This window comes from Macrobrachium nipponense, chromosome 7 (genome assembly GCF_015104395.2).
Source record: "Macrobrachium nipponense isolate FS-2020 chromosome 7, ASM1510439v2, whole genome shotgun sequence".
Classification (NCBI taxonomy): Eukaryota; Metazoa; Arthropoda; class Malacostraca; order Decapoda; family Palaemonidae; genus Macrobrachium; species Macrobrachium nipponense.
In genome coordinates this window covers 20,877,863-21,010,183 of record NC_061109.1, presented here as the reverse complement: position 1 = coordinate 21,010,183, position 132,321 = coordinate 20,877,863, and the positions used below count along the sequence as shown (strand labels likewise).

The window sequence follows — 132,321 nt, the reverse complement described above, 5'->3', positions numbered from 1 at the left end:
TCAGTTTCTACCTCTCTCTCTACCTCTCCTTCGCCTTCATCTACCACAACTCTACTAGTAGATTTTCCTAACTAATATATTCCCTACATACTATTTCTACAGACTACTGCATTCTTAACAATGGGAGTTTGTATGATTATGAAATGTGCCAGCATTTTCTTGTTTTTTTTTTTTTAGTTTAGTGGTCTCAAGACAAAATTAATTAGGTCATTAAATATCTTAAATATGGACTATTGTGTCTCAATTGATGAAAACTACTGCACCAGGTAAAAAAAAAGTGCTCTCAAGTTCAAAGCAAATGTAACTGTCATTTCTCTCTCTCTGGTAGAGAAGACGGTTCAGTGTTATACTAAATAACAGGTACTGGAATTGTAAGTGGATGGATTCCATAGCGATAGAAATGATATCCAATATCATTTCTATCGCTTTAATTTCTATCGAAATTAAAGCCCCTTCCCCCCTCTACATCATAAACTAAAATTGATATGGACAAAAACAATAGTAATTCAGAATAGGTATTTATTTAAGTAAGCCTGCATTCTTGAGGGGTATGATTTCAGTAAATCGCAAAAAAGATGAGACTCAAACTCCATTTCCTTGAGCACTTCGGTCACCTCTCTTCGCAGGTCGTCGAGGCTTGGTATACCATCATAGTTCACTGTGCGCACTTCAACACGATCCTTTAAGATACTACCAATGTTTTCACACACATTAAGGTCAGGGGAGCTACCTGGAAATTCACTTGACGAGAAGAAATCAATACCACTGTTTCGAAGCAGCTCCTGAGAAAAGGAAATACTCCACCAGTAAGCACAGTTTCTGTGAAGTATTCGCCATTCCATGATTGTCCTTTTTCTTTGATGATACACATTAACCGTTTGGCTGTGAAACGGAGAAAAATTCCCAAGCATTCAGGAAATTTCACAACTTGGCGATAGCGCACGTCATCACTGATATCATCCAACTTTGCAGCCCAAATGATGTCATTTTTATGATTTGGCTTCCTGACTGTGTAAATGAAGAATTCATCTGATGCGGCAACATGGAGAAAGTCAGCTCCCTCCCAATCTTTAAGAAATGAACCACAAAACCATGCACGGTCTTCTCTCTGTTGATGAGTGATGTAGGGCTTGCTGATAGCATGAAATGGCTTGATACCAGATTTTTTCAACTCATGATATACAGCACTATAACTTCTCTTCTTTCCCCTTTTTGTTTCTAGTTGAAGCGCCAATTTACGTAAAGACTTTCTTGGTCTACCCAATGTCTCAGCTATGATGTCTTTTGACTCCTGAGAAAGGACTTCAGCCCTTACAAGATTCTCACTTTTTGCGATGACAGTCATATGGATTTTAGTTCCAGTTTCTTTTAACAAAGGATTCGTCTCCTTTAATGTATCCAGGAACGTGAATGAAGGATGTGCCAGCATCCCTGGCCTCTCTGAAGGTTATAGCCCGGATTTGGTCAATCCATCTGATTTCCTCTGAGTCGTTAGCCATGGCTGTATTTAACTCCGTCACTTAGTCTGAAAATACAAGAAATGTAAAATGAAAAATGATTTAATAGAAACTTAAGATAATGTACTTGGAGATAGCCTATAGCAGAAAACTTCATAACTTTCCATTTGTTCTGTGGAGAGTTGGGGGGGGGGGGCTCTAATTTCGAAACACCCAGTAGTATAGTACATAATTAATTAGTCAATGACTGAACACTTGATAATGGAATTCAAATTTTCATCATCTCTATGAAATTTTCAGTTTTAAAACAATTTGATAATATAGTGTGGTTACACAGTACTGTAGGAGTGCTGCATATTTTATTGGAATACAACATTCTTTAAAACTGCTGTGATTCAAATTGACCGTCCGTCACAGAATTGTACAAAGAATTTCCAGTCACATAAAATGGATTCCCTGGAAAATGACTTTGTGGTTAATCAAATGTGTGTTTACTTTTGTTCTGTTACTGAACTGGGACTGAATTTAGATTCCAGGTGATTAATGGTCGCTAAACCGCATTCATTCAAAATAATTCTTATTATTTCTGTGTTCTCAAATAATAAGATAATTGTGAATTGCATATTTACATTCCATTTTGAACGTGTTACAAGGAGTCTCAAATATTTCCGACGTTCAGAAAGCTGCCTGCATATTATATTAAACATACACAACGTCTTACTCAAGGTATATAGAATGGGTCAGGTAGAGTCATTTGTGGGGGGTTGCAGTTTATCCCGCCCAAGAGCCGCACCTCCTGGAGGGAGGACAGGTCAGGGCGAGAAGTCACTCAGCTTCCGTTTCATTCAAATGCAGATCGCAGGTCACTTCAGTCATCTCTGCAGTGATTAGTTTTAGTTTTACATTCTTCGAATACAACCATAGTATTGATGGTTGTATTAGAAAAATACAACCAAACAGCTGCGCCATGTTTGGTTGTTATTCAATTAATTTATTTTATAAAGCCAGATACTGTTTTCTGTTATCTATGTATATTTGTTAGTTTATTAAATAATGTATTATAAATAAGCTTTTGTAAATAACTGTAGGTCAAATACTAATCGATTTTTTAAGTTCTATCAAGCATATTAATCTAAGGGTTCTATTATATATTAGAAAGCCAAACATTATCAATCCATGATTTTGTATGTGAACAGTGATCTATATGAAATCAAAAGAACACCAAACGTATAGAAGATAACAGAGTGAAAAGAACATGTGACACTTACAGGCCTAATCCCTAATACCTTCGACCCAAGGAAGTACTTGCCTTGATCGCTCTCGCCCTGTCCTCCAGGCCTATCACGGAAATACCCCACAACTAACCCCCGCGACCAAAGTGACTGTACCTCTCTCTTCTATATACCTATACCTTGGTCTTCTGCGTTCACACCAAACGCGTCGCGTCGAGTCGCGCTAATTCATGGCTAGTGTCATTTTCGTCTTAAATAGGAATAGGGATGTTAGTGTTTTCTACTTTGTTTTCATATTGCATTTCAGTTTACGAACGCGAGTTATGTTCTAATAAAATTGTACTCCTTTATATCTTTTTTCACTTTTACTATGTAGGACAAAATGTAATATAATTAAATTTCAGTTCATCTTTTCTTTGTATATGTTATACATTTAAAATCTTAAAACTTACCTATAGTTTTTGAAAATGTTTATGGTTGAGTAGGTATATATTACATATATATATATATATATATATATATATATATATATATATATATATATATATTCTATCAATTCAAGCTACAAATGTCTTTTAATATCTAATTCACTTTACCTCCCAAATGATATATTTTCATATATGTACCGAAGGGGAATTTTTTAATTGATAATAATTTCGTCCCCCCATGGGATCGAACCACCGTCCAAGTGGACGGGGACGAAATCAGGACAGTCAGTGACGCTATCCAATCAGCCAACAGAGACGCTATAAGTTCATATCGATTCTGACCTTACAAATCACCCTCGATCTGGGTGCTTTCGTAATTAGAATCGATATGAAACCCCGTCTACCATGTTGGCCATTCGAGCGTTTGACAGCACGTAGCCTTTTGTTATGAATAATTATCACATCGAACCGTGATCCATTTATATATCAATTCAAGCTACAAATGTCCTTTAATATCTAAATTCACTTTACCTCCCAAATGATATATTTTCATATATGTACCGAAGGGGAATTTTTTAATTGATAATAATTTCGTCCCCCCATGGGATCGAACCACCGTCCAAGTGGACGGGGGACGAAATCAGGACAGTCAGTGACGCTATCCAATCAGCCAACAGAGACGCTATAAGTTCATATCGATTCTGACCTTACAAATCACCCTCGATCTGGTGCTTTCGTAATTAGAATCGATATGAAACCCCGTCTACCATGTTGGCCAATTCGAGCGTTTGACAGCACGTAGCCTTTTGTTATGAATAATTATCACATCGAACCGTGATCCATTTATATCAATTCAAGCTACAAATGTCCTTTAATATCTAAATTCACTTTACCTCCCAAATGATATTTTCATATATGTACCGAAGGGGAATTTTTTAATTGATAATAATTTCGTCCCCCCATGGGATCGAACCACCGTCCAAGTGGACGGGGACGAAATCAGGACAGTCAGTGACGCTATCCAATCAGCCAACAGAGACGCTATAAGTTCATATCGATTCTGACCTTACAAATCACCCTCGATCTGGGTGCTTTCGTAATTAGAATCGATATGAAACCCCGTCTACCATGTTGGCCAATTCGAGCGTTTGACAGCACGTAGCCTTTTGTTATGAATAATTATCACATCGAACCGTGATCCATTTATATATCAATTCAAGCTACAAATGTCCTTTAATATCTAAATTCACTTTACCTCCCAAATGATATATTTTCATATATGTACCGAAGGGGAATTTTTTAATTGATAATAATTTCGTCCCCCCATGGGATCGAACCACCGTCCAAGTGGACGGGGACGAAATCAGGACAGTCAGTGACGCTATCCAATCAGCCAACAGAGACGCTATAAGTTCATATCGATTCTGACCTTACAAATCACCCTCGATCTGGGTGCTTTCGTAATTAGAATCGATATGAAACCCCGTCTACCATGTTGGACGGTGGTTCGATCCCATGGGGGGACGAAATTATTATCAATTAAAAAATTCCCCTTCGGTACATATATGAAAATATATCAGCTTTAACAGAGGCTCGACAACAATGAAGAGATTCAGAAGGCGGGGGGAAGGGAAGAACACACTCGTGTGATCCAGATCACTCAGGAAGTGTTGCAACAGCAGGCCTGGCAAGAAAGGGCCTACTCGCTCGAAGCTGACACGTTGTTCCTGAAGAGGGAGAACGACAAGAAAAGAGGAAAATCGGGTCAGCTGGAAGACAAGATCCTCAAGATCACAGATGAAAATCAGCAGCTGATGGAAAAGACAAAGGAAATTGGGGAGAGAAACGATGCCCTATGTGAGAGGATAAGGGAACTAATAGTGCGGTTGGCAGAGGCAAACAGCCAGGTTGAGAGGCAAGAGGAACTCGTACGAAAGAAGGAGAAAGAGTCGCAGATAAAAAGCGAAGAAGCGGCGCGGATGGCGAGGCTCATCCAGGAACAAAAGGACGCGACCGAAAAGCGCGAATCCGGCAGGAAAGACGTCGAGGTCAGGTTCGAGCGCCTGCAGAAGGAAGAGGAAGACCTCAGGAAGGAAAAGTGTGGACTCTAGCGTGAAGTTGAGGCTGCGAAACTCAAAAGGAAAGAGCTGACATGCCTCCTAGAGAAAGGAAATCGTGGCTAGAGAGGAAGACCGGTGTCCAGGGCGAACGGAACGAAAAGTTGGAAGATGAGGTTGGACAGCTACGAGGAGCGAAGGAGAAATTGGTTTACAACCTGAAGAACCTGCAGGAGAAAAACAGAAGCCTGGAGAAAGACAACTGGAAACTGAAGGAGCAGCTGTTCGTCTTCAAGGAATGGCACGATCTCCAAGGAATGGCGCGATCTTCACTCACAAAGATGGATGAGATGTGAAAAATTTGAGGGCAATGTTTGTTGTATGGAGAGTTTGATGTTTATTTGTAATAAGTTTGCTTTGCTGATCCTTGAAGGAAGTTGAAGTTACAGGGAAATAAATATGCTAAAATGTTTTCTTAAGAGTTTTATTGATCCTGAAAAGGAAAAGAAGATGGGAGAATTGAAAAAAGCGTGAGGAAAATGACAGGATTGGTGGAGGGCCAGGAGAAGAAGCATAGGATTCAGAGAAGCCCCAGGAGAACTGAAAAGATTCAGAGAAGCTCCAGGAGAACTGAAAGGATTAAGAGAGGCCCCAGGAGAACTGAAAGAATTCAGAGAAGCTCCAGGAGAACTGAAAGGATTCAGAGAAGCTCCAGGAGAACTGAAAGGATTCAGAGAAGCCCCAGGAAAATTGGAAGGAGTCTGTGGCATATTCTGGTTCTAAGACTAAGCAAAGGTGTTGTCTATAACGGGACAGGCGGGCAAGGCCCACCACACGTCCCGGGACAGGCAGGTGAGGCGTGGCCAGGTCCTGCCACGCGTCCGGGGACGGGCGGGCAGCGCACGCTGCACATTTCACATGATGGGCATTCAGCGCCCGCTACGTGTCACAGGACGGGGGGCGAGGCCCGCCACATGTCCTGGGACGGGCAGGTGAGGCCTGCCACGTGTCCCAGGATGGGCAGACGAGGCCCGCTACACGTCCCGGGTCGGGCGGACGAGGCCCGGTACATGTCCTGGGTCAGGCGGGTGAAGCCCGCCACGCGTCCCGGGACGGGCGGGCGAGGCCCTCCACGCATCCCGGGACGGACGGGCGAGGCCCTCCACGCATCCCGGGACGGACGGGACGGGCAGCCCGCCGACGACGCGTCCGGATGGGCGGGTGAGGCCCTCTACGCATCCTGGGACGGACGGGCGAGGCCCTCCACGCATCCCGGGACGGACGGGCGAGGCCCTCCATGCATCCCGGGACGGACGGGCGAGGCCCTCCACGCATCCCGGGACGGGCGGGCGAGGCCCTCCACGCATCCCGGGACGGGCGGGCGAGGCCCTCCACGCATCCCGGGACGGACGGGCGAGGCCCGCCACGCGTCCTGGGATGGGCGGGTGAGGCCCTCTACGCATCCTGGGACGGGCGGGTGATGTCTGCCACACGTCCCGGGACGGGTGGGCAAGGCCGACCACGTCTCCCGGGACGGGCGGGCGAGGCCCATCATGTGTCCCGGGACGGGCGGACGAAGCCCTCTACGCATCCCGGGACGGACGGGCAAGGCCCGCCATGCGTACTGTGATGGGCGGGCGAGGTCCTCTACGCGTCCTGGAACAGGCGGGTGATGTCTGCCACGCGTCCCAGGACGGGCGGGCAAGGCCCACCACGTCTCCCGGGACGGGCGGGCGAGGCCCGCACTTGTCTTGGGACGGGCGGGCGAGGCCTACCACACATCCCGGGTCAGGCGGGCGAGGCCCGCCACACATCCCAGGACGGGCAGGCGGTGCCCTGCACGCGTCCCGGGATGGGTGGGTGATGCCCGCCACGTGTCCCGGGACAGGCGGGCAAGGCCCGCCACATGTCCCGGGATGGGCGGGCTAGGCCCGCACTTGTCCCAGGACGGGCGGGCGGTGCCCTGCATGCATCCCGGGATGGGCGGGTGATGCCCGCCACGTGTCCCGGGACGGGCGGGCAAGGCCCGCCACGTGTCCCGGGACAGGCGGGCAAGGCCCGCCACATGTCCCGGGACGGGCGGGCGGGCCCACCACGAGTCCCAGGACAGGCGCACGTGGTCCACCATGTGTTGTGATGGGCGGGCGGTGCCTGGCACGCGTCCGGGGGCGGGTGGTGCCTGGCATGTGTCCGGGGATGGGCGGGCAAGGCCCACCACGTGTCCCGGGACGGGCGGGCGAGGCCCACCACACGTCCCAGGACGGGCAGGCGGTGCCCTGCACGCGTCCCGGGATGGGCGGGTGATGCCCGCCACACGTCCCGGGACGGGTGGGCACGGCCCGCCACGTGTCCCGGGACAGGGGGCCTAGGCCTGCACTTGTCCCAGGACGGGCGGGCGAGGCCCATCACGAGTCCCGGGACGGGCGTGTGTGGTCCACCATGCTTCCTGGGATGGGCAGGCGGTGCCTGGCATGTTTCCGGTGACGGGCGAGCGGGGCCTGCCTCGCGTCCCGGGATGGGCAGGCGTGGCCTGCCAAGTGTCGCAGGACGGGCGGGCAAGGCCACTATGGAGGGTGTTTATCTTTAATCACACACAAGAGGAGGAACTCTAGTGCTTAAATGAAATGTTCAATGAAGACTCAATTTTAGATGGTGGACAAAGGACGCTCAGAGGAGGTGTTATAAAAGGGAAATTTGAAAATGGAAATAGCAAGATTTGTTTTGAAGGAATAGGACTGGTTGGATTTTGCACTTTCGAGACGTACCTGTAGTCCTTAGTGGCTTGCACATGTATCGTGATGTCTGAAGAGGGCTCCAACCAGCGACAGCGAAAGCAAAGGGGCTGACTTCAAGTCAGAGGTGAGTACATCTGCCCAATAACAGAAGCTGGCGTAGACTGAGGACGAATTAGGGCATTTCCAAGCGGCCTGGGATCACACACTGCCTATGGCACTGTCTGGAAAGATGCAAAAACACAGCCAGCAGATTTGTGGGAAAAGTGGTCTAAAGCTAGGAGTACCTAAAGCCCCAGTAAGAATCCTATATAACCCCTGTGACCTGCCCTACTTACCCTATACACTAGGTCTAGTCGTTAACGGATTATTCTCCCCCCAGACCGATCATGCCAATCTCCCCAATGCTTTAAAGGTGGGGGTAAAAATGGCTGCTCTTCTAGCAAATAACTAAAAATAAATGATACTGGGAAGACGAGGCGATCAAAACCGTATATATATATATATATATATAGATATATATATATCTTATATATATAAGTGAATACCACGGGAAATGATAGTCAGGAATCCAAGCGCTTTCGTCTTTATTCAGACATCGTCAAGGAGCTACTAAAGTACAATTGGAGAGGAAGGCCTCAGGTACAAACAAGATCAGGAATACCAGATGGTTAATTATCAAAAGGGTAAAAATTAAAAGGGATAATCCAGGATTATCGGATATCACACGGTCACAAACTTAAACAGATTCTGACCCTAACCGAAATTACAAAGTATCTTTACAGTCCAAAACATGTAAAAACTGAATATATTAATTTTGTTGCTTATATTTATCTACAACTTTTTTCATTATGAAAGCATCAAGTTTAAATAAACCAAGACTTAGATTTAGAACATTTCTATTATTTGACTTGATAAAGCAAGATTCAATGATATTCCTTTTAACTGTGTCATTACATGGGACTAAGGCTCTTGCTTGACTCCAGTTAATAGGATGGTCTAAATCTCTCATATGTACAAATAATGCATTCGATATTTGCCCAGTTCTCACAGAATATTGATGTTGCTTAAGACGCTGTGAAAGAGATTTGCCGGTCTGTCTGTAATAGATTTTATCACACTTTTTTTTTGCAAGTAATTTCATATATCAGCCTGGAAGATCTTTAGGAGAATTTTTGATTACTAAACTCTTGACATTAATATTACTGAAAACAACATTTATGTTAAAAAGCTTTAAAATTCTAGGAATATCTAAAAACCTTTCATCATAAGGTAATTTTAGAATGTTATGCTTACTAAATTCAAGTTTGTCATTAGTTGAAAAAAATGTTTTTCTAGCTCTTTTCCATGCCACATCTAGAAATGTCCTTGGGTATTTAAGTTTCAATGCAATATCATAAATAGTTTTAATTTCAGCGTCAATAAACTGCGGGCTACAGACACGTAAAGCCCTTAGGAACATCCCAGAAAAAACAGAGAATTTAACATTTTGATGGTGATTGGAGTAGTAATGAACAAAAGAAGCAATATTAGTTGATTTTCGAAAGACTGAAAAGGTGAAATTTCTATCATTTCTACGGACAGTTACATCAAGAAAATTCAAATTACAATTTCTTTCTTCCTCCACAGTAAATTTCACAGAAGGGACTAAATTATTGAGATTATTAAGGAATTCCTGGAGGTTTTCGTGAACTGGCCAAATACAGAAGATATCATCCACGTATCTAAACCAAATAACTTTTTGGGGCAAAATTCTTGGTAAGAGTTTTGTCTCAAAAAATTCCATGTAAATATTGCTAAGGACAGGAGATAAGGGATTACCCATGGCCATGCCAAACTTTTGTACAAAAAATTCCCCATTATCCCTTTTAATTTTTACCCTTTTGATAATTAACCATCTGGTATTCCTGATCTTGTTTGTACCTGAGGCCTTCCTCTCCAATTGTACTTTAGTAGCTCCTTGACGATGTCTGAATAAAGACGAAAGCGCTTGGATTCCTGACTATCATTTCCCGTGGTATTCGCTTATTTATGAAGTCACGTGCATCTACTGTGATTTTTTAAGCATATATAATAATGATGTATATATATATATATATATATATATATATTATATATATATATATATCCATAATCCACTTAGCATTCTCATCTCTGTTCTCTGAATCTTTACCTCCTCTTTTCTTCTTAGAGCCCATGTTTCTTCTCCATACATTAACGCTGGTCTTATTACAGTGTTATATATCTTGACTTTTAGTTTGATTGGCAATTTCTTATCACATACTACTCTAGCTATCTTTCTCCACTTCCCCCATGCAGCTTTTATCCTACTGCCTTCGATAATGACACCTAAGGATAATATTAAATAAAAGTAACTAAGTCTATATCAGACGATATTACAGAGTTTACGAAAAATGAAAACACAAGTAACGGGTAAAGCACGGCTTACTAAATGGACGTAGTCATGGTCAACCTCTCTTCCCGGTTTAGACAACAATATCAGTTTTATTTCCCATTCTATTCTGTCTCGCAGTAGTATACACGAGCGTTCATGTAACGATGTATATTTTGAGATGTGGAGCCTCACTACAGAACATTCTTCTTGAATGCGAATCACAAAGATAAAATGCGAAGTTGGTCTAGTGCTTACTTTTCAGACCACATCTGTCCTTGCAAAGGTATTCAGATATTAAGAGAGAGAGAGAGAATAAAAGTATTTTTCTTTGTTTCGTGGCTTTTTTATATATACTCGCAGATTGTGCTTTACCTGAGGATGAAGGGTTTCATTCTTTAATTACTACAATGGAATAAATAAATACAACAGTTGCAGCTGATTGGACTTAGTCGGAAATGGCTGCTTAAACAAATAATAATAATAATAATAAAAATACAACAGTTACATCACAATACAAAGATTCATTGCTTGCACTAAGTGGCCAAGATCACCTGGGTACATTCTTTGTAGAATTAAAAAAAAAAACTTATGATCCTTGACAGGAGTAAATAATTATACATTTATATGATTCTGGATGACTTATAATATACCCAAATTCGCCCCCCCCCCACCCCACACAAAGCCCCAGCCCCCGCATCCACCGCCCTTTATTTGGGATAAAGAGCCGGGCGTGATGGTATGAACTATAGATCTCTCTCTGTATATCCATGGTATGGGCAATTATACAAGTGCTTTTTCCAAAGAATAAGTACACTTGATGCACCTTTCATTAGCCAATAAATGAGATAAATTCGTTTTATCCCCTCCAAACGTTAACTGATACTGAACTGACCTTTTTTTTTTATACGTATAGGTGAACCATAAGCTAAAAAAAAATCTGTATACAGGACATTTTTTCAAAAAATATCTAGTAGTCCGTGCGAATTGGATTTCCAAATAATACGAATTGCTCTACGCACTTTGGATTTATTTTAAGAAGTAACACATATTTATGACGTGCTTTAATCATGTCTTCAATGGATGACAGTGCTAAAGGGACGGCATGCCTGTTGTTCCGTGCGAATTGCATTTCCAAATAATGCGAAGATTTCTAAGCACTTTGGATTTATTTTAACTATATGATACATATTTATTACGTCCCCTCCAAACTATAATGCATTCACGTCTAATGGGACATCAGTCATGTCTTTTTTAATGAATGGATGACATGCTAGAGGCACGGCGTGACGTCACCCGGGAAAGTGGAAACAAAACAAGATCCTCCACCTCCGTAATCTGGCCGAACCTATGTTTGTTTGTTTGTTTTGTTTATTTCGTGTTTTTACGTTGCATGGAACCAGTGGTTATTCAGCAACGGGACCAACGGCTTTACGTGACTTCCGAACCACGTCGAGAGTGAACTTCTATCACCAGAAATACACATCTCTCACTCCTGAATGGAATGACCGGGAGTCAAACCCGCGACCACCGAGGTGAGAAGCAAACACCAAACCAACCACGCCACTGAGGCGCTAGGCCGAACCTATGGGCTATGGTCAGTCAGTCTGTAATGAGCCGGGCAGATGGTCAGTCATCTATCTCCCTCCCACTCACTCTGTCTCAGGGCCTTGCTCTGTCCCAAGGTCATATTGGTCCCAAGGCCAACAGAATTTTAACTCGTACTAACTTGTCACGATGCCTAGTTGTGTAGTGCCCGACTGTACAAATTATTCGATAGGAAAATCAATTTATAATTATTATCGGTTTCCGAAAGATAGAAATATCAGAAAAAAATGTCCAAATTAATAACAAAGAATTTCCCAGTGCAGAGGAAATGTACAGAAAAAAATAATCAAAATGTACATATAGAAAGAGAAAATAATAAAGCATGATAAAAACCAAACTCGCAAGAAAAGAAAAAAATTATAAATTGTGTTAAGGGTAAAAAAGAAAATGAATTGTAGAAATAAGCTATAATAGATTAAAACATGTAATGTATAGTAGTATGTAATATGCAATAGTATGAAATAAATTGGACTTCAAATTTTTGTGTTCTGGTCAATTTTGCACCTTAGCATATTTTTTTTCTTAAATTCCCAGATATGATTAATGGGAGGTCACCACAGTATTAATATAAATAGCTTCCATCACATGTGATAACAGTAATAATTAATAATAATAACAATAATAATAATGAACCTAACAAAAACTTCTTTCAGTTTTCTTCTGAAGATTGAAAAAGAAACCCATAAAATCACTGTGTAATGTGTTTACTTCTAAGTATTTGCATTTAATTTTACTCCACACTCGAGTACTTTCAGGCCCTATCTGTGGCCCATTTTCAAGAGATGTGTAGGAATTGTCAGCCTGGGTCAAGGCCCAGCAGTCTTCTCAGAAGACTGCTGGGCCTTGACCCAGGCTGACAATTCCTACACATCTCTTGAAAATGGGCCACAGATAGGGCCTGAAAGTACTCGAGTGTGGAGTAAAATTAAAAGTAAATACTCAGAAGTAAACACGGTACACAGTGATTTTGTGGGTTTCTTTTTCAATAATAATAATAATAATAATAATAATAATAATAATAATAATAATAATAATAATAATAATACAAAGAGTATAATTATAATAACAATAATAATAATGATGATAATAGTATCAAGAGTAAAAGAATAATAATAATAATCATAACAATATCATCATCATTATTATTGTAATACTCCTGAGACTATTATTATTTTTTTTTTTTGCTCTATCACAGTCCTCTAATTCAACTGGGTGGTATTTATAGTGTGGGGTTCCGGGTTGCATCCTGCCTCCTTAGGAATCCATCACTTTTCTTAATATGATCACACTCTTCTGCATGAGTCCTGGAGCTACTTCAGCCTCTAGTTTTTCCAGATTCCTTTTCAGGGATCTTGGGATCGTGCCTAGTGTTCCTATGATTATGGGCACAATTTCCACTGGCATATCCCATATCTTTCTTATTTCTATTTTCAGGTCTTGATACTTTTCCCTTTCTTTCTCTTCAACTCTGGTGTCCCATGGTACTGCGACATCAATGAGTGATACTTTCTTCTTGATTTTGTCACTCAACGTCACGTCTGGTCTATTTGCACGTATCACCCTATCTGTTCTGATACCATAGTCCCAGAGGATCTTTGCGTGATCGTTTTCTTATCACTCCTTCAGGCTGGTGTTCGTACCACTTATTACTGCAAGGTGGTTCTTGCACAGGCTCCAGTGGAGGACTTTTGCTACTGAATCACGCCTCTTTTTGTACTGGTTCTGTGCAAGTGCCGGACATTCGCTTGCTATGTGGTTTATGGTTTCATTTTTCGTATTGCACTTCCTACATATGGGAGAGATGTTATTTCCATCTATTGTTCTTTGGACATGTCTGGTTCTTAGGGCCTGATCTTGTGCCGCTGTTACCATTCCTTCAGTTTCCTTCTTGAGCTCTCCCGTCAGTAGCCATTGCCACGTGTCATCGCTGGCTAGCTCGTTAGTCTGTCTCATGTATTGTCCGTGCATTGGTTTGTTATGCCATTCCTCTGTTCTGCTTGTCTTTCTCCTGTCTCTGTATATTTCTGGGTCTTCGTCTACTTTTATCAGTCCTTCTTCCCATGCACTCTTGAGCCACTCGTCTTCACTGGCCTTCATATATTGCCCCAGTGCTCTGTTCTCGATGTTGACGCAGTCCTCTATGCTTAGTAGTTCCCTCCCTCCTTCCTTTCGTGTTATGTATAGTTGGTCCGTATTAGCTCTTGGGTGTAGTGCTTTGTGTATTGTCATATGTTTCCTCGTTTTCGGGTCTATGCTGCGAAGTTCTGCCTTCGTCCATTCCACTATTCTTGCGCTGTATCTGATTACTGGCACTGCCCATGTGTTTATGGCTTTTATCATATTTCCGGCGTTGAGTTTTGACTTGAGTATCGCCTTGAGTCTCTGCATATATTCTTTCCTGATCGTGTCCTTCATCTCTTGATATTTTATATCCCCTCCTTCCAATATTCCCAAGTAATTGTATACCGACTCATCTAAGTGTTTGATGTTGTTCCCATCTGGTAGCTTTATCCCTTCAGTCCTTGTTACTTTGCCCTTTTGTATGTTGACTGAGGCACATTTTTCTATTCCAAACTCCATCCTGATGTCCCCAGATACAATCCTTATAGTCTGGATTAGGGTATCTATTTCCTTGATGCTCTTACCATACAGCTTGATGTCGCCCATGAACATCAGATGGTTAATGCTGTTGCCTCTTTTCTTGAGTTGGTACCCAGCATCCATCTTCTGCAGTACTTTTGTCATGGGAATCATGGCTACTACGAAGAGTAGTGGGGACATTGAGTCGCCCTGGAAGATCCCTCTCCTGATATTAATTAACCTCTGCTAGTCTGATTCCAGAGCTTGTAAGTATTGTATTCCAGTTGCGCATTGTATTTTTATTTTGTTTTTTTGCATGGTGCTTTTACGTTGCATGGAACCAGTGGTTATTCAGCAATGGGGCATTGTATTTTTGAGGAGGGTGATGGTGTTTTCCTCTGCCCCATATATTTTCAGGCATTCTATTAGCCATGTGTGTGGTACCATGTCGAAGGCTTTCTTATAGTCTATTCATGCCATGCTTAGGTTGGTTTTCCTTCTCTTACTGTTCTTCATTACCATTTTGTCTATCAGGAGCTGGTCTTTTGTGCCCCTACACTTCCTTCTGCAGCCTTTCTGTTGGTGGGGGATGGTGTTTGTATCCTCTAGGTAGTTGTATAGCCTTTCGCTGATGATACCTGTTATCCTTTATTATTATTACCTATTATTGGTTGTTATTAATATTATTATTATAAATAATATCAAAAGTATAATAATAATAATAATAATGATAATAAAAGTATAATAAAATGTGATTATGAATAAGCAGTCAGAGAGAGAGAAAGAGAGAGAGGACAAGTGTCTCAGTTGTTGAACCTAGTGACGTCACATTAATAACGGCTATCCGAGCGAACGCTGCGCGTGGGTTGACCCAGAAAAGTGGGTCCTGGGTTGACCTGTAAAATTCTGTTGGCCTTGCCCACATCTACGTATCGTTCCGCCATTCATAAAGTCTTTGTCGTGTTTTTTCACTGTACAATAAGCCATGGCCTCCTCAGAAATTAAGTTTAACATTAGATGATAGGTTATTTCATTAAGCTAACAAATTATGGCAACTGGGTATGTTATTGCCGATGTTGAAGCTAGAGATAAAGTATGGTATCATTCCTTCATTGCATTATCATCTTTACTATTGGTTTTGCTACATGCTGTAATTATTTTAAAGGGCAAATGAATTATGTTCACTTTACTTCTATAAATTCCCATTGTATGTACAAATAAAACTCCTAAAACTATTCATGATTTATTTACAAAAAGCACTCATCATCACTCTCGAAGAAAAGATCATCTTCCCCGTCCTCATCGTCACTGGCCAGGCTAATGATGACTGGTTCTACTGTCTCTCGGATATTGTCCGACTCCCAATACTCCTCGAAATGACGGGATTGTCGAACTGCTCCTGCCCACACTGCAGGTTGGATCGAGTAAATCGACGGAGGGAGGAACGTACGTGTCTCTTCATGACCCCCCCCACACCTGTCCAATTGCATTGAGCTCGGGGTGAGCGAGGGGCAAACGCACAACCTCATGGCCCCATTCACGAATGGTGTTGTCAATCTCATACCATCGCTCCGGCCGATTCTTTTGGCAAATAAGCAGCAGCTCCGAACATTAATACCTTAAAGATAGATCATAAATTGTTACATGTAGTTCAAGCAATAAAGTGCAATTTGATAAAGTTCCCATTAAAATAGGTTAATTGATTCTTCAAACAACTTACATATATATAATATATATTATATATATATATATATATATCTATATATATATATATATATATATATATATATATATATATATATATATATACATACCCCACACATACACACACACACACACACACATATATATATATATATAGATATATATATATATATATATATATATGTATATATATATATATATTATATATTATATATATATATATATATATATATTGGAAGTCATTATAATTACCTGACGAGATCTGCCTTTTTGGTTGCTGATGTGGGGCATCGACTCTCCTCGATCAGTGTATGGCTCGGGAAGGGATGGCAGAAGTTGCGGCGTTAGCCACTGTCTGAACAACTTTGCATTCATCTCAGCATGGTAGTCTCCCTGATTGGTCTTGGCCAGGTAGCACAGGTATAAATCATCTATAAAGCCCTCATTCGTGCCAGCTGCCACCACCACAAAACGCTCACCTTCTCCAGGAGCAAACTGACGACTGTAAGTGGGGCTGGTGACATCCTGCGTAGTGTCTGGCCATTCCCTGGTGTGGGCCATCCTTGTCGTAAACCAGGTTTCATCTACGTAAACTACCACTCTCCCCTACTCCCGCTGACGTCGTAGATCACGGAGAGCAGTTATCCGGCAGCATACAATTTCCAGAGATTCCTTCCTTACAGACATCTTACGTTGGGAAGTTTTATACTTGAATCCCATAGAATGCAAGAGTCGAAGTACTGAAGCCCATGATGTTATTTCCGGAATAATGCCAGCTGTTTTGAGGTCATTTGTCAAGGAACCAACAGTAAAATGCCCCTTCTCGCCAAACTTTCTGTGGATACAGCGGTGAATGGCACCAATCATAAAGTTATCAAAGACAGGCGGCGCTTGTGATCCTGACGATGGTGAAGGAACGGAACTGGAGGCACGGTTGATGGTGACCCTCACTGCACCTGCAGTCATGCCCAAAACATATCCAACACGGTCGTACAGCCTAAAGAAGAAGAAAAAAATTATATCGGATGATCCGTTGGTCTGCTGGAGATTTTAGCACATATAAGCTTGTATTCACTTTGGATAAAAATCTTATTTTAACAAAAATAGTTATATAAAGAATGTTTACATACAATCTCACTCTTTCTCTCTCTCTTGGTGGCATAGTGAATAGTTAATGGAAATGTTCAAAATCCTGAATGACATTACAAGTATTATAATCACATTAAGCTAAATACAAATCAGACCATAAACATTGGATTTAAGCTAGAAACTGAATAATTACCTATTCAGACTATAGTAATTATGGCCACGGGCTTTCTCTTGACTGTATAAAGTTGCGAGTCGTAAGACAAATGCAGTTTTGCAACCATGGGGATAATTCCAAATCCTGTTAGCCATTCTTGACTGCTATGGGTTTCAGAGTTGATGAAACAAGGTGAATGAGTTTCTGTCTGGTGGATGGGCTGGGCAACATTTCGTCAAACGGTGTTTACCTTGCTTACGTAATGAATGTTTTTCGACTCTTGGCTCGTAATCACTGGCCTTGGCGTCGGCTGGATAATTTTTACTCTATGATAATTAAAACTATTGGGTTTAGGTTATTGATAATGCTGACAAAATTTGTGTGTGGTTTTAAAATATACATATGTCAACTTTCAGCTACATCCGATACTTTGATATGGAGCAAAGTCCAAAAAACCATGTTACAGATGCCCTGAATCTCATAGCTGTTTAAGCTAGCAGTAGGCCCTGTCAGCTGATTGAGCCTACTAGTGAAAGAATTAAGAGAGTGATTTTTTGGTTGCCTAAAGAAACAAATATATTAGGTACGGGAGTTTTATTTTTATTTTCATACATTTATGTAAAACAGGTATATATACAAAGTATTTTATGTTAAAAGTCTAATCCTCAAGATCAGAAAACAGCTATTTTCCAATTCTTTTGCTTAAATCATATTCTTTCTTTGTGTCAGTTCTTTGGCAGGTAGTTGTTTTTATAAGAGATGGTTATGAATTGTTACATAACCCATGTTTGGTAATCTTGTTTGACAGCCTAGCCTAGTATAAGCTAGTGACGCTACTGAAAATGCAATTTACTTTACAAGCATAGCTTAGTACAGTATGATCTACCAAATATTAAGTTCACTCTATAAGCATAGCCTAGTACAGTATGATTACAGAAAATTAAATTTGTTCAGTAAATACTAAAGACTTTTCTTTACATTATTTTGCCAGATGGGATTAACCGAGGTGTTATCTGGGCTATTGAAAATGTAACTTACATAATACATTAGATATGTATACCTATAATAAAATTATGTTTAGATGACGAAATTTTTAATTCAGGCAAAAATATCACATGTAAGAAAGGTCATTAATCTTTCCTGAACCCCAAGGGTAAATTTTAACCTGGTATGTATCCATATATCCACCTTTGTTGCGTGTTTAGCGCAAGCCTATTGAGGGTTGTTGTTTTAACTCTGTATGTATCCACCTTTGCAGTGTCTTTAGTACAAGCCTGTTGGGGAATTTTTGTGTTAAAAACATAAAAGACTGTGAATATAAAAAAGATAATGACCCCAAGAAATATTGTGAATTTTTCCATGTGACTTTATTACCGGCTGCCATAAATTATTGTGACTTTTTCCTAGCCCAAATTGTGACTTTTTTTCAGTGACTATTTCTGGCTAACAAAAGTCTAAGGGTTACACGTTAAGAGATCTATCTCTTTCTTTATTTATTTTTTCTCTTGCCTTTTTAAAGTACATAATTTCATTTGTTTTAGTCATTGTCCTATCATGGAACTGTTTGTGTTTACATCTTTAGTACATATGTCATTTCTCAATGACGACTGTCCAAAGTTAATTCATAGTAAGATTTCTACTGTAAAGTAGTTGAACATTTTCTGTTTCATTGGAATTAATGATTTTTCATTTTACCTCATAATATTAATGTAGCTTTACTTATATGCCTCTGTATGTGTGTATTTACATCTACTTATGGCATTCCATCAATGTTGACGTGACTGCCTCTAATAGTGTGAGCATTCTTGTGTTTCTTTGCTCAGTATCTCTTGTTGCTTTTTTTCATTTTTGCTTTTCTCGATTTACTGTTCAGTGTTTCAAGTTTACCTGACTCTATATATGATTAGCAGCCATATCATAAAAAGAGAATATAATATTTTATTATTGTTGATGCTTCATCTCTAGCCAGCATAAAAATACACTGTCAAGGTATTTAAGTTTCTTGCCTGTAGTATTCTTAATCTTATCTATTTCATCATTATTATATTTAGGGTTACATATAGATAATGCTCTTAAAAACGTAGATGTGAACACTGCTTTCTTAACCTTGCTGCTTTGACCAGAATAAAAATGCACATACGAAGACATATTAGTAGGTTTTCTGTAAACACCATATTAAATCCATTAAGATTTCTACGTATAGCCAATCCAAACCGTGCATTCAAAACTGTAGGTCTGTGTTGATGTTTTAGCACAAAAAATCTGAGAAAGTAGTTAAGTTGTAGATAAATGCATAACCAATACGGGTACACAAAATATTTTTCTAGCATTGCCAGCCAACCACAAATTTCCTATTTTATTGTTTTGTGTTTACATTATATGAGAACCAGCCTACATTTATAATTCAGACTTCATTTGCGTGATTTCTTAAAAACTACCTTTTTGCACCATTCAGTATTTTGGACTCAATTTTTTTACTTTGCTCCAAGTCTCAAGGTTTTCTAAAGAGTTCTTATCATTTCAAAACTGAAATTATCTTCCATCAATTATTGATAACAAAGTTATTCTTATAGCCTAAATAAAATACTTTAATTATACTTCGTCTTTTCTGATGTTTTTATACTTCGACTGTGTTGATTTTACTCATACGTATTGTCATAGGATTCTTCTCACTTCCTTTAGAAAAGAGATAAATGTGACAAAAAAGATATTTAAATAAAATAAGCATTTTATATTTCACTCATAACAAATCTTTCTGACTCTGATGTCATTATTATAAATCGTAATATTTAAAATGATAGTGGCAGGGGACACTTCGGCATTACTCAGCTGCAGGGTAAGGAAGGGGTCTGTGGGTACATTAGCTGCATATCTCCAAGCATAGTTGAACAGAATTCGATGAAACTACAGTTTTTTTCATTGTTTGACTATCTGAAGATAATTAATTTTTGGAAGGCCTATGTCCGCAGTTGACAAACTGTTGACACAAAAAACATCTTCGCTCATAGTCTGTTTCTCCCAAGAGTTTATTGTCAGCAAAGGTATACTGTGTAATGACTGCTATTGTTTTCTATACTGTATTATTTTGCATGTTTGTCTGCACGGCCATTATGTTTGATGAATGCGTTGTATCAAAATTAGTATATCAAAATTGAAAGTTAGGTTCTCTTGAAGCCAATCACAAAACCAGTTAGCTCAATAAAATCATCAGGAACTTCAAAACAAACCTCTCATGAATCTTCAACGTTTTTCTCGTTTTTGGTAGGTACATTAAAAAAAATTAGTCACTGCATCTTCAGTAATAAAAGCAAATTTTGCTTTTGCATATAAAAATGAACTATGCATTCAAATGAGTTCAGGTGACAGCACTTGGATAGTACGTACACACCAACTCCACTTGCTTTCTTTTTATGGCCCTACCTGAACTTTAGATAGTGTTCATGGGGCTGTGGCCCTAAAGGTACATCCAAAGTACTTTTGATTTTTTTTCTGTGATACAATGAATCACAAATAACATATACAGTAGTAATCAGCAAGCCCTTGAAATAGCTGATAGCGAGGACAGACATTATCAGAGGTGAAGGTCATTATGAAATTTATTAGAGGGCGGCTTTGTTTCCAAAGTGTATCTAAAGATTTATAGAACTTTTTTTTCTTCGTAAAGCTTTTCTCGATCAGCATCCTTTTTCCTGCTGCTCTTGAACTGACGCAACTTCCTTTTCTATCAATTGCTTAATGGTTCTATATGTATCTGTTACAATTTTGTTTCACTTTGTTTGGTTTTATATACAGCCCTCTACAGGGATGATTCCCTCTCTGGCAGGCCCTTGTACATTTTCAAAAGGCGCTTCTTATATGTTATAATTATCCATTAGTGTTTTCTCATATCATAGCTCCTGCAGAATAGGAGTGTCATTAGTTCTTCTTTAAATTAGTTTTCTTTTTGTATGATCTTCATTTCAAGTGGTATTTTGCTGCATGGTTTTAGTCGCAGCGTTCAAATGCTTTCTCACCTGTTTTACAATTTGTTCTAGGTTCAAATAACCTATATGCTTCACTTGCATGCCGGATCACATCATCACAATATTCATTTCAGGTCTAAAGAAGCTTAAGCAGTTTCTCAGATATGTTGGTTTACTATATTTTAGTGCTTTAAAGGCTGTCAGAAGTATTTTGTATTCTTGCTTTTACTAGGAGCTAATGTAGCTCAATTAGTGACGAGGTTATTCTGTCACCGTAATGTAATTCTTTTATTAATCTGAAAGTTCTGTTTTGTACTCCTTGCAATTTTCTTAGTAGGTAGTTAGGAAGACCGTAGTATATATTGTTGTAGTAGTCAAGCTTCAAAAGTGTTTGATTACAAATTGCTGTTTTCAGAGTATATTCATTTAAATAAATATTTTCTGATAGCTGCAATGTTTCTCATATGATAGTTACAGTTTTTTTACAATATGCAACGTTTATGGATGACGAGCCAACAGTAATTGTTATTCTTTTGAAGTGTTTATATTTTCGTAGTTCATATCAGATCCAAATAATATACTCAGTTTTGTCTCCATTGAATTTTAGTTTCTTTGCCGATATCCATTGTTTTATATGTTTCATTATTGCATCAATTTTACTATTGGCATCTTCTATGAGAGGAAAATAGAAATGAGTATCATCAGCATACATTTATACCTAACCTTGTGCATGTTTAGTATTCTAGATCATTCAATTGTGTAAATGTCAAATATCAGTGGACCCAGGACACCGCCTTGGGGCACTCATCTAGTTAGGCCTTTTTTTTCTTTATCATATTTGATATAACCACTGTAACCTTCCTGCTTTCTAAGTAGCTTTTGTACCATTTGAGTACATCATCTTCAACGCCAACTGCTGAAACATGGATGTGGGAAGTTGGGAACAAATGTAAAATCTTTTTTTTCAAAAGTCTGGCAGAAATTATTATATCTCGGAAACATTTTTGCTTACATTTCTCATCAAAAACAAACACAATATGCACTTTATGTTATGAACATCTGTGGAACGATGATATGCTGATCTCTTCGCACTTTGGCACATAGACTTACAAAGAGCTTTGTTCGACTCCAGTGACAGAGCAACCTTTGTAACCATTGTGTATAATTATAGCATGCTGATCAAGCAAAAGGAAGCAAGTATATCTTATCAGCCTGTTATCACCTCAAGACAACTCGAATGCCAGTCCATTAATGCTGCCTTCACTTCTTGTCGCCTGCCCAACTCGGTAAGTCATGTTTCTCCGTAACGCCATTTCCCTTAGAAATCATGGCTAAGATTTACTCCATATTGTTTCTTACAGTTAATTTTTTGTAAATATTATTGTCCTCTGGTCCTATGCCTGTGTGCTAACAGTCCCTAATATTGTGCTGTTGTGACATGTTCAAACAGCATTTTGATTAATTTTGTTTATTCCACATTGAGTATGTTATTCGTTTGCTTTCATTAAACCAAAAGCTTCAGTTTTGCAAGTATTGTGGGTACCACTGCTGACATGTTTTTTTTTTTTTTTGTTGTTGTTGCTGCTTGTGCTTGAGCTGTCTCCAATTTTTTTTTCCAGTGTATGCTACAGAACAACGCGATTTTGGCTCAGATATTGTACCATACCTAACATTTCACTGTAATATAATTCCATTTGTAAATCATGAATTCGATATCTCACAAAAATGATAGCAGTATTATAATTTCTTTTGTAAAAACACCATCCAGAATTCTGTCTCACAAAAATGAGAGAAATGATATAATTTCCTTTTTCAAACATTATTCAGAATTCCAAGTCTCACAAAGATGAAAGAAGTAATATAATTTCCTTTTAAAATATTATCTAGAATTCCAAGTCTCACAAAGATGAAAGAAGACATTTAACATGTAAACGTAGAGAAAAGGTTAGAAATGAGATAATGAATAATAAAAACAGACACAGGAAACCTGGGAATATAATATATACATGCTGAGAGGAAAGACCACCTCTGAAAAAGAATGGATAAGGATATACGACGAAATTAAGCAAGAGATTAAGGAAGAAACCCTATGGAAAGAGCTGGGAAAATTATTGAAAATAACAAACCAAAAAGAAGTAAACAAAGTAGGTAAGATATGGAGTGAAAGCAAGAAAGAACAGTAGTATAAACATGACATGAAAGAAATAATAAAAAGATTAGGACAGCATATGATATACCATATCTTAAAGAGAACACATGGATGGAGTGTATGACCTAACAAAGACAGAAATTAAACCCATGGAAGAAGTCAATATAACTGAAGAAGATGTAAAAAATCAACTCTAGAAAATGAGGGCCAATAAAGCACCAGGGCCAGACGGAATGAAGCTAGTTCTGTTCAAACTATTCTTACAAAGTACCAACCTTCAAAAAGAATTGGCAGAATATTAAAACAGCATACTGAAAAGCAGGTAAACACATAGAAGCTGATTTAAGTAAAAAAAAAATGCCACTTGCGCCCAAGAAACACCCCACTGTCAAAGGCCTTAGGCCAATTGCACTAACAAATGTATCATATAAAAATTTTATGGGTATTCTGAAAATCAAAATAGAAAAACATATTAGAAACAAAGGAAAAATGAATGAACTGCAATCAGGCTTTACCGCACAAAGGAGGGGAATTGATAATTTATGTATCTTAAAGTACTGCATACAAGAAACGTACAGAAGAAAGGATACGTTATTTGTTGTATCAATAGACTTCCAAAAAGCATTTGACTCCGTTAATAGTAAAAAGCTCATAGAGGTCATGGTGAAATATAGGCTGCGTGCAGAGGTAATAAGCGCAGTTGCATAGATATATACAAATGATGTAGTAACAAGTCTATGCCTTAACAATATAGAACAAAAAGCTAAATGTAACTAATGGAATAAGACAGGGATGCAACGGCTCAACCATATTCTATCTACTAATAACGTACCTAATAATAGAAAAAACTAGAAAGTAAAAAAGAAGGTTTTAGAAATGATGTTATAAGGATAGTGGCACTATTATATGCAGATGATGGATTAATATTAGGACACACCCTTGAAAAATAACAAAAGCAATAAAAACCGTTATGGAAAAAGTGAGCGAATGTGGCCTAAAGATAAACAAAGACAAGAGTAATATATTAATATTAATATACAACGACTGGTATAGTATCGACGATGTGGAAAATATGAAAGACAAAGAAGGAGTAAAAATAGTTAAGCAGATTAAATACCTAGGAGTGACAATCAACAACATGAAAGACTGCTTCAGAAAACAGCTAAAAAGGGCCCAAATTAAAGCAAAGCAGATGGCAAATATGGCTAATGCAGTCATCAGTAAAAGCTGTAGCAGAGTAAAAAATATGATGTATGCCATGGGAGTCATGAAACTTGACAAGAAAACCATAAGTGAATTTCAGAAGATAAACAATCAAGTATATATAACAATTTTGAAAGCGCCAAGTTACACAGCAAGTTGTGCATTAAAATCTCAAATAAGGGTCTCTTCCTGCCACTCAGGAGATATGAAGACATGCACTTGAGACTGGTGGAAAGAGACTCCTGTATGAGATAACCATGGATCAGTATGAAAACAAGAAAAATCCCTGGATAATGCAAGTAAAAGAATATATGAAAGAACTAAACATAAACGTAAGCGAAATTGAAGTAGTTAAAGACAAACAGTTAAAAGAAATAATAAACAACTGGAACAGAAGAAAAACATGGCAGAAAGAAATGAATAGAATGACATTAAGAATCAACAGAAAATACAAAGAAAACATAAGAGAATAGATCTGGTATGACAACACTGAAAAAACAATGCTGATCAGTAGGGCCACACTAGATACACTAGGATTAAATGATGGAACTAGGATAAACGGAGAAAGTACAAAATATTTCTGCTGTGAGGAACAAAATGAAAATTTAGAACATTTCTTACTTTACTGTCCAGCATACAATGAGATTAGAAATAGATATAGTTTTGTGCAGCAACCATATCAGGAAAATAGAGGGGAAATGGTAGCAAATATAATCTTATTGGTAGATCTTCGAAGTGGGAAATAGGAACGAATTTCTAAAAGAAATGTGGTATTTCAGAGAGAAGACACTCAAACAAACACAAACAAAGGAGTAAAACGAGCAAGGGAGCCGTTTCAGAGGCTCAACCCTCATACTACTTACTAATACTACTATTACTATTACTGACGTCTTATATGAAGGTAGCCTAAATGACTTTATTCAAAAACTAGATGAGATCTTAATAGATAAAGACGTGGACAGAATCTCAAAAATGGACTTATCAATAAAAGAAGTAGAAGACAAGTTAGTGAGAACATATAGGAGAAAGATGCTAGTAGAGGAAAAAACAGAAGAGCAACCCTGGTTCTTAAGATTAAGAGGCGCCGTTGTAAAGGCATTGCCTCAACCCATAACCATCGACCATCGAGTAACAGGTCCGGCCCCGATTAATGTAATCATGAGTTTGAATTAACGCTTGTTCAGATGGCAATTATTACGCATAGGATGTAACGTCATCATCTTGTCTGGATATTATAAAAAGCATTTTCTCGAAAGTCAAATTGAGTTTGGGGAACTCAAGACGAGATTTTTATACATACTTTGATTTCTGGCCTTAGTTAAAGTAGTTTGGTTTTAATTGACATCTTAGCTATGGTGTATGGCAGCAGCCTAATTACCTAGTTTAGTTTAACGATGGTTCTGATAAATTTGACACAGACACTGATCCGTCAAACGGTCACTTTTTTCACTCGATTTTTAATTGGTGAGACAACAATACAATTCAATATTTAGGCATACTATGAGGACCAGAGATTTAGGCAGGTAGCTGGGTACTGATGATTTATTTACAGACGAACTGGGTTGACATAGACAGGTGCGGACTGATAAGTAGTACAGTCTCGCATCAAGAGCAGAAATGACTCTGAGACAATAGATTTGTGTTTTCTTACTATCATACATTTAAAGATAATAAGGCGTACAAATACTTTAATTGTATGTGTTATACATTGGCGGAAAGGCCGCGGAACGCTCTATCGGATGGAAGTAAGAACAACGCGATTTGATGATTGGATACAATGAAAATAGGGAAAAAGCGTTGTCCTTACAAATACTCCCCCCCCCCCTGCAAGACAATGATTATGGAATAATTATTGGATAAAAAAAATATCTTGGAGGCAGGAGGCGACCCCGTGTCCTTGTGACACTTGTTGTGGGGCGTCATCGAGTGTAGAGTCCTTCGGTGTTGCTGGCTGACAGGATGCCTCCCCTGGCGGTTGCCTGGGGGGTTCTATGTGGGCTGAGGCGACCAGGACTGTGGAGAGAGCTGCATTGTGGTGGAGTGGGACGGGCCGTGGGGATCTCCAGGTGCGGAAGTCCCCAGCGCGGCAGCGGTGTCCTGCGGGCAGAGCGGAACCACCGGTGAGCAGCAGCGTCAGCTGGTCGAGGAAACCCACAGGTAGTGGCGTCGGCAGGCAGGGGAGGCCCACATGTGCGGCAGTGACATCGGGTGGGTAAAGCAGGTCCCTGGGTGTAGCAGCAGCATCGGCAGGCAGGGGAGGCCCCACAGGCAGCGACGTCAGGGGGCCGAGCAGGCCCCCATGTGCAGCTGCGTCGTCGGATGGGTAAAGCAGGTCCCTGGGTGTAGCAGCGGCGTCGGCAGGCAGGGGAGCCCCACAGGCAGCGACGTCAGGGGGGCCGAGCAGGCCCACATATGCGGCAGCGACGTCGGGTGGGTAAAGCAGGACCCTGGGTGTAGCAGCGGCATCGGGAGGTTGTCTGGGAACTTGCAGGTGCGGCAATGGTGCCGGGGGAAGAACCGTGGAGGCCCGCAGGTTCGGCGGGTCGAGAAGATATCTGGCGTCCCCCGGGTAAGGCAAAGGAGGCCGCGACGTCGGATGGATGTTTCTGAACCACCGCCTGAATTTTGTGTTGGCTGACCAGCACCCAGCTACCCATCCTTGAAAAATAAACGCCAAAACATGCCGAGAAGCAGTGCCATGATTAGTCCGTTAATAGCATTGGTGTCGTCCTCGCAATGGAGTTTTCAGAGACCTAAACTGTGGCGCCGTATTGAGTCTGTTAAAGGTTCTCTGAAGGTGAGCGGCCGTAATTAGTCCGCTAAAGGCTGGGCCTAAACCACTGTGTCACCAACCCCGGGAGGTCACCAGTTGTGAGGACCAGAGATTAAGGCAGGTAGCTGGGTACTGATGATTTATTTACAGACAAACTGGGTTGACATAAACAGGTGCGGACCGATTAGTAGTACAGTCTCGCATCGAGAGCAGAAATGACTATGAGACAGTAGATTTATGTTTTCTTACAATCATACATTTAAAGATAATAAGGCGTACAAATACTATAATTACATGTGTTATACATCGGCAAAAGGCCGTGGAACGCTCTATCGGATGGAAGTAAGAACAACGCAACTTGATGATTGGATACAATGAAAATAGGGAATATTTAGAAGATTGATGCCATCTTGATGTTTGCAGAGTCACTTGTGTCAATAAACTTTCCATTCCATATGCTAAATCTGCACACCACTTGTACCCATAGATGCTGCCGCACTTTCTTCACAACAATCATGCACAATGACGACGTCCGTCTGGCTTCCAAGGAAACTCACGATTTTTTGGTGCACTAGATGATTATTTAAATAAATAGTTAAACAGCAGTATAAGGTCATAAATTGCGTAGATTTTTTAGATATTCATGATTATTAATTTGAAAATATTTATTGTTGAAAAAGTAACTAGATTCCTGACTCCAATATCAACAGTTTTGCTGTGAACAGTACCCACGTCATTGTTCGCGCTCTCCTATTGTTTATCAGAGATGCCAATTGCTTTGTGTTTACCCTCCAAACTGGGTATAAGACTTACACAAAACCGGGGAAATAAGTAAAATTAACGGATCTACTTGTAGTATATTTATGTATTAGAGTAATTTTCTCATTATTGCATTACTTTGACAACTAGAATTCATGGAAACAGTTTGTAAATGCATCGGCGTATGTGTGAAGCTCCACTAAAGCCATTGTCTGCTCTACTTTAGAAATATCTGTAATTTTTGGGGGTTAATTTGGTTGCAAAAAAGGGATAATAGACATGAATTAAAATAAACATTTTGAAGTAACAAAGTGAAGTTAAACTAAATAATGAGTAAAGTAAACAATTAAGGGACTAAAGCTTTGCACCTCATAAACAGTGTAGTCGTTGCTGCCCGTAACTAGGTTTGTGGAGTGAGCGCTTAGGAACCATGAACCGCAACATAGTTCAAGTGCAATTTGTAGTGAATTAAGACCAAAATGTGTATAATTACAATCAAATAAGCCCTGTGGAGTTTCAGTTGTGGCAGCAGTAAGAATAAAACCACCGATTACAAGGTAAAAATGAATTTCAGTTCAAACCATGACCCTGGAAATAAGAAGTTTCATACTTTCACTAATATAGGCAACAAAATGTTTTATTGTGTTGATTACAACTGCAATCTTGAGTAAGATCAATAAACATTACATATATACGCTAATACTGTTCAAATAAGTTCTGGGAAGGATGTGAGGGCCGCGTGAGTTACGAAAGGGACCGGAGGCGGCTGACGCCATATTGGATTTAAAAACTGCCTTGAAAACATATATTTACGAAGACCTCACATGCTATTTTAGTTTGTACGGCACTTTCATATATCACATTATGTTGACGAAACTTCAATCTTTTCAATGGTATGCTTAAAGATGTAATTGTATTTTTGTTTCACCAATTAAATATCGAGTGAATAAGGCTGATCCAAGGCTGTGTTTCCCTCTATATGAAACTGCCTTATGAAGTAAATTAAGCATGTGAAGTCTTCGTAAAATAGTATGTGTTCAAGGCAGTTTTTAAATACAACATGGCGTGGTATCGTCACATGCACAATCCGGGCATACACTCAATGACACATCCTTCTCAGCCTTCCCAGCGCTAATTTGAACAATATTTGTGTATAGGGGAAACAACCGAGTGGACCACCTGGGCCAGTCTTGCCAGCTCGTTGACCCACCTTCCAGAAAAATTACTTCTTACGACACGTTATACAAACCATCGGTGCTTTACATAAGGAATTACTATTCAGCGCCAGCTGGACCCGTTGTAAGATTTACTAACAAGGTAGTTCGGCAGTAACTGCTTGTCCGATGGTCAGGAGTCCCGCCCGACTGGAGGTAAACATATCACTGCTTTCGATTGCCGTTGGGTGAAGACGCGTGCTCGCCTCTCTGCCCGCCTCTGTGGTGAGATTATCAAAGCTTAGAATTACCTTTCAACCTGTTTCTCTTAGAATACTTAGTGTGGAAGTGATTGTCCATGTACTCTATTATTGTTTTTGTTCTTTATTTGTGGAAGTGCATCGCTGATTGTAACATGCAGTCCCACGAATCAATGAAGCCCCCCCGCCCCCCATCCAACCGGAGAATGTGCCCTGTGTGGGGCTTTCAGGTCCAGCGATGCTGTGGACCCTCATCCTGTATGTACAAGATGCCGAGGCGTGAATGCTCTCGGTCATTAACTTGTGATGTTTGTGCTCTTGGTCGGAGGAGCAGTGGAAGTTGTACAAGAAGAGAAAGAACCAGCATAGAGCCGCCAAGGTGTCGTCAGAAAGCTCTCCTTCGACACCTCTGGTGACCAACACGTCATCTTCTTTTCTCCCTCCTTGTCAGCTCCTGCGTATGGCTCTCTCCCCTTCGGGGGATGTGTCCCTCTCCACCTCTTCACTTGATTTGTCAAGTGCAGAGGAAGGAGGGCAACACCCCGACCTGGAGTTGTATTTGGGGCTTCAGTCCGCTCAGGGTGAGATCATTCCCTCTCTGAGCGAACAGAACCCCGCCCCCCACCCCTCCATAACCTGACTGTTGTTTCCTCAGGAGTGTCTGCCGTGGCGGGTGGAGATCTCTGAGTCTTCCGGGCACTCTGAGTATTCAGGGGCTGATTCACCATCTGACTCCACCGCAGCTGGTGTACACTCATCTGTCTCGCTCTGGCAGGACAGGTTGGTCTTCCGCTGGTCCTCCTGTTCCTCCAGGAATGGGGCCCATCTCTTCTTCCTCAGGGAAGAAGAAGACGGGGACCGTGGAGGTACTACCAGCTACTGCTGGTACCTCTGCTCCCGGCTCCAGAGGTTCCACCTCCGGACCAGGAACCATCTTGGCTTGCAAGGTGTCACCAAGTGTACGGTCGCCTACCAGTGATCATGCAGCCAGGAACCAGACGACCGAGCACGCTCACTGTCAGGATCCAGGCATAGAGCAGAAGGATGGATTCGAGTACCCGAAGAGCTCCCCTTTGGATCCTCCTGTAGCTGTTACGTATCTGCTACCTCCGTTCCTGCCCGTGGAAGTGCTGCTGCCTGCAAGTCCTTCCGGACAGGTTGAGTTGGGCCCTGTTGCCACCGCAACTGCCCCAGCTTCATCCTGGATGGGGGACATGTCTGCTATCCTGAGGAAGTTAGCAAAGAAGAAGAAGTCCAAGAATAAGAGTAAGATGTCATCGTCTTCTTCGTCTTCATCTTCGTCGTCGTCTCTGCCACCTCTTCTTCTTCCGCTGGTCCTCCCACTCCTCTGGGAACGGGGCCTGTCTCTCCTTCCTCAGGGAAGAAGAAGACAGGGACAGTGGAGGTACCTCTGCTCCCGGCTCCAGAGATTCCACCTCCGGACCAGGAACCGTCTCGGCTGCTCGCTCGCTCACGCCACCGAGTGTACGGTCACCTACCGTCGATCGTGCAGCCAGGAACCAGACGACTGAGCACACTCACCATCAGGATCCAGTTACGGAGCGGAAGGATGGTAAGCGATCGCCCGGTTCTCAGGGCTGATGTGACGGTCCCACCAGACTGTTCACGTGTCGAGGCTGTGAAGAGGTCCCCCCAGTCACCAGGAACAACCTCGGCTGCTTCTGGTACCATGGCGCGTTGTGAGGGCAGTGCTCACTCTCACCATGTTATAGGACACTACCAGTCACCTGACTGTTGCTCCCACCAGAACCGCACGGCTCGCACGACTGGTAGCAGCTCCCCTGACGCACGAGACCGACGGTACCATCCTTGGTCCAGCGCTTCCCTGCATGGAGACAACTGGTCCAGACCTGCAGCTCGATCGCCACTGCGGGTTGGCACTCGCCTGCAGTCCTCCCAATCTGCCAGTTCTGCTGGTAGGCAGACCAGGAGTGTCAGGTCTTCCTCACCTGTCCCTTCAACCTCCTTGGGCTACACCAGGACGAGCGAGGCAAACAGGAGTGACAGTGAGGAGTGCGCTCCTTATGGTCCAGCCACGAGAGACTACGAGTCTGGCTCGGTCCTTGGACCAAGCAGATCGTACGCTCAAGTGGTTGGAGGAGGCCACGAGGGGTCTGGCGATGTTCTTCCTCCTGAAGGAAGAGTGTCTTGGGAGGTGATCAGCCTGGATGGATCTGACGATCCATCGCCTCAGGACACGATCACCCCTGAGATACAGAGGTCCTTTCACTGATTAGTCAGCACAATGACCTCGGTGAAGGATCAGTGGTTGCTCTCTCTGACCCTCCATCAAGGTTGGAGTCGTTCTGGGGTCCTAAGAAGACACCCAGAGCGACGTTGGGACTACCCTGATCTTCCTTGGCCAACGGTGTGTTGGACCAGGTGAACGCCCTCGTCTCTGGATGGGAGGACTTACTCAGGTCCAGCAGGTTGGACAAGCTGCTTCCTCCTCCTCTGCCTCATTAGCGGCGCTTCTATGTGCCTTCGGTAGACCTGTTGCCGACCAAGCAGGTTGATCCGGAGATAGCTTGTCTAACTCCGGGAGTGCCTCTTCATCACCTGCTCTCTGAGAACCTCTGGTTCTCACATTAAGAGGCATCAGCCCTGGAATCCACTGCCATGGCAACTTTCCAGGCCATCTCCTGGCTGGGTCTGTGGTCCCTCATGGTATCCAGAGTCGCAGCTTCCTCAGGACTTATTGTTCACGAGGAAGACTCGGCGTTCGGGAGACTCTGCCAGTCTGGAGGTAGGACCATCTCCTACCTCACCCACCAGATGGCCAACCTGTAGGCTAACCTGGTTCTGAGGAGACAGGACTCAGTCCTGACTCGCGTAACCAGAGCAGCTGGTCAAGAGGTGACGCTGGGTCTACGCAATGGACCGTTGCTGGGTTCCTCCTCTCTCTTCCCCAGAGAGATGGTGGATGCTGCAGTGGAAAAGCGGAGAGCTGAGGACAGTGACTGCTTAGTTCACCAGTCAGTTACGAAGACTTCTGAACAGTCTTGTTCAACTGTGGCCAAACCTTGGTGCTTGGCTAGCGCTTCCTCCGCTCCTAAGACGTCAGCACCGTCGAGGGTAGCATGAGGTAAGACCCAGCCTTGCTCTTTCACTTCGAGAAGTGAGCGTCAGCCCTCCTCTCAAGCCTCCTTCTCTCGTAGGAGTGGAGCTAAGCGGAAGGGGAAGAGAGGGAAATGTTAGAGATGGCGTTCCCCCCTCACCTGCTGCCGGAACACCCGGCCCACCTTAAGACGTACACCCCCGGTTGCCAGGGATGTAACCCTGACACAAGAAGTAAAGACACCATGCTGAGCAAGGAGCTGTGGAGATCATGCGAGATCAGTCACCAGGTTTATACAGCTGACTTTCCCTAGTGGAGAAGTCTACGGGAGCTGGAGATCGGTGATTGATCTCTCTCCCTTGAACCGTTTTGTTTGCCAGACTCAGTTCACGTTGGAAACAGCACGCTTAGTGCTTGATTCCATCAGGGAGAATTATTTCCTGCTCTCGGTGGACCTGAAGGATGCGTATTTTCAAATACCCATCCACCAGTCCTCCAGGAAACACCTCTGCTTTATCCTCAATGGGACGGTGTACCAATTTAGGGCTCTTTGTTTTGGTCTCTCATGTTTTGTCTCTCAACTGCCCACAGCTGTTCACACGAGTGTTCACTCTGGTGTCGGCTTGGGCCCATTTGGTTGGGATACGTCTGATGAGGTATCTCAACGATTGGCTGGTCCTGGCCAGCTCCCACTCACAGTTGCTACAGGACAGAGATCGACTCCTCAACTTATGCCGCAATCTGGGGATCGTGGTAAATGTCGAGAAGTCAGATCTCGAACATGAGGATAAAGTACCTGGGCATGCTGATCAATCTGTAGCAGCACGAGTCTTCCCCGCAGACTCGCAGATCAGCAGATTCAGGGAGGCTTCCAGATGGTTCCTGTCATGACAGGAATAGTCAGCGCAGCAGTGGCAAGTCGTGATCGGTCACCTGTCGTCACTAGAGAAGTTAGTCCCTCATGGGCATCTTCACCTGTGGTCTCTTCAGTGGAGACTAAAGGAGTGCTGTTCACAGGCATGGGATCCACAATCCTTCCTGGTTCCTCTCACCGAGGAAGTAAGGGAGGACCTGGCCTGGTGGCTAGACGACAGGAACCTCTTAATAGAAGCACACCTGGAAGAGTTGCTGGTTGCAGGAGTGTGGAACCATCATGACAGGCACCTTCACATCAACTTCCTGGAACTCAAGGCTGCATTCTTCGTGCTTCAAGAGTTCCAGGAATGACTGATGGGACACTCAGTGGTATTGATGAGCGACAACACCACGGCAGTGGCACACGTCAACAGACAGGGGGGTCTAGTGTCCCTCCCGATGCACCAGTTGACAATGCAGGTGCACGAGTGGGCCGTAGCTCACTCGGTAGAGCTGTCAGCCAGATACATTCCAGGCAAGAGGAATGTAGTGGCAGACAAGCTCAGCTGCCAGAATCAGGTGATTGGGACCAAATGGTCTCTTCACCCAGATGTGGCAGAAAGGCTGTTTGACCTCTGGGGGCGTTCAGTAGTGGATCTTTTCACCACCCGGCACAACAGAAAACTTCAGGTTTTCTTCTCAGTTGTGCCAGACCCATGGGCAGCTGCAGAGACGCGTTCCAACGCCCCGTGGGACAACCTCATGGTCTATGCCATTCCCCCATTGCCTGATTCACAAGGTAATCAGCAAGGTGCTGGTCACCAGCAATCTTAGGATGATTCTGGTGGCACCCGAATGGCCTCAGACCATTTGGTATCTGGACCTACTGGCTCTTCCCTCAGAGGCATCACGAGAGATTCCCCCATGGCACAACCTGCTGTGTCAACCACATGTAGAACGGTACCACCAGGCAGTTAATTCCCTGTGTCTTCACTGCTGGCGGTTATCCACCATCTCTGCGAGCGAGAGGCTTTCTCACCGAGCAGCAACAGAGATAGCTGGATACCTCAGACAGTCCTCTGCAGCAGTATACCAGGGAAAGTGGTCCGTCTTCTGTGGTTGGTGTCATAGATTGGGTCTCTCTCCGCTCAGAGCCACTCTTCAGCAGGTAGCGGATTTCCTCATCTTTCTTCGCCGAGAGAAGCTCCTCTCTGTCTCCACAGTCAGAGGATACAGTACCGCCCTGACCCTAGTCTTTAAACTGCGAGGAGTTGATATTTCCCCCTCCATGGAAATATCTCTCCTAATGAGGAGCTTTGAGAAGTCTTACCCACCCAGGGGTGGGATGTGACTCTTGTCTTAAGGAGTTTGACTTGTAGACCCTACGAGCCTCTCCGGGAGTTGTCAGACAGGGATCTGACCCTCAAGACCGTCTTTCTACTGGCCCTGGTATTGTGAAGAGAGTAGAACTTCACGGTCTTCCTTTGATGTTAAAGACTCGAGGGGATGGGGATCGGTTACACTCAATTTTGTCCCAGATTTCGTAGGGAAGACTCAGAACCCTTCGGTCCCTGACGCCAGGTTTGAGTCCTTCAGGCTTGAGTGTTGACGCCTCTTAGTTAGCACCGGGGTGACCAAGAAGAAATGTCCAAGAACACTGTTTCTTTCTGGCTTCATGAGGTAATCAGGAAAGAGTACGACTCAGACAGGATGGCCGACACCTGTACCTTTCATGCGAGAGCCCACAAAGTCAGAGGCATTGGTCCAACCCATGCATTTCACAAGAACTTGTCCGTTGCACAGGTGCTGAAGGCAAGGGTGTGGTCCAACCAGACCACCTTCACCTCCTTCTACCTTCAGGATATTGCCCACAGGGATATTTTCCTTGTGACCCGTGGTGGCTGCTCAACAAGTTATGTACCTTACCCAGCTCCTTTACAGGACAAGGTAGCATCTCATTCCTTGTGATACCGCATGAATGGAGAGTGAATGAGAGAGTGTCTGGCTCCTCTTCCTCCTTTTTTCTTCCCTCTCTCTGGGGCAGAGGGTAGCGGTCATCACAACGCTGGACAGGACGACGATGCAGGTAAGCTACATAACCAAGCTCCATTCTATCCCTTTCATTAGGGATAGAAGCGTTTATCCATCCCTTCCCTAGCAAAGGTGTAAGCGGACACCAGTAAGAAACAAACCCAATACTTATTTGGCTTCTTACTTAGGACTTAGTTCTTGCTTGTTATTCATAAAAGGTACACTTGCCTCCCTCTTATGAATTGGTCCAGAGGTGTGTCCACTGATCTTGCAGAGCACACTCCAATCAGTTGGACAGAAGCTAGGTTCACCCCCTTCCTCTGTTCTTACAACCAGGGAGGGAACCCTGGTTGGGCAAACACCAGTCTGTTCACAAGACTCAGATTCCTCCCACCAATAAGTGAGTCTTCCTTATGTAAAGGACCGATGGTTTGTATAACGTGTCGGAACAAATCACAATTTTTGAAAGCAAATTGTATATTTCCTAAATATACAAACTTGAGGTCCTTTACATATAATCCCACCTCATGGCACCCCTCACTCTGTTCCTGGGCCTAAAGCTAAGTGATATATTTACCTCCAGTCGGGCAGAACTCCCGACCATCAGACAAGCAGTTACTGCTGAACTACCTTGTTAGTAAATCTTACGACCGGTTCAGCTGGCGCTGAATAGTAATTCCTTGTGTAAAGGACCTCAGGTTTGTATAGTTAGGAAAAATACAATTTACTTTCAAAAATTGTGATTTTAACACATCCTGACACTGGAGATGGACACTAGTCACAAGTCATCGGTCATGGAAGAACACCTCAAGACCTCTACTTTTCTCTCGAGATAAGAATTTTCTCCCAAAGTACAAAATAAGATTAAGCAGAGGTTAATGAATGTCTAGCCATGAGCAGTGCAAACTTACCTCCATGACGCTTTCGAAATTTTTACTTAAAACACCTTTCGTGTAGACAATTGATGCCATCTCGATGTTTGTGGAGTCACTTGTGTCAATAAACTTTATATTCCATGTGCTATATCTGAACACCACTGTATTGATGCCGAACACGAAAGGGACCGGATGTGAAAGACACCATAGTGGATTTAAAAATGCCTTGAAAACATATTTTACAAAGACCTCACATGCTTATTTTAGTTTGTATGGCCCTTTCATATATCGCATTATGTTGACAAAACTTCAGTCTTTTGAATGGTATGCTTAATTGTATTCTTGTTTCACCAATTAAATATCGAGTGAATAAGGGTGATCTATCTGAGTAAGATGGACTCAAGGCAGTTGTTTCCCCTATATGTAATGTTTATGGATTTTACTCAAGATTGTAGTTATAATCAGCACAATAGGACAAGATTTTGTTGCCTATACTAGTTAAAGTATGAGATGCCTTATTCCCGGGAAATGCATTTTTACCTTATAATCGGTGGTTTTATCCTTACTGCTATACAAATGAAACTACACAGTGATTATTTGATTGTAATTTTACATAATTCGTTCTTAATTCACTCTAAATTTATGGCAAAGCCATGGCAGGAATAATTTTGTAGGTCTGGCAGCCAGAATCCACGCGGTGAGCAGACGACGGGTTACTAAACTGTATATGACAAAAAAATTATACTTTTTTCTAGCACTTTTCATTTATTTAAGTCTATATTACTATTTTGACTTTTTTTAATTTTTAATAATTGTACAGCTGAAACAAATGTAATTTTTAATGTGTTCTAGGAATGGCAAGTCATTGTTGCCAATTTAGTGGAAATTGACACATACGCCGATGCCTTTACAAACTGTTTCCATGAATTCTAGATGTCATAGTAATGCAATAATGATAAAATTGCTCTAATATTTATGTACATATATATGGTGAGGTGTAGAAATATATGAAATTGCTCAGTCCAAGTCATTTCTTTTCACCCTTCTCCTGGCTGTGTATATGTATATATATATATATATATATATATAGATATATATATATATATATATAAGATATATATATATATATATATATATATATATATATATATATACATATATATATATATAGTATATATATATATATATATATATATATATATTCTTATGGATTTTGATCGCCTCGTCTTCACAGTATCAGTAATTTTTAATTAGTTCTAGAAGAGCAGCCATTTTTCTCCGATCATCTGACTTTAGGAGGGGGAATAAAGACTCATTTAACCATTAGGGACGTATCCCAAGGGGAGTGTGTAGCTAGCTAGGTACTTCTTAGGCCTACTTATAAGATCCCTATTCCTGTGAACCTTTGCTGGTGATATTCTGTTCCCAGGATGACCTGCCAATAGGGGGGGAGAAGCTGCCCCAACACCCAAGTTTGGTGCCCGACGACGCTCAGTCCTTGACCCAGGACAGACGTCCAAGCCAGCCTGCCTATAGGCCTACAAAGGGCTAACTGGTGCGCCCTGAACTCGGACAAAGCTGACACCATATTCTCCAAAGGTCCACTACATAAGGCACCCAAATCCGCTGAGTACCAGAATGCTGCTACAATAGGACTAATTCCTTCCCTCTCTGAAATAGCCTTGATAGTCCTATGGTGCCTTTCAACTATATACTCCAATTCCTCCCAGTCGATAAGCAGCCTGAAATGGCCCAACAATGTTGCAATGAGACAACATATCTCCTAAACACTGTGACCTAAATGATGAACTATTATCCAGTAATAGTTCATCAACTAGCCCTGTTTCCAAAAATATATTATTCAACTCAGCAGATATTTCTTGAGCACCTTCTCTCTTTAACTTCCTCCATATTGCGAAATGACCTGGACCACAGTCAACCACTGATAAATAGGCTATCTATCTGTAAGGAGTAACATCAATAGCTAGGTGCTGCCAGTTTCTTTTAACACTTAATTCACCTCCTTTGTGCACCATAGGAGCAGGATCAATGGACTGACAATGATCACAACACTGAACTACCTTCTTCACACATTCTCTGGAAACTTCAGGGTCCAACTTCTTGGCTAAATATAGTGTTCTGTCAGTTCCCATATGGTGTTTATTATGCCAACCAACTCTTCTTGACTCTTGTCAGAATATCAGCTTTATTCTTCTCTGTAGGGGCCATCTGAACCATAATATTCAAACCAAACTGTGTAATCAATTCCCTCATGTTCCCAAACATCTCTTGATTATCATCTCTGCAGCTCCCTTTGTGTCAACATGTTTCTCAGCAATTATTACAGATTTCAACCATGCTCCGACAGTTGCAGAGTCAGTCCTCAGCTCTATTGACTCAAGGCCCCATTTAATGGCCACATTTGCCCCTTTCAAAACAGCTTCTAGCTCGGGAACATTGATGTGGTTGAAATAATCCTTTTTTCTAAGCCAAGCAGCATCCTCAGCAACCTTGCCATTTACTCTAAAACTACACCCATAGCAATTTTGCTGGCATCAATTTCCTCTCACAGGATCGTCTAACTTTACTCTCTCAATTACCTCTTTAATCATCAACATGGACTGCTCACCGACAGGATCCTCCCAACGTGCTCCTGAGTCTCTTCTCTTAATGTAGCCGCATGCAACTCTTAACCATGCAGCTATGGGATAATGGCCCACTAATGTACCATAAACTAAAAACAATTTCCATTCTTACAATACAGTTTTCAGTATCTTAGACATAATTTGTGGTGTCGAGTTCAACCCAAATCTAATCTTGTAAGGGAAAACTAAAAAACGTCTGGCCCTTATAGTTTACTAGTTGATATGGCCACAATTTTTCATCAGCACTCAACTGTGGTAGGCTTCAAATCCACAACAGACACATTCTCATCTGTCAATCGCCATTCACTTAGTGTCCCACTGCATACGTCAGTCACATCATCACCAGTGTAACACTTGACATTCACATTAAATTCACGAAAATCAAGCACTGGTCTCACCTTATTCTTTGTTGGCTGTTCCACTGCCATTAGAGGACTGATACCTTCTTTAACTTCTTTCTACGGAACTAAAATCCCTTCGGTAATCCACCTGTCCACTTCCTTCTCAAATTCTTTCTTCTTCCAACCCTCAAGTTTTTTATCATAACAACTCATTTTGTTTGTCAGTGTCACAGGTTCATTGTTTTTCCAAAACCACCTGACTCCACTTCTGTCAATCAAATACTGCATGAAAGTCTGGGTCTTCAAAAAAAACTGTTGGACAACCGTCATCACTCTCACCACTAAGTCTATGCTTAATTACTTGACTAACTGAAGCAACACCAAAGGTGTGACACCTCCCAAGTGGTCAATAACATCAACTCCTAACACCACATCAACACCATTAACCAGTTGATCTGACATTACAGCCCTCATGGTTACACATTCACACCTATCTTCACCCAATCTGCAACTTTACACTTAATATGACTCCCATCAAAAGCACTGATATACACTCCACAATTTGGGGCATATATCTGGAATGTACCACTGATGTAGAGCAGCCTGTATCCACAAGTCCTTTTGCAGGCTCATTGCCAATTCAAACATCAATTATAGGAAATGTATCAAGGTGCGCCTTTTTATCTTCACAAGGGCGGCTACAGGCGCAGCAGTCACCCCTTACTTGTTTTCCGCAACTCGTTTTCCGCAACTTGTTCTTGACAACGACTTGCAATATAACCAGTTTTATTACACCTAAAACATCTCACCTGTCTCTTTACAGTCTTTTAACATATGAGGGCCACCACATCAGAAACAATGACCCTTAAACTGGATAGGCCTAGCCCTATTCTCTGATTTCCCACCATCTTCTCCTTCGCCACTCTTCTTAATAGTGACGGCTACCACACCACCTTGCCGTTTAGATGACAAAATCCTAGCATGATTGAACAATTTACTCATTGCCATCATCATCACATTTGGCACTTGTTGTAAAGCAACACTAATATTATCCGGGAAACCACTGACAAAAGTTAGTTTCACCACATTTTCTAAACCAACCTTTTCAAACTTAGCTAAACTGGCCAGCCTCATAATCTCATTGGCATACACATCAACTGGGTCTCCTGTCCACTTCATCTGAACCAGTTTTCCAAAAGCAGAGAATGCATCATCAATATATGCTACTTTCAGTTTTTCCTGAATTTTCACTGCATTTTCTCCAAATAAAGTGCTAGAGCATCACCCTCCAGATACAATGGAATAAAACTGGCTAAGTCTGATATATTCTGTAGCTTAGCCACTAAGGCTACCTTCTTCAACCATGATACAACGTCTCCTTCGCCAGTGAACGGCTTAATCATGTCCATTGTAATTTTAGACGCCATACTTTCTTGCAATAGGCCTAGATAGCTTGTAGTTAAACTCCCCTTGCAAGCTCCCTCAGACTGCATAATGGATGACCTTGAAGATCCAACTCACCAACCAAAGAGAAAAATAAAGGGAAAGGTCCCTCACCATAAACTCTCAACCATGGAGCCCTGGGCCACAATGTGGCAGAATCAAAGCTAAGTGAAGAAAGCAAGCAAACCCGCCACAGTTACGTTAATCATACAAGCTGACAAAATTTCCCACAGCCACACTTTCCACTTTACTTTACTTTTTACCTGCAGGACGATTGGTTTAAAGACATACCGGACACAAAACATGTACTCACCTCAGGCTCCAGGGCTAGGCTGTGCTGTCCGCTGGATATAGGCTAGCCGAAACACAACCACCGCTGACAATCACAACACAAACCAACCAACCGAGAACCACAACCCCACAACAACTTAACAACCCGACAAATCACTGAGCAGACGAACACCAACAGCTTGAAATAACACAACAACCACACGACTTACCCCAGCACAACAACCCACCAACACTGCCCCAACCACCACTCATAGATACCGAAATGCACTACCAACCTCTTCAACTTCACCACAACCAGACAGACACACACACAACAACTTTACAACACCAAACTCAATCAAATAACACAACATCAACTGACTACCAACGGATAACTGCTGCCCAAACCAACTCTGTGACTTCAACGAACGCCTTACTTCTTACAACTGCCGTAACACACTCCTGCCACTAATATACACAACAGAGAGCCACAACAGACACACGCTGACGATAGCCATTCAACCACTCCCATTTATTCTTCTACCAATCTCTCTCTGTCTCATGCAAACCTTGGAGACGTTGTCAAATATGAACTACCATCATTACTCCTCCATATTACCTCCCCTATTACATTTGACAATGTCTCCTTACACTCGCAACATCCACACTAAATCGCCTTTCGCAACACCCAAGGATGCTCAGATGCAGGCCCCCTGGATCTTGTTTGAGGATCCTCATACATTCTTTCAGTTACATCGCCATTCACTCCTTCCAAACCACTTTCATTCAAACTCCCATTATCTCCCTCACTACCATCCTCCCAAATCCCATTCACTGCTTCATCGACATCTTCCAGCTCTGGTTCCAACATCTCCCCTATTTCTACTACCAAACCACTCAGTTCATCCATACTTCTGTCAAACTCTTGCAAAGACCTATCCATCCTATCAACTACCTCCTCACTACCCAGCTTCCTTCCAACCGAAGTCTCATGTTTTCCCTTCCACTTCCTCTCTCCACACTCTTCTGTTTTCTTCCAAACTCAACCAACACCAACTGCCGATCTCCCAGACCCATTTCACTGACACTCGGCTCATACTTATTCACCCTCAACCATTCACTCATTGCATTCTCCCAAACATATTGTGGTACCTCCCTCCACTTACAGAGTTGGTTATGGTGTGCCCTAACCTCATCCATTCCCCCACCTAATCGCAATTTCCCCAAAACATAACTCAATCCACTCAGTCCCACTTCCAAAATCTCAAAAGGCCCTTCAAATTTCTCCCTTACTTTATTCACATTCATTCTTCTCATCTCAACCATCTCTTTCAACACCTTATCCCCAATCTTTAGTCTCAATCCTTTCACTTGCTTTCTTCCACAAATCCCGATCACCTTTTGACAGACCCAACCGCAGCCTGACAACCCTTTCAAAATTCAATACATATTTACAAGGAGACATATCTATACTTTTCTGCAGTCTGGTGTTATATACCCACACTGCACATCCTACGTACATATCCCAATCCTTGTTGCCCTTACTCATCATTCACAAAATCTCAGTCATCGTCCTAACAGTTCTTTAGGGCAAACCATTCGCACTAGGCATATACAGAGTAGAATACACATGCACAATACCCTATTCCTTCAACATTTCTTCAAATTCCCATCCCACAAACTCAGGTCCATTATCACTCAACATTTTTGCCGGCTTACACACACATATGGGCAACATCACTTGACCCACCATTCATGCAACAGTTTCACTCCTTATCTTTGATGGGAACCACACAAGCAAATTTACTCATGTGATCCACCATCACAATCATCCCAACTGTTCTCTCACAGTCCTAAGCAAAGAAACACAATCAATCACAAGCATTTCAAACAGCTCTTTCATCTGCAATCGCAACAGGTGGACTTGCATGCACACTGATACTTTCCCCTCTGACAGTCTTCACATGTGACAGCCACATCCATACAAATCTTATTCAACCCAGGGGCATACAATCTCTCTCTTGTACATTCCCACAACTTATTTTTCCCCATATGCCCAAACCAATCATGCACCAACAAACATACTCACAGCTGACTCAACAGAAAACACCGGAACATACATTTCCCTGTCATACACCTCTTCCTGGTGTAAAAAGTACACTATGTTTTTACACACCACAAACCATTTAGCAACCCTCTTATATACATCCAACTCACATGGCCAATCTTCCACACGGACTGCACTCCTCCCAAATCACATTGTCGCAACATACTTATCTCCAGGCCCTTATCTTGCATTTCCTCAATCTCTTCCTCACTCAACATATTCTCACTCCTAGCAATATCATTCATACCCACAAAGTTTGCTACAAATACATTACTATCTTGAATCCTAGCTACTTGTCTGCCCCCCTTTCTAAAAATTCCATTTCCTATATCTACGTCTATATTGTGGATCCTCAAACAATCTATCCCTATCAAAAAAGAAGATGGCATATAATTTTCTTCTATAACTATAAAGTTATGTATTACTTCAAGATCTCCTAACCTAGCCTTTAACCGTACCTCTTCCCATACTAAAACACTTCCTTGTCCTAACCCCGTATTCTCACACTTGAATACTGACTTTTCGCATCTCTCAAGTTCACTCACCACTGACCCACTCACCAAGGAAACTTGTGCCACTGTGTCAACCAAACCACAGTACTCACTGTCATTTATTCCCAATCGCATCTCTCAAGTTCACTCACCACTGACCCACTCACCAAGGAAACTTGTGCCACTGTGTCAACCAAACCACAGTACTCACTGTCATTTATTCTGACAAACGTCACCATTTTCCCTTGAGTCTCATGCATCACACATTCACTGCCACATCCACCTGGTTATCCACATCACAATCCTCTTCACCACATTCATCCTCAGTTAACTCCCCATTTCCACAATTCTGACTCAAATCCCCTTCACAGTCCCTTTTTGTAACCAACCAATTACAACCACGTTCCCCCCTCTGAATCATCAAAACCCTTTGTTCATTAGCTGTACTCACCCTTCCTCGATACTCAACCGGTCTGTCCCATCCAAAATACAAAAACACTTTTATTCAAAACAACTCAGCTACTGCTAACAACAATTCATGCAATATTTCTCCTTCCCCACCTTGTTCCTCTGCATATGCCACTTCCTTCTGCACATCACTCATCAACTTCACTCGCAAATCATTCGCACTACCGGGTACCTGTTCGACCAGACCCTTACCTTCCAAGTCTCTTCTACAACTAACCCCTCAGGTACCATATTTGGATCCCAGTCACTTTTCACAACACCACTACCCTTACCATGCATCCTAGACATCATATCAGCAATCACATTTTTACTCCCTGGTACATATTCTAAGCTAAAATCAAACTCACTCAAATCCTCAATCATCCTCGCGATCCTAGCATTCACACTCTCCTTCTTGATCATATACACTAACGGCTGAAGGTCTGTCCTTATGACAAATTTTACCCTGTACAAAAAGACTTTCAACACTTTCACACAAAACCTTATTGCCCGGAAGCTCCTTCTCAACCACCGAATACCTCAGCTCTGCTTTATTAAAAGCTTTAGTCACATATGCCATCACTCTCAATTGTCCCTCCCCATTCACCTCTTGCATCTGCACCAAGCATCCTCCCATACTAAACTTACTTGCATCAGCATACAACTCAAGCTTACTCACATCCTCACTTTAGTCTGGAAAACCCAAGGTGACATCTTTAGCAGCCTCCTCTTTCAATCTCTCAAATGCTCCCACCATTCACTCATCCCACCTTAGCTTAGTACAATTTTTCTTCCCGGTCCATTCAGTCAACAGCTTCCCAATACCCAAACAATCCCTAACAAACTTCCTCCCGAACTCAATCAACCCCAAAAAAACCTTTAACTCCCTCACAGTCTGGGGAAGTGGAAACTCCTTTACTTTTTCCACAAACTTTTCACTCTTCCTTACGCCACTCGCACTCACCTTATGACCAAGAAATTCCACTTCCCTAGCCAACCACTTACAATTCTCCAGCTTCACTTTCACTCCACCCTCTTCCAACCGTTCTAACACCTCAAGCAGTTCCATATTCTCCTCAACAGTCTCACTTGCAATCAAAATGTCATCTCATCTATAAACACAGTCACCTTCCTTCCATTAAAACCAGCCAAAACTACATTCAGCCCTCTGGAAGGCAGCAGGCGCATTAGCCAATCCAAAAATTAACCTCTTGAATTGATAGTGGCAGCTACCACTCGAAAAAGCCGTAACATGCCTGCTCCCTTCCTCAAGAGGCATCTGGAAATAACCCCTTACCAAATCTAATTTCATGAACACTCATCCCATGTATCTTATACACACAATCAGACACCACATTCATCAGGAATCGCTCCTTCACAGTTACTTTATTCACCTTACTGTAATCAACACACATCCTCAAACTCCCATCTGTCTTACGTACTGGGACTTTGGGACTATTCCAAGCACTCTCGCTCCTCTCAATCACTCCCACTCTCTCAAGTTCCTCACACTGTTCCTCAATCTCTCAGGTAATAGGCACAGAAAAGTGTCGGGGACGCTGATTTATGGGGTGTCATCTTTCAAAACTATCTTGAACTCCAGAAGCTTAGATCCCCTAAAATCCTCGTCACCACGACTCAATGCACCCATATCTGCATCAACCGCTCCCTCTCGTCATCACTAACATTTTCATCTACCTCAATTCTTTCTCTCAACTCATCATACTTCCACTCATCGCTTTCTTTCATGCTACCTGTCATCACCCGCCGCACCTTAACATATCTTTCGTCATCCACATTCACCAACGTATATAACAACCCCACTCAATCACCTTCATGTATACCCCGCACTTGCTTTTTCCTAACACGCGGCAATGAGGCTACAAAAACCTGAGGATTCTCCATATCTAAACTCCTGTTGTACAATGCACGCTCGCTCTTACCAACTTGTTCGCATCCACTCCCTCAACCACATATGCACACTTGTCACCTTTGACAATCCCAAGACTATCCGGCCATGCAACTTTCACACTAACAACTTCTCCGACTTCTAGCGGCACTTTTATACTCTCTTTTGCAACCAACGGCACTCACTTCCACTTTCTTTACCCCAGTAGGCCTACCTCCTACGGCTCCCTCTCCCATGAATCCCTTCATCATCTCCTGTACTGCAATCATCATTACTCCGAATTTTTTGTCCATTTTCTCACCCATTCTCTCTTCTGCTCCTTTCACTTCTTCTTTCATTTCCACTTTCGCACTCCTTAGCATTCCTCTCATTTCCTCTAAGTCGCTCTTCAGCTCCTCACACTGTACCCTCAACCTCTCATTTTCCACTTCCAATTGTCCTCTCACTTCTCTCTCCAACCTCAACTCCTCCTTCAACCTCGCTTCCTCACTCAATCCTTCCATCCCAAATTTTCTCACCACTCATACACACTAGCCTAGACCAATCGTCCTACAGCTGCCACACCAGCAGTCCCTGTTCAGGCACCAAAAATTTCTGTGGCGGAATCAAAGCTAAGTGAAAAAAGCAAGCAAACTCCCCACAGTTACGTTAATTGTACAAGCTGACAGAATTTCCCACAGCCACATTTTCCCTTACTTTCCCCTTTACATTACTTTTTACCTGCAGGACAATTGGTTTAACAACATACCGGACACAAAACACAACACGTACTCAGCTCACGCTCCAGATACTCAGGGCTAGGCTGTGCTACTCCCCACAGTTACGTTAATTGTACAAGCTGACAAAATTTCCCACAGCCACACTTTCCCTTACTTTCCCCTTTACATTACTTTTTACCTGCAGGACAATTGGTTTAACGACATACCGGACACAAAACACAACACGTACTCACCTCACGCTCCAGATACTCAGGGCTAGGCTGTGCTGTCTGCTGGGTATAGGCTAGCCGAGACACAACCACCGCCGACAATTACAACACAAACCAACCAACCAACCAAGAACCACAACCCCACAACAACTTAACAACCCGACAAATCATTGAGTAGACGAACACCAACAGCTCGAAATAACACAACAACCACACGACTTACCCCAGCACAACAACCTACCAACACTGCCACAACCACCACTCACAGATACTGAAATGCACTACCAATCTCTTCAACTTCACCACAACCAGACAGACAAACGCACAACAACTTTACAACACCAAAATCAATCAAATAACACAACATCAACTGACCACCAACGGGTAATTGCTGCCCAAACCAACTTTACGACTTCAATGAACGCCTTGGCGGCCTAACTTCTTATGACTCCTGTAACACACTCCTGCCACTGATATACACAACAGAGCGCCACAACAGACACATGCTTACGACCGCCATTCAACCACTCCCATTTATTCTTCCACCAATCTCTCTCTCTCTCTCTCTCTCAACCCTCAGAAACGTTGTCAAATACGAACTAACATCATTACTCCTCCATAACAACACCCTACCTCCTCAACAACTGACTGACTACTTCCCAGGTGTAGACAATCCCACTCACGCGTAACCACGAGTGTTTTCAAAAAATCCTAAATTACATTAATCACACAACATTAATGTTGGCAAATTTTTTTCTGTTCTCGGTCTATGTATTTTTATGAATCCAAGGTAGAATTATCCGTGCTTCCCACCTTCCCACAATGTGGGAATCAGCTATATAATTACTGGGGAAGTTGTATAATTAAAAATGACATTTTCATGTTAAAATAAAGTTTTAATTATACTTGCCGAGTAATTATACAATCGGAGCCCACCCTCTGTCCCATAGCAGGATTTATGTTGTTGAGCATAAACAAACTGAGTTCTTTGCCATGTTGTTCCTCTCTCTTACCCTGAAAGTGGGTCGGGTATTGTAACGTAACCAAAACAAATAGAAAATTAGCAGGACCCCAGAATTTCGGGATTCTAACTACGGGCGAGTGAAACCTTTAGCTCTATTACTACTGGTTAAGTATAATTAAAAATTTATTTTATCATGAAAATGTCATTTTAACATTTTTAAGACCTGTTCCTCTGATTCCACCGTTAACCACTTCAGGTTATTTGCAAACAACTAGGCCTAGCTAGTAGCTTGTCTTCCAGGGTGCTTACATCCATTGTGCCTTTGTCACCTGTTTCATTTCTGTGTAATTATGAGGAAGAGCTCTGCATAGAGATATTGTTGTTAATGAAGTATTTTGACTGAACAATTCAGAATGGATGTACACGATGCAGTTTGTTAATCCACATGACACTATACTGAGCTTTTTTGTGTAAAAACATGAGCAAAAGACAATATATTTCTCACATATATTGGTAAATTTGATAATTTATCTGGCCAGTACTTCATTGCATACACCCTTTTCTATATTGTTCAGTTAAAATTTCCATTCATAAACAATGTCTCTGTGCAGAGTTCTTCCTTAGAATTTTCAATTTCTTTAATAAGCTGTAAGATTGTGTTGCTCCTTCTTGGATAACAACATTTATCACAGATTCTTTGGCAATTCCTGCCACTGTTTTTCCCATGGGTAAGTCATGTATTATATTTTAGTAACATCATCGGCTCAGTTGATCTTACGAGCCTAATACACCCTGCTTCTGCAATGCCCATCTAATCACGTATCTCATTTACCCTGTCAGATGCCTTCTCAAGATCCTTATGGGCTGTATCATGTACAGTCACTTTCTTTACTTGTTACTTCTTTCATATTTGCTCTGTAGGGGGGTACTGTCGCCAGTGGACCTCATGCGATGCACTGTAGGCATTACTTAAGGTTCTTTGCAGCTTGCCTTCGGCCCCTAGCTGCAATCATTTTCGTTCCTTTTACTGTACCTCCTTTTATATTCTCTTTCTTCATCTTACTTTCCACCCTCTCCTAACACTTGATTCATAGTGCAACTCCTGTTACACCTTTCAAACCTTTTACTGTCAATTTCCATTTTAGTGCTGAAATGACCTCATAGCTCCCAGTTCTTGGCTTTATTCAACTCTTTCATATCTGAACAGCTGAGCTGTATGGCAAAAGTATATCATTAGCGACAATAGGTAATTTTACCATATTAGTGTCGTAAAGAGTACTTTACAGGCTTTCAAATCTCATAATTCACCAAATCTGTTGGTTTAAACTTTTTAGAGTGGTTTCATATCAGACACAGAGGCAGAGAGACAGTTTTTGTGTGTACCAATTCATGCAGGTGTTTCTCTGTGAAATTTTAGCAATAAGATTGGAGTCCTTTAGATTGAATAAAAGGAGATTACTGTTAGGCAGTTCTTTAGATCAAAGTAAGATGGAGGATTTTACGTGTTTGGTAATTCCTTAGAAGAATGAAAACATGCCTTGAAAGTGTGAGAGTGTTCTCTACTAACTCCATGTTGTGTGTAATGTTAGCACACAAACTCTTCAAGACTTGTGGACACTAGCCATGCTGTAACAATTCTAGGGTCCCTGGGACAGTTAGGTATTTCTCCATTAACTTTCTTAATTTGATTTTCTTGTTAATGTGTTACCTGCCTTTTATTTTGGTCTTCTTAATATGCAGCAGAATGTCACCAAATTTGTATCCCTTTCCTATTCCTCAAGTTGTATTGTAATGAAATTTTTTTTATGGTGCTTGTGTTTAGTGTCAAGGTGACAAGGATGTCCTCCTTTTGTACACAGATTTAATGAATAAACTTCATTGTAAAGAATACATATATATTTTGACATACAGAGATGAATAATGGTCACAGTTCTAACTTTCAAATTATAATGCACTGAAAACCTTTTTATTATCTACTAGTATTCGTCTACTTTTTCAGAGACTGAAAAATGGCCCTCGGAGTGCTACCACTGCTGATAGCTGCGGCTGCAGCTTTTATGCTTGTTCGATTTTTTATGTTTGTTTTCTCTAAACCATCTTCAACCAACCCATTTGAAAAACGATGCACTGCAGAAATAAGGCCTAAAGTCATTGATCAGAAACAGAGAGATCAAGTTCTTAAGCAAGGTGGGTTGATTAGATTTATTTTGTATATTATACAAGTTGATTTGAGGGTTATTGAAACTGTTGCTATATCATTGAAGTGCATAGATGACTGGCTGGGAATCTACACGGTAGCAAGATAGTCATTTTAATTTCACAAGAAGATAGTAAAATATCTGGAAAATAAATCCTTTAGTACTTTGGAAATACTAAGGACATCAACTTACGTACTTGACTTTGCTAGACTAATTATTGCAGGAAGTATAGATTTCTCAATATTAGAGATGGCATCACCAATGTAATAAAATGACATACGTACTGCAATATCAGCAACACTTAATATTTTCCAATTGCTGTACATATTTTGTAAAACAGTAGTTTGTTTCTTGTGTGTAACATCTGATTATTTATATTTTTTAAACAAGTGAGATATGATACCATGATACATTTAATATCTTGTGAAGAAGCAGTGAGTTGAAAATTTGTTTTCCAATGGGTTAGTCCACCATCTGGAAACTAATGACTTAAATGAAATGCTGTTTCATTAGTATGCTAAGATTGTTTAGTAAGTCAGCTTGGATGATTGAAAAGTGGCAGGTTATTTTATAAAGTAGAATACGTACTTACATACTGTATTCTTTATGGATTCACCAACACAGCGAAAGGATTTCATGACTAGGTGAACTGAAGAAATGATGAATGTGAAAAGATGAGAGCATAAAATAGAGAATATAGACACTAAATACCAAAGGGAAAGCTTTTCTTTATCCTTTTTAAATGCAGGAGGCACAGTGAGAATAGGCTAAGCAATATTTGAATATGTATACAGGACAGAATTCTATGTCCCAGAAATTGTTTTCAGACCTTTACTGTGTTTGTTAAATTTTTTTAGTAGTGGTCTCATTATTTCATACATAATTTGTTTTATTGTAATTTATTAAGCAATTCTCTTGGGAAAGACAGTATCTTGAAAATCAAAATGATAATTTGTACATTTGGATGTGCTATCATAAACTTACTTTGCTAATCATAGTGGATAACTGTTTTTATGTTATATTCATTGTTGAAATTTGTGTAAAAGACCTCTGTTATTTTGTAAGTTTTATGGTTGACAATTATTTTATTCATTTAATCTCTTAAATCCATGTATCTTAATGATTCCAGGTCTCTTGATGATCCCAGGTCATCATGGCATTGTCCAGTGGCAGTTCTTTCCTGTAGACTTTTGAATTAATATTCTATTTAGAAAATTACCATCAACAAATATTTAACTTGTAATATTATTGGTTTCTTTTTAAATATTCTAGGGTTTAGCAAAGATAAGGTGCCAAAGGGATTAGACGCAATAGTAATAGGCAGTGGGATTGGAGGTCTCTCAACGGCTGCTTTATTATCAAAAGCTGGAAAGAAAGTGCTGGTATTGGAACAGCATGATCAGGTGAGAATTATGTGCATGCATGAGTGATCTTAAATACTTTCTTCCTAAGAAGTAGAATGACCAGGAGGAATTGAATCCATAAAGGATTATTGTGGAAATTGCTACGTGGTTGGAATGCATTTACTACTGGCAAATATTACTTTGTTGTACATAATGGAATGTGCTTCATTTGTGTACAAGTATTTAAATGAAAATGGAAATTATTCATGATATAGTATACGTATTTGTAAAGATAATGTATGTATTAAGAAAAAATTCCTAGACTTTTATTTCTTTGCAGGCTGGAGGTTGCTGTCATACTTTTATTGATAAAGGGTATGAGTTTGATGTTGGAATTCATTATATTGGTGAAATGCATTACCAAACCGAGTCTAAAACATATTTGGATCACATTACTAATAGACAGCTAGAGTGGGCACGTCTAGGTAAGGTTTTAAAGATTTGAATACGTAGTTGCTTTCTTCCATTTTACTTGCACGTTCTTGCATTTGCTCATGTACTTAGTTTCATGACCTTCCTTGGTTAGAAAATACGTGTATTGCTCTGTAAGGGAACAAGTTCATCAGTGCCATCTTTGTTAGGGTTGCCTTGGACATTACTACTCCTGTTATTGTTGTTATTATGCAACTTTGGGTAGAAAAGCAGAGTAAGCACCACAAGCCTAAGAACTCCAATAGCGGAAGTAGCCTAGTACAGAAAAAAGAAATGTATAAAAGCAATTGTATGGAAAACAATGAATTTATCAAATTAGACTTTTTTCAGCACACTGCTAGAACTGCTGAAGTTCCATAACAATTGAAGAAAGAGGGAGACTTAGAATTATTGGCATTTCAAATACTTCATTGAATGTACAAGTTATGTATTTAAAAGTGAACAGATATTGATTTCATTCTTTTTTGCCTGCAGCTCCAGTAATTTTCATTTCCTTAGTCCTGTGGCTTCTTGTTATCTGTGAGGACTATTATTATTGAGCAGTATAATCAAGCACCATTGTCTTTCATGAGAGATTTGTCATTAGGAAATGGCATAAGTACATTAATTTTTATATTGGGTTTGGGTTGTGCCTGGCAATGCAGTTTCCATTATCTTTTTTGCTTGCGTAATAAGGATGTGTTTTACTATATTGCCTTTTACTCCTGTCAAACATCTATGAAATTTTCTGATAAAAATTCATGGGAAGTGGCTGTATTTAACCATGTACATACAAGGTTACAGAGTTTGTCATTATTGTCACCATTATTATTTTTGCTTGTTAGGATGATTCTAATTTTGACTTTGATAAAGTGTAATTTATGAACTGAGGTCAAAGGCCCCACTCACTATTTTAGAAGCATTACCTCGTTATGAAGTTCAATGACAGAACCAGCTTTTGCTTGAAGGAATCTCCCTTTACATAAATGTTTGTTGTATATTTAGAAAAAAGAAATTGACTCAAAAAAAAATGCATTTTTATATTGATTCATTTGTTTGTGAAACATTATCTTTAGTGAATTGCTACATCAGGTGCTAGGTTAGAATAAGTATTTATAAATACTGCTCAAGGAAAATTTATTTTTTTCAGAGGATGATTTTGATGAAGTAGTTTTTGCTGAAAAGGATAAGGAATTTCGTAGATTTCCCGTCTACTCAGGAAAACGAAATTGGGCAACAAGCCTCAAAAAGCATTTCCCAAATGAAGCAGCTGGCATTAACAAGTATGCCTTATGCCTTATTATTTGTTATGTATATTTACAATTTATAAAAAAAGTGAACTTTTAGAATTTTTTGTTTTAAAAACATGTTTCTGCCCTACATGTTTTATCTCTCTCAAATGTACAATATAAACTTGCAGTCTTTGAGTCACTTCCCCACTGATATACTATTATTATGTCAGGTTCATTTGTTATTAAGAATGGGCAAATTTTATTGGTACTGTAGGTTATATAATGCATATGTTATTTAGAATGCATAATTGTCCTTTGTATTGCATGCAATTTTATTTTTAATCATGGAGGCTTTTAGACCACCACCTTTTGATTACTTGCATTTTGTATGTGCTTCCAATTACTTGTTAAGGTTAATTTCTCCCAAAGATTCTTCGACTTAATGGATGAAGTACGAAGCAGCAACCGTACTGCAATGTGGGTAAAATTCATTCCTCTTTGGTGTGTGAAGATCTTAGAGACAACTGGACTTATTAACTTGTTCACAAATTTCTACAAATGGAATTCATTGACAGTCAGAGATGTGTTGTTAGTAAGTAGTATTGTAATAAATCAAGATGTCCTGTATGTCTGTTTTGGTTACTGAGTACAGTATATTAATATTTAGTAATTAACCCTTCCCCAGGGACTCATGGGCATTGTTTAGCAACATCATATCAAAGGCTTTCAGAAAACAATGAGAAACATATTAGTCACCCATTCCAAGGAAAGCAGACATATGGATGGAAAAGGTAAATCAGTTGTCTGTTGTTCGAGACTAAGAATAAAGCTGTATGTTGCATACAAGAAACTTGTGAGCAGGGTTGCCATTTTGAGGAATTTCGTCTACTACTGTGGCTTTCTGGTGACATCTGGCAACCCTCCCTGCTTTTCCGACCACAGGCCACAGCACTGAGGAATACAATTCTTCACTTTGCCTTTTTATGTTTTATTATGAAAATAAAGTTATAAAACATATCCTGCTTATTTCAGCATGTGACAGGTCTAAAATCAATGAGAAAACATATAATTTACTGTACCATATCGAGTTACAGTATCATTGATGTCCTAAGCATGTGAAAAAAACGTTTGTTGAAAGTTTGTGAAGCACTCACCTAAAAAGTGCCCTCATGAGCTGAGATGAAGAGCGTAACTGAAGCTCACGAACGTTTGCTTGCAACTACGATTTCTTTGAAAATCAGAACTGCTTATGGTAAAACTGCTAAAGGCCACTTTTGTGAAGAAAAAGTGGCAACATTGCTAGTGAGAGCTTAAGACAGAAGTGTTAAAGTATTTAGGGCAATTCAAAGTTTTTATAGTGAAAGTAAAGCTTGTACAGACATAAGAGGGACTGGTTTGGCATAAACCAGGTCTAAAGCAAGGATATCTTGTAGCTACAAGTACATGTTTGTATGGATTGAGTAAAGAGAGGAGTGAGGGAAAGGGAGATGTAAGTGCAGTTATGATAGACAAGAAAAGTGATCAGGAATGGCATGTGGAATAACTGATGTTTGCTATTGATACATGTTAGTTGGCAATATCAAGGAGAAGCTACATTACTGTACACTATTTGCAAAAGGAGAAAATGTGTATTGAGGTCCCAAGCTTGGTCGGTAACCAGCTTCCACCTCGTATACGTATGGGTTGCCAGATGCCACAGATTCCTTGCTTTACAATCTTTTAGTTTTTAACTGGTTTCCAGCTGGTGCTAGAAGGTTATCCCATTGTTAAGACCTCAGGTTTGTGAGCTATGAAAATGCAAATTGATTAAGAAATTTGCCATGCTAATTGAATCCAAGAAGATAGAAGAATGAATGTGAGTTTGGATGGTGGAAGAACTGAAGTTATTCATTTTTATAGGTACTATATCAGGAAGTATAAACACAAGGGTGATGGGTAGATGAAAGAACTGAGTAACAAATACCTTTGTATCCATTTAAAACAAATTTTTTAACACTTGAGCCGATATTTGATCAAATTTCATTCAATTTTAAATATAAATTTATAGGCATAAATTTTACAGAGTTTTTAATAAGATATAAATAGTTTCTAAGGCCATTTTTGTCATTGCAGCTCTGACGGTACGTATTACATTTATATGATTCTCTGAATAAATGGCTCTTCTAGCTTCAAAGGTTGGTGACCCTTGTAGTATTAGGCGATCATTGAACCAACTCTCCTTTGAGGTGGTGAAATGTGTATGTTGAAAGGAAGGGGAGAAAATGTTAAAAGTGTTGGAAGTAAATTGTTTGTGATACATGTGAGGTAAATTATCTCTGTAAATACAAAACTGGCATTTCCTTTTCCTTTGTTGCTATATCCAGGTTAGTTTTAATAATCAAAACAAGATTGCAAAAATCATGTTCTGTAGTATAAATTTTCCAAAGTCAACGTAATAATTAGTGTCATTTAATTTTTTCCAGGTGTAATGACACATCTTTGGACTGAACTTGAACATGTGTTAAAGTCAGCCACTCTTTCCTTCATATAGTCGGAAATATTTAGCACTAACCCGTTAGTTATTATAGCCTATGTGTTTTAACTATGGTATAACAGGAATTGGTAACCATCATTTGATTTTGCATAGGTTTATATTGTTATAAGCATACAGTGATACCTTGTTCTTTTACCTGTTTAAGCTAGGGTGCAATTAAGTGAAGTCTGTTAAAAGAACATTTGAATTGTATTATGATAAGGCTCTCAAATGGTAGATATGGCAGTTGCCATAGTTGCACATTATATATTTATAATGTAATAGTTTGTGCCTGTAACCTTACAAATTAATCATGTATGCATTAGTACACCTTCTCCCCCAAAGCTGTTTGTATATCAAGTTCCGTACAGTACTTATGAAGATGTTAGAAAGAATCTACCCATATTAAAAATTATTGTAAAAATATCTTAGGCATCTTCACTGCAAGTCCATTTGTTTACGCCAGAATGAATGAGCAAAATATGCAATTGGTTTTGTACTAGGCTGTAAGCAAATTGATGTTAGGTATACGGGGCTTGTTTATGAGTAACTACAAATAAATTTATTGCATTTAATTGTGTTTTTAGGTAACATCAATCAGCACTTTAAACCATATGCAAAGGTAATAGAAAATCAGAATAGAGGAGAGATGATAGAAATTTAATATGGTACAAACATACCTATACTCTTTACAAAAAAATTTTTATTTTATAAATGATAAAAATAGTTCTGAATTTATGTAACTCATGTTTTCTTGTATTTACAACAGGACTTAATAAAGAGTCAGGAGCTGAGAGATATTTTGTGTTATAATTTTGGAGATTTTGGTACTCCCCCAAGCAAAGCTGGTCTTCCTATGCAAACACTACTTCATACACATTTTGCTGAAGGTAAGTTTTACCTGTTCATCTTAACTGGTCAGTACATAAATAAAAGTAGTAAGTTTTGAATAAATTTAGATGCCATGTTGCTATTTGAGTGTATTAAGTGCTTAATAGTTTGGGTGTGGATTTAGCAGTTGAGACAAGGATTCTTTCCAATACAGTGACATCGCCAAACTCTCAATGACCGCCTCAATGTACTGTGTAGACGAAGTGGACATTAAGGTCTTAAAATGTTATGTTAATTTCTGCAAAGGTGGTTTTATTTTTGTCTTATGCTTAAGGAATGTCTCCTTTTTTTATCTTTAACATAGGTGCTAGTTATCCAGTTGGGGGAGCATCAGAGATTGCATTTCATATAATTCCAGTTATTGAAGAATCTGGAGGCAAAGTTTTAGTCAGAGCTGAGGTACGTATATTTCTATAATTATCAAATTTCGGTTTTTAGGAAAATATTTCTGTTTATTACACTTAGGGTTTTAATAATCTTTAAACAGAATTGCAACATCTCTAGAGATTATTGGAAGATGGTGTGGCTACCATTGCTTTTGTAATTTTATCCTAATTCAATTTTTTATTTCAGGTTGAGAACATTTTATTGGACTCTGAGAGTAAAGTGTGTGGAGTAAAAGTGAAAAAAGGAACTTCATCTGTGCATGTCAATGCACCTATGGTCATTTCAGATGCAGGTAGTATTAAATTATTTTTTATCTTTGTCTATGAACTCAAACAAAATTAAGGATTTAATTACAAAAATTAGATCTAATGGCTTTCTCTCCAAATATAGTATGTTATTTCAAGTTAAAAATGTACAGTTCCATGAAATTTTAGCACTTGTGGTAGCTACAACTTCTACGTTATCCAATTGTATTTATGTGACCAGTGTAATTGAAAGATCTGACTTTTTTTTTCATTTTCACTAGGTGTTTACAACACATTCAAGAAGTTGTTGCCTGTGGAGGTAGCATCATCATCAAACCTGTGGCCCTTGTTTAAGAGATGTGATTCTGGACCTGGTTGCATGTCAGTCTTTGTGGGCCTTGATTGCTCTGCTAAAGACCTTGACATATGTCACCGGAAGAATATTTGGGTCTTTTCAGGCAATGATATTGATAAGGTGGGAATAACTTTTAAATGTGTTTTTTTTATAGTAGATACAGCTGACTATAAGTAAATGGTTAGTGATATATATTCCTTGACAACATATTTCTGTTGGGATACAGCCTACTATGTTACTTATGCGACCCACTTTAGTCAGTACGTGTTCTTTGCTGAAGCCCTTCAGGTTCCACCTGCATCAGCTCTTAATTTTGTGTCCCATCCAATTAGTGTCTTCCCATTTGGCTGCCTACTTCCTTTCTTAAACTTTGTTATTCTAGAAATTGGACTCCATGGTTTGGTTCAAACCTGATTATAATAATGATAATATTATCTGCATACAGGTGACAAGACCTTCATGAAATACATGTACACTATGCTTTGTTAATGTGAACGAGGCAGTCATATTCAATAGTAAACATGATGTAGGATGTTTAATAATTTTTCACAGAAATTCCCATTTGTATGAAAATTTAGAATATTGTTCAGTTAATTATTCCGTACTCATCAGTGTTATTGTGGCTTGTAACCCTGCCACATACGTCCATGTAATGAATGGAACTAAGGGTGAAGAAATGAAACTGTAGATTCTTAAAATTCCATATATTGACAGCTACAGCGATGTGAAGGCGGAAGGAAGTTCCGTGCTTCACTCCTAAGTGACCAAAGGACAGGAACTGATTAATGCACCGTATATATGGCGGGAAACAATAGCGGTGTTGCAGCATGTAAATGCAATGTTGCCTAGATGCATAATGAAACAAGTGGTCTTACAATAAGTAGAGTGCAAATGATAAAATGACAAATGCAAAGCAAATGATAATGTAAGTGATGTAAAGTAAATAAGGTAAACATAATATTCTGAATTAATAATATATATACATGTGTGCAAGTAATCTGTATGCAATACAATTATAATGGTATTTGATATCTATACACCTCTCTCCCCCTTTACGCTCGTAGCACTCTCGAGCGGAAGACTAACTCCTTTCAGCGAGTCGGGATGAATGACGAGGGGCATTTGGAGGGTTAAATGATGGCTATCTTACCTGGCCAGAGCAAAGGGACACAGGGACACAGGGACTTGGAGAGAGGTATCATCACTTATGTTAGGCACTGGGTGCAAATGTCTTCGGTTTCTGAACCACACGTGACCACTAGGAAGACATACCTCGAACTGTCTTGACCTGCCGCGGCCCATGATGATGCCAACCTTGTCCCATCATAGCATCGTGATATCCTGGATCCTGACTCACTGGCCAATGGTGAGCTTGGTTAGAGGGTGGGCATGTGAGTTGTAGAGGCTCATGGCTTGTTTGGTGTGGGCAGCAGTATGAAAGTAAAAGTCCACAGTCTAAGTCTCATCCGTGAATGACCAGGGGTGGGCCGGAGCATCTGTGTAGGGGAACATCCAGCAGGGGTCGGGGTGTTCCGAAGTTCCAGCAGACCTCTGTCAAAGACTTCGCAATATATGTTTCCGGATGGGGCTGTTTTGTTTATGTGTTTGATGGCTTTTAATGCAGCTTCTGTATATCCATTGGACTGAGGATAATGTGGAGAAGTGATTATGTGATGAACACCCCAACTGTCAGCTAATTGCTTGAATTCTTGGCTGGAAAATGGGGGTCCTCCATCAGTTCGTAAGTGGAGTGGGACACCAACCTCGCGGAAGAAGAAAGAACATTCATGTTACTCTGGCTGTAGTTGTGTCTTGTCCACAGGGGACAACCACAGGCCAGCCTGAAAGTCTATTAACAATAACAAGGAAGGACTTCCCTGCTACATGGAAGAAGTCAGCCAACACACTTTCGAAGGACCAGGATGGGTGGCCATCACACATGTTTGGTTCTTGTTGCTGACTGGGGAGAAGCTGTTGGCAGACATTGCAACTTTTGACTGTACTCCTTATATCAGCGTTAATGCCTGGCCAAAACACTGTCTGTCTTGCACGATGTTGAGTAGCTTCGATCCCTCAGTGGCTGTCATGAATGTGAGGCAAGGTGTGTCTATGGAGGGCTGCAGGGATGACAATCTGAGGCCCGTATAACACTAACTCTCCATCAGCATAAAGGTTATCCCGCACTTTCCAATATGGGAGGGCGGTGGCATGGAGGTCGTAGCAGTTGGTAGGAAAGCCGTTGGAGACATAGTGGACGAGACGACTATAGTCTTGATCCTGAGGTGCAGCTGTGCGGATTTCTTGTAGAGTCCTATCTTCTTCAACGATTGGTCCTGTTGCCTGGTCATCAGTGGAAGTGGCAGTATTGGCAACAATGTGCCTGACATGTGCAGTCAAGGTGGTGCATTCTCTCTCATCTGTAGGTGTGGGGCGACTAGTTGGGGAGCAAAACAGGGCATCAGGTACGCAGAGCTGGGCCACTTTCACTTTGAGACGTTGTAGGCATGGATCCTCAATAGCATCCAACGTGTAATGGTTGAAAATCGGTATCAAAGGGCAATGATCAGTCATTAAGGTGAAATGCTGAAGTCCAGACAAGTATAGGTGACACTTAGCCATGGCCCAAGTAACTGCAAGTAGTTCCAACTCTCTCTATGGTAGCGTAGTGAGTTTCTGTGTCCGTCAGGAAATGAGAACCACACTGGATGAGACGCATCTGGCCATGGCCGTTGTCTTGAAGCAGGGCATATCCAAGGCCATACAAGCGTGAGGTGTCTGTTTGCAGGACCACGGGCAAGGCTGGGCTGAAGGTGTGCAAGGACAGATGGTGAAGTCAAAGCTGTCTTGACTTTCTTAAATGCTTGCTCATGATCAGGGGTCCAAATGAATGAGCGTTTGGGACTCATAAGTGGGCATAAGGGCTGCGCTGCTACTGCAATGTCTGGAGTTAAGTCGGCGAGTTGATTGATGAGACCCATAAATGACCTGAGGTCTGTGACATTGGACGGTGTGGGGAAGTCACATATACCAGATACCTTGGCGGGGTCTGCTGCAATACCATTGGATGACAGGACGTAACCACAGAAGTTAACTTTCGGGGCAGCTACGGTGAATTCGTCCTTGTTGAGGGTAATGCCATATTGATGGCACCTTGGTCAGCATTTGGTGTGTGTTGTAGATGGGAATGGAGATCCTCGCTGGACAGGAGGATGTCATCCACAACTTTCATACAGTTGGGAATCCCTTGTAAAGCCACATCATCACGGAGGCAGTATGCATCACCTGTCACTGAAAATCCCATTGGACCACAACAGTCCTGAAATCTCCAGTACGGAGTTATAAACGTCATCAGGTTATGGTCCTCTTCTGCCAGCAGCCATGCAGGGCATCTGCTGTAGTAAAGTACTTTGCATTAGGAGAGATGTTGTAGATGGCATCATGGGGCGTGGGCGATGGGTGCGTAGGGTGGGCGACCTGAGAATTTAGAGGGGTGTGATCCACAGTGATGTGGACTCCTATGTCCTTGGGTACCAGGACCATGGGGGTGGTACCATCTGGAAGGTTCATTGCCTGCTGGTGTGATGATTCCTTGTTTCACTAAGGAGTCAAGTTCTTCTTTCACTTGATCCCTGAGGGCGAACGGAATGGGCCTGGGCATATGTACAGCGAACAGTACAACTCCAGGTTTCAGGTGGATCCTCATTGGGGGACCTGTCATTGTCTTTAGCGATCAAGTCTGTTGATCAGTTTTGGACATGAGAACAATGCTGAAATGGCGGAGAAAATAGTCCTTGGCAGCTGTGGATGATGTTAAAGCGGAGACAGGAAACTGGGCACAACTGTTGATGTGCGTAATGTTGAGAATGGGGTTCGGGAAGTCTGGTGACACTATGGCGAGGGCTTGGCAATGTCCACGGGAGAGAAGGGCGGTCTGGATACCTTCGTGCATGAGTATGGTTGCTAAGCATGACTTGTTACCAAGGCGAAGCGTAGCCTGGAAGCATCCCACAGCTGGTGTCATGGGGGATCCATCTGCTGTCACAACATCCGTCATGGGTGGAGGTGAAAGTCTTGCCCTGGGTATGTGGAGTGCATCCAAGTGTGTGGTGCCAATCACTGAGATGTCTGCTCTGTATTAGGGATTAGACGAAGCTTTGATGAGATATCACTGAAAGAGGGAGACAGTGACTTGTTTAGGGGACTCATTATCTGAGTTGGCACCCACAAGACAGAAACTGGTGCTTGACTTAGTAGGTGGTGAGGAATGATTTCCATTTGGGCTTGAAGGTGAGGCTGCATCCACAGTCTGAATCATCTAGGTAGATCTGCACATCTTCTTGTGATGTCCCTTTTTCTGGCAGGTATTGCACTTTGCTTCCTTAGCAAGGCATTTCTGAGAGCGGGGCCAATGACCCGTGCGTCCGCAGTTATTGGAGGTTGCACTCTTGGCTCGGTATTGTTCGGAGTCATACTTACGAGAGCAGTATTGACAAGAGTCATTGTTAGAAGACTGGTAGAAGCGTTGGTCAGGAGATTGATGAGAAGTTCTCTTCTGTAGGCGCTGGTTCCTCTTGTGTGAAGATATTGTGCTAACCTGGCTGGGGGAGGATGCAATGGGTGACGCAGTCACACATGCAGATTCGTAGGAACGGCAGCATGTCACAAACTCTGCAAGGGTGGATGAGGGTTGAATGGGGATAAGCCGTTGTTATTAACGCCTCATCCCTTACACCCATCAAAATCACCATCTGCAAATGCTGTTTAACAGAAAGCGGGGTTGCCAGTGCATAAGTCCACTTCATCAGCGAGGTCCTTAAGGCATGCATAGTAGTCTGCCAACAATTCTCCTACAGCCTGTTTGCAGGACAACAATTCCCTACGTCATAATGCTTAATTTCTGAGGCTTCGAAAGTGCTTCTGCAGTGCATCCAACACCTCTGTAAAGGAGAGTGATGTGTCAGGAGGAATACCCAGTGTATGAATAAGCAGGTGTTGGACATCCAGGCAGGTGCAAGTCCTCGAATGTATCAGCTGAGAGGCTTGATGAAATCTATCAAGACCAACTAAGGCTGTGTAGTCCTCGAAACAGAGCCTCCATTGATGAAATGCTTGATATGTTGCCTCTTGTTGCAAGAGGGGTGGAGGGTGGACCATAGGCTTGCTAGTAACCGTAGGTTTATGTACTGCAACGCTAGAGGTTGGGGGAACAGGTGTGACGGGTTGCAGATGTAGTATCAGGTTGCTGTGGTTGTGATGCCACAATCTGTCCCGATAGCAGTGTAAAAAAGAGCCATAAATCGCTGGTTGTCTACCTGTCATGACTGCTCCATCTGTTGTCAGAAGGTCTGCTCCTCTTGTCTCCGTTGTTCTTGTTCTTGCAAACTGGAAGTCTGAAGAAAATGTATGAGATGTAATACAACATTATCTCTGCCTCCTGGCCTATTGGGATTCAGAGGAGGTGGGAGGGTGGGGCTGGTACTGTCATCAGCTATAGTGGGATGCGTTGGTCTGTCATCTCCCATCGGATCCTCTGTCTGATCGTCTGTATGATTATGTGTCTGACTGTCTGTCTGATCTATCAACTCAATTAGCTGTTCCTCATGCTAAGCCTTGTTGAGTCAGGTAGCTAAGGGAGCTTATACAGTGTAGAGTGCTGGGAAAATATCCAATTCACTGTATGTAAGCTAAGGAATGTACCAGGAGTGATTAAAAATAAACACCTATGTTACAGTGGGCTTGTGAAATAAAGCAATCAGGCAGACAGTGAGAGTGTAAGTATGCATATGTGTGTGTTGCCTTGGTGATGGTAAGACGGTCATGGTCCCTGGGTGGATGGGGTTGGGGCTGGGCCACTGGGGGGAGGCCACTCGCCTCACACCTCAGTCACCATTGATGCATGAGAGGGGAAAGGGACGTCACAGGATCGCAAAAATCACGCCTGAATTCAAATATCCCGCCAAAAAGCTGGCAAGGAAGCATCCTAATACACACTGCGCTGTACTGTAATACACTGACACAGCACTGCACAAGCACTCCCAGAGACACTGTACTGCACTAGTAACACTGTTCTTGAGTCACTGTAAAAGACCCAAAATGCATGACAAGGGGTAAACATTAAGCAATGGCGGTCGTCTTGGATTTCAAGGGAGTCGGCTGAAGTCTGTCACTGCAAATACTCACTGTGCCATGTTATTGTGGCTGTTAAACCTGCCATATACGTCCATGTAATGGATGGAATGAAGGGTGAAGGAATGAAACTGTAGATTCTTAAAATTCCATATATTGAAAGCTACAGCAATGTGAAGGCGGAAGAAGTTCCATGCTTCACTCCTCAGTGACCACAGGACAGGAACTGATTTATGATCATATATATTGCAGGAAAAAATAGCGGTGTTGCCGCATATAAATGCAATGTTGCCACGATGTGCAATGAAACAATGAAACAAGTAGTCTTACTATAAGTAGAATGCAAATGGTAAAAGGACAAATGCAAAGTAAATGATAATGTAAATGATGCAAAGTGAATAAGGTGAACATAATTATCTGGATTAATAATATAGATGTGTGCATGTAATCTGTATGCAATGCAATCATAATGGTATTTGATATCTATACAATCAGTATAAAGCTGAAACTTACCTTTTTATGAACAGTTGACCCCCCGTGTTCTTTGTCCTCAACATTCGCACTCACTTATATGCGGGTTTCTCTATGGACCATATCTACCCATTATTTGCGGTATTTTTCACTGAGAAATATTCACTATTACTGTATTTCCATATCAATTTCATAACTAAATGCACTTTTTGTGATGAAACTAATAGAACATTTAGGTATAAGCATTTTTAGAGGGTTTTTCTTGTGTTTGAACTAACAAAATATTAGGCAGTTCCAAGTGTTTTTATAGGGATTTTAAGCATTGAACTAACAAAATACTAGGCAATTCTAAGTGTTTTTATAGGGATTTTAAGCATTGAACTAACAAAATACTAGGGACTTTAAGCATTCGTAGATTTTAGCAATTCACGCTAGTTTTGGGGGGGTGTCTGGTATGAATCCCCTGCGAACACGAGGGTCCACTGTATGCTCCTTTTTGTTTCTTTCCATCCAGCTGCATATAGCTTCTTTAAATTCTTCATGGCCTAATTTTCCCCTCTGAGCCCTGTTAGTCAGGAAATGTGGTTCTGTAATACTACTGTATATGAATTACTTTTAAATAATAACACTTTGCGTATTATCCATTTTTTCAAACTGTGTTATCTCTCTAGAGTGTTCTGAGATTTCCTTCCACAACTGTTTTTTTGATAGGTTTTAATTTTTTTCTTGCAGTTGACCCTCAATTACTTAAACATGACTCGTGAGGAAGCAGAAAATGTTGATTTACCCCTTGTCTTCATATCCTTTCCTTCGACAAAAGACCCCGAATGGGATAAGAAGTATCCAGGTACTGTATTTTTCTAGTACAATGTTACATTTTCAGAATTCTAACTGTGCTAGTACTATTATTTAGCTTATGTGTTTTGCAATAAATTATTGGCACTGTTTAGTGTAAATCCAGGATTTCTGCCTCAGGAAAGTCTTGTCACAAGAAGCTGTAAATGTTTATTATATATTGAATAAGGCTATAACTGAACTCAGATTAATCTGTCATTCGATGCTTCATGTTTCTCTGCAATTAGGTGGCTGTGTTTTTAGAAGTCTCTTCCATTACCTATTATTCTAAAATATACCAATACTACTCACATGCATGTGTTTGTTTCTTCTTTGGATATTCATCTGTAGCTTCATTGTGAGGATGATTGCAATAATCTTTGTTGTAAGCAGCTTTTCTATGCATAAATGTTTTTTAGTATTTAGTATTGGTCTTGTTAAACTTATGTAAATTATAGCAATAGTAATAATCTTAATACTATTTACAATGATTAATTGATTATAAGTGAGTATGAAATTGACAGCAGTGTTATTATGTATAGTAGTTAGTTTTGTATGATTTACTCGTAAATTGTAAATCATCTTAACCATTTATTAATATTTGTTCATACTTGAACAAACCTTCGGTCTTAACAATAGGATAATTTATAGCGCCTAGCTGGATGTGGTTAAATTGCAGATGAAAGCAAGAAATCTTGTGAGATCTAGCAACACATGCGTATATTGGGTGAAGAGTGGTCAAGGACCACGCATCTATGCACCAGCGTCAGTCTTTTCTTAACCGCCTTGGTGAGAGTTGTGGTTGACCTCTCTCGGCCTTTACTCGGTTCACTGCCTGCTTCGCTTGTGTTTTAGTGTGTGTGTGTGTGCTGTTATTATGGCTGCTTCTGCTCCATCTCAGCCTCGTCAATGTATGTGCCCCGGAACTCCAGGTTTTCCGTGTTCTCGTTTTTTAGTTTCAGCTGTGACCGACCCCCACGTCACTTGTAGTAGGTGTCGCTCTAACGTTTTGTACAATAATGAATCCCTGCACGGAATACCATACATGGCCTAGAGAGCAGTGGAGGTTACTTTATAGTAAGAGGGAGCATCATAGAGTTTCTACTCAACCTTCGTGGGAGGAGTTTTCTTCTCGTCTTCTCGATGCTTCGTCTCCTGCTGCTGTAACACCCCATACTACTGTTGTGCCTTTATCCCCTTCCTTTCCTTCCATCGATTCGTCGTTGGAAGTATCGTGAGGCCCTCAAGCTGATTTATGTAATGTTGCCCCCTCTTCTTTGGGAGTTAATTTGGTTCCTGAGAGGGACGAGGCTTTTTCATCATTGTCTTTTATTTCAGAGTCGGAGGTGTCCAAAATGGCGGCCCTTTGGGCGACTCTTGCGCTACGGGGTTCACCGTCCTTGGGGTGTTTGCTGACGCACTTCACGGATGCTTGCTACCCCCTTCCTCACACTGTCCAAGCCCTACCCCCTCCTCCTGGCCTCATCTTCATGGGTAGCCGAGGTAATCCATTTTGTATTGCTCCGCCAGTGACGATTGCTGCTGCTTCGAGTCAGAGGGAAGCCGTGGCGTCAGCCCTGCTAGTGATGTCACGGGGTCAGTCATTTTGTATCCCTCCGCCAGTGGTGTCTGCTTCCCGTTCGGATCGAGGGGAAGCCATGATGTCATCACTGGTATGATATCACTTCCATCAATAACATCACTCCCAGTCGTCTCCACTGTGCTGCCTCGCTAGTCTGTGTCGTCATTGTTTGCTGCTGTGATGTCATCTCTGCCATCCAGTTTGCTGCATCTTCCTTCCATGTCGTCGGACCCTTCTCTTGCTGATCCCTCTGAGGCTTTATGCCAGGCGGTTCTTAAGAGATTAGACTCTGTTATAGAAGATAAGTTGGCTGCCATATCAGCTGGGAGGACTGGAAGCAAGCGTGTTGCATCACCCTTGCCTCCTGCAAAGAGATTGTGTAAGGAGCCAGTGCTGTCTTCATCTCCTTCTCCCCCATCTCCGCCACGTTGCCGTATCAAGCGTTGGAAGGCTAAGGACTTTGCCATTTCTTCTTCTGCAACAAGCCCGTGTTCCTGAGAGTGTTGGTTGGTCCTTGACCACTCTTCACCTGATATATGCAGGTGCTGCCAGATGTCCCAAGATTCCTTGCTTTCATCTGATCCAGCTAGGTGGTAGAAATTATCCTATTGTTAAGACCTCGGGTTTGTAGGTATGAAAAATACAAATCTAATTAGAAAATTTCTCATTTTAGTGTGTAAAACTGGTGTAGGTTGCTGTCTTTTGAACTTAGATATTTTTCCTTTTCAGTCTTTCAGTCTTTTTGGGGATTAACCACCAAGTCAACATTATTTAAAGTGCATTTAGTTTAAGCTCCTTCTTTCATTTTCTCCAACGTAGGACATTTACCTTCCCTAATTCACACACAGGTTAAGCAAGTTTCCCCAGATCATTTTCTTTTTTTTTGTGGGGGGGGAGTGTGAAGCTCTTTTTAAATGTTGCAATTTGTCAGTGACCTGAGGATGTCAGATCTGCTGAACCCATTCATGCTATGTATAGGAAAGCTTAATCAGGGATCTCTATGAGAAGTTGACTTCAACAAGATCCTGTGGCCTACATCTTTATCCTAAATAGCATAACTTCCTCCAGGCAGTTCTCTGCCCATGGCAGATGTCAAGATTCTAGTTGGTCATCACAGTAGGGGGATCCAGGCAGCTGAGGGTGTCAATTGTGACAGCCAAATTACTGTTGCAAAGGGGAAAATGTGCCAAGAGACAGGACCCCCGCAAGTACACCCATTACATAGATGATATCTTTGTGCAAGTCGACACAGAGGATGAGGTAGAAGGCCTTCGTCGCCAATTCCAGCATGCATCGTGCTAAACTATACAGTCGAGTTTAGCACCAATGTTCAGCTCCCCTTCCTCGATGTCCTTATAATGGAGACAGTAGACGGTCTGCACACTTCTGTCTACATGAAGAAGACAAACTTAGGAATGTGCCTCAACAGGGATAGCGAGTGCCCTGACAGGTTTAAAGCACCACTGTTAGTACCTTTGGGAAAACAATAATTAGAAAAATAGAGAAGAACCTATATGAAATTAATGCAGCTGAGGCAGTAATTACTTTTAATAAAATAGGTTTTGACATAGGAAAAGCCTAGTTTTGGTAGTCATTGTTGAGTCCTCAAAGGATTTACCCTCCATGGTGTGTGCCAGCGCCCCATGGTGATCAGACTAATATCAAAGAAATATCTTTTAGCCTGGTCTTGTAGCTAGGTATTATGCCATAATGGTAAACACTATGACAAGTGATAGAGTATAATGAACTCAAAGACAAGAAGGCATTTTATCTTGTCTTCAGTGAAGCTGTACCCAGTTTCCTACGTCAAAACCTGTAGAAATGACTATTGCGCATGAGCATCGGCCATCTTATTTTATGATTGGGCCAGTTAAAAGACAAAGATCCATTACTCTCTTGGTCAATGCAGGATGAACCTTTTACCCAAATCCCATAGTTTCTCATCAGGGAAGTGGGAAGGTTTTGAGGACTCAACAGTGACTACCAAAAATAGGTTTTTCGTATGTCTAAACCTGTATTTTTTATAGTGTAGTCACTGTTTTGTCCTCAAAGGATCATTACAAAGAAACTGACAGATGACAAAAAACTTAAGCTCACAAAATTTTCATCCCAAATATTTCAAAGTTTAAAACTAAATCATCTCAAGTCCAATGTCAAGCCACTAATTTCAGTAAAAAAGATAACGAAACTAATCAATAGAATATAATTTTAGTTTAAAGTTTTATGTGACTTACCTATGCATGCTGGGTATGGATGCGATCTTGATGCACCTTCCCCAGCGATAGTCAATATACCCACCCGTTAGATAGACCCCTGGTTTTCTGCTGTGGCACCTATGGGGTCAGGACTAGCCATACCGCCTTCTGATACACAATGCAGTCGAATTTGTTCCAGCTCATGGCAGTAGTGTTTTAAGAATACTGATCCAGTACATTCAGAGACCTCTTCATTCGAATGATACATTTCTGAAGAAGGCCAATGATGTACTTACTTTCCTAATATCATGTGATCTAGGAAAGGGATGTGGGTTAGCCTTTTTAATGAGGGACACTAAAATTATTATGCTTAGCCCTTGTAGAGAGAGTGGTTTCTTCATGCTAGGATGTAGGAAATTTGGACCTTCTGAAACATGTCATAATCTTTAGGTAAACCTTAAGTGCCTGAACTGAGCATAATGTTTTGTCTGCTGAATTGAGTTTTCTTATAAGAATAGGAGTTGTTCCTACATGATATACAAACCCTCGGTCCTTTACATAAGGAATTACTTTAGGCGTAGCTGGAATTACAGCCGTTAAATTCTTGAACAAGATGGTTAGGCAGTAACTACTGTGTGGCAGGCAGGTAGACCAGCCTGCCCGGATGTAAACACTCCACTTTGGCTTCGGCCGTCTTCCAATGAAGACGTGTGCTTGTGAGCTCTTGCTGACTGGTCGGTGATCATTTTCCTGGTGGGATCTTTCTGGTTTATTTTTGTTTTTTAAATAAATATGTATATACGGTGTTTGATATTAATATTAAATTCAATTAATATATAAACCCACTTTTTGTGATAGCCTTCATAGTCGCCTTTCAACTTTGTGTTATGCCAACATCTTTATTATATACATTCTTTCGCCCTTTAATGTGAGGACAAGATATGTATTTAACGTGAGGACGAGACATGTATGTAATGTGAGTGATATTGATCCTGTAATGAGAACGTATTCATCCGAAATTTACGCTTACACTTGGGAATTACCGAGGGGAACTTCAGAGGTTTGTCCTTTGTTTTGTTTTTTATGATAATTTCTCTTCTCCTTCATCCTCTCACTTACTATCGGACGAAGGTAGAAGAGGGGGAGTGTGGTGTCGGTGTTTGGGGGATCTCCTCTCACTTCGGCGGGTGGTGCCCTTGGATGTGAGAGGAGTATCCTTATTACTTAAATAATTTTTTCTTTATTTTACAGACTTATAGTGGTGATTGTGTTTACACCAGTATTGGTTGGATAGCTCTTCGTATTGGTTATCCTAATCTTGGAATTGTACCTGTGACTCGTAGCATGTTGTGATACTGACCCTCGAATGTGTGTACTGATCCCCTGCTGGTAATCATATTCATTTCCCACTACTACCCTGGAGTTACCTCACCGGACAAAGCTTTCGCCGTTGCCCTATGATGTTTATCTATTCTTGATGGTAGAAGTCTGGCAGAATTTGGAGGAATCAAAGAGGAAGAGAGGTCGTCAAGTGTCGTCATCCTCCTCTTCGAGATCATCATATTTTCATCAGTCTCCCCCCTTCGACTCCTAAGGCTCTTTGCCGTAGAAGGAGATGGTTGTCTCCCCCCCAAGAAGTCTCGCACAGGGACTTCTAAGGGTCTGTCTCCTCACTGAGGAGGCAGTTGGGTCTTCCACTGACTCTCCCGTTCCTTCGGGAAGAGGAACCTTCAGGCTGTCCCCAGGGTCTAGTGTGTTGGGAGCCGAAGAAGCTCAAACTTTGGTTCCCACTTCTGCTGCTAGTCTTAGAGGTTCTGCCCCCTAAGACTAGTTCTGTGTTGGGTGCTCGTTCGCAAGTCCCCAAGTGCACATAATCTTCGGATTTGTGTGCATCCAGAGTCGTTGATGCTGAGTCCGCTCACCGGCATGACTCAGGCACGGGGTGGAAGAAAGGAGCGAGTCGCTCAGGTGACTCTCGCCTTGCCGGTGATTGCTCGGTTCCCAGGGTTGACGTGATGGTCCTGCGGGACCGTCCACGCAGAGACCAGTGGAGGCTCCCCATCCAGTCCTCTTGTGAGGTTTCGGCTTTGACGAGGACTTGGACAAGTCGGAGGACGGTATCGGGTGTCTCCAGTCAGGTGCACGCTCAGCCCCACCCAGACGACGGTCACGTTTGTGCAACCGACCAGTCTCAGTGGTGGCAGACACTTCGCCTGCCATGCGAGAGTTTTGTAACCCTCCTCGAGGAAGTGTTCTCTCCACTGCTGCTCTGTCAGGTCCTCCTTCCTAGGTTACGCTGGGGCCTGTTGATTCGGCAGCCGCCACAGCCCCTTCCTGGATGGGAGAACTTTATGCCTTCCTGAGGAAGTTGGCGAAGAAGAAGAGGAAGGTGTCGTCATCGTTTTCTGCCGCCTCTTCCCCTTTGACTTCCAAGGCCCCCCCAACCAAGGAAGAAGAAGGTGGCCTCGCCCCCCAACTAAGAAGTCTCGCACAGGGACTTCTAAGGGTCTGTCTCGCTCCGGTGAGACAGGTGGGTCTTCTGCTGGAACGGGGCCTGTCTCTCCTTCCTCAGGGAAGAAGAAGACGGGGAGGTACCAGCACCTCTGCTTGTGGCTCCAGAGTAGCTTGTACCTCCGCTTCTGGCTCCAGAGGTTCCACCTCCGGACCAGGAACCATCTCGACCGCTTGCAAGCGAGCGTCACTGAGTGTACGGTCACCTATGGGCAACCATGCAGCCAAGGTCAAGACAGCTGAGTATGCTTACCGTAAGGACCCAGGCACAGAGCGGAAGGGTGGTAAGAGTCGCTCAGGTGACTCTCGCCACACCGGCGATCACTCGTGCAGCAATCGTCCAGTACCCAGGGTTGACGTGAAGTTCCCACCTGACCGTTCACGTGGCGAGGCTGGGAAGAAGTCCCTCCTGGTCTCCAGGAACAGCTTCGGCTGCTTCTGGGAGCGTGGCGCGTTGTTAGGAAAATTCTCACTCTCACCACATTAGTGGATACTACCAGTCACCTGACTGTCGCTCCCATCAGGACCAGATGGCTGGTAGCAGCTCCCCTGACGCACAAGACCAACGCTACCGTCCTCGGTCCAGCTCTTCTCCGCAAGGAGACCGCTGGTCCAGAACTGCAGCTCGATCGCCACCGCAGGTTGGAGATTGCCTGCAGTCCTCCCAGCCTACTGGTTTTGCTGGTAGGCAGGGTAGGAACGTCAGTCTCCTTCACCTGTCCCTTCAACCTCCTCAGGCTACACCAGGAGGAACGAGGCAAACAAGAGTGACCATGATGAATGCACTTCTTACGGTCCGGCCACGAGAGCCTACGAGCCTGGTTCGGTCTTGGGACCAAACAGATCATACGCTCAAGTGGTTAGAGGGGATCGTGGGGGCTGGTGAGGACGATTATGCTTTCCTAGACTCGCGGAGTGACCATCACCGCTGTCCACATGATGGTCCCACTGGACCACGCACGCAGAGACCAGTGTGTGCACCCCCTTCGGTCCTCTTGAGAGGTTTCGGCTTTGTCGACAAGGACTGGGATGCGTCAGAGGACGGTATCGGCTCTCTCCTGTCAGATGCACGCTCAGCCCTACCCAGACGACAGTCACGGTGGCAGCAGACGTTTCACCTACAGTATGAGTTTTGTAACCCTCCTCGGGAAAATGTTTTTCCAGACGGTAACGTTTTCCTAGACTCTTGGAGCAGCCATCACCGCAGGTTGATGGCTGCCCATGACTCGCTTCTCCGGCTGCTAGTTCCGCTGGCAAGGCGAGCAAGTGTTCAGTCTTCCTCCCCCATTCCTTCTCTTCCTATGGCTACGCCGGGAGGGGCAACTTGATTGGGAGGGATCCTGCAGAGTGCTCTCCATAGGATTCAGTGTTGGGGACTACATTCCTGGAGGGACCTTCAGGTCCTACCGATGATCAGCTGACGAAATTTGGGGGGTTTCGCCAAGCACTTAAAATTCTTCAGAATTTCTAGCACTCTCCATGTGTTTTCGTCTTCTACGATCTGCAAACACTTGGGCAACACCACGTCCAGAGTGGGTGATACGAGAATTCGTGATAATTGTTACTACGATAATCAGGAATCTCACCGAATGCTCAAATTCCTTGGAATTTCTGGCATCTCAGGAGTGTTTTGGTTTTCCTGTAATTTCCAAACACACTGTAGAGACAGACACTCCCGTTAATTGTTATTACGAACTCAGGAGTCTTGCTAAGCCATTAATTCCAGGAATTTCTAGCGTTCGAAGGAAGTACTGCTGCTGAAGGGAGAATATCTCTGGAGGGGCTTGGCCTGGATGGACCTGACGGTCCGTCACCTCAGTACGCGGTCACCCCCGGGATATAACGGACAATAACAGTCAATCCTCCTCTCTTTTTCCCCTTTACTTCTTGGTTATACCAGAATGAAACAAGGAAATAAGAGGAATTCGGTGGAGTTTACTCCTCGGAATTCGAACCTGAGAGACTATATTTTTGGTTCAATCTGTTCAGGATGGATAGCACCGAGAGTTTGAATACCTCTCCAGTGCTACTGCTTTGGGAACATCCAGTTCAACTTGAACTAGTCGTCTTCGGTATCCTGTTTTCACCGTAGAAGTCTTCCTTCAGGGAAACTTCACCTTTGCTCTCTTCATTAGAGAATGAAGGAGATCTGCTTCCAGTCCTTATTCTTGTTCCTCAAATGGAAGAGAATTTAGACTGGAGGTCAATGTACAGGAACCTACAAATATACTACATATATTTCTCTTGCAACATGCTTCTGTTGTTAGTTGAATTGTCCAAGTAGTAGGCACATAACTGTCGTTAACTCTACGAATAGTATCTTCTCTAAATTGAATTACAACTCGGGATTCCCTTGCAAGCCTCCCAAGAGTTACCGGTTTCGATTTTGAGATACTAGTGGTATTGTTTACAACAACACCACCATAGCATTTGGATTCACCGAATAGGACGGTTTTCTTCCCTCCCATTTTGGTTAAAATGCAAATGCTTGAGCGTATTTTTCTTGTGCTCGATGGTTCTAGCCGAACGCACTCCTTCATGGAATGGATTACCTGGCAACTCAGGATGACAAGTTGGCAAGAGATAGCATTGTACGGCACTGCCAGCCTACCTGCCTCAGCCAGTACGGCTGGCTCTCCGAGATAGTTCGGTCGGGCATTGTTTCTCCTCTTCAAATCTCTGCCCAGAAATCACAGACTTAGGTCTCTGGTTGGCTGGAATTCTCGCATACGTGTACTATGACCATCTCTCCTGCATCGCCTTTTGCCATTGCAAGAATTTTCAGACAGAGATATCTCACTAGACTTGTTATCATCTTTCTGTTTACCTCACGGTAACAGAAGTCTGTAGCCTAGTCTCCTGCTTTATCGCACCTGCCTCTGCGATGATGCAGAAAGCTGTCTTCAAACAATCTGAGCTTGTCTTCTAAAATACATCTTATAATTCATAGGTGTGCAATTATTCTTTGTTCACCCCAAATTGTAGATGAATAATAGAAGACTTCACCTGTTGCCCGCCCTGCCAGCTCTGCTTCCAAAGTAAATAGAAATGTCCTCCCTGATCCAGCCCATGAGAAGTGGTTCTTTAGGCAGTACAATCCCTGTGTTTTCATTACTGAAAGACACTCTGCTTTCATTGCAAATTCTGACTTCTCACTGAACAGCAATGAAATAGCAGTTTAGCATTTTCAGTCCTCTGTACCTCTGAAAAACAACAGGGATGAAAGCCATCTTCACTGCTTGGTGTCATTGACGGAACTTTTTCTACGTTCAGGATCTTGAGAGTTGACTTCTCTCGATTCAACCGTGAAGACGTAGGTCTGCATTCACCTTAGTCTTTCACTAGCATATAGTATGTTTCTCTTTAGTTGAGATTCAACTATGAGAACTTCTGTCTTGACATCAGGGACCTCAGTCTCTAGAAGGTAATTGACTATCGTCTGATGGGCGCATTCCTTGAAAGAATAATCATCTTGTCTCCCAACATTGGTGGCAAACAAGATAGACGATTTGTATGGTTTTCCAGAATAGCCCTTCAAAAGGCGAGTGTCATGTGACTACGTCTCGGATACTTGACAGCTCACACTGAGCGCAGTCAGTCGGCAGCTGTTGAAGCATCCGTGATCATCATGAGCTACACTGTGGACTGTATTGGTTGATCCAGATCAGTCATTACTTTGTCCTGTTGGTGTATTGCTGTACCCATAAGGATCGACACCCACCATGGAGTTTCAGTGTCTTTATCCGCTGCGGACTGCCATTGCAGAAGCGTCCGATGACACATCTTTCTCCGAATATTATGAGACTGTAAGAGACTTCTCTGCAGCTGGATAGTCCAGTGGATGGGTACTTGTTATCACTCCGAAGAATCTGTCGAACAGGAAGATAGATAAGGTTTCATTGCGACCATATTTATCTTTCCCTTCAGGCCTGCCCACAGGTCCTTGGAACCTCATTTCCTTGGACTGGTGGTGGATGCTTGCAGGTTGTGTTTGCTTACCCAGCTCCTTCAAGGGGACAAGTTGCATCTCGCCTATGGTGTGCAGTTCTAGAGTAAGAAGGATGCGAGAGTAACTGACCTCTCCACCTTCCCCACCTCGTCCTTCCACTCATCTTCCTTCGGGTCGAGGATAGGAATCGAACTTACACTGGCTGGTCGCGCAATTGATGCAGTAAGCCTACACATAGAGCATACTTTTTATGTTCCTTATCAGAATCATAAAAGCAATCCCGCTCCTTCCTCTAGCAAGGGGAGAAAGGAAACTGGCAATAATGCAAACCCTTCCCGAAACTTTGCATTAATGCCTCCGACTCTAATATTCTTCACAGCCCATTCTCAGACGAGTTACGATTCCTCACTCATTTCGAAAAGGCCCAGAAGTCTGACTCTTGATCATGCAGCTCCTATACTCCGGTAAAGTTGTCACAGGTAGGGCACTCCTCGCTCTTACGACCGGGAGGAATAACCCAGGTGTGCAAATACCAGTCAGTTCTAGAGGCTCACTCACATAGTCACATTCCTCCCACCAATCAGTGAGTCTTCCTTATGTAAAGGACTGCTGGTTTGTATATCGTGTAGGAACAAATCACAATTTTTGGAAGTAACTTGTATTTTTCCTAACTATACAAACCTGAGGTCCTTTATATATATGCCCACCTCATGCCACCCCTCAATCTGAACCTGGGCCGAAAGGCAAAGTGGAGTGTTTACATCTGGACGGGCTGGACTACCCACCTGCCACACGGTAGTTACTTCCTTACCACCTTGTTCAAGAATTTAACAGCCGTAATTCCAGCTACGCCGAAAGTAATTCCTCATGTAAAGGTTTGTATAGTTAGGAAAAATGCAATTTACTTCCAAAAATTGTGATTTCCTCTTTAAAGGATTCTCATTCTTGGCCAGGAATAATGCCCCAGGGAATAACGATAATTGGTTATCAGCAGTTCGTGTGATATATCACATATTCACTAATATGGGCTCCTGATGGTAATGCTACCAGGAAGATCGCTTTTTGAAGCATGCAAGTGGTAGTTACGTCAGGTCCGTTGAATTGAGGAGTACATAAAAGTTTAAGTACCTTATTCAGGGACCAAGTTCATGGAAGTCTTTTGGGAGCAGAACTTTGTAGAGAAAGACTGCAGAAGAGAAGTGACAATTTCTATGTTGGAATCAATCCCGAGTCCATAAATAAGGGCTCTGTTAATACAGTCTTCTTTGCATTAATTGTTGTAACTGCAAGATGTTTGTCTTCAAAGAGGTGTATAAGAAAATTCATTAGCGGATGGTAATGGAATTAACCTCTTTGTCCGTTGTTGAAGCAATAGGAACCAATGCCTGTTTGGCCAATTTGGGGCTTTCCTAATAGTTCCTTTGAAGGTTAGGAGCTTGTCCAAAACCTTCAAAATCTGGGACAATGGAGGAAAGAGATATATCATCTTCCAATTGTTCCAGTCCTATAGGAAGACATCTCTCGCTATTGCTTGACTGTCCAAATTCGGGAACACATATACTGGGAGTTTGTGATTCTCATATGTGGCAAACAGGTCCACTTCTGGTTGTGGAAGTAGGTTGTTTATTATTTAAAAGGAGTGGTTGTCCAATGACCATTCTGTTGAGGCTGTTGTATTCCTTGACAGAGTCTGCTATTACATTGAGAGACCCAGTAAGGTGAATTGCAGATAAATACCACTTCTTTACCTGTGCCATCCGAAGGATGGCTAGCAATAGCATATTGAGAAGAGGTGAGCGTGATCCCAATTTGTTGATGTAAGACATTGCTGTCATGTTGTCTAGGACCAACAGAATGTGTCTCTTCTGGAGGTTTGAGTTTCTTTAGAGACAGAAAGCCATCAGCTATAGGAAATTTATATGACAATTTTTTAGAGTAGCTGACCACCTCCCCGCCACCTGATGATCCTCCCAGTGTCCTCTCCAACCTGTCAGCAGGGCATGCGTGTGTATTGTCACTTTTACAGATGGAGGAGTCAGGGTGACCTGCTTTGGCAGAGATTCCTTCCAGGTCCATGGTCGAAGTATTTCCCCAAGTTTCTGATGCATTTTGTGAGATTTGTCTCGCATCCTTTTTCTTGCATGTGACATCCAAAATTTGTTCATGTTTTTCAGTTGCAGTCTGAGTATTGGATCTGTTATAGACAGAAAGTGAAGCAGACCCATCATATGCTCTAATTGCATTGGGCTGTGTCAAGAACCTTTTGAGGTTTTTCCTTATTTTGTCCTGTGTTTTGGAGAAGATACAAAAGGCCATGAACAGTGTCTGACCACATTCTCAGCCACTGAAACGTTTGCTGGGTGTGACGCGGGATTTTTTCCCATTTATTAAAAGCCTTTTGACTGGAGTCTGTTGACTATTGTTTCTAGGTTTTAAAGCACTTTTCTTGTGGCTCCCCAGACTAACCAGTCATCTAAATAAGCTATCAGATGTCTTAAACGAGTTTTTTTGGACCAAATGACACTCGTTTAAACAAAAATGTAATAAACTACTAACAGGCAACTATCTACCCTCGTTCTGTGGCAGAATCTCTCTAGGCGTTAGCTGAAATGCAAGCTAGGCAGAAATGAATTCCCATAGATACAAAAATATACTTTTTATTTCCCAAGTTAGCTAACATTAAAATGGAACAAAATCAATTTATAAAAATGGAATAAAATTAATTAACTCTTACCCCCAAAAAATGTTAAATTATCGTTTTCTTTTCCAAATCAGGTTCAAGTAAGTACAGGACCCCATGTAATCTCACTATGTACGACTAACCACACCATTTTAATAAGTCAATAAAGTGTTAGAGAATCCATTTTTCTATATGGTGAATTTGAACCCATCTTATTCGACAGGTCTGCAACACTTCTCAATACCTCTCAACACCTCTTCCAGGTGTGTTCCGCACCCTGTCACAAGTAATCAAAGAGTGCCCTCTCTTATTCTTATTTCTCATCACCAAAGCCATATATCGTTTTCTACGAACACACATGCAGACACGCCCTGCGTGGCACCCAGCAAACACGGGTGCTCCAGTCCAAGGCATGTGATTTCCAAGGCGTCACCGACCTCAAATTGCATTGGTCATCTTTCCTGGCTGTTTTTCATTTCAGCATTCTTCGAGGAACCCATCACTTGTCTCTAACTGACCTGTCTCTAACCGGAAAGAGCTGAGACTAACAATTCACTACCGCACCTTTTAAGGGATGTATCCCTTCTTTCCTGAGATCTCAAACTACTGTCACTAATTTTGTAAAGATTCTCGGGGCAATGATTAGCCTGAAAGGCATGACCTTGAATCTGTACATATTTTTCCCTATCTGGAACCCTAGGAAGGGGCAGAAGGGAACAGTAATAGGGACGTGCCAGTATGCATCTTTCAGTTCTATAGAAACTGTCCAGGTCCCTTTTGGAATGACAGAACATACTTGGGCAATGTTAGTCATTCGAAACTTTTGGTAAACAATATGTTTGTTCAATGTCGACAGGTCGAGGATCACCCTTCATTCTGAAGAATCCTTTTTGAGAACACTGAGGAGACGTGCTTGGTGACGAATGTAAGAATGTTTTTCTATGGCTCCTTTTAAGAGGGCCTTCTGCACGTAATCTTTCATAGAGGGGTCCAGTTTTTGAAAGAACCCTTTTAAGGGCGAGGGGGGTGAGACCATTTCCACCCCAGACCTTTGAGAATAATGCTGTGTTCCCAAGGAGACGACTTCCATCCCTTGTGGTATTTCTGAAGTCGACCCTCGACCAAACAATTCCTATTGGGATCCCCTTCCTCTGCCTTTTCCTTTAATGGGCATTCCAGGTGTTGCCTTTCCTTTTCCTTTAAAACCTGGTTTTTGAACCTTGTGAAAAGGATAGCCTTTTTGCTGAGCAGGTTGTTGTCCCTTTTGAGGGGGCTGTCCCTTCTGACTACCTACCTGCGTATGAGAGCAGCCTATATGATTTTGATCAAAGTGTACGTTTTTTGGATTGGGCAAGGGGAAATTGCTGGTTTTTTGGTTCCTGAAGTCTTTTCCCAGTAGAGCATACACTGTGCAGTTTTGTTGACATGCTTGCTCTTTTGCTTGTGTTACAATAGACTCCTCAAACAGGTCTCAACAGAAGGCATTAGACTGTAATAAGGAAGTCACATTGGGAAGCGACTTGGAGTTTACCATTACAGTGGTACCTCGACATACGAAAGTCCCAGCTTACGAAAAATTCAAGTTACGATAGCAAATACGAAGATTTTTTTGGCTCTACATATGAAAATATTTCAGGTTACGAAAAGTTGTTGCTGTAAAGTCCCGAGATTCGCCCGGACCACCGATAACAATTTTAAAACTCGCACGTTGCCAACTGAGTAGACTCGCCACCATCCTCCCACTCTCACATTGGTTCCTGATGCTAGTCACTGCCATATGATCCTGCTCTCCTATTGGTCAGCATCTCTCCCATTGTGCTCTATGTAAAGGCGTCTTTCGCCCACTGCTTTGCACCAGCGTTTGCATACGCACACGGAATTCATTCGTTCTATACGATTCCATTTATTAACGTAAATTCGTTAGTGATTTTGTTGTACTACTTTATCGTGTTGTGTGAGAACTTTAGTACATATACTACATAACTTAATTATGTACAGTATACGTAGTCATGGGTCCCAGGAAAGTTCCTGAAGTTCACGAAAAGAAGAGGATGCTTTCTAAGGAGATGAAGATGGAGATCATTAAAAAATATGAAGCTGGCGTGCAGTTGAGTGTGATCGCTAAGGAATATGGCCGAAATCCGTCGACAATAGGCACCATCCTTAAGCAGAAGGAAGCCATCAAAACAGCTACACCTTCCAAGGGCGTGACTATTTTGTCTAACAAGAGGAGCCACATGCACGACGAGATGGAGAGGCAGCTTCTTGTCTGGATAAAAGACAAAGAAATCGCTGGTGATACAATAACCGAGACGGCAATCTCCCACAAGGCCAGCGCTATTTTCGGCGATTTGATTGCCCAGGCCGAAGACAATGGAGGAGAAGGGACATCGACGCCAACCCCAGACTTCAAGGCTTCTCATGGGTGGGTTGAAAAATTCCGGAAACGGACTGGCATCCATTCGGTGGTGCGGCATGGGGAGGCGGCCAGCTCGGACACGAAAGCGGCTGAAGCCTTTTTTAAGACGTTTAACGAGATGACGATCAACGAAGGCTACAGTTCTCAGCAAATCTTCAACTGTGATGAGACTGGCCTTTTTTGGAAAAAAAATGCCTCGTCGGACGTACATCACAGAGGAAGAGAAGAAGCTACCTGGGCATAAGCCTATGAAAGACAGGTTTACGCTCGCACTTTGTTCAAATGCCAGTGGGGATTGCAAGGTGAAGCCCCTACTTGTGTATCATTCGGAGACTCCTCGAGCCTTCAAGGCCCACAAAGTGATATGGAGGGCTAATGCGAAAGCTTGGGTAACGAGACTTTTGTTCATCGAGTGGGTAAATCTGTGTTTTGGCCCGACAGTGAAGAAATTCTTGGAAGAGAAGCGCCTCCCTCTGAAATGTCTGCTGTTGTTGGATAATGACCCTGCTCACCCTCCTGGCCTCAAGGAAGATATCCTAGCAGAGTATTCTTTCATCAAGGTTCTTTATCTTCCGCCTAACACCACCCCTCTCCTCCAGCCCATGGACCAGCAAGTGATATCGAACTTCAAGATGCTGTATACGAAACATTTTTTAAAGAGATTTTTCAACATCACTGAGACCACAAACCTCACCTTGCGTGAATTTTGGAAGGAGCATTTCGATATCGTAATATGCATCCGACTCATCGATCAAGCTTGGCAGGAGGTTTCGAGGCGAACCTTGAATTCTTTGTGGAGGAAACTCTGGCCTGAGACCATATCCGCCTGAGACTTTGAGGGAGTCAACGTGGGCGAAGCTGGTGCAGATGAGTTCTCTAGCAGCGGCGAGGAGGAGGACGATGATCCTATGACAATGGCAGAAATTAAGGATGCTCTAGCTGCTTTTCATATGGTGCAATCATTTGTAGAAAAGAGACACGCCGAAAAGGCTTACACAGGTCGTAATGCTTGCGCAGTTCGATGACGTTTGCCTGAGTCATTTCAGGAACATTGCCAAAAGCAGGCAGAAGCAATCTTCCTTGGATAGTTATTTTTTAAAGAGGCCTTTAGTAGGAGTAAGCAAACAGGAAGATCCAAGTGATACTACGAAAAACAGAAAGTTGAAAGTGGTAAAGAAATTGAAATTTAAAAAAAAAAAAAAAAAAACATTAAGTATAAAAAAGTAAAAAATGTTAAAAAAAAAAATTTATTTTAAGTTTTTTGTAAAGTTAAGTGTTAAGGTTTTGTGCCATTTGTTAATGTGTTTCGTAAAGTTTAGTCTATGTTTCCTGACATTTTTTAATGTGTTTCGTAAAGTTAAGTGTACGTACGTACAAGTTTTCTGCCGTTTGTCCTCCTCCTCTGTCACCACTTTCGGAGATAGCCTCACTCGAAAGGTAAGGTTCCACATTTTACTACATATGTATCTCGGTTCAGCCAACGCGGAACCAGAGGAATTTATTTCTGGTGATAGAAATTCATTTCTCGATGTAATGTGGTTCGGATCCCACAATAAGCTGTAGGTCCCGTTGTTAGGTAACCAATTGGTTCCTAGCCACATAAAAATATCTAATCCTTCGGGCCAGCCCTAGGAGAGCTGTTAATCAGCTCAGTGGTCTGGTAAAACTAAGATATACTTAACTTTTACTACATATGTACGTACAGTATTTCTTGTATACCATGTACACTAATACACTTTATTTACAGGTGCTATGTAGTACATATTAACAGTATGTATTAAGTTAGGTATTGAGTGGTCCAAATTGTTGTATTTCATTGTTTATTGGTCAATTTAGCTTTATTATAAAATTTACTGGGGTGTTTTTGTAAGGCTTTGAACGAATCAGGCAATTTACATGTAAAATGCGGTTCAAGATACGAAAAGCTCAGGTTACGAAGGCCGCCTCGGAACGGATTAATTTTGTATCCTGAGGTACCACTGTACCTCCATTCTCGCTTTCATGCGCCAGTCTAAAAAGTCATATAGTGCTTCCCTAAAGTTCTCATAAGGCTTTTAGCCACAACAGCAAAAATCATCCTAGATTCTTCTGGAAGCCTTTTTGTGGCTACTTCTAACAATGAGGAAGTGGTTAAGACACTAATGAGTTGGGTCCTAGCACGAAACTCTGATGCTGATGTCCCTTCTGAAATCTTTCTCATTGGAGTACCAAATTGCAGAGTTCCAATATCTAAGACGAGCTTTTTCTTATCAAAAGGAAGTTGAAGTGTTGCCCATTCTTCAGTGGAGTTCTTTGAAACTGGGATAACCGAAGCAAATGGTTTTAGTTCTGCCAATGGTTCACACTTTCTGGTTACTGCATAATTTTGAAAATGTGCCTTCACATGGTTTATGACTTGAAATGTGAAGGGGCAGAAGGCTAGTGGTACATGATGAGCAACCTGAGTTTTGTTCATGATGGAAATATAAATCCACTTTCCATTTACCTAATGAAGAGTTTCATCTACAGTTTTCAATGCCAAATTGCCAGCTAAGAGAATAGTTTATTTTTGAGATTTCTCCATGTCTGGCACAGGTAGTTTCCTTTTGAGGTTTCTCCATGTCTGGAACAGGTGGTATTAGGTGCCATTCAGTGAAAATGCTGCCCTGTCCCTAAATTCAACATGCACTTCTAATATCATGGTCTTTCTCTAACTAATAAGATACTTAGCATCCTGAAAGAAAATACACAAAGGCATCTCGCCAAGGATTATCAGGATCAGAGTAGGATTTGTAGTCTGTTAGATTTTGGTTGTAAGACTCATAACTGGGACTGGCCATTTTGTTGGTTCCAGTTGGGTTTGCACTCTACTCTTGTTTGGACAGATTTGGTTTCAACTCTCCCTCTTCTATTTCAAGATGCCAGATGCTTGCATTTTGGTGTATGCATCACTGGATGTTCAGAATCATGCAGTATGTTCATTATTTATTGCCGTTTGGCAGCAAAAGCATCTTTTGATATCACTCATTATTTCCTTACAGAACTAATACTGTAAACTGTGTATCCCTTTTGGAGGAGCTTGCGTAACCTGATTGTGTATCTACAGCTGAGCTGCAGCTGTCTGTTCCTCAGGGGGCAGAAGTTCTGGGTGAATTGCTATAGCCTTCTGAAAATGCTGCCATTCCCACTGGGTTCAGGTGGATCCTTATAACCCTTTTGGGGGAAGGATCCTGATCAGCTTCTGAAAGCTGCATGGGGGAATGACTTGCTTCTACAAGGTTTCCCCCATGGGTAATTGACATCTGTGTCCCTGGTCCTTCTGGGTTCAGCAAGGTTCTTTTGGTATCAATATCTACCTCAAAATCCGGAAACAATTCCCCTCTAACTGAGAATTCCTCTATCTCCTTCTCAGGATGAACCTGGGGAGTAGTGGTGACTAATATTACTGGGTTTTGGCCCGAATATGGATCTTCAGAGAAGGAGTTAAATATATGCTGCCAGAGTTCTGCTGGATAGATATCTTCCCCTTCCTCACCCTTGCTAAACCGTAGGACCCATTGAGACAGTCTAAAATGGGTATTGTTCATATGCGAACAAACCTTCGGTCTCAACAATAGGATAATTTTCTAGCGCCTAGCTGGATCTAGTTAAATCGCAAATGAACAGCAAGGAATCTTGTGAGATCTGGCAACGGTGCATATGTAAGTGTTTACATAATAAAAATATGGAATGTTAGTCCATATATATAAAAGATTGCTTGCAGGAATGTGATCAGACTAGAGACACTAAAGATGACGTATACAATAAGTATGTAGGCTAAGTTGACATGTCGTCATCTGTGGTCATTCATTTGTTTTGAAACAGTCCAAGCTCTCTGCTTGAGACAACTACCCCGACCTATAATTCAAACGGCCTACGTGATCTGTAGCGTGTCTCATTTGATTGTGTGTTCGTATGTAACTATGTCATCTGATAGTATGTTCATATGTTCGAACTACTGTCTGTTGTTTCATAACTTGTAACAGAGATGGTAGACAGGCAGAACAGAGTTAGCTATCGTCATTAGAAGACCTGTATCTCTTTACCTAAGCTTTATCATGTAGAGAGAAAAGAAGTAGCCATCATCATTGGCAGAAGCGATCAAGCTATCGTTATTAGAAGACTTGTACAATCATATCTGATCTTCAACATGTAAAACTTCAGAAGAATATATATATTTTTATACTTCGTGTTTTCTACAAGAACCTCCTCACCATGAGTTTAACACATCATCGTCATAAACAAGAAGATAATCCCGACTTCGTAAGTGATCTACAAACCCCAAAATACTCCATTGAAGATGGAAGTGCAATACCAACCGACTTAGCGTAAGATTATCGCAAGTCTAACATTACCTCATAGGGCGCCTTATCATACAAGGCACAAGCCCTAATATTGGTGGCAGCGGTGGGATTTTTAACACATAATCGTCATAAACAAGAAGATAATCCCGACTTCGTAAGTGATCTACAAACCCCAAAACACTCCATTGAAGATGGAAGTGCAATACCAACCGACTTAGCGTAAGATTATCGCAAGTCTAACATTACCTCATAAGGCGCCTTATCATACAAGGCACAAGCCCTAATATTGGTGGCAGTGGACCAGAAGAACTCTACAACTTCTCCGAAGAAATATCAGAATAATGAAGTATCATTTAAGAACTCTTCAACGACGACGAAAGCAGCAGATTCATCAAGCAACTTATTATCATCGTTTAGTGAGCGACTTCAGAAAACAACAAGATTCCTACGGCTGAAAAATGGTCAAGGACCACGCACCCACGCTACTGCATTCAGTCTTTTTCTTAAACGCCTGGGTGAGTCATGGTTGCCCTCTCTCGGCCTTTTACCCAATTTCATTGCCCATTTTTGCTTGTGATTCTGTGTGCGTGCTTGTATTATGGCTTCTTCTGCTCCTTCTCGGCCTCGCCAACATGAGTACCCAGGTACTCAAGGTTTCCCGTGCTCTTGTTTCCTGGCTTCTTCAGCGACAGACCCACTTACAACTTGCAGTAGGTGTCGTTCTAATGTTTGTACCATAATGAATCCCAGCCCAGAATGTCGTGCATGGCCTAGAGAGCAGTGGAAGTTATTTTATAGTAAGAGGGAGCATCGTAGAGTTTCTACCCTTCCTTCGTGAGAGGGATTTTCATCTCCTCTTCCCAATGCTTCGTCTCCTGCCACAGTCACACCCCATACTTGTGTAGTGCCTTTGTCTCCTTCCATTTCTTCCATCGATGTGTCATTGGAAGTATCAGGAGGCCCTAAGGTTGATTTATTAGGTAATGTCGCCCCCTCTTTCTTGGGAGTTAATTTAATTCCTGAGAGGGAGGAGGCTTTTTCATCAGTTTCTTTCGTTTCAGAGTCGGAGGCGTCCAAAATGGTGGCGCTCTGGGGGTCACTTGGGCTATGGAATCCACCCTCCTCGGAGGGTTTGCTGATGCACTTCTTGGATGCTCGCCTCCTCCCTCATCAGGCTACCCAAGCTCTCCCCCAACCTCCTGGCCTTGTCTTCGTTGGTAGCCTGGGTCAGCCATATTGTATTGCTCCACCAGGGACGCTTGCCACTTCTTCGAGTCAGAGAGAAGCCATGGCGTTGGTGCTGCTGGTGATGTCACGGTGTCAGCCATTTTGTATCCCTCTACCAGTGGCACCTGCCGCTAGTGACGTCACTTCCATCGATGACATCACTTCCAGTTTCCTCTGCTGTGCTGCCTCGCTCATCTGTATCATCATTGTTTGCTCCCGTGACATCATCGCTGAAGATAGGTTTGCTGCCATGTCGGCTGAGAGGACTGGAAGCAAGCATGTTGCATCACCCCCTCCTCCTGCAAAGACATTGTGTAAGGAGTCAGTGCTGTCTTCCTCTCCTTCTCCACCGCATCAACGTATCAAGTGTTGGAAGGTTAAGGACTTTGCCTTTTCTTCGTCTACATGTGAGGAACGTCACACCCGTGTTCCTTCAAGTGTTAGTGTTCCTGAGAGTGTTGGTGTTTCATCCCCTGTGCATTCTGCAGTGGCTGCTTCGTCCTCTGCATTGAGTTGCAAGTGTGTTGTAATCTTGCACATTCGTGCATATGTTGCTAATTCTTCCACTTCTCCAGCACCAGGGTCTATTCGTTGCTGTAAGGATCTCAAGGTGCCTGTGAAGAGATCGAAGATTGTGAGCGGGGAAATAGTGCAGCAGAGGTCTTTGTCTCCCCCTCCCCTTGATGCTACTCAGGGTTTGACTCAGGGGAATTCTTGTTCCATGTTGAGTGTTCAAGACGCTTCTCCTTCACACGTACATGCGCCCGCCCTGCACGTGCATGTGTTTGTGCTAAGCCTTGTATAATGAGGCCGCACTGTGAGGTTATTTAGACCTGCAAGTATCATGTGGTATACTTCCCATCCTCATCTGAGATTGCGACGATAATTTCTAAGTCAGTATCTTCTTTGGTTATAAAGGCGGAGATGTTTCAAACTCATGATGATAACTTAACTACGGTATATTTGCAAAACTACATCTCTTGAGTAGAGGCCGAGAAGGTCGTTAGGAGAACCTGATTCTAGGAGGGAAAGTAGAGTTCTAAGTTACAATGCATTTATAAAGGTATAGGAGAGCACAGCTTAGCTTAGCATACGTAACATACAGACAGACGAACATGTGAGAGGAAGTCACGTAGACGTCTGTGGGTGATAGGTCAATAGGTTCTCAAGCAAAGCACTGTGACCTGTTTGACACAACCATAGATTTGATTATCACAGGCAAATGCAAACCAGGGCGCTGCTGATTCAATACGCCAAAGCATAGCTTGCATCCTGTTTATAAACCTTTATCACACTCCTTGTTATCTCAACAGTGACCTCTTAGGTCATTAGTTTATTTATACATATGGAATATATGTATTTCTAAATGTAACCCTTACACATGTAGGTGGCCACGTATGCGAGTCATTTGTTGGGAGTGTGCGTAGTGATGTCCCTAGTGTTGTGGTTGGTTCGTCACAGGAGTTGGCGCTTGGATCCAGCCCAGACAGGTTGGTTGGTGTTTCGGGGTGTTTGGCTGCTGGCTCTTCTGCTGGTTTACACAAAGAAGGCGCGTTGGATAAGCCTGCACATTCTTCTCGTCGTCGGTCTCCATTGCCAGAACAGGAGGAGGGAGACATGCAAGAGTTTTTGTCTTCCTTTACCGAAGTTGTTGATCCCATTCGTGGGTTCAACAATTTGGAGAGTAGGACTCAGGCTCAGTTATTTATCACTCCTTCCAGCTTGGAAGCCTTGCTTGGGGCTATGCAAGATCCCAAGTCGTTGTTTCAACTTCCCTTATTGGGGCATGTCCAGTTGGTATTGCATAAGGTAAACGTCTCTGTTTCTGATGATGACGGATCTCTTTGCTCAAGAGGTTCTTCCAAGTTGCTTCCTCCGCCACTCACGAGGCATAGGAAGTACTATGCTACAAACTCTGCCTACTTAATGTCACGTCATCTTAACCCACACGTCATTTGTCTGAAGCCAGGGTTGACTTTGGAGCAGGTGAGGTCGATGACTCCGTCCTTGTCTCGACAGGATGTCTCAGCTTTGGAGTCTATGGCAGCCTCCATGTTGCAGACAGTTTCTTGGCTGGACTTCTGGTCGACAGTCATTGCCAAGATAGCTTCTGACAAGTCCCCAGAGGGGTTGGTGAGTGCTTCTTCTCTTGCCAGTTTGTTGCAGTCTGGGGGCAAGGCGTTCTTGTATCTTGCACATCTTGGCCTCAATTTATGGGCTAACCTTCTCCTGATCAGAAGAGATGAGGCTTTGTCCAGGATAGAAAGATCAGTTGACCCTGTTGTCCTTGTTGGCATTGAGAAATGGGAACTTTTAGAATCTCAGTTTATGTTCCCTTGGACTGAGCTGGAGGACACGATAGACTGTTGCCGGGCTGACACGAAGGACAGGTTAGTGCACCAGGCTGTGTCAAAGTCAGAGTCTCGTCTCGGAGACATCCAGCCCCTCCTCCCCCTCCTGCTCAGAAGCAGGCACGGAGATCGTCGCCTGGTAGTTTTTCTAGGAGTTCGGTTTCGGCAGGGCCTTCCTGTTTGTCCCAGTCTAGGTAAGAGGACCAACGTCCCTTTCGCTCCCGCTCTTTCAAGTCGAGAAGTGGCCCCAGGGGCAAAAGTAAGGGGGGTCGGCGATAGGTTAGGCTCCTCTCCCTCTCCTGTGCCATGGGTGGGTGGGTGCCTGGCAGGCCAGTGAGCCAAGTGGCAGAGTTATGGGGCACAGAAGTAGGTAGTAGATGTCCTTCGGGTGGGGTATCTACTGCTATCAAACTTCTCTCCCCCGCTCTGACAAGCCTCTGCTCAGGCAGGTGTATCCCCAGATTCTCAAAGTTCTTGGCTCTCTAGGAGGAAGTGCAGAAGATGCTGGACAAGGATGCAATAGAGGAAGTGGTGCGTCTGTCTCCGGGGTTTTACAGTCACATCTTCTTGGTGCCAAGGCATCAGGAGGTTGGAGACCTGTGATCGACTTATCCATCTTGAATCATTTCATCAGGAAAACGAGTTTCAAGATGGAGACTGCTTGATCAGTGTTGGCAGCTGTAAGGGAAAGCAACTTCATGCTGTCAATAGATTTGAATGACGCATATTTCCAGATCCCTATTCATCCGTCATCCAGAAAGTTCCTTTGCTTCTCTCCCGGAAACAAGTTCTTTGAGTTCAAAGTCCTATGCTTCGGGCTGACCACAGCCCCTCAGGTGTTCATAAGGGTCTTCTCTCTGGAGCTGAACTATTGGGTAGGCCCCAAGCCAGTTTAGGATGCCTATACTTCCCTCCAAGTATAAGTCTATCCTATTGTTAAGACCAAAGCTTTGTTCGCATAGGAACAAATGACCAATTTTCTAGGACAATTTGTATTTTTCATAGCTACAAACCTGAGGTCTTAACATTGTACTGCCCACCTCTAGCCGCCCCTCTATCTTCTTAAAGACAACCTTGGTTTGGAAAAGACTGAATGCTGTAGTGTGGGTGCATGGTCCTTGACCAGTTTTCACCTGATATACACACGCATTGCCAGATCTCACAAGATTCCTTGCTTTTCATCTGTGATTTAGCTGGATCCCTTAAATACAGAAGCCACTAGGGACTGGGGCGTCAAATGTCTTTTTGCTGTTTCTGATACTAGTCCCTGCTGTACAATTGACCCCTCATAAAATAATGGTTAAATTTCAACAAGAAACTCGGTTACTATATAGCGACTGTAATTTCCATATACTATATCTATGTTAACTCAAACCTTTTGAGGTTTAAATTAACTTTGAAGCCTTGTTTCTGTCTATATTACTTAAACTTAGCCCTTATGGATTGGTTATGTTTAAGTTTTAATTTTAATTATAACAACACCCAATATCATTCAATTAGTTTTATGACTAACCCAATTTTACCAACCTAAGCAACTTTTCCATAAGATTTAGTTTAGTATCACTGATATAATCTACTATTACCGAATCTGGTTTCTACATATTACTGAAAAAAAATTTAATATGTAGCCTTATCGCTAGTTAGGCATCGTAATCGAGTTACCATCTGTTAAGCCCAGTGATTTTTGACATTTTTAATAAATGGTTTCTAAACATATTTTTTAGGCTCGGATACAAAGTCATAGCAAACAGACATTTTTGCTAAGCCTTGAATATTTTTAGTGTGTTGTATTACGGATAACTTGCCTATATAGCACCAACATATTAATAGTACTAACCTTCATGGTAGGTTACTTTACCTTATAAGTAAATTAACACTTGCTCTAAGCCTAACTTAGAGTATCTAATTAGAATTAAAATTTCAACACTCAATTTTACATGTTATTTAAAAAACCACCACTAAAAATGTAGCCCCAAGTTTAGACTACTAGCCCATTTGGCACATGTTGTCAATTTTCTATGGTCTTAGGGTACGTATTCTAGGCTGACAATTCAAACTAATAATGTGTTAGTAAGTGTTTACTACTTAACCGTAGGAATGACTTAGCTTGTTTTATTTTGGTCATGCTAAATACCTGTTTATCTACTAGGCACTTATCACCGAAATATTAGGTCACTCCTTAGGGTTATCTGAATCACTTTTAAGATATATAATCTTAGGTTACAGTCTACTGATAATAGCTATCTTAGTTTAAAATAATTTGTCCTAAATCGACCAGGCTAATAGCTCATGTAGGCTAATGCCTAGGAAATTGTAGACGCCACTATCTGAAAAGATTAACTAAATTAATAATGCATCATGGAGTAGTTTTTTTGTCAAACAAACTTCCAAAAAGAATGACAACATTTGTTCAAAACAATTCTCTCTTTCATGAAGAAGGCTAGCATGGATCGTGCATCGCGCCAACCACGTGCTCTACAAACACAGGAAGGCCAAACAATAAGTTTCCATATTCACAACAAAATTTTGTTCTACAGTTTTTACCCTAAATGTTTCCACTAATTCTTAAAAATAAGAACTTAACATTCAACATGCTGAGATTCCATGATTCCAGGAGAACGATCTCGAAGAAAAAAATTTCTCAATACAGAGGAGCACTGGCTGAATAGACCTACATCTGCTTTGACGAGAGGAATAATGGATCTTGGTATTTTAACCGGCCCGATCATAAAACAAGATGGCTAATGCACATGCGCAATAGTCACTTCTACAGGTTTTGACGTAAGAAACTGAGTACAGCTTCGCTGAAGACAAGATAAAATGTCTTCTTGTCTTTGAGTCCTAATATTATATACTCTATCACTTGTCATAGTCTTTATCATTATGGGATAATACCGACTACAAGACCAGGCTAAAAGATATTTCTTTGATATTAGTCTGATCACCATGGGGTGCTGGCACACACCATGGAGGAGGGTAAATCCTTTGAGGACGAAATAGCGACTACGCTATAATAAATAATAATAGTAATGATAATTATTATTATTAGTATTATTTCTTCAGTAACCAGAGGCATTGTTCTAAATCTAGTTATTTGTTTCCAATTGCAGGCAAAACAACAATGGCTCTAGTAACATTTCTTCCATATGAATGGTTCTCAGACTGGGAAAATGAACGTGTCAATAAAAGAGGGGATGAGTATGAAAGCATCAAGAATGTTTTTGGTTATAAAGCTATAGACCAGGCATGCAAACTATTCCCATCTATTAAGGTAGGTTTTATAGCAACATTTTTTTCCTCATTATGCAAATTGTGAAAGTGAGCATTGCTTTTAATGCTGACAAAATGGAGTTAATTGTTTGGATGTCTTGTGTATTGTTTAAAGTAAAACTTTGTGTATTACTTAACTGAATATGGCAAGTTGGAAAAATTATAGCTACAACCTCAAGGTTATCCCAGGAGTGCACAAAGACATTCACCTTCCATGTTGCTGGATGGAGTAGAGCTTAAAAATAAATTGGTAGCAGTCTTGGTTGGGTTATGAAGTGGGGTATTGTTGGAGTCCTCCACAATTGCCATGGTGCCTTGCAGATTTTTAAGCACTGTGACTATATGCAAACTTAATTGATAAATCCAGATCAGGCAAAAATGAATGCAATTTAAACTAATATTAAAGGTTGCCAATAAAAACAAGAAATATATTAGACTGCCAAGAGCAGAATAAAAAAAACTGTTCAGTGCCAGTTTAAAAAAAAATGTAAAATAATGTCAGCAAGAGAGATAAAGCAACATAAGAAAAATTACAAATTTTTAATTAATTTGTATTTTTCATAGCTAATAAAAGCAGGTTTAACATTAGGATAAAGCATCTGGCACCAGCTGAAAACCAGGAGCTACCTACTCTAACCATTCAAAAACATTTTGCTTAATGAAAGTAAAAATAACTAGATTATATATGACAAAAGAGAAAACTTGTTCAGTACTGAAATATCAGTAAGCTGCAATCTATTGAAAGATGACAAATACTACCTGCAGAACACTTCCCTCTTTGGAGCACACTGAAACAGTGAGTAATGATTATTAACTTTATTATTTTGATAATTACCAGTGAAGTAAAAAGAAAAAAAAAGTTGGACTTGTTGAAGATTGAGCTGAAAAAGCAGTAACTTACAACATTGAATATGGTCTCTAGGGAATGAACCTGTGATAGCACAAATAATTGAAGAATAAGCCAGTTTATTAGTTCTTGTTTAGGGTGAAAAATATATTCTGTTTCTGAGTAAGTTGGTACTCAAAAGCTTTATGATAAAATAGTTTATTTTTCCATATTTTTTAACTAATATTTTTTTTTATTTGTCAGGATCATATTGATTATGTATCAGTTGGAACACCTGTGACAAACAAACATTACCTTGCTGCACCAAAAGGGGAAATTTATGGACTAGACCACACTTCTGAAAGATTCTCATTGTGGAATAATGCACTGTTAAGGCCTAAGACTGATATACCAGGTGAGCCATTTGAGGATATATTTAAACATTAAACTTGTCTCACACCGTTTTTTATTTTGCATGACCATGCATTTCTAGCGGAGTTAAAAAAAATTTCTTAATTGACCACTTAACTTCAGTACAGTATGTTCTTAACAAATCATCTGCTAATCACTTCAACGGTGCTGGGATACTCACCTACATGGTTTGGTTCATGTACATAACTTTGAACAGCATATGTATGTTTTTTCAGTGACAAGATACATGTATGCTTTGTAAAGTGATTCTTGAAAAAAATGTTCACAGCTTGAAGGAAATGCAGTACACTGGTAAACACTTATTTCCAATTTTAATTAATTCTTTATTAAAAATAGTAATTTTTTGTCAAATTAATACTGTAAAGTAAATTAATAAATAAAAATACAGAAATTCGGTTCGGTGGCTAAAAAGCAATTTTTAACATTTTTGTTTGTCGTTAAGAAGATGCGGTACACAGAATTGCGCCTCTTTATGGAAAACGAAACTTGGGAAGCGTAGCATGTCTTTCCCAGATGATTTCATGCAAGGCACGCTATTGGCCAGTAGAGGAAACAGTAACCAATCAGAGCACACTGATCAGTATCCTGGCCGCTAATTGGCTGTCCGACTGCAGGATCTCTTTCAAGCAGCATTTAGTGTCCCACCATCCCATGTTGTGTCCAGTTCACTTCTACACATCCGTACACGACATAGCTTTGCATCCTTATCTATGTCGATAGTGATTTTTTTGGATTTTTTGGGGTAACATTGTGAATTTGTTTAAGCCCTACGATGCCATCCAAACGTTCTGCACCTTCTAAGGCTTCTGTCAGTGAACCCAAGAGTCGTATGAAGATGCTTACTATAGCCGAGAAGATTAAACTCCTCAACTTGCTGAAGGAAGGGAGAAGCTATGCGGATGTAGGCCGCCATTAAGGCATCAACAAATCTACTGTTCGCTACATCAAGAAGGACGAGAAGAACATAAGGAAAATGTCAATTGCTACTGTTAATACAACGACAAAAAGGATGGTAACTTCCCACACTTCCCACAATAAGACCATTGTAAGGATGGAGTTTGCATTAGCTGTTCAAATTAGTGACTGCAGAAAAAGCATAGCACTGGATACCAACACCTTACGCGAGAAGGCCAGGTAGCTCTACAACAGGTTTACAGATGGTGGTGACGATGACCCATGGCATCAACCAAACCAACCAAATTTAATGCCAGCATGGGCTGCTTTGATAAATTTCAGAAGAGTTCAACCTTAAAAGTGTCCCTGCATGGAGAAGCAGCCTCTGCTGACAAACCAGCCATTGATGAATATGTAAACAAGACATTCCAGGCAATTATGGATGAAGGGGGTTATTCACGTGAACAAGTATTCAATATGAATGAGACTGGTCTCTTCTGGAAACGTATGCCATTGCAAACTTTCATTATGAAGGAAGAGGCCAGAGCCCCTGGATTCAAGGGTTACCATGATCGTCTCACACTTATAATGTGGTGTAATGCTGCTGGTTTTATGATAAAGCCAGTGCTGCTTTACAAGTCCAAAAACCCACGGCCCTCAAAAACAAAGATAAGAACTTACTGCCAGTGCATTGGATGCATAATCAAAAGGCCCGGATAACGAAAGCACTGACATCCGACTGGTTTCATCAGCACTTCATCCCTGAAGTCAAGGTTTAAATTGCTGAAAAAGGCCTTGATTTTAAAGTACTTCTTCTGATGGACAATGCTGGAGGGCACACAATCGACCTGTCGTAGTAGGGCATACAGGTTGAATTCTTACCACCTAACACAACATCGCTGATTCAGCCTATAGATCAAGGCATTATTCAAGCCTTTAAGGCGCTGTACACGCGAAATTCCCAGCAACACCTGGTTGAATCTATGGATGCGGATGACAACTTCTCACTGAAGGAGTACTGGCATTGGTACACTATTGCAACGTGCCTCCATAATATCCAGAAGGCTATTAAGGAGATGAAGAAAGAAACACTTAATGCTTGCTGGAAGAAATTGTGGCCAGAAGCGGTCAATGATTACAAAGGATTCTCTCCTGAGGAAATCCACAACACAGCAGTTGGTAAGGCAGTGGGCCTGGCGAAATTGCTCAGAGGAGAGGGCTTCACTGATATGACTAGTGACGACGTGAATGACCTGGTTGAGGCCCACTCAGATCTGTTAATGGATGCAGATCTGACGGAGATGACGAAGTCAGCAAGTGAGGACAAAGAAGAGGAACATGAGGATCCAGGAGAAGAGGAGGAGGTTGGCCTAACACTAGAACGCCTCTCAACTCTAGCAAGAATGGCAAAAGAACTCCAATCAATGGCTGAAGATTGGGACCCACAGATGATTCGTTTGTTGCAGTTCCGAAATGCAATCGATGATGCCATGCAGGTGTATAAGAACATCCTTACACAGAAGGAAAAAACAGGGTCAGCAACTGCTGATCACTATGTTCCTCACCCATAGAAAGAAAAAAAACAATGGTACTCCTACAGTGGAGATGGAACTTACGACGCTGGACGACGATATTGCACCACCTGATGAAGAGGTGCTTTCAGAAGAGCTGGAGTAATGCTCTTCTTTGCTGTGCAGTACATTTACCTCATCATCGTCATCATCTACATATGTACAGTACTGCACAGCTAGTCATATCATCATCATCATCTTTAATCAAGTTTACGTATCTTTACTGGTGAGTATTCCGATTTTAATTTTTTTATTTTACGTAAAGCATGTTTCTACAGTAAAAGGAAGTTTTACATAGGAGCGTTGGGAGGGTTTACTGTATAATTGTTGAGTAGGTTTCATTAAAGATCTACAGTGGTGAGTGTTCTGTTTTTATTTTTTTCTTTTATGTAAAGCATGTAAAAGTAATTTTTAGTTTTGAAAATTGATTAAGAGTGTATAAAGGGTTTAATATATAAGACTGTTTGGAGGGTTTATAATTGTGGGAGAGTTTACAAAAGCTTAATTTATAAAGATAAAAAAGAATAAGAAAAATTGTGAAAAAAATATACTGTAGATTTCTATATCTACTTTGCGGTTTTTCGGCTATCGCAGGGGTGCCTGGAACCTAACACCTGCGATAGCTGAGGGATTACTGTAGTTCTTATTGTTTTGTAGAGATCCTGACATTTTGATAACATGTAACCTTTGTCTGCGATTATTAGTATCTAAACAAATAACTCAATATGACACCATCTTCTCATGACCTGCCTATCTGTCTCTCTCCCTCACTTCCATCATCTGTTCTACTCAAAAGATTATATAATGAACTTCAAGCAATTTTGTAATTTACAAAGGGATTCTTATCTTTTACCTTGTTCATACACGAACAAACCTTCTATCTTAACAACATAACAATTTTCTAGTGCCTAGCTGGATCCAGTTAAACAATCAGAGATTGAAAAGCAAGGAATCTGTGAGATCTGGCAACGCATGCATATATTGGGTGAAAACTGGTCAAAGACCGCACACCCATGCTATTGCGTTTAGTCTTTTTCTTAACTGCCTGGGTGAGAGTCACGGTTGCTTAATCTCTGCCATCCCAGGAGTTTGCCCATTTTCACTCTTATGCTTGTCTTTGTGTGTTATTATGGCTTCCTCTGCGCCTTCTCGGCCTCGCCAACGTATGTGCCCTGGGGACTCAAGGTTTCCTGTGTATTAGTTTCCTGGCTTCTTCAGCTACTGACCCCCATTTCATATGCACTAGGTGTTGTACTAATTTTTGTACTACGTATAACGAATCCCTGCCGGAATGTTGTGAGTGGCCTAAATCACTGTGGAATTTATTTATAGTAAGAGGGAGCATCGTAGAGTTTCGACTCTTCCTTCGTAGGAAGGGTTTACATCACCTCGCCCAGATGCTTCGTCTTCTTCCTCAGTCACACCCCATGATGCTAGAGTTTGTGTACCTGTGTCTCCTTCCTTGTCTTTCATCAATTCGTCGTTGGCTGATTTAATGTGAAATGTCACCCCCTCTCCCTCGGGGGTTAATTTGCTTCCTGAGAGGGAGGAGACAAGTTCATCAGTTTCATCTTTTTCAGGAACAGAGGCATCCAAAATGGAGGAGCTATGGGCGTTGCTTGGTCTATGGGGTTCACCCTCCTTGGAGGGTTTGATGACACATTTCATGGATGCTCACCCCCCCTCAGGCCTTCCCAGCTCTACCTCCTCCCCCTGGCCTTCTCTATGTTGGTACCAGCCTGCAGTCAGCCCTTTTGTAGCGCGCTGACTGAGTATCATCTTATCGCTCCACCAGTGAGGCCTGCCGCTAGCTAGGGTCAGGGGGGAGGCTGTGACGTGTCTCTCAGCTCCGTTGGTGACATCACTCCCAGTTCCATCAGTAACGTCACTCCCAGTTTCTTCAGTGGTGTCACTCCCTGCTAAGTTGGTGTCGTCAGTTGGGACTGCTGTGCTGCCCCGCTCCTCTGTGCCATCATTGTTTGCTCCAGTGACATCATTGTTTGCTCCAGTGACGTCATTGTTTGCTCCAGTGACGTCATTGCTGCCAGCCAGGATGTATCCTCTTCCATCCATGTCGTCTGTGCCCTCTCTTGTGGATCTGTTCAAGGCTTTATGTCATGCAGTTCTTAAGAGATTGGACTCTGTTTTGGAGGATAGGTTTGCTGCCTTCTCTGCTGGGAAGGCTGTAAGCAAACGTGTTGCGTCGCCTCCCCCCTCTCCTGACAAGAAAGAGCGCTGTCTTCCTCCTCTCCATTGCCTCCATCTCCAACACATCAGCATATCAAGTGTTGGAGGGTTAAGGACTTTATTTCCTTGTCAATGAGAGAAGAGCAGCATATCCATGTTCCTTAGAGTGTTAGTGTTTCCTTTCCTTTCCCTGTGCAATCTGCTGTTGCTGTGTCATCCTCTTCTTTGGGACACATGCGTGTTGCAGCCTTGCACACACATGTGCATGTTGGTGCTTTGTCTGCTGCTTCTGCTCAAGTGCCTATTCATCATTGTAAGGATCTTAAGGTGCCTGTGAAAAGATCGAAGGTTGTAAATACGGAAGTGGTTCAGCCAGGGGGTGTTTGCTTTCCCCTCCCGACGATGCTGTTCGTAGTTCGACTCCGAGAGATTCTTGTTCTGTGTCAAGAGTTCAAGATGCTTCTCCATCGCACGTATGTGTGTCTGCTCCACAAATGTGTACACAGACACGTACGTGAGTCATCTATTGCAAGTGTTCGTAGTAGTGTTCCGAGTGTTGTGATTGGTTTGTTGCAGGAGTTGGTGCATGGTGTCTGTGTTAGCTGGCGCTTCAGGTTCTTTGACTTCTGGGTCTGCAGTTGGTTTGCATGAGGAATGTGTGTTGGATAAGCCTGCATCTTCCTCTCATTGTCGGTCTCCATTGCCAGAGCAGGAGGAAGGAGACACACAAGAGTTTTTGTCTTCCTTACCGAGGTTGTTGATCTCATTTGTGGGTTCAACAATCTGGAGAGTAGGACACAGGCTCACTCCTACTTGCTTGGAAGCCTTGCTGGGGGCTATGCAAGATCCTAAGTCGTCTTTTCAGCTTCCTTTATCGGGGCATGTCCATTCGGTCCTGCAGAAGGTGAATGCCTCTGTGTCAGACCGGGATGGATCGCTTCGGTCAAGGGGTTCTTCTAAGATGCTTCTTCCACCCCTCACGAGGCATAGGAAGTATTACGTTACAAACTCTGTCTGCTTGTTGCCTCGACACTTTAACCCAGACGTCATACATCTCCAGCCAGGGTTGACTTTGCAGCAGGGAGGTCGGTGGTGCCATCCTTGTCACTGCAGGATGCCTCGGCGATGGAGTCTGCCGCATCTTCCATGTTCCAGATGGTGTCGTGGTTAGATTTGTGGTTGATGGCCATTGCTAAGATGGCATCTGACAGGTCTGCAGAAGTGAGTGCATCTTCTCTTGCCAGTTTGTTACAGTCTGGGGGCGAGGCATTTTTGTATCTTGCCCATCTTAGTGTCAATTTGTGGGCTAATCTTCTGATCAGAAGAGACGTAGTGTTGCCTAGGATGACAAGATCAGTTGACCTTGAGTTCTTGTTGGTGCTCAGGAATGGGGATCTGTTGGATTCTAAGTTCCTGTTTCCTCGGACTGAGCTGGAGGACGCAATAGACCGGCGGCGAGCTGACAAGAAGGACAGGTTGGTGCACCAGGCTGTCTCCAAGTCGGAGTCTCTCATTCTTGGAGACATCCCCCCCCTCCTCCTCCTCCTGTTCAGCAACAAATGCAGAGATCGTCGCCTAGTAAGCCATCTAAGAGTTCGGCTTCGGCTGGGCCCTATCATTCGTTGTCTCTGCCTAAGTCAGATGACCAACGTCCTTTTCGGCCCCGCTCTTACAGGTCAAGAAGGGGCTCCAGGGGTAGAAATAAAGGGGGTTGTTGATTGGTTGGGTGCCTCCCCCTCTCCTTTGCCACAGGTGGGGAGTGCCTGGCAAGCCAGTGGGCCAAGTGGCAGAGTTATGGGGCAGAGAAGTGGGTAGTAGATGTCTTTCAGGTGGGGTATTGTCATGGTAATCGCTTTATAGCAAGGAATTATGTATTTAAGGAAATGAAAATGCATTTTCTTCAAGTAGGTCTGCAGCAAAGAGGCATTCGCGCACGTATTGGAGGTGCCTGTTTTCATGGTTGTTCTAAAATCGTCAGGTGTGATATGGAACTCAACAGGCACTGACATGTCGTGAGGAACGCAACGTATTATGATGCAACATTTTGTCTAGACCCCTCTAAAAGTTCCTGTGATGTTCGCTGTTATGCTCCGCCCCCTTCAGTCCCGCACCAGTTTGCCATATATATATATACTATATGCCCTGAGGGATCAGAGAGATCATCAGTGAGAGACCAGCAGAGATCATCAGATAATAAGTGAGAGCAACAGAGATCATCAGTGAGAGATCATCAGAGAGAGACAAGAGAAGAAGGAACAAACGAAGGATAAGAGAAGGAGGCGCTCGAGAAAGTGGTCTGAGTCAAGTCAAGTCGTCCACAGTGAGAGAGAGAGAAACAGGAGTTAAGTCGTCGGTAGCCGTAAAGGGAGATATTCCAACGTTGAGCAAGCCTTCAGAGAAGAAACGTCCTACAAGTTGGTTTCGAAGAATAACCTTCCCTTTGAGTATAAAGAATAGACATTGTTTTCTGCAATACGGAGTCAAGAAGACATCGGAAGTTACAGTTCCCTTTTTGTGAAGCCATCGCTTCGTTGTTTTCCGACAGCTGCAAAACTAGCCAGCAAGTATTTTCATTGCCTCACTGTTTCCCCAGTTCACGCGTTGTAAGATTTATTCTTGTTATGTAAATAGAAGAAACCATTCTGCATTTATCTTTGTTAGTAAGCTTGTACATAAACCTTTGTTCTGTTTGTGTATCTTTCTATATTCGTATCCCCAGTTACAGCTTTGGTGTTGAATCCTTTTTGTTTATTGTAATATCGAACCTATTAGTGGACCTCTTGGAGTTTGTAACAGGTTTCTACTACCGTTCGACTTCTCCCCTCCGCTCTTGGACAGACCTCTGCTCAGGCAAGTGTATTCCCCTGATTGTCCGGAGTTCTCAGGTCTCCAGGAGGAAGTGCAGAAAATGCTGGACAAGGGTGCGATGAGGAAGTGGTGCGTCTGTCTCCAGGGTTTTACAGTCACATATTCTTGGTGCCAAAGGCGTCAGGGGGTTGGAGGCCTGTGATTGACCTATCCACCTTGAATCATTTCGTCAGGAAGACGAGGTTCAAGATGGAGACCCTGCGATTGGTGTTGGCAGCAGTGAGGGAAAACAACTTCATGCTGTCAATAGATTTAGGGACGCATACATACTTCAAAATCCCTATTCATCCATCGTCCAGGAAGTTCCATCTCTTCTCTCTCAGAGACAAAGTGTTCCAGTTCAAAGTCTTGTGCTTCGGATTGACCATGTCCCCTCAGATGTTCATAAGGGTCTTCTCTCTTGTCTCGACCTGGGCTCATGCTCAAGGGATCTGTCTGCTGAGGTACCTCGATGACTGGATGGTCTTAACAAGTTCCAGAGAGAAGCTGCTGCAAGACAGAGATTGCCAGCTTTGGTTTTGTCTGGAACTCGGCATCTTGGTGAACCTAGAGAAATTGAATCTCGTACCCAGTCAGAGAATTCTTTATATAGGCATGGTCATTGACACAGCAGTGTCGAGGGTTTTTCCGTCGGATCAGAGGTTGGAGAGGTTGTGGGTAGTGGTGCGTGCCTTCCTGTCGCAGCCGAATCAGTCAGCTCATCAGTGGCAGGTTCTTCTGGGAATTTTATCTTCTCTGGAGAAGCTGGTCCCTCATGGGTGACTTCATCTTTGATCTCTGCAATGGAGACTAATGGACTTGTCTTCTCCGGCGGGGGACTCACCCTGATAAGGGTTCCTCTGTCCCTAGAAATGAGAGAAGATCTTCGTTGGTGATTGGATGATCAGAATCTCTTAGAGGGTGCTCCTCTGCATTCTCTGCTGCTGGACTTCCTTCTGTTTTCAGATGCCTCCCTCGCAGGTTGGGGCGCTCATTTAGGCGGCCTCATTACTTCGGGCATTTTGAGTTTGGAGGACAAATGGCAACATATCAACGTGTTGGAGTTAATTAAAGGCAACCTTTCTGGGTCTGAGGGAACTTTGGGAGAAATTAGAGGAACATTCTGTAGTTCTCATGTCGGACAACACCATGGTGGTCGCTTATGTGAACAAGCAGGGGGGACTGGTTTCACGTCAACTTCATGCTTTGAAAGTCGAGATTCACCAGTGAGCGGTCAACAGTTCAGTGGAGCTCTCAGCCAGGTATATCCCAGGCAAAAGGGATGTGGTCGTGGACAAGCTCAGTCATCGGGATCAGGTCCTAGGAACAGAGTGGTTCCTTCATCAGGTCATGGTGGACAGGCTTTTCCAGGTTTGGGGGAGGCCTATGCTGGACCTCTTTGCAACCCAGTTCAAAAGGAAACTAGAGGTTTTTCTGTTCAGTGGTTCCGGATCCTCTGGCATTAGCGGAGGACATGTTCCAATTTCTCTGGGACAACCTGGAGGTGTATGCCTTTCCTCCGTTTTGCTTGATCCGCCAAGTACTGAACAGGATGATGAGCTCGCGCAACTTCAGGATAACATTAGTAGCTCCTCTATGGCTGCAAGTGGAATGGTTTCTGGATCTGCTGTCGTTGTTGTCCGAGGTACCGAGGGAGATTCCCCCAGGGCAGCATCTTTGTCAGCCACACATAGAAAGATTCCACCAGTCAGTAGAATCCCTGTCTCTTCACGGTTGGGGGCTATGAAGTATCTCCTCCTAGCAAGAGGCTTTTCTCAGAAGACAGCAGGACATATGTCCAGCAATCTCAGGAAATCTACCTCTGCCGTTTACCAAGGTAAATGGGCAATCTATTGTGATTGGTGTCGTAAACGGGGTTTTTCTCCACTCAAAACCTCTGTTCAGCACATAGCAGACTTTTTGGTCTTCCTCAGGGATGAGAAAGACTTGTCTGTTTCCACTATTAGAGGCTACAGGACGGCCCTGAGTTTAGTGTTACGTCTTAGAGGTGTTGATATTTCCTCATCCTGGGAATTTTCCTTGCAGTTTAAAGGGTTTGAGCAGTCATGTTCTCCGAGGGAGCTTAAGCCTCCAACGTGGGATGTTTCCTTAGTCCTGAGAAGTTTCACTAAAGCTCCTTATGAGCCTTTATGTCGTTCATCAGACAGGAACTTGACACTCAAAACGGTTTTCCTCTTAGCCTTGTCTTTGAAAAGAGTGGGGGAGCTTCATGGCCTGAGCTATGATATGAAGCACACCAGGGGTTGGGGGTCAGTGTCCGATTTTGTCCTGGAATTCGTGGCTAAGACCCAGAATCCCTTTTCCATTCCATCTCTGGATGACTTTGTGAGCAGTGATTCTCAAGAGCTCTTGTGTCCTGTCAGGGCGCTGCGTTGCTATCTTAAGAGGACACGACATCTCAGGCCAGATTGTCGTAGGCTTTTTGTTAGCACAGGGAGTTCTAAGAAAGAGGTGTCCAAGAATACAATCTCTTTTTGGTTACGGGAAGCTATCAGGCAGGTGTATTCAACTCTTGATGATACTGCCGCCAAGTCTACAGGCTAGAGCACATGGTGTCAGGGTTATTGGTCCCTCTCTGGCTTTCAAGAAGAATTTGGCGGTTCATAGAGTTCTGAGCGCTGATGCTTAGTTACATCAGTCCACATTCACCTCTTTCTATCTTAAGGATGTTGCCCACAGATCTATGGACACTTTTTTGTTGGGTCCTGTGGTGGTTGCCCAACAGATCGTGTAACTCATCGTTGCCCTTAACTGGACACATTTGTATCTTACCTAAGATGATTGGGTGGAAGAGAGAATGAGTGAGTTGGCTAGTCTCTTTCTTTCTGTTGTTCCTTTCCTTCTTCCTATGGGCGGGTTGAGAAATAGACACATCATTTGCTGGACTGGTCTGGTACAGGTGAGTAAGCTAGTTTGTTTGCTTTGTGTTCAAATAATCAAACCATCTGTTCAATAGCATATACTCCACTCTCTAGCAAGGGAGAGAAGGGAGAGTAAGGAGTGATAACGAATCCTATTCCACTGGTTTGTTATCGAACAGTCAGAATTTCTCTTTAGTTCCCTACTGCCATGAATCTTGTCATATACCATTGTATGTAACCTATACTCTGTTTCTTTCCATCTGTCCATCCACCTGTGGTATTTGCGCATGGTAACACTGCGTCCTGGGCTTTGAATAATATCCTATTTCGAATATTAATGGTGTAATTTGCATTCAGTAAATTATTAAAACACTTTTCAGTTGCAAATGTACACCCAGATATCCTTTTATTTACCTAAAACGTACACATAGCGTAATTATTTGAAGCTCGGGAAAGGCCGGGACACAGTGTTACCATGCAAAAACACCACAGGTGGATGGACAGATGGAAAAAAATAGAGTATAGTTGGTTGAGTTGTTGGATATCAGTTTATCTAGCTTCTCACGGGCATTAGTCCCTCTCCTGTAGATATGTCTTTTGGAGTTGGACTGGTGGGTTGGCCCCCAGGCAGTTTAGGATGTCTGTACCTCCCACCAAGTATAAGTCTATCCTATTGTTGAGACTGAAAGTTTGTTCACATATGAACCAATGACAAATTTTCTATTACAATTTAAATTTTTCATAGCTACAAACCTGAGGTCTTAACGTTTAGCTGCCCCTTTGTCATCTTATAATATCCTGGGTTGGGAAAGGCCAAAACGTAATAGCATGTGTGCGCAGTCCTTTACCAGTTTTCACCCAATATATGCATGTGTCGCCAGATCTCACAGATTCCTTGCTTTTCAATCTCCGATTGTTTAACCGGATCCAACCAGGTGCTAAAAAATTATCCTATTGTTAAGACCTCCGGTTTGTAGCTATGAAAAATACAAATTGTCTTAGAAAATTTGTCATATTAAACCAAAACACGTATTTTTGGAATCAACAAGGAACAGAAAACTGTCAAAATCTTATACCCACTGTACTTATAAATTAGTTAGCATCACTCTTAGATTAACAGTAAAATAAAGAAAAATTACTGCGTACATCCAAAGTATTGTTAAATCAATCAATCATCAAACTTGAAATACTAGAGCAGGAAAATAACAAAACCCAAAGTGTTCAACTTCATTTCAGCTCAGTGCCAAGTCAGGGTTGCTGTTGTCAATGAGCATTTCTATCTTTTGTCCTTTCATCCATTCCTTTGTCTCTCATCTCTATTGAACAGTTCATTTCATATTTATTTTTGGCATATGTTTTATAGGCAGATACCTTTCCTGACGACTCCAGCTCTCCCTATTGGCTTGAGAAGGCTTTTCTGACACCTCTTGCCTAAAACTCATAAATGTTTGGAACAAACCATATCTAAATGTTTCCAGAACATTCACAGTTTAGGTTTTTGTCATTAGTATTAGGTACTTTAACTAGATCAGTGAGAAATTTTTTCAGTTTTATTTTAAGAGTAAACATAAGATAGGAAACACTCACAGTGTATACAGTTCCCAGATATGCAGATATTTTTATCTTTGCCAGTCATTGCAAGTCAGGCATTTTTTGCAGTTCATAGCATGACAAGTTTTTAAAACAACAAATTAGAACAAATGCACCTATAAATATAATTTATATTTTACATTTGTCTTTTTCTCTTATTTACGCATGACAAAATATTTCCAGGACTTTTCCTGACTGGACAGGATATATGTTCATGTGGATTTGCTGGAGCTCTGTGGGGTGGATTTCTCTGCACAGGAGCCATTTTACAGCGGAATGTTATGAATGATTTGACTGAATACCATCGGTGCATCACATCAGAGGCAGGTCTAAAGAAAAAGTGTTAGACTTTATGTTGAAGAGTCTACTCACCCAAAAGAGCTTATTACAATTTTCTTGTCCCTAAAGGTGGCATCACACATGAATATTTTTTCCAGAAAGAGCAGTGCTTTAACCAGCAGTAACATTTCACTATCATGCTTCGGAGATCGAGAAAGAGCAAAGCCTTCACAGTCACTGAATAGCATTGGATATTTCCTTAAGTTACATTTGTTGTCTTCATGGAAGGCAATATGAATGTAGCTAGATCAGCAAACCTTAGCAAGGACTGTAGTAATTGAAATTTTTAAGCAAAAAAGTTAATAGGATACATATGATAGTTCATATTAACAAGTCATTCCAAACTAGTGTATTTAGGAGTTACAGTGAATTTTATTGTGACTGGCGGTTTGATGAGGGGAAAGTCAGTCAACTTTGACATGCACAATTCTGCCTAGACACTGCAGGAGTGTTAATTCTGCTGAAAAAAATTGTAGCATAATACCATCTTTATTAAGGCATTGCTGTGTTAGGTATGGGTTTCTGTTTTACTGATTTTAGAAAATGTATGGATGTACGTATATTGTGAACTCACGCACTGAGTAGTGTCAAGTTGATTAGTATTTGAGTATGTTATAGTTTTTAATAAATATAATTAATTCAAAGTTCAGTCTTTGTTGTCATTTTATGGTTCCCTTTATGGTCAACTTGATGACCAAGAGCACAAATACTGTAGTACCTTGTTAGAATTTAAGGAAGTCTTCTATAACATTTGCCATGTAATGATTTACTTTTTTTATCCATTGCTGACCGGAGATATGGGGGTTTTAGTATATGGTAGGGATTATACATATCCCTATAGTATTGGTCCATATTATTGTTGTAGCAAATATGTATGAATAAAAAAAAGCCATGTGAGCTCTTTTAATGTGAGTTGGATTGGATGCCAAATTTTTCATTAAGCTGTAAGGAGGACTCTGGGCCTTTATCTTTATCGTCTATACAAGATTTTTATTTACATCTTCCTAAGCATAATGAGCTTCTACAAATATTGATATAGATGATGAGGTCTTATTTTGGTTTTTCTGCTTTTACTTCATTAAGGCTTGTGTGGTTGTTTTATTTTTATAAAGGTGCATAATTATGAAATTGGTTTCTGTGGTTCCATTTTATAGAATTGTGAACTATTCCAAAACTCATGGTACTTTCATTAACAGTATGTTAGATGATATTTATGCATTTATTTATGTTTAATATAGAATTGAAACAAATTGATGTAATTTGTTTAATAAGGATTTTTGTCCAACTACAGTAAGGAAGGAGTTATTTAATCTGCTCACTTCTTTAGTAGTTAATACTTTATACAAGAGTTTTTAACAAACTTAAAGCATAATGCAGTTCACAATTATAAGTATTCTGTACAAGATTAAGAAATTTTGAATTAAAGTTTTTGGTACCTGTACTAAATTCATTGATACTGTAGGTGCTTATTGTAGAATTATGGTTTATTCCCAAAATATCGTTGGCTTTAATTATTTTAAGAAACTTTTGCATGAATTTGATATTCAATATAGAATTCAAACAAATTTATCTAATTTTGTCAGTAAGCCCATTTTTTCAACTGCAGTCAGGAAAAAACTATTTACCGGTAATCTGCTCACTTCTCTTACAGTTATACTTTTTGCAAGAGTTTTGTAAACTTAGAGCATAAAGCAGCCTGCATTTATAATAATTCGGTATAAAGAAAAGTTTAAATGAAAGTTGTTGGTGCCACTAAATTCATTTAGAGGTGTTTATTTTAATTTGCATTTGTAGTTTTAGCAAGAGGTTTCTTGATGATAAATATACAATTCATGTAAACAGCAGTAATTGATGCATAATCAAAAAGTTTTTGATTGATGCTTTTACTATCTTTCAGTGTTCTTACCTCTTTATTAAGATTTCTATACAGTGAACATATGTTAGGTTGTGCTTTGCTAATGTGCTATATTCATTATATTTTTATAGATAGGCTCTAAGAATGTAAACCTATCAGTCAGATGCCTCTACGTATGTATACAATTCATATTATTTTTACAATTTTAGGTGCATTTGAATTATTTGTTTAGCATGGGGAATTGTTATATGATTAAGCTGATCTTATGCAGTTTAAATGCTCTTGCTTGCATGAGCAGCCAGTGATTTGTTTTCTTGACTGAAATAAACTTTAGTCTGAAGTTAAATGATTAGTGTGACTGCCGAAGCTACTTATTTGTCTTTCTGTGCTAGCCATGTGCAGAGGACAGTGGCTTTCTTGAGGGGGGGCCGGAGGGGAGCTGTTTGAAATCTCCCATCCGGGCCCCAAAAATGCAAAATTTAACCATTGCTGCCATGACAGCACAAAATGGTCAAGGGCCCCATTTATATTTGGACCCGAAAGTTTAAGGGCCTGATTTCCAATTTTGTGAACAAAATTGTAACAAAAATGTTATGTAAAAGAAATATGGCTCCCAGGGTCCCCCTCCCAATCGTAAAGCCCATTATAGACCTTCTCATACGGATCGGAGGAGGGTGGGTAACATTGATTGGGGTAAGGGCAGGGCCGATCCAAGGCAATTGATTACTGCTTATAAGGGTCCTTATTATCCTTTGAGGGCCTCCATGATGGCTCCATTTACCCAGATAATACATATTCAAATGATTCAATGAATTTGGCCTTCTGCTTAACTCAGGGGGCCGGTGGTCCCATTGAAGGGTGCGTGGGCCAGCCCTGGGTAACGGGATTTGGGAAAGAGGTGTCAGTGTCATGTGTGAGAGAGGGAGAGAATTATGAATAATATATAGCTAAGTTTGAAATTTGTATTTACAAGTGCCTTTAAATTTATCCCACAATTATCTCCCCCAGCTGCTTTGGGTCTCTTCGCTCGGTTCCCACCCCATAAGAGGGGCCCCAAATGGGACTGTGGCCCCAGGGCCCCGAAATGTCTAGGAACCCCCCCCCCCCCCCCCCGCCGGCAGAAGATTAGTGGTATAAAGCAGTTGTGGTACTGTATCTCTAGTTCTAACACGTGGCTGAATAGTACAGTAACAGCACATAGGATTCACATGCAGTATATATATTTTTAAAGTAATTGTTGAAAATATTTCGGTAAAATCATTTTTGGAATTTTGCTTGAACTGATTTTTAATTGGTTAAAGAAATTTGTATTTAGATTTTTGTGTATACAGCACAGTACGCATTTAGTTTGGAATGACTTATACTGTACCAAGACTCCGAGTTTTACAGTAAGTGGGAATTATAGTGAAACCTCTTTTTTTTTAAGAAAAATTTTAACCTAATCTTTTGTAATTCTTGTACCTTGAAGAAAATAATAATAAGGAATATAAGACTTCAAAATATGACCCATTGGCAAGAGAATTATAGTAATTGGATTGTACTGGGTAATTTTGTTATTATTATAATAAAAAACATGGGAGAACTTTTAGAAGCATTCATGTTTTGCAGAAATACATAGAACATCATCAGAGTAAAAGGACAGGACATGACCTCATAGTAATTGTAAACTCAACAACACATACCAAGTGGAAAGTAAAATAACGCAGGATTACTGGTATCTGAATAAACTGTACAATTAGTTATGAAAGAGATAGATAACCATCTGCACCTGAAAGGACTATGTTATTAACCTTTGTGATAACTGTATTCTGTGCCTGTTTTCCTCAGGTGATGTCTAACTCACAAATATAGTTGTAATTCTTTCAACAAGACTGGCAATACTATCAAGAGGATAATTAGAAATATTTCAGACAAGGGAGAAAAAAATCCCCAGTTTTGTAACTACAGATATATTTAGAAATTAAAACTATATAGAAAGCTTTCAAGATTATGTATTTACGCTTTTCGATTGAAAATGATTAGTGTACAGATTCTCGAAAGCTCTCTATATAGTTTTATATAATATATATATATATATATATATATATATATATATATATATATATATATATATATATATATATATATATCTTAAAAACGGCGCAGTAATGAATTGTTAATATCAGCTTTTTCCAGTTAGAGACAGGCTGCTTAGTGACAAGCACTAGCTTCCTCGAAGAATGCTGAAATGAAAAACAGCCAGGAATGATGACCAATGCAATCTGAGGTTGGCGACGCCTCGGATAGCACATGCTTGGGACATGCGGCACCCATGGTTGCTAGGCGTGTCTGCATGTGTGTTCATTGCATATGATATATGGGCTTGATGATAGGTAATGAGAAGAAGAGAGGACACTCTTTGATTACTTGTGACAGTGTGCAGAGCACACCTGGAAGAGGTTTGAGAAGGCCCATCGAATAAGGTAATGTAAGATAAGACTTTGAAAAAGTTAACCTTTGAAGTGAAAAGAGAAAGAGAAGTGTGGTGCGTACACATTCATTTTGATTAACTTTCAAATGTGAAGTGGTGTAATTAGTATGGTCTCTTTATTTCAGATGGGTTCAATGGCACCATTTAAGAGAATGGGTTCTCTAAGACATTTGACTATTAAGAATGGTGTGGTTAATCAGACACAGTGAGATTTAAGGGGGTACTTACTTGAATCTGGTTCCGGAGAGGAAAATGACAGTTTTACGGATTTTTTTGGGTCAGACTTAATTCGTTTAATTCCACTTTTAATGTTAGCTAATTTGGGAAATAAAAAGTATATTTTTGTATCTCCGAGGGTTTATTACCCTAGTCTTGCATTTCAGTTAACACCCAGAGAGAGTTTCAGCCACAGATCGAGGGTGGGCAGTTGTTTGCTAAAGGTTTCTTTCATTTGTCCAAATGAGTATCATTTGACCCTAAAAACTCATTTAAGAGATTTGGTGGTATCATTAAAAAGATTTCATAGAACTTAGGTAACGCTTCCGAAGAGACTTTAGATAGATTAGGCATATTTTTGGGAGAGTATTTGGAATTATGGATCAGGCCACTCGCATTATTGCTGACTTAGCCGTAGATACCTTGGGGTGCGGCTGTGTGTGTGTGTATGTAGGCACTGCCAGCTAGTCATAGTAGCCTTGATTTAGTGTAAAGACGTATTTCGGTGTTTCGGGCGGGGGCGGGGGTGAGTGTATCTATGGCAAATTAAAGTGTTTGTAGCATATCGTGAATAGATTACGCGCATTTGCAATGGGTAAACAGGTTCTGGCTCCGGTTCTATGAAGACGTGAGTGTATAATTTTATATTTCCTTCCTTTTTTTTCTTTCTCTTTTTATTGGTGTTAATTTACTCAGAAGTGTGTTCATTTTGATGTCCCTCGAGATTCGGTGGACATTGGTGGTTTTGTGGTAAAAAAAATACAGGGAAAAAGTTGTATTGGAGGTTACGCTCTTGGCGAGAGAGAGAGAGAGAGAGAGAGAGAGAGAGAGAGAGAGAGAGAGAGAGGAGAGAGAGAGGGCAGGCATGTGAACGGATGCTGAGTTAAGCAGTTTTCTCTCGAACTTCTTTTTTGTCTTCTCCTTGTTCTTTTTGTTCCTGGCATGTCCTTGTATTTCATATAACAGCTGTTCATATGGGGGTTTGTTGGGTGTGGTGCATATTTGTTTTATCTTTTATTGGTGGATGATTAATCATTATTAATTTTTCTGGTTTGGGATTTGTATGTGCATAAATATATTAATGTTAATGAGGTCGGGGAAGATCGTGAGGTATAAGGGTTTTCATAAACAAAGCAAAATGGCTGATGCAAGTGGTAAGCAGACTCTGGTTCACCCGATTACAAATGTTAATGCGTGTGTGAGCTCGTTCCGTGGGGTTGTGGATGGAGTTCTTTCACAACTGGTGCAAATTTTTATTGAAGGTGTGAATAACTATTTAAACACCAAGGGGATTACAGATGATATAGAGGCTTTTCATGGAGGCGAATAAAAGGTGGTCTTTCCTACCGTTGTTGGAGCTTTCAATATGCAAAATGCCGGTCATGGACCGATTTACAGGCATTTTTAAGAGCAGCTTATGGCTCAAAGGAACATGGTGATATGGTGAGAGATTTAAGAGGGCTATATAAAATCTGGAAAGGCACAACTAGCCTTATTGAACATAGCTCAAAGCTTTTTGACTCAGCGGGAGAATGGATAGAGAAATTGAAAACCTTTAAATGAGTTAATGAGGGTAATGTCTCACTCAACAATTTACATAAACTGATCCATTTTGTGATGCTATTACACAACGTACCAGACGCAATAGTAGACAGTTTTGATGAAAAGATTGAACCTACATCAGAAGAAGAATTAATTTATGCCCAAATTCAGAAACATATGTCCAAATGTCCCATTGTAGATAGTACATTTTTTAATGGGAATGGTCTGAGAAATACGGTGCAAAGAGACAGAATTCCCTTTTCCCCGTTTGTGTGCAAAAGTAGAATATAATAGAGGATCGATCGATCAAAGGCAACAGCAGTTGCGTTGCTACAATTGTAATAAACCAGGGCACACAAAGAAAATATGTAGAGTCAAATATTGCGGAATGTGTAAGAGTGTGGATCACTATTGGCAATCTTGTCTGTCTCAGATACAGAAAGATGTGAGACCTACACCTCAAGGGTCTGGGAGTTATAATACGAGAACTTCCCAGGCAGGTCACTTAAGAGGGCAAAGGGATCAGCGAAATTTTTGGAAAGCCGATCAACAAAAAGGGTACAAGCCTATAGTTATGGAACAGTGAAGGATGTTGATATCCCGGTCTTCATTGATACCTGTGCTAGCATCAACCTAATGGTTCATAATTTGTATCAATCCATGTTCTCCCATTACCCTTTGAAACCCTCAATGGAGACGGTGTGTAATGTGCAAGCCCATTGATTAAACACCCTGGGTTGCATTAGAATACAGTTTACTCTCGGTGATAGGGTGTCAATAGAACAATTTTTGGTTATAAAAGGGGTTGCATTGGGCAACAGACTTTTGCTGGGCCATCATGCATGTAGAAGACACAAGATTTTGGTCTATGTGGGTGTTAGTGGTATAACGGTTGGAATACCTGGTGTTTTTCTCCCTTATGAGGACGTAATTGAAACTGAGGATATGGAGATTATTGAAAAAGGGGGTGCATTTGGCAGTGCTAATGGTGATGATACTGGGGATATGCGGGGTTGTGATACCAAAACCCACACTGATGATACAGGGAATAACTGTGGTGATGTTAAACGGGATATTGGATGCCACGGTGGTAAAAATTTTGCTGGATGTGACAATGGCATTATGGGTGGTGATACTGCTGCTAATATTGATATTATTACAGATACTAACAAAGAGGTGGATGCAATGAGAACCACGGGTGGTGATATTTTTGGGATCGTGGAACAGGGAGGTACTAATCACAAATATAAATGTGTTTTATCAAAGGATGTTGTTTTAATGCCAGATTCAAAGACTATGGTAAAAGTCAAGTTGAGGAAAGTGAAAAAACCCGTGGATGAGTGCGTAATTGAGGGTAGTGAGAAACTAAGAGGGATTATTAGCATGGCATCAGTGAACAGTGTATCGAACACTGGTGTTACATGGATAGAATTACTGAACTGTAATGATACAGTTAGGAAATACCAGAAGAATACATATGTGGTAGATCTCCAAGATTGGAGTAATGACAGTGGTTCAGTGGCTATTGCAGAGGGGAAATCTGAGTTTTCAGAGGCAGAAATGCAATCAAGGAAGCGAATATTCAGAGAACATTTAGCTAATGCGGATTATAGTGAGCATATTGAAGCGGTAAGCAAGCTCTTGGCAGAATTTGGGGATACAGTAGCTTTACAAGGTGATAAACTGGGATTGACTAATGTGTTAGAACATAAGGTAAACTTAGAGAAAGGCACATAACCTTTTTATGTTTCTGCATACCGCATACCTTTCAAAATCAGAGAACAGATAGAGAAAGAGGTCAATAAATGAGAAGAGGAAGGAATCATTAGACCTAGTGTGTCTCCATACAACTTTCCTCTGTTAGCAGTGCCTAAGAAGGACGGTTCTGTCCGTGTTTGTGTCGATTTTAGATGTTTAAATGAAAAAAACAATCCCTGACCATTATCCAGTCACATGCATACCAGATCTTTTTGTAGAAATCGGGGGACATAATATTTATAGCTCAACTGATTTAGGGCAGACTTTCTGCAGGTCCCTCTTAGTGAGAGCTGCAAGGAATATACGGCCTTTTCAGTGCCCAAGGGACCCTATGAATTTACGCGAATTCCGTTCGGTTTATCGGGCAGTCCGATGACCTTTACCAGGTTGGTGAACACAGTTTTGCACGGGTTATTGGGTAAAAATGTTTTTGTGTACATGGATGACATATTAGTCGCCACAGACTCGATCGTGCAACACTTGGAAGTGCTTAAGGAAGTACTTAGGAGGCTTAGATTAGCAGGGCATTCTTGAAAAAGCAAATCACATATTTAGGCCATGTCACATCCAAGGATGGGGTTAGAGTAAACAACGATAAAGTCAAAGCAAAAGCGGATTTTCGCGCTCCGAGATCAAAGAAATAAATTAAGTCATTCCTAGACATTGCCAGTTTCTTTCGTAGGTTTGTGAAAGGGTTTTCTAACATAGCAGCTCCTCTAACAAATATATTGCGGGAAGACATTCAATTTCAATGGGGAAAACCCCAGAATGATAGTTTTCAGAAACTTAAGGATGCGTTAATGAATCCCCCAGTTCTGAAATTTCCAGATTTCAGCAAACCATTTACATAAGTGACTGATGCCAGTCAAGAGGGTATAGGTGCTTGCCTTATGCAAAAGTTTGATGGGAAATTCAATCCCATGGCCTTTTATAGCAGGAAGTTTAGGACAAAGGGCAGCAATGAGAGATTATTTGCAACGGTATCAAGTTTGATTCATTTTAAAATGCTACTGATGGGGAATAAAGTAGAAGTCCTTACAGACCACAAGCCATTATTGGATCTTTTTAATAAGCCTGATTTGTCACCTAAAAGAGCTCGATGGTTTCTAACTATCAGGGACTTCGATGCAAAGCTCAAATATATAGAAGGCAAATTAAATGTAGTAGCGGATGCCCTTAGTAAAGTTTTTATGACATGGAAGGATTTCAAGTTACGCTAGTCACTAGCGATTCTATACAGTGGGATATGGGTCTCATAGAGCAAAGACAAGATGAAGATGAAATTTTGGCAGACGCAAAAGCGTTTCTTAGAAGGGAATTAGTCAGGAAACATTATAAGTAACCTTTTTCGGGTTTAGAATTAGAAGGTAATCTGTTGGTTAGGAAAATTAAATATAAATTAAGGCCTAGTGAAAGTAAAGGAGACACGACACAGATCGTAATTCTGGAAGTCCTAATTCCAGTGGTTTTGGATATAGTACATTGCAGGTTCGGTAGTCAACATATGGGGATAGAAAAAATGTATAATGAGGTGCGTGCTAAATATATTTGGAAAAATGTGGGGAAAGATGTGGAAAATTTTGTGAAAAACTGTACTGTATGCAATGCATGCAAACCTGCAAGGATAACTTCCTGCAAATTAAGGTCATATCCGATATCAAGTAGACCTTTTCAGAGAATACATATGGATATCCTAGGAAATTTCTTTGAATCTAGATATGCAAATAAGTACTTGTTAGTAATAATAGATGAACTTACGAGGATAGTAGAAATTTTTCCACTCAAGCATAAAACAGCGGAAGAAGTAGCTGTAGCATTTTTCAATGGTATCATTTGCAGATATGACTCACCCGAGATTTTATGACCGACAATGGCAGAGAATTTGTAAACAAAACTGTAAAATGTTTGGCGGAAGTCATGGGGGATACAGAAAGTAACAATTATTCCATACAGACCTGAAGCTAATGGGTTATGTGAACGAGCAAACAGGAAAGTGCTCGAAGCTCTCTGGAAGACTGTAGGTGGTAATGATAAAAACTGGGATAGATATATTGATGTTCTTAGACATGACCTTAACACTATGGTTAGTGATTCCATTAAAATGTCTCCATTTGAAGCATTGTTTGGTTGCCAAGCACGAGGCACATTTGATCTGTTAACTATACCTCATCATGGAGAAGATACAGTCAAAGCATTAATTTCCACAGCGAAGGAGAGACATGCTTGTCTCAGCCATAATCGCAAGGCCACGACCTGAGAAATGGTAGAAAGAAGTAATAGCAGAACATCTGATCCTAAAATCAATGTTGGAGAAAAGGTATTACTGAAAATCAATGTGAGAAATGAACTAAATTACAAATTGGGTCCGAAATTTAAGGGTCCTTTTAGAGTTGTTGATGAAAAGACTGGAAACAGATTTATAGTCTTAGAGGAAAAAACAGGTCGGCCGAAATTAACCCATATATCAAAACTGAATAGAATTGGTTGTGGTAACTAATATAATATCGCACAGTTGCATTTTTTTTCTGGTTTCGCAAATTGATGGTGAAATGTGTTTAGTCAGTTTAATTTAATTTTTTTTTTCTCTTTCATTTCTTCTATTATTTTTCTTATGCGCAAACTGGGGCGATTTGGCGTAAAAACCAGAGGTAATTATTTCACGAGGAAAATCGGGTTCGAAAGTAGGGCAAATTTCTATTAAGCAGAGAAATATTATAACAAGCCAATGTGGTGGTCCCTGGCGGTATGGGTTTATCGGGGCTGAATTTTTGTGGCTTTTTTGGTGGTGAATTTTTGGGTCTTAATTTTTTGTGGCTATAATCTTTGGTGGTTGATTTTTTGTGGTTATAATTTTTGACGGTGATCTGTGGTTTTACGAGCCAAAGAGGGGGATAGTGTGGTTCTTTTGGTGTTATGGCTCTTGGGGGGGTGGCACTACTGTATTGTGGTTTTATGGGGCCCTATAAAGGTGCTGTATTTTATGAGGTTATATTCACCAGTGGTTATATTTGGCGGTATATAGTTGTTGAATTGTGGTTTTCTGTGGTCTATATCCCAACTAAGTGGTTATGCGGTTTTACATACATGTGGCAGTATCATGAATGGGGTATGTTTTTGTGGACAATTTTTGGGTACTACCTTTGTGGATGTCCAGGGGATAATTTTGAGGAATATGGTTCTATAGCATCAGTAAACAATTTTGAGAATAACGATTTCTGAGGTTCCAAGTCTGACTAGACAAGTCTATAGTGCAATTTGAGCACATGAGGTATTCACAGGTAGATTAATGCTGATAATGCTGTGATGAGACTTGTTGCTGATTTTTTCTTTTGGAGTTGATTACTCGGAGATTTGCACTGTTTTCAGGGATGTCGATTATGACATTCCATGGGGATGAATGTAAGGGGTCAATTCGGGTCGACGGGATATGTTGCGGCAGCAAATTCCGTAATGATACATACTGCGTTTTATGTGGAAAAGCGCTGAATTATTTATGTTTTTTTTCTCTTTCTGTACGTTTGTAATGGGAAAAGTTGAATTATTATTATTTTTTTTCCTACAAGGGAAACTTGTAATAGGGGTTAAGCTTAACATAGCATTTCTATTATAGACAGGAGGTAGAATTTATCTGGGTATATATGTCAGATAGAAGAGGTATTCGGCATTATGTTTGATGGAGGTTAACTGTATAAACATTACAGGGGTTTTGCTGTATAGGCATTATGGGGGTTTTTAACCCTTTAACACCTATTGGACGTATTTTACGTCGATGAAAATTGTCTGTCGGGAGCTTAATTGATGTAAAATACTTCGAGGCTAAAAAGTTTTTTTAAATATTCGCGGAAAAATAGTTATAGGCCTACTTGGCGAAAAATTTGGATCACATGCCTTAATTGAGGGATGCTGGGAGTTCATGGATCAAGTTGTTGTTTTGTTTACAAGCGTTACCCAGGCACATATGCGCGCATTTCTTTCTTCTCGCACTAAAAAGCATCAGCAACACATCTCAGAAATTATTTGTGCAATTTTATGTAGAATACAACAAAAGATAACCCATGGTTGTAACTTTTATCGGGTTTGAAATATTTTCATATAAATAAAATGGGCCAAAATTTCAACCTTAGGTCAACTTTGACTCAACCGAAATGGTCTAAAAACGCAATTGTAAGCTAAAACTCTTACATTCTAGTAATATTCAATCATTTACCTTCATTTTGCAACAAATGGGACGTATCTAGCACAATATTTCGATTTATGGTGAATTTAAAAAAAAACTTTCCTTACGTCCGCACGGTAACTCTGCCGAAAAAATCAGAAATTCTTACATCGGATTGTCATAATGTTTGCACCGTTTTATATTAGCCATTACATAAAGCTTTATATATAAAAATGTGCGCAATTTCATGTAGAATACAACAATAAACAACCCATGGTTGTAGCTTTTATCAGTTTTGAAAAATTTTCATTTAAATCACGATAAGTGCCAAAATTTCAATCTTTGGTCAACTTTGATTCGACCAAAATCGTCGAAAAATGCAATTGTAAGCTAAAACTTTTACATTCCAGTAATATTCAATCAATCATTTACCTTCCTTTTGCAGCAAATTGGAAGTCTCTGGCACAATATTTCGATTTATGGTGAATTTTTGAAAAACCGCGTTTTCCTTACGTCCGCGCAGTAAGTCTTCCGAAAAAATCAGAAATTCTTTCGTCCGATTATCGTAATGTTTGCACTGTTTTATATTAGCCATTACATAAAGTTTTGTATATGAAAATGTGCGCAATTTCATGTAGAATACCACAATAAACAACCCATGCTTGTAGCTTTTATCAGTTTTGAACTATTTTCATATAAGTCACAATAAATAGAAAAAATTTTACCTTTGGTCAACTTTAAATCGACCGAAATGGTCGAAAGCTTATATTGTAAGCTACAACACTTACAGTCTAACAATGTTAAATGGGAAGTCTCTAGCACAATATTTCGATTTATGGTGAATTTTTTAAAACAACTTTTTTTACGTCGGCTCGTTACGAATTCATGCATCATATTGTGATAATATTTTCTCTGTGTTGCTTTGATCTTTTTACAATTTGTTATATACCAAAATCATTGCAATTTAGTGTACAATACAACGAAAAAAAATTAACTCATTAGATTTAACCGTTTTGCTCACAGCGCGATTTGTATTCAATTATATATGAGATTTTTTCTGCTGTCATATATTTCAATATTCATATATGATAATAATATTTTTTTCATTTCTGATGGTTGCATACTAAACTTCAGGCAATGACAAAAAAAAGGAGCCAAAAATGAACTCTTAATCTTGGAAACTAAGTGTGCTGTGATTTTTTGAAAAAAATACTTTTTTTCCGCTTTGGCGCTCACTCCTGAACACCGCCGGCATACGGGAGACACTTTCGGAAATACTGGCTCGGCGTTTAAGGGTTAATAGTATATTTGTCAGATATGGGATTACTTATGAGGATTCAGTGGGTAAAGATCATATTTTGTTTTAGTGAGGAATTTTTGATATTTGACTATGAGATTGGGTATACTAGTTAATGACAGATTTGTGTGGTAAAGCAAGACTTTAGTTATTCTATGATCATGTAGACTTTTCAAATACGGACACATGACGACTTTAGAGAATTCACAACTTCACGCGAGGGTGACGACGGAAACAGCTTGGTTCTACAGTACCAGAGGTCAGATCTACAAACGAGCGGCGATGTTACAGATCACCTTCGCAATGGACGAGATGTCGTCGGTGGACCATCTCAAGATATGTTCTGGGACAAATTAGGAGTCTACAATCTTCTACGAGGCAGGTGCGAGACGCACTTGCATGGAAGTCACGGGATATTTCAAGTTGACAACGAGGTGGCAGTTACGATTCCTTCATCGGAAGACGTCGAATCTACAGTTCAGCGACGGGGGTGTGATATATCTACAGGGGTCGCAGACGATGAATAATGGCGCATGCCGAGTTGTTTCAGGATGGTTCACGTGCTTAGCCGGGGTCTACAATTATTACAAGGTGTTCGTGAAACACTTACATGGAACCATGAGGGGGTTCAAGTTCCGCCTACATTGGAGACGGTTACGGTCCCACTGTTGGAGGGTAATGATGATGATGAATTCTTCTTCGATGAACGCTATACGATTCCAGGGATTGCCGTTATAGTATCCATAGTGATAGTCGAAATATGTGTTATAGGGGCTATCTTGCAAACATTATGAACTAGTATATACCAGTTGCCAATGTGGTGTGCGATGGGAGTGCACAAAAGACATAGGTGGCCGAACCATCTTAAAAAGGGGGCATTAATGAATTGTTAATCTCAGCTTTTTCCAGTTAGAGACAGGCCGCTTAGTGACAAGCGCTATGTTCCTTGAAGAATGCTGAAATGAAAAACAGCCAGGAATGATGACCAATGCAATCTGAGGTCGGCGACGCCTCGGAAATCACGTGCTTGGGACACGCAGCACCCATGGTTGCTAGGCGCCCCACAGGGCGTGTCTGCATGAGTGTTCGTAGCATATGATTTATGGGCTTGATGATAGGTAATGAGAAGAGGGGACACTCTTTGATTACTTGTGACAGTGTGCAGAACATATCTGGAAGAGGTTTGAGAAGGCCCATCAAATAAGTTAATCTTTGAAGTGAAAAGAGATAGAGAAGTGTGGTGCGTACACATTCATTTTGATTACCTTTCACATGTGAAGTGGTGTAATAAGTATGGTCTCTTTATTTCAGATGGGTTCAATGGCACCATATAAGAGAATGGGTTCTCTAAGGCTTATTTGACTATTAAGAATGGTGTGGTTAATCAGACACAGTGAGATTTAAGGGGGTACATAGTTGAACCTGGTTCGAGAGAGGAAAATGAGAGTTTTACGGTTTTTTGGGGGTCAGACTTAATTCATTTAATTCCACTTTAGTGTATTCATTTTGTTCCATTTTAATGTTAGCTAATTTGGGAAATAAAAAGTATATTTTTGTATCTACGAGGGTTTATTAGCCTAGTCTTGCATTTCAGTTAACGCCCAAAGAGAGTTTCAGCCACGGATCAAAGGTAGGCAGTTGCTTGCTAGCAGTTTCTTTCATTTGTCTAAACGAGTATCATTTGGTCCTAAAAACTCGTTTAAGATATATATATATATATGTATGTGTGTGTGTGTGTGTATTTATAGTTACAAAATAAAATATATTTGTACTGATACATAACTTTGAATTTGTTGCCTGATTTGGAGACTCATTCTGCTAAGAGTGATTTTAGACAATATAAAAAATACTAAAATAGGACGCAATTGGTACATGCTTCATAAAGCAAATTAGTGTACGTACAAAAGTTTTCAGTGCTAAAACAGGCTGTAACACAATAATTCCGCCTATACTTGCTGGAATTAGCTGCATTTATTGTTCGGCAGTCAATAAATGGTAATAGTCATATCTGGTTTTGTTTCCCTTTATTTTAGATTACCTATTAAATATAAAACAGCAATACATTGGCGATGCATCTGTAAACTGTAGAAACTGTGATCATCATAATACATAGGTACTGTGAGGTCTGAGCAGTAAAAGGAGAGCAAACGAACTAATTTTATTCATTGTTGTTGTTTGAGATTAAGCTGGCCTTATGCCACCACGGGCTCTTTCTCCTAGAGCAGCCCGTAGAATCAGATCGGTTGTTGTTGTTTGAGATTAAGTTGGCCTAATGCCAGCACGGGCTCTTGCTCCTAGAGCAGCCTGTAGTATATCAGTTCGGTTGTTGTTGTTTGAGATTAAGCTGGTCTAATGCCAGCATGGGCTCTTGCTCCTAGAGCAGCCCGTAGTATATCAGTTCAGTTGTTGTTGTTTGAGATTAAGCTGGCCTTATGTCAGCACGGGCTCTTACTCCTAGAGCAGTTGTTGTTGTTTGAGATTAAGCTGGCTTTATGCCAACACGGGCTCTTGCTCAAGAGCAGGCCGTAGGTCATTTGAATATTTTGCAGGTGGAAAGGTGAGTTAAGGATATGAGGTGAGCCTTTATTTATGATCTCAATGGGATGTGAAAGTGAAATTGTATGTTTTTAGGGTGAAAGGAAAGGTGAACAGGCAATGTTACAAACCCCTTTAAACCCTTAGGTACCCATCAGTAGAAGAAAACGATCGATAGTAGCAAGTCTTGGCGAGTCAGAGATAGCCAGTAAGGAAATCGAAAAAATTATTGTTGTAGAAAAACTGAAAAAAACGCGCGTAAATCTATGGAGTTCAAGTACCATATTTCATTATTCGATACTAGAAAAAAAGTACCGATCGTTAGTGATAGAGATCAATGAAAGAAAAACTAAATATTATCAGTTTTAGAAACAGCAAAATAAAAGTAAACAACAGCTTAAGCGGTAGTTTGAGTGACAGTTGAAATATTCGGTCGTTAGAGGAGTTATGGAGTTCCATTTGACAACGTCTGTGTGTGTGAGAGAGAGAGAGACAGAGAGAGAGAGAGGGTGTAATTGCTGTATGGATAGTTAGCAACCGAATCGGCTGTTGGTGAGTTCTGGGTTGTCTGCTGGTGCAGCTGGAGTTAGCTGTTCGAGTTCTGTGTTTTTCAGTCGGTCTTGGCCAGTCTTTGGTGAGAGCTGGTAATAGTCAGTAGTGTCGGCAGCAGTCTGGTGAAGGCATTGAAATACATTTAGGTTCTGTGTTGTTGTTGGTTGTTATTAAGTTTGATGTTAATTGATTTGGAGCTGTTGTGTTTGTGTTGTTGGATTTGATGTGCTTGTGAGCTTTGTTGAGTTGTTTGCAAGTTGTTATAGTTGAGGGTTGTTGTGGTTTCTTGGTGAGGTTGTGAGTTGTTGAGGGTGGTTGTTGGTGAGCTGTTGTGATCCTTTGGTGGTGTTGGTGGGTGTGTGTTGCTTTATTTTGTGGTTAGTTGTGCAGTGGTCTTTTGTTGTGGTTGTGTTCCTTGTTTTTTGTTGAGTTGTGGTAGAGTTCCTTGTGTTTGCTGTGTTGTTGATTTGTGTTCATTGATTGTTGTTCTGTTGTTGAGTTGTGGGGTTGTGGTCCTTGGTTGTTGTGTTGAGTTGAGGGGCTATGGTTTTTGGTTTTTGTCTCATAGTTATTAGTGTTCCAGCGACCTCGACCAGCGGACAGCAGTGCTCAGCCCGAAGTATCTAGTACGTGTTTTGAGAGTTTTTTGTTTTGGGGTTTATGTAGGTCAATTGTCCTGCGTGTATTCCGTAGTGTGAAGAGGAAAGTGTGACAGGGTGCGTTTGGCAGCTGGATTGATTAAGTTTATGTGGGTGGGGGGGAGTTTGCCTGCTTGTATTTTAAGCTTTTGATCCCGCCACATCAATGGGATATGAAAGTGAAATATGTTTTCAAGGTGAAAAGAAAGGTGAACAGGCAAGGTTATAAACTCCTTTAAACCCTTAGGTACCCATCAATAGAAGAAAACTATCTATAGCAGCGAGTCCTGGCGAGTCAGAGATAGCCAGTAAGGAAATCGAAAAAATTATTGCCGTAGAAAAACTAAATATAAAACCGTAAATCTAAAGAGTTCAAGTACCACATTTCATTATTCGATACTAAAAAAAAAAGCTCCGATCGTTAGTGATAGAGATCGATGAAAGAAAAACGAAATATCAGTTTTAGAAAGAGCAAAACTAAAACAGTTAATTTAAGCGTTAGTTTGAGTGACAGTTGAAATATTCGGTCGTTAGACGTGAGGCGGCCGAAAGCGGAGGGGAAAGGAAGATTGTTCAGTAGTAGAAGAAGCAGTTAATGCTAATCAGCAATTATTGTAAAAAGAGGCGATGGCTATGGCGGAGTTCTGAAGCGTTACTCTGGTGTGAGGAGATCATCTAAGTCCTGGGCGTCGTGAAAAATCTGGGCTAACAGTTGTTCATCATATCTATATCCATTATATGAAAGAGCTCTATATATTAATGAATGAAGTTCGTCGTAGGTCAGCAGGAACTTTTTGATTTTGTATTCTACGAGTACAAACATAAACAAAAGGGACAGGGCTCCGCTGTGAATGTGTTTGTTCCCAGACGAAAATACATGAATAACATTACAAAGAGGGAACGGATTCCCGACATATATACATAAACAGAGAGGGCGTAAAATGCTCTACATTTTAGTTCCTGAAAAAAAAAAGACCTAAAGATATACAGATTTTTACAATGGAAGGACGAACATTCGTCGGAATGTCGTCCTTACAGTACTACGGCCATATTTTTTGCTTTGTCTGATTTACTCTACCTACTAACGTATTTCATTACAAGTTTAGTTGGCTATGATTATCACACATTATAACGGTACACAAATGAATATTTTGTCAATGTTGAAGTTTCATCTCTAATCACCACCGTAAAAATATTTAAAATTCGAATTTCATATGTAGCTTGGCAACACAAAACATTTAGCAAGTCGACTTATTGAAAAGCAACAAAATATCAATAAAATGTCATTTCTCTTACAGAATCTTTTTTTTTTTTCAGTGGTAGGCCTATAATATCGTCTCGAAATATAGTGGGTTCGCTAACCATGTTATGATCCTACATTATTGTAAATTTACCTATACACTCAATCCTTATATTATAGCGAATTTGAGAGTACCAAGAAAAGATGCAGAATAAATTGTTATAAAAGGTAGCTATGATATATATATATATATATATATATATATATATATATATATATATATATATCAATAGAGGGATCCACAGAAATATTATTGTTTATCTAGATATAATATATTTATGGAAATATATACAAAGCTTAAAGCTTTCATCCATCGTCCTGTGGACTTGATCACTAAGCAAATGAGACATGGTATTGGTGAAGAATTCCAAATAAACATAAACAGACAAAAAAATATTAACAAGGTTAAAAAATACGAACAAGTCATTGGGTCGTATTCCTTCCCATAATTCGTTGTGATCTTCGAGGCGGGACAAAGCGCCGGTCTCTTCCTGAATGACATCTTGAGGTCGTTAACCAAAAAAAAAAAGGTAGTTTGTAGATTAGACTCTGGAACGGGCGAAGGGTGGTTATCTACATTATCAGATTGAAGGAGGCTGTACACATTTCTGAAGTTCTTTATTCTGGCCCTTTTACAAATTTCTTCACTCAAAAGTAAATTGTTCTGTATTCCCGTATTCCCCTCAAAGGTGTCATTTAAAGTGATGAGAGCTCCTTCCACCAATTCTCCATAGTGGTCCCCTTATCCGCACTCTTATAAATAACTTTTCCTCCTTGAAGTCGATGGCATGATCGGAAGTCCCAAGCATGCTTGGCAATGGCGCTGTAAACGTTGCCCAAACGGCAAGCTGCAACATGTTCACGTTTCCTCTGGTCCAGGGAACGACCGCTTTCACCAATATAGCATTTGTCACAATTTTTACATCCTATAGCATAGACTCCAACATCGGTCTTTGGTTTTCTGCAACTGTTTTTAATAATTTTCTTTTTAAGAGTATTAGGGTATTGAAAAACTACGCTATACCCATGTCTTTCTTTTCTAAGATTATTGGAAACTTTTTTTAGGTCATGATTATAAGGAAGGGGAAGGCATTTAAAATTAGCAGTCGAACAGCGTTTCCTTGGATTATAAAACATACTTCTGGCTCTAGAAAGACATCTGTCGATAAAAAAAAATTGGGGTAACATAACTTATTGAAACTCGTAGTCAAGAATTGAATTTCCTGGTCAATGAAACTAGGGTCACAAACTATAAAAGCTCTAAAAAACAAATTCGTCTGAACGTTGCGTTTGATTTTCTCGTCATGATATGAATAAAAATGTATGTATGTATTTGTGCGAGTACTTTTCCTGAAAACAGAGAATTTAAAACTATTTACATCATCCCTGTGAACAACCAAGTCTAAAAATGGCAGACGCTTGTCGACTTCCTTTTCCACTGTAAACGTGATGGATGGAAGAAAACTATTCAGTTGTAAAAGAAGCTGATCAAAACTTTCGACATCGTCCTTAAAAACAAAGGTTTCAAGTCATCCGGAAGTTTGTCCACAAAAAGTATTTAAAAAAAACTCCATACTAAGATTAGCTAAAACAGGCGACAACGAAGATCCCATAGCAACCCCTGCTTTTTGTTGATAGAAATCTTCTTCAAACTCAAATATGGTGGATTCTACACACGTCTTTATAAATTCACAAAACTTATTAATATGAATAGGTTTTGTGAACTTATAAACTTATATATATATATATTATATATTGGTGAAACAACAATACAATTGCGTCTTTAAGTATACCATTTAAAAGATTGACGTTTCGGCAACACAATGAGATACGTATATGAAAGCGCCATACGAACTAAAATATGAATGGGGGTCTTCATTGTAAAATATGTTTTCAAGACAGTTTTTGTCCAATAATGGCGTCCTCTCGCATCCTGTCCCTTTCGTCTCCAGAATCAGGACCACCTCCACGTCCTTCCCAGCGCTCATTTGAACAATATTTGCGAAGGGGGGAAACACCACAGTGGATCCATCGTCATCGCGTGGATCAGCCTTCTTCACTCGATATTTAATTGATGAAACAAGAATACAATTACATCTTTAAACATAACATTCAAAAGATTTTAGTTTCGTCAACATAATGTGATATATGAAAGCTCCATACGAACTAAAATAGGCATGTGAGGCCTTCGTAAAATATTTTTTCAGGGCAGTTTTTAAATCCAATATGATGTCGACCGACTGAAGTGCTGTTCGTAATCGCAAAGGATCCAACATCTTTACCAGCCTTCCCAGCACTCATTTAAACAATGATAGCGTAGCTATAATATGTAACGTTTATTGATCTTACTCAATATTGCAGTTGTAATCAGCACAATAAAATAACATTTTTTAGCATATTTTAGTGAAAGTATGAAACTTCTTTTTCCCGGGGTCATGGTTTGAACTGAAATTCATTTTTACCATTTAATCGGTAGTTTTATCCTTACTGACATCACAACTGAAACTCCACAGTGCTTATTTGATTGTAATTATACATGTTTTGGTCTTAATTCATTCCAAATTGCACTTGAACCACGTTGCGGTGCCTGGTTGCTAAGCACTCGCTCCACAATACACAGTTGCGGGCAGCTCACGGCTACACGGTTTATGAGGTGCAAAGCTTTAGTCCCTTAATTGTTTACTTTACTCATTATTTAGTTTAACTTTACTTGGCTACTTCAAAATGTTTATTTTATTCATGTCTATTATCCTTTTTTTTGTAACCAAATTAACCATGGAAAATTACAGATATTTGTTCCTATATGATATACAAACCCTCGGTCCTTTACATAAAGAATTACTTTCGGAGGAGCTGGAATTATGGCCGTTAAATTCTTGAACAAGGTGGTTAGGCAGTAACTACCGTGTGGCAGGTGGGTGGGCCAGCCTGTCCGGATGTAACTAATCACTCCACTTTAGCTGCGGCCGTCTTCCGATGAAGACGTGTTTGTTGAGCTCTTGCTGACTGGTCGTTGATCATTTCCCCGGTGGGATCTTTATTTTTTTTTTAAATAAATATGAATATACTGTGTATAATGTTAATATTACATAATATCAATTCAATTAATATGCAAACCCACTTTTTGTGATAGCCTTTCTACTTTGTGTAAAGAGTCTGCGGCAAAGGTATACCAACATCTTTATTATTTACATTATCTCACCCTTTAACGTTAGGATGGGATATGTATTTAACGTGAGGACGAGACATGTATTTAACATGAGTGATATTGATCCTGTAACGAGACATGTATTCATCCATAATTTACGCTTACGCTTGGGAATTACAGAGAGAAACTTCAGAGGTTTGTCCCTTGTTTTGCTTTTTTTCTGGTAATTTCTCGTCTCCATCCTTTCACTTACTATCGGACAAAGGTAGAAAGGGGGCGTGTGGTGTTGGTGTTTGGAGGATCTCCTCTTGAGTTTGCCTTCTAAAATACATCTCGTAATTCGTAGGTGTTAAATTATTCTTTGTTCACCTCAAATTATAGATGATTAACGGAAGACTTCGCCTGTTCCCTGCCGCCAAGCTCGGCTTCCAAAGTAAATAGAAATATCCTCCCTGATCCAACTCATGAGAAGCAGTTCTTCAGGCAGTACAATCCTTGTGTTTTCATTACTGAAAGATGCTCAGCTTTCATTGCAAACTCTGACTTTTTCATTGAACAGCAATGAAATAGCGGCTTAGCTTTTTCAGTCCTCTGTAAAGCAACAGGGATTAAAGCCGTCTTCACTGGTTGGTGTCATAGACTTCTCTCGATTCAACTGGGAAGACGTAGGTCCCACATTCACCTTAGTCATTCACTAGTTATATATAATATAGTATTGTTTCTCCTTAGTTGAAATTCAACTACTGATGAGAAACTCCTGTCTTGCTATCACAGGGACCTCAGTCTCTAGAAGGCAATTGACTATCGTCTGATGTGCACATGCCTTGAGAGAAACATCATCTCATCTCCCAACATCGGTGGCGAACAAGATAGACGATTTGTATGATGTTATCAGCATAACCCTTCAAAAGGCGAGTGTCATGTTGTGACTACGTCTCAGATGCATGACAGTGCACTGAGCGCAGTCAGTCAACATCTGTTGAAGAGTTTGAGTCAGTCATGAACTACGCTGTGGACTTTGTATTGGTTGAACCAGATCAGTCATTACTTTGTCATGGAGTGTCAGTGTCTTTATCCGCTGCAGACTGCCATTGCAGGAGTGTCTGATTACAAGTCTTTCTCAAGTCTTAAGAGACCATGAGAGACTTCTCTGCAGTTGGATAGTCCAGTAAATGGGTACATTCCATCACTCCAAAAGAATATGTCGGACAGGAAGGTAGATGAGGTCTCATTGCAACCATATTTATATCTCTTCTTCCCTTGGGTCTGCCCACAGGTCCTTGGAACCTCCTTTCCATGGACCGGTGGTGGATGTTTGCAGGTTGTTTGTTTATTCAGCTCCTTCAAGAGGATAGGCTGCATCTCGCCTATGGTGTGCGGTTCTTGAGGTATGAAGGATGTGAGTGACTGGCCTCTCCACCTTCCCCTCCTCGTCCTTCCACTCCTCTTCCTTCTCCCCAGCCCATTTTTGGATGAGTTAAGATTCTTCACTCATTTCAAAAAGGCCCAGAAGTCTGACTTGATCATGCAGCTCCTATTCTCTGATGTTGTCAGAGGCTGGGCACTCCTCCTCACTCTTACGACCAGGAGGAATAGCCGAGGTGTGGGTCGTAATAGCCAAGGTGTGCAGAACTCCAGTCAGTCCTAGAGGATCACTCACATTCTTCCCACCAATCAGTGAGTCTTCCTCATGTAAAGGACCAAGGGTTTGTATATCGTGTAGGAACAAATCACAATTTTTGAATGTAAAAGGGATTTTGACGTAGGAAAAATCTATTTCTGGGCGAAGGGCCCCGTGTCGCCCAGTGAAATAGGTTCCTTTAGCACTATTTCTAAGGTAAAATATAGTTAAATTACCAGAGAACCACTAAATTGGAAATGCCAGAATATTCTGGCTCGCTCACCTTTGTTAAAAGGCGTCGGTATGGTTTCTGGGGCGAGTGAAACCACCACCATGGGTCCTTCTCCAATTAGCCTCTCGTACATCGCGACACGGTCGAGCCCAGAAATTGTATTTTTCCTAACTTTACAAACCTGAGGTCCTTTACATTTATGCCCACCTCATGCCACCCCTCGATCTGAACCTGGGCCAAAAGCAAAGTGGAGTGTTTACATCCAGGCAGGCTGGCCTACCCACCTGCCACATGGTAATTACTGCCTAACCACCTTGTTCAAGAATTTAACGGCCGTAATTCCAGCTACACCAAAAGTAATTCCATATGTAAGGGACTTGAGGTTTGTATAGTTAGGAAAAATATAATTTACTTTCAAAAATGTGATTTTTGTGATAGCCTTGTGTTGAGGGTCGGCAGCAAAGGTATGCCAACATATTTTTTAGCACATATTTTTGCCTTTTAACGTGAAGATGAGACATGTATTCATCCGAAAATTACGCTTACAATTTGGGAATTGTGGAGGGGAACTTCAGAGGTTTGCCCTTTGTTTTTTTTTTTTCTGTCAATTCCTCTTCTTCATCCTTTCGCTAGCTATCAGACGAAGGTGGAAGAGGGAGCATGTGGTGTTGGTGTTTGGGGATCTCCTCTCATTTCGTAGGGCAGTGCCCATGGATGCAAGAGGAGTATCCTTGTTACTTTAAATCATATATTCTTTATTTTACAGACAAACAGTGGTGATTGCAATTACAGCAGTATATGGTTGGATAGCTCTTCGTGTTGGTTATCCTAACCTTGGAATTGTACCAGTGACTCGTAGCATGCGGTGATATTGGTCCTCCAGTGTGTGTGCACTGATCCCCTGCTGGAAATCATATTCATTTACCACTGCTATCCTGAAGTTACGTCAATGAACAAAGCCTTTGCCACTGCCCCGTGATTATTAACTATTCCTGATGGTAAATATACCTCTTCCTGTAGAAGTAGTCTCGCAGAATTTAGAGAAATTGAAGAGGAAGAGAGTTTGTCAAGTGTTGTCATCTTCCTCTTCAGAATCATCATATTTTCATCAGTCTCCACCCCTTCGACTAATAAGGCTCCCTGTAGAAGAAGGTAGTCTCCCCCCCCAAGAAGTCTTGTCACGGAACTTTTAAGGGTCTGCCTCCTCAAACTGAGGAGGCGGTTGGTTCTTCAGCTGGCTCTCCCGTTCCTTTGGGAACAGAAATGGTCACGCTGTCTCCAGGGCCTAGCGTGTTGGGAGCCTAGAAGTGCAAACTTCGGTTCGCACTTCTGCTGCTAGTCCTAGAGGTTCTGCCCCCTAAGACTAGTTCCGTGTCAGGCGCTTGTTCGCATGTCCCAGAGTGCACGTAAATCTTTGGATTCGCATGCATCCAGAGTCGGTGACGCTGAGTTCACTCACTATCATGGCTCGAGCACGGGATGGAAGAAAGGAGCAAGTCGCTCAGGTGACTTGTGCCTTGCCAATGATTGCACTCACAGTGATTGCTTAGTTCCCAGGGTTGACATGACGGTCCTCGACGAGGACTTGGACAAGTCACAGGATGGTATCGGCTCTCTCCAGTCAGGTGCATGCTCAGCCCCACCCAGATGATGGTCATGTTTGAGCGATTAACCGGTCTTGGTGATGGCAGACGTTTTGCCTGCCATACAAGAGTATTGTAACCCTCCTTGGGAAAGCGTTTTCTCCAGATGATAACTCGTTCCTAAACTTGCGGAGCAGCCATCACCGCAGTTAATGTGACGCTCCTACTGGACCGAGCACGCAGAGACTGGTTTGGGCTCCCCCATTCGGTCCTCTTGAGAGATTTTGGTGTCGATGAGGACTTGGATGTGTCAGAGGATGGTATCGACTCTCTCCCATCAGGTTCACGCTCAGCCCCACCCAAACAACAGTGACGTTCACATGACCGACACGTCTCGGTGGCAGCAGACTTTTCGCCTGCCATAAGAGAATTTCATAACCCTCATCGGGAAAACGTTTTCTTCAGACAGTAACACTTTCCTAGACTCGCGGAGCGGCCATCACCACAGGTTGATGGCTGCCCGTGACTCACTTCTCCTGCTAGTTCCGCTAGCAAGGTGAGTGAGAGTGTCTAGTCTTCCTCCCCCATTCCCTCTACTTCCTATGGCTATGCCGGGAGGGGCGAGATGAATAGGAGGGATCCTGCAGAGTGCTCTTCGTAGGATTCAGTATTGGGGGCTACATTCCTGGAGGGACCTTCGGGCACTACCGGATATACCTCCATATTGTTGAGGAAGGATCTTATATGCCCGTTCATCCTCAATTTCAACGGGAGTTGAGGAGGGCCCCCACCCAGTGATCGTCTAACGAAATTCAGGGGTTTTGCCGAGCGGTTAAAATTCTTTGGAATTTCTAGCACTCTCAGTGTGTTTCGGTCTTTCTACGATCTGCAGACACTTGGGCGAGACAAGAATTCCTGATAATTGTTACTACAATAGCCAGGAATCTCGCTGAATGCTCGAATTCCTTGGAATTTCTGGTATTCTGAGTGTTATGGTTTTTCTGTAATTTCCAAACACTGTCGAGACAGACATTCCCGGTAATTGTTATTACGAAAGTTGGGAGTCTTGCTAAGCCATTAAATTCCTTGGAATTTCTAGCTTTTGCAGGGTGATTTGGTTATCTGAGATTTCCAAACACTTGGGCAATGGGTATTCTCAATGATATTGCCTGTGGAATTGCAGCTGTTCCGCCAGGTCCTCCTTCCCAGGTCACGCTGGGGCCTGCTGCTTCGGCAGCTGCTGCAGCCCAGTCCTGGATGGGAGACCTTTCTGCCGTCCTGAGGAAGTTGGCAAAGAAGTCCAAGAAGAAGAGGAAGGTGGTTTCATCGTCGTCTTCATCTTCTGCTGAGTCCTCTACTTCTTCCAAAGCACGCCAGCCGAGAAAGAAGTAGGTGGTCTCGTCCCCCTCTAAGAAGGCTCGCACAGAGACTTCTAAGGGCCTGTCTCACTGGGATCTCATCGTCCCGGTGAGACAGGTGGGCCTTCCGCTGGTCCTCCCGTTCCTCCAGAAATGGGAACCGTTTCTCCTTCCTCAGGGAAGAGAAAGGTGTGGACCATAGAGGTATACCAGCTACTGCCGGTACCTCTGCTCCCGGTTATAGAGGTTCCACCTCTGAAGCGGGAACAGTCTCGGATGCTCGCCAGCGAGCGTCTCAAAGTGTACGGTCACCTGCTGGTGACAGTGCAGCCAGAATCCAGGCCACTGAGCATGCTCACCGCCAGGACTCCGGCACAGGGTGGAAGGATGGCAAGAGTCGCCCAGGTTACTCTCGCCTGACCAGTGATCGTTCTCCTAACAGTCGTCCGGTACCCAAGGTTTAGTGACAGTCCCATCGGACAGTTCATATGGCGAGACTGGGAGGAGGTCCCTGGGAGCAGCTTCGACTGCTTCTGGGACCGTGACGCATCGTGAGGACAGTGCTAGGTCTTACCATATTGGTGGACGCTACCCATCACCCGACCATCGATCACACCAGTGTGATCAGACAATCCGGGTAGCTGGTAGCAGCTCTCCTGACTCGAGAGATCGACACTACCGTCCTCGGCCCCCCAGATGCTGAAGCCTTGCCGAGGAAGGGGGCTTAGGGTTCAGCAGCTGGACCCTGATGCCTGGTGGGAACTGCTTTCTCGCTGGACCTTGGTGCCCAGCTGTTGATGATGCAACTAAATGAGTCTGCCCTTTTCCTTTTACTAAAACTTT

General features: G+C 41.5%; 1 protein-coding gene and 1 long non-coding RNA gene across 2 annotated transcripts; one reads left to right on the top strand and one right to left on the bottom strand.

Annotated features, from left to right (window-relative positions):
- Positions 1-15,755: 15,755 nt before the first annotated feature.
- LOC135217121 (uncharacterized) lies at positions 15,756-22,458 on the bottom strand. Its single transcript, XR_010315054.1, has 3 exons — positions 22,253-22,458; positions 16,443-17,187; positions 15,756-16,104 (listed from the first exon to the last, which is right to left on the bottom strand). It is a non-coding gene; the product is annotated as an uncharacterized LOC135217121 (long non-coding RNA).
- A 115-nt stretch (positions 22,459-22,573) lies between these two features.
- LOC135217120 (all-trans-retinol 13,14-reductase-like) lies at positions 22,574-105,866 on the top strand. Its single transcript, XM_064252827.1, has 14 exons — positions 22,574-22,681; positions 50,078-50,265; positions 51,549-51,679; positions 51,960-52,104; positions 53,241-53,373; positions 53,752-53,914; positions 56,604-56,724; positions 57,030-57,124; positions 57,299-57,404; positions 57,639-57,832; positions 65,042-65,156; positions 91,490-91,650; positions 92,740-92,890; positions 105,062-105,866. The coding sequence occupies exons 2-14, from the start codon at positions 50,088-50,090 to the stop codon at positions 105,223-105,225; spliced, it is 1,857 nt and encodes a 618-aa protein (XP_064108897.1). The 5' UTR covers positions 22,574-22,681; positions 50,078-50,087; the 3' UTR covers positions 105,226-105,866.
- Positions 105,867-132,321: the final 26,455 nt, after the last annotated feature.

What these genes read in the sequence shown, in the direction of transcription:
- LOC135217120 (XM_064252827.1), top strand. Translation starts at nt 50,088, where the DNA reads ATGGCCCTCGGAGTGCTACCACTGCTGATAGCTGCGGCTGCAGCTTTT. An exon ending in GCTAGAGTGGGCACGTCTAG is followed by an intron (nt 52,105 to 53,240) that starts GTAAGGTTTTAA and finishes TATTTTTTTCAG; the next exon opens with AGGATGATTTTGATGAAGTA. An exon ending in GAAGCAGCTGGCATTAACAA is followed by an intron (nt 53,374 to 53,751) that starts GTATGCCTTATG and finishes TTTCTCCCAAAG; the next exon opens with ATTCTTCGACTTAATGGATG.